General features: G+C 40.0%; 6 protein-coding genes across 8 annotated transcripts in view; 2 read left to right on the top strand and 4 right to left on the bottom strand.

Annotated features, from left to right (window-relative positions):
- LOC119485515 (cytochrome P450 4V2) overlaps nt 1-7605 on the bottom strand; it is an 11600-nt gene extending 3995 nt beyond the window's left edge. Inside the window, exons 1-7 of the mRNA XM_037765159.1 lie at nt 7364-7605; nt 4225-4337; nt 3689-3774; nt 999-1189; nt 801-870; nt 570-696; nt 286-459 (exon numbers count right to left, since the gene is read on the bottom strand). Of these exons, the coding sequence (XP_037621087.1) occupies nt 286-459; nt 570-696; nt 801-870; nt 999-1189; nt 3689-3774; nt 4225-4337; nt 7364-7553 (951 nt within the window). The 5' untranslated portion in view covers nt 7554-7605. The remainder of the gene's footprint in view (nt 1-285; nt 460-569; nt 697-800; nt 871-998; nt 1190-3688; nt 3775-4224; nt 4338-7363) is intronic.
- Nucleotides 7606-9451: 1846 nt separating this feature from the next.
- On the bottom strand, nt 9452-17073 carry tlr3 (toll-like receptor 3). Its single transcript, XM_037765158.1, has 6 exons — nt 16870-17073; nt 15235-15360; nt 13610-14077; nt 11845-12039; nt 9841-11690; nt 9452-9683 (listed from the first exon to the last, which is right to left on the bottom strand). The coding sequence occupies exons 2-6, from the start codon at nt 15265-15267 to the stop codon at nt 9452-9454; spliced, it is 2778 nt and encodes a 925-aa protein (XP_037621086.1). The 5' UTR covers nt 15268-15360; nt 16870-17073.
- Nucleotides 17074-38470: 21397 nt separating this feature from the next.
- On the top strand, nt 38471-100382 carry sorbs2a (sorbin and SH3 domain containing 2a). Of its 2 annotated transcripts, XM_037763974.1 has the most exons (29): nt 38471-38979; nt 47164-47349; nt 62255-62310; nt 64516-64605; nt 66730-66756; nt 66887-67011; nt 68638-69051; nt 71385-71505; nt 73160-73335; nt 75256-75322; nt 76666-76716; nt 76844-77057; nt 77775-77889; nt 81309-81380; nt 83981-84037; nt 84786-84835; nt 85834-86009; nt 86363-88171; nt 89891-89970; nt 90304-90350; nt 90741-90855; nt 90965-91093; nt 91692-91886; nt 92279-93283; nt 94487-95113; nt 95836-95919; nt 96277-96314; nt 97198-97304; nt 98174-100382. In XM_037763974.1, exons 3-29 carry the CDS (start codon nt 62301-62303, stop codon nt 98233-98235), a joined length of 6063 nt encoding a protein of 2020 aa, XP_037619902.1. In that variant the 5' UTR covers nt 38471-38979; nt 47164-47349; nt 62255-62300; the 3' UTR covers nt 98236-100382. The 2 variants fall into 2 exon arrangements, with proteins under 2 accessions (XP_037619902.1, XP_037619903.1); XM_037763975.1 differs by lacking the exons at nt 92279-93283; nt 94487-95113; nt 95836-95919 and having other exon boundaries at nt 38474-38979; nt 90253-90350.
- A 2657-nt stretch (nt 100383-103039) lies between these two features.
- LOC119485632 (PDZ and LIM domain protein 3-like) lies at nt 103040-119387 on the top strand. The gene is made up of 7 exons (XM_037765348.1): nt 103040-103222; nt 108856-109007; nt 111243-111327; nt 111410-111597; nt 115532-115659; nt 117498-117609; nt 118897-119387. The coding sequence occupies exons 1-7, from the start codon at nt 103130-103132 to the stop codon at nt 119084-119086; spliced, it is 948 nt and encodes a 315-aa protein (XP_037621276.1). The 5' UTR covers nt 103040-103129; the 3' UTR covers nt 119087-119387.
- Nucleotides 119388-128629: 9242 nt separating this feature from the next.
- On the bottom strand, nt 128630-136044 carry npy2r (neuropeptide Y receptor Y2). 2 transcript variants are annotated; one of them, XM_037763368.1, is made up of 3 exons: nt 135583-136044; nt 133119-133211; nt 128630-130986 (listed from the first exon to the last, which is right to left on the bottom strand). In XM_037763368.1, the coding sequence occupies exons 2-3, from the start codon at nt 133125-133127 to the stop codon at nt 129850-129852; spliced, it is 1146 nt and encodes a 381-aa protein (XP_037619296.1). In that variant the 5' UTR covers nt 133128-133211; nt 135583-136044; the 3' UTR covers nt 128630-129849. The 2 variants fall into 2 exon arrangements, with proteins under 2 accessions (XP_037619296.1, XP_037619295.1); XM_037763367.1 differs by having other exon boundaries at nt 135728-136044.
- A 2005-nt stretch (nt 136045-138049) lies between these two features.
- Nucleotides 138050-140749, bottom strand: LOC119483627 (interaptin-like). The gene is made up of 2 exons (XM_037761892.1): nt 140512-140749; nt 138050-139872 (listed from the first exon to the last, which is right to left on the bottom strand). The coding sequence occupies exon 2, from the start codon at nt 139803-139805 to the stop codon at nt 138066-138068; it is 1740 nt and encodes a 579-aa protein (XP_037617820.1). The 5' UTR covers nt 139806-139872; nt 140512-140749; the 3' UTR covers nt 138050-138065.
- Between the last annotated feature and the right edge of the window lie 3430 nt (nt 140750-144179).

The raw sequence follows: 144179 nt of genomic DNA, 5'->3' as shown, positions 1-144179 counted from the left end.
TTGCTGCTGAAGCAGTTGTTGATCGCTTGCCCCTACCAGCAGGTTAAGAGGAGTGAGGAGTCAGCAGTCAATGATGGTATAAAACATGTATGTTTTTCAACCACGAGAGATCCTTGAGCATACAGTCATAAATGAGCTCAAAAAAATATTAGTCTGATGGGTCCAGTAGTATAGGAGATTAGCCATGGACAGACAGACAGACACACTCGCATGACTACACACATGATCTCCCCACAGGCTTACACATGGAGATAATAATAGTGAGTTGCATTTCTAATCACCAACCCTAAACATAAAGGTGTCCACTTCTTCCTGAATGTCCTGATGGCTCATTCTGTTGCCCTCCTCATCTGTGGTCTTCAAGAGCATGTCCAGAAAGGCTCGTCTTTTCCTTGCGCCCTGGTCAGAGTCGCTGTCTGATTCAGTATAGGAAATGTTCTCCATTCTTTCGTGTATCACCTAAGACAAAATTAAGTTCAAGGTTAAGACTGGATGTGGATACTGCTCCATTTTAATGTAATAAACACCAAACATCCTCTGATTGTTAAACCTCTGGCTCCATTACTCACTTTGTTTGTAAAGGAGTGCAGGATCTTGAGGGTCCTGTCATGCTCCCGGCCCTCACCAAAGAAGTTGTACACAAAGTCGAGCCAAAACCAAGGTGACCTCTGTCTGCGGCTGACAATATCACTCATTCTGAGGATAACAAGTTGGGAAACATTAAATAATTGACCATATAATTATTCCCTTATTACTTATTACGCATTAGTGTGATGGAAAGGAAAATTAAAATAACTCACTTGTACACGCTCTTAACATACACTGAGTCAGAATTACTCTGGGCGTAAATTTTCTTTCCCATTGCCGTTTCTGAAAACACATTGGACATCTTTCTTATTGTATATGGATGAGTTAGCATTTGTTATGTGCAAACAAGGGTTAAAGGTTCATCCACAAAGACACACACATTCACAATCAGTGCACATATATTGACTCACCACAGATAATGTCCAGGGCACACAGGGTTATGTGACTGAAGCAGTCGAACTGACCCTTCCCCGCCTGCTTCCCCAGCTTCTCCACCAGGATCTCTGCCTGCTCGTTCATCACCTCCAAGAAGTCCGTCAGGATGGAGAAGTGGAAGGTGGGGGTCAACATCTTCCGCCGCTGACGCCACTTAGGGCCAGTACTGACCAAAAGGAGAAGACATCAATGGCAGTTTAACCTCACCACACTAGGACGTTTTTCTAAAGTGTCCACGACCAACATCGCTGTCTTTCAGAGGCTGTAGCAGGCTCAATTTTAAACCTAAGGAATCCATTGGTACCAACTATGTTATGCTAGCTTGTTGTGAAGGAGGCTAAATAACGCTCTAAAGTTAGGCTCAAATTTGGTGAGGGAAAAAATGGCAGGGTCATTTTCAGAGGGGTCCTTTGACCTCTGAACTCAAGATATGTGAATGATAATGGGTTCTATGGGTACCCACGAGTCTCCCCTTTACAGACATGCCCACTTTATGATAATCAAATGCAGTTTTTTGCATGCAGTATAAATGTGTTATTTCCGCCTATGCTAAAATGGTGTGTTTGAATATTTCTGCATACTGGGGTTCTTAAACAGTCTTGGATTACATAAATTAGATATGACTGGAAGGCTGAGACTCTTGTGGATCCAATGAGCCCAATTGTATTCATGTGTGAAGATGTTAGTCCCCATAGTAGCCATTTCATTAGAGTGACACCATTTTTTTAATTTGACGTCACTGTATAAAATGACCTGTGGTGACCTCTAGGATAATCACAGCCACATTAAACTTTACAAACACAAACTAGAGACCTAGAGGCATTCAGAGGATGTATGGCTTTCATAGGTAGATTGACAATAAGAGGGTTTCTGAGCAGTTTCCAGAACAGAAGTGCTCGCCATCCAATCGCAGAAAAATTTATGCCAAATAATAACAATAACAATTTTTTATCAATTCTCGAGTGGTCAAAAATGTTTACATTGTTACATGTTTACCAAATCTGTTTAACAAATGGTATCAACCCAAAAACTGCTTCTGAGACCTAGGTGACCATGGGAATGGCCATCTTATACTTCATCATCTACGTCCTTACTGCAGGAGCCTGTCTGGGTCGTCAGAGCAACTATCTGCACCTGACAGGTGGGAGTGGCAAAGTGCACAAATAGGTCTGCTCTCCCAGCAGACCAAGCTCTTTCTTGCTCAGCAGCTACAACATCTCCTTATGGCCTACACACCTTTGTAGTTTAATTTAGGCTATGTGTTACACACATACTTTCACTCATCCATACATGCATTACACCACTGACGCGTTCCATATCTCCACCACCCCATCTTATTTTCCTATTAAATAAATTGATTTGGCTTTTGAAACATCTCTTTGTGTGTGTGTGGACTCCCTCTTGTTTACAAGCCTGAGCTGAGTTTGTAACAGTATCTTGAAAACATATTGACATCAAATTTGCTGTGGACATTCATGATCACAAGAGAATAAATTATAATGATTTTTGACCTTCTGGCCTTGCCTCTATGGCCGGTATTTCCACTGGAACAGTGTGAGGGAGGTGAAAAAATACACACATTCATAATGAATGAGTTTGACAAAACAGACTAATACAAGAAGTTCATGTTGTTATGTTGTGCTTTTATTTTGGGGAACTCTAGTCTACTTCCGGGGGGCGTGTTTTCATGTAGCACACACCTTAAAGTGTGCCACAGGACTCCAGCTGATGTCAATTACCTTGTTAGACTGAAGCAAGTAGCAAAGTAAGAGGGTAGAGGGATCTTTGATAAATTGTCTTTTGTTTGGTATTTATTTAGTTTATTATGCATTTTATTTAATCTGTATTAGGCAGTAATCATGTGGATTTTGTATATAGAAATATTGATATAGGTAAACTGTAAATATATATTTGTACATTTATTGTTAAGGAACCTGCCAAAATTAAAACTAAATAAATAAACAAATGACTTGGTAAATAAATAAATAAATAAATATGCCATTAAATTAACTAAAATAATAGTAAAAAATAAATGTAGGCATTAATTAATTGATAAAATGTGACATAAATTTATATTTCTGTTTTAATTTGCTTTTTTATTTATTCATCTTTGTATTACTTCCCTTATCTATCTTCTGTTCTATTTAATTCCCCCTTTTATTTATTTATTTATTTATTTTGATCAACTTTTAAATGTATGTATTTATTTTTGCATTTATTTTGTATTTATTTTAAAATGTATTTATTCATATTAAATTGTATGTATTTATTTATGTATTTATTTCTTCATGATTTTCCCTTTGCATTTCCCCAAACTTACTTATTTCTGTTGTACGTAGAATATTTAAAAATCAAGTAACAAATTATCATGCAATTCACTTTTTACACTTACATACCTCTCTAGCACCACCCGCTGGCTGTTAGTATACACACATTTTTCAATGTGAGCACACTACAAACTCAGAACATGCTTGGACTTAGACTACATGTATCTTGGACATACACAGCTTTTTTATTCATCCATTTCATTATCATGTTGCTGTTGCCTGAGTTTGTATGCCTGGACTATGTTTTTCTTTCCCTTCATTAATGCGAGATTCTTGATGTTTTGATCTTTTCGGATCGTCACTGACAGGCTTTTAATATCGAGCAGATGAGTAAATACCTAGTCAGAAGGCCAGTTCCAAGCCAAGGGTAGAGGAACTTGTATGCATAGGCTTTCTCCATGTGGACAGCATTGGTCAGAACCGGCTACGAACGACAATTGATGGCAAAACAAAATAAAAAATGTAAGAAAGAATAAGCAATTAAACAGCAAAGTTGCTATTCAGCAGATAAATAGCTGGAATGATGGGCAGTGTGTAGCAGTAGCAGTGACATGCAGTGTCAGTGTGTAAAGTGCAATGACATCCTAAATAGACCATGTTGTCATAGGGAGTAACTGGGGTCAAGGTCACCCAGAGCTGTTTAGCTGAATTTAGCTTTAGTGCAGCCGCTTGCTGTTTCATTCAATGAGCAAAATGTGAAGTGTTTCAGTATTTAGTTATATCTGTACAAACAATTTGACTGCACCTGCTTTACATTTCACTGAATGGGAAACTTTCTGCGCCTATTCAGTTACTGAGATTACATATTTACAGGATAAGGCATGTGGACTTTTGCCAGTTACACCTGCTGTATGCATACTTAGTGTCACCGTACCTCAACAGTTTCATGACGAAACAGAACCACAAATGGGACTGGTCCAACCCAGAGTTTAAATAGCGGTGCATCACTGAATTCACGGGTAAAATCCTGAATTTGACGAAAGAAATCTGAAACAAACAAAAAGAAAACCTTTACACTGTAAACAATTGCTGTTAATTTACAGCAGAATTTCAATAGTATTAACCTGTTATTGCTAAAAACAGTGCTTTACTGTTAATACAAAAGAAAACCAGTTAAATAACGCTCATAGGCCGTTTTTTAACTGAACTATAATGTATTCTTAAAAAACAGCACTTTACTGCTGATCAACTGTCTAAAGTATCATCAGTAACAGTTTCATGCAGTATTTTTTTAATTCTGGGACCTGATCTGCACATGAGAGGCTGGATCCGTTCTTTTCTTCATCCATCCCCATCTTACTGATTATTTGGTGAGTAGTAATTTTATTTAATTAATAAATCTGCAAAGTTTATCAGTGATGTTTCCAGTTGGTTTGCATTATAGAATATGTGCATGTCATGATAGAGGGATTCAACAGCTAGCTAGAATTTCACAGATGATTGCACATTAATCGGACAACACAAGGAGCTCATTTTAATTTCTATGTATTAAGTTAATGTGCTGACACATGTATTTTGCCAGTGAATTCATGCATAACGACGGTGTATACATTTTACAGTCTATGGAAGTCCCTTCAACATTTAAAGTAACATTAAGACTTCAGTGCACGTTGGTTATTGGGCGGTAATTCAGCAGAGCAGATACAAAATTGAAGGCAAGTTTATTTACTAGCTAACTAGTGTTTTTGAATGATATCTGAAAACCACATGTTCTATAGATCAGATGGTCAGAATATTCATAATTGATCAAAAAACAGTTTCTCAACCAGTAATGCACACCACTCAACATAATTCATTTCAAACATTGACTAAAAATCCATGAAGTTGACTGAGGAAAATTCTTTCTAAGTTTCAGGTGAAACAGCAGGAAGCTATTGGCGCTGGATGGTCAGCCTTGAGGGCCACTTCATATGTGAGGGGATCCAGCCCACCTTCTTGATGGGGCTTGCTGCATTATTTTCTACCTTCTACACCTGCACGCTCAAATTAATCTCAAGGTTAGATACTTTCAGTAAAACCTGTATTTTTATTGTGGCATTAATCTAAGTGATTCACACAACTTGATTTTTACACAGTACCTGAAGAAACACTATCATTTTTCAGGTGCACCGTAGGAATAAACCCTGAGAGAGGCACCAAGGATGGACAGGGCAAAGTCTTCTCAAAGAAAACTGGCAAATTCACGAGCTACAAGACAAGACTACAACCGTACATCCACATGTATCCACTCTGCTGATGGGACTCATGGACTTGAGTGGGACTTCATTTAAAATGGTGAGTTTACATTACATACATGATAAGAGGAAATGAGGGCTACACATGCTGATTTTGTATGTGAGAAGTTACAATGAAAGTTGTGTTGGAACTCATATATCTCTCTCTCACACAGTCAGCGGGCTACCAAGGCTGGATTGAGAGTACTGGTGTCTTTGAGTGGGCCATAAGTCATTCACTAACTCACTCTCCCATTATTGCCCAATACTTGGACTTCCACACTTATCCATGTGCCTTGTTAGAGCCTGAATATTCATACTTGGACATGATGTCACATGTCTGGTGGTGTTGGTGCTCATTAGTATATAGACAAATTATTTTGTATTTAATGTTAATTTTTTTTTTAAATTTGTACCACTGATATGCCTTAAGGCTCAGCAATATATTCAGTATATTCACATGTTACATGATATAAGGCAAAATATTATTTGAGAGTTTTGTTTTAACTCTATAATATAGCTCAACTCTCTGTAACTGTTCCACAAAGTAAGGTTAGTAAGATTGACAGATGTCTTCAGAAATGCTATTTCTTCTGAAATTTGGTTTGTTATCTGTGTCAGGTTTTTGTTGGCGCTGTGTTGAACTTCATATGAAAATAAAAAATAAAGTGCAATAAGATAAGCTGTAGATGTTCTTTTCTCACACATTGTACACGATTGTAAAATCAGTGAATTAGCTCTGTTCTTCACTCACATGTTGTTATGGTTTGCATTCTGTGCTTGTAGCCAGCTAGAGACAGACATTTTGGGCCTTATAGCCATAATTATAGTGAGGTGTCTGCTGTTAGATGCAGCATATTTATATAAATGGTTTGTATTAGGAGAGTATATTGGAAGGTTAGTTGTTGTAGGGGCCTTCCTGATTTAGAGCTAGTCAAGGTAAATATATACCAGATGCTAGGTCAGCAGGGTCTTGGGAGTCCCTCTCCTAAAACCAAATATGTGGGTCAGAGTTGAAGAGACATATGATGGCTTCGTAAAAGAGGTGTTTCTATTAAAACCATATGTGGAAACTAAGTATTTGACCAAAACAAGCTCGGTATTTAAGGAGCTGTCTGTATACGTTTGGGAGAGTTCTCTCATTATTCGGCTGGAGGCTCTCCAAGTAACGTGTTACTTGTTTACGATACTGAACTTATTGTAATAAATTTGTTATACAACTAAGACAGTGTCGGCGGAGTTTCTCTTCAAACATCTTCAACTGCATCAACACAGAAGATACATCAATAGCCTTTTTCTTAACAAGTGCCTTTAATTGTATTTAGTGTGACTATTCCTATGTGTGTAACCTGCTAAGTCTATTCATCTAGGCAAAAAATAATGTTTATTAAAATGTATGTGAAAAATACAACCTAAATAGTGCATTGAAACAAATCAGTAAGATAATGTAAAAGAAAGGGATAAAAACAGCTATATAATATATCCTTAAACAGTAAATGAACTGTAAAATACTGTGAAATTAATAAAAAAAACAGTATATACTGTATTTTTCATTAACAGTACAAAGCTGTAAATTTCAGCTACAGTATAATAATGTTAATTTTATAGTAGAATAATGGCAACCCTGCTTCCAGCTCTTTACTGTTATTTTACTGGGAAATTCTTAACAGTGTACAGTGATTACAGCATTTATACAGCATTAAGTAAGCAATTACGTCATCGTTATGACAGTCAATTAAAAGTATTGTACTATACCAGCCTATGGGGCCTCCTGTATCAGCATGTTGGTTGCTGTCTTACCTCCTGCATCGGCTTTGAACTGCAGTGCATTTCCAATGAAGAGATACGTTCCTTCCGCCTCCGGGATGGGCTTCATGGTAAACCATTTGTGCAGGTAACTGCTGAGCAGCCTGTAGGTGATGTAGGTCAGAGTAGCAATGAAGATGCTGATTCCAAGTAAAGGTATCGAGTAACTACCAAGTACTGCCATCTTTTTTTGCCGTGTGTATGCACAGTGTGTGTGTGTTTAAATGGCAGTACTAGGCGGTCCACCGGTGCCTTTACTATGAACGTGTGACATGTCTTTGCCCCTCCTTTTCTCTGCAGTCCAATCACTGACAGCTCACTGGGTCATTTATTACAGAATGCTTTAAGAGATGCATAACATGGGAGATAAACATGAGTATGAAATGTGATTTAGAATGACGGATTGAGCTTGTAAATGTCGGCACAAATGATGAAATAAAGATGTTAATTATTTACCTTATGATATCTGACTGGCCCTGACCAAGGCCTCTGTCCTATTTGTTCTCCCCTTGTCTGACAAAAAAAATGATCACTGCCAGGTCAGACCTGATTGGTTAATAAATAACAGCCTTATCTTTGTGCCTGTTATCTTTTATGATTATTTCACTGTTGTAAAATGAATGTAAATAATACAAAATATATTACTTACAGTTTACCTTACCTCTACCTCTCTTTGTAGAGACATTTTGGTCTTGATTTGATTGAGATACTTTTTAAACACATGAGAACATTTATTTTACGTTCACGTTAAGTTTTACTACTAAGAATTATTATATTATTATTATAAGACATTTGTATTGTATTTGAAGTTTTGCATAATTTTGTCAATTCAGAATTTTCTCCATACAGGCTTATTGATTCCACTTTAGTTGGGACTTTATACTGTGACTTTATTTTTGAATGTGCATCGTTTTCTTTTGTATGCAGCCTACTTTTGGATGTGCAATTTCTTTTTGAGGACTTAAAGAATGAAGTATGGAAGCTTTACATTTGTATTCTGTTGTTTGATTGGTAGGTCTTAAACTAAAATGTTATACACAGGAATGTAGAAAGTGTAAGATAATGTTAGTAACTAAAGTAGTAATGAGTGTGGGCATGCACACTTCATGCCACCCCTGCATAAGTCAGTGCCCCACTTGGGCCACTCAGACTAAGAGCCTCCAGGGAAACAGAAAGCTCATGCAAATGACTTAACTTTACAAGACAACAAGTTTCTCATTAATATTCAGATGCTCGGAAAAACAAATGTTTAATAAATTCTATATAAGCTTAATAAGAATGAATATCTGACAACTGTTACCAACTTAAATAGTAATAATCTATTTTGTAATGTGCACATGGTCAGTTCAGTAAGGGAAGATTTTAGTATTTGTAGCATATAAAATGGTCTTACTGTAAACACATGATAACACAATATTGAGAGAGACTGCGGAGGGGAGATTAATTCTCTGCTCTTACAGAAAATTAAGCTTTTTTCCCTCAAGGTTGATCAAAGCAATAATATGATTACTACATAAAAATAGACAAATAATTGCCACAAGACTTTTTCAGCGATATTATACATTAAAAAGTTCTGCCATCACATATCAAGACTGCGATATATATAACTTATTTATTTAATTAATTCAGGATTTATTAGACTTTTCGATATAAGGGCCAACCTTTTATTAAGAGATGAAAACAAAAAAAATGCACTTCGAATAGTTTTCTCTTTATTTCTATAGATATTTTATACTGTACATTACAAAATTTAAGAGTAAACTACTAGGTTAGGATTGTCATAATGTAACAGTTCAGCTCGAGTTTGTTTAAAACAACATCAGAGAAAATGATGAATTCTGTACTGGAAGAGGAAAATAACAAATATACAAAAAAGCCATAGTTATTGTGTGAGTAAATGTGTGTGTGTGTGTGTGTGTGTGTGTGTGTGCGTGTGTGCAGGCATGTCACATGATAGTTCCGTATACAGTGCATAAAAACAGTAAGCACAATATTCACACAGTGGGCAAAACAATCCGCAATTGGTTGCAATCAGTAATTATTGAAAATATATTGGTAATTATTATTACATTAGAGATACATTCAATCCTGCAATCGATTCGTCATGCCGAGTGCTATGAGGAGCTTCTGGTGAAAGGCCGGCACCCTCTCGTTATGGACGGGCCAGTCCAGGACGCAGCCTGGTCGCAGCATGCCCCTGCGGAGGTAGAGTGAGCGAGATAACTTGTAGTCGTGAACGTCCTGCAGGAAGACCAGAACCACAGAGTCCCTGCTGGCTTCGATGACCTGGTGAAGTGCTTGATAGGCTTTAAATCTGGATAAAGAAAGAGATAAGGGTAGGAGGGCAGAGAGACAACTGTGAGAAGTCATTTCATCACAAATATAAAGTGTACTACAAATAACCAATTATCATTAACTAATTAACCTTATGTAGAATAATGTTTAAATCAAGCTGTGTATGTTTGATTTACCGTCTACACCAGGGATCTTTGAGAAGAGTTTCAGTGACGACAAACAAGATTTTTCTGGACTTCCTCATGTTTTCCACGATGGATTCAAGCTGGAACATGCCAGGGCCAAAATCTCGATCCTCCAAACAGAACCTGCAGTTGTCATTCTCTAAGGGCACCAACCTTCTCTCCACCCAGCCGGCGTCCTTCTCTGCATGTATGACGTAAGCGTCATACTCAAATTCCCTGCCCTCTTCAGCGCTGGCGTCGCTGAATCCTAACGTGCGCTTGATCAGTATGTTCCAATAAAACTGGATCCTCCAGCCTTGGAACCGCACTAGAAAGGCACTTACCATCAGCATGATGACGGCAGTGCTGCTCAGTATGTAAAGGGCCTGAAACGGGGCCTTATCTTGGCAAGAGAGGGTGTCAAAATCCATGACGGAGCGTTTAAAGTAGGCTAGCGGAGTGTTGCACAAATACTGGTCCCTGAGGTCTGGTACACTGGTCGTATTTGTGTCATTCAACCATGTCACGAACCACAGTATGCTCTCACACGTGCAGTCGAACGGGTTTTTTTCCATGATGAGCAGGCTGAGGTTTCTCATGGGAGTTTTGAACACTTCGGGCCTCACACTTGTGATCATATTCTTCTGTAAATGTAAAACCCGCAGCGAGTTCAGATCATCAAAAATTGAGTCCTTAAGACTATTGAGGAGGTTGTAGGCCAGGCTTAGTTCACGGAGGTCATTCAACCCTCTCAGAGCCTTTGCTGGGATCTCATCCAGCCCGTTGCTATCCAACTGTAAGGTTTTCAAACTCTGTGTGTCTTTGAGGAACAACACCGGCCCGCCTAGGTTGGCACTCTTCCACAGACGGGCCAAGTTATTGTGTTGCAGCTTCAGCACCTTCAGGTTCACAAGCCCCTCCAACATATCCTCTGGGATGTTAGCGAGGTTGTTGTTGCTGATATCCAGGAGGGTGAGGTTGGGCAGGGGTCTGAATGGAGACGGATCCAGTTTCACAGCTTCGCCTCTGAGACTCTTTCCCAAAGTCAGGACCCTTAGATTGGGCACATTGACAAAGGACGCGGAGCTTAGATTGAACTTCTGGTGGTTGTTGGACATGTGAAGCTCTTCCATTTGGTCCAGCCCTTCGAACTCTTTGCCAGTGAGAGTGTGCATGATAAAGTTGAAATCTAGATAAAGAGTGGTGAGGTTTCTCAAAACGGAGAAGCATCGAGGATTGATCTGTGCTATCGCTGCTCCGGTTAGATTTAGCATTCTGAGAGGCGATCCCGCGAGGGAGACTAACGTCTTGTTGGTGATGTTTCTGAGTGAAACGTAACTACTCCAGCTCATGTCCAGTTCTTTAAGGCTTGTCAAGCCTGTAAATGTGTGCTCTTTGATTTCATGAATTGAAGTTCTCTGTAATATCAAACTCTCCAGGGCACTTAGTGGTTGGAAGGAGAAATCATCGATGATCGGGGTGCTTTTTCCTTTTACGAGAGCTTTCGTCATTTGGAGCCTTTTCAAACTTTTGAGCCCCTGAAATGTGTCTTTGGTCAGGTGCTTCATTGTGTTGTCGGTCAAAATTAGAGTTTGAAGTCTGGACAGCCACCGAAATGAGCCTCCTTCAATTTTACCCATGCTATTATGGGACAGATCCAGAAAGGTTAGATTTGTTTTCTGCAGCCCCCTAAAGGTTGTGTTTGTGAGTGTGATCAGCTTCATCTCACGAAGAAACAGGCAATCAATGGCCGTCCCTGACAGCTCTGAGCAGAGTTTAGAAATAGCCAGTGTGCCCATATTGCCTTTATCCATGATTAAAGTGTGCAGGCCTGAGATTGGGTTAAAGCAACCGGGCTCCATCTGCAACAAAATATAACAAAGAGATCTCACAGTGAGACAAAAAAGGGAAACAAAACAGACAAGTGAAAGCAAGGTGCCACAAACACTACTTTCTAACACTTGTTCCGATTTTGACAACACCATTTCATTTCCTATTTCTGGGTAAGTTTCTTACCGTTTTTAGAGACACAGATGACATGTTGAGGACTTGTAGGAAGGACGAATTGTTAAGAAAAGAAAAGTCATCTTTCTTCAGAGTGGTGAAGTCATTGGATGCCAGAATGAGGCTCACGAGGCTGGGCAGCTGGGGCTGAGAGCCGAGCTTGGCTGACTTCAGTTTGTTTGTGGAAACGTCAAGAACTTTAAGGCTCTGTGAATGATGAAAGGAGAATAAAAACAGAATGAAGTGTTATTTAATGCAATGCATGAGAGGCATATCAAACTAGTGTGGGGAAATTGTCTAATTTCTGTCATGATGACTATTATTGCACCCTAGTTCTTAAGGCTTTTAATCAGTTTCTCTCCAGATATACTGATCCATACAACGGCGTATTAAGGTCATTGTACGTTTAAAATTGTAGGGGAGGGGGATAATATTCTGAGAAAACAAATCTGAATATCCTAGATTAAAGTCTTAAATTTACGAGAAAAAAACTTGGATATTCTCTGAGATTAAAGTGGAAAATTTACGAGAAAGAAAATCACAAATTTGCGAGATTATAAAGTCATACATTTATGAGAAAAAAACTCTGGAGTGCAAAACTGTGGTAACGCCTGCCACTGTCTGAATTTCGTTGCTCCTAAAGTAGTGTTATTAAGGTAAGGATGGCTTCTGAGTGAGGTGAAGTTCCTGAAAGATACGTATACAATAGGGCTGTCAAAATGAACGTGATAACACAAATTTGTTTAAATGCCACTAATTTCTTAAACGCATTAACGTAACTTGCGATTTCTGATGTTGTAGTGGGCTCAGTTTTAAAACTAGAGTGAAGATCATCTATCATGTCAAACTGGAAAACCTAAAGAATCCATTGGTACCAACCATACTAGCTGTCACACTAGCTTGCCGCAAAGGAGACTAAATAACGCTCCAAACTTATGCTACATTTTGGCAAGGAAAAACTTTCCTGGCCATTTTCAAAGAGGTCCCTTGACCTCTGACCTCAAGATATGTGAATGTAAATGGGTTCTATGGGTACCCACGAGTCTCCCCTTTACAGACATGCCCACTTTATGATAATCACATGCAGTTTGGGGCAAGTCATAGTCAAGTCAGCACACTGACACACCGACAGCTGTTGTTGCCTGTTGGGCTTGAGTTTGCCATGTAATGATTTGAGCATATTTTTTTATGCTAAATGCAGTACCTGTGAGGGTTTCTGGACAATATCTGTCATTGTTTTGTGTTGTTAATTGATTTCCAGTTATAAAAATACTTACATTTGCATAAAGCAAGCATATTTGTCCACTCCCATGTTGATAAGAGTATTAAATACTTGACAAATCTCCCTTTAAGGTACATTTTGAACAGATAAAAAATGTGATTAATTTGCGATCAATTACGATTAACTATGGACAATCATGTGATTAATCGCGACTAAATATTTTAATAGATTGACAGCCCTAATATACACATTTTCTTTTGTGTGTGTTTTTTCTGTGTTTTTTTATTAACATAAGTACAAATATTGTAGAAGTTACAGGAAAGTATCTTTGACTAAACAAAGGCGTGTCTTTTATTTCAGCACAATTAACACTAAAAACCAACTGTTGAGAAGAATCTCTGAGAATATCCAAGTTTTTTTCAAGTAAATTTAGGACTACAATATCGGAAATTTGAAACCCTTCCCTGGCTTCGTAATTATTATTTTTTTAGCTACAATGGTCCTAATATGCCGTCGTAGATCCAGCTCATCAGTGTAACAGTGTGACATCTGTACCTGCAGTGCAAAGAAGGGCTCTCCTTGTAGCTTTAGCTTATTATTAGCCATAATCAACCGTGTCAGATTGGTGCAATGGCTCAGGTCTTCCTCCTTCAGCACATACACTTGATTGTGTTCCACGTTCAGCGTCCGCAGCAGCGGCAGTGTCGGGCACCACCCCGGGTCCAGCTTGGTGATACTGTTGTGACTGACATCGAGGTGTAGGAGGTCTGGGTATAGGGTTAGTGACACAGGGGGAATCCCCCTCAATCTGTTGTGAGACATATCCAGGCTGGTGATGTTCCTGGGAAGGTTTGGAGGGACCGCGCTGAGGCTGAGGTGGCTGCAGTCAGCTCTGCCGTCTTGCACGCTGCAGGAGGTCTTCTTCTGGGCGGCCACGCAGTTGTGCGGTACCGTCATAAAAAAACATATGATGATCACCGCCGGGAGGAGAAGGGAACGTGGGGAACGCATCGTTTCAAAAACCTTTAAAAAAGAGAGATAGATTAAAATCTGCATAATCCTTAAACACATATTAAAGGAGTGGTGTGTAGGATTTGGCGCCACCTAGCGGTGAGGTTGCAGATCGCAACCAACTGAAACTTTTCCTGTGTGCCAAGCGTGTAGGAGAACTACGGTGGCTGACGCGAAAATGTGAAAATGGTAATATAAATATGTAATACAGTATATAGATTTACTGAATTGTTATTTATTATTAAAATAATAAATCGTACACCAGCAACTCGGTTTAAAATCTTTAAAATTAATAGAAACCTGTTAAAACCTCAACAACCCTTTTTAATGTAAAAATTGGTCAAAACTCCAACATTGTCACTGATACCCGATCCAGTTATTTGAGTCAGTATCCGCCCGATGTCCGATGCGGCATCGGTGCTTCCGTAACACTGATATATTATTATCTTATAAAGTTAATGTGGAAAATATGTTAGCAAACAGTTACCTGTTTACACAGCCCAAAGACACAGAGTAACATTAGGAAATATAAGGATTTGTGCTTCTGACAACTCCTCTTTTTTTTGCTCTGTTTTGGTCTCAACCAACTCCTAAGACAAACATCTGGCTCTGTAGCTGCTAAATGCTCCACTATGTGCATCAGCTAGTTGCTTGCTTTATCTGTCTGCTGTTTGGTGCTGAGCAGTTAGCAAACAGTTGGGTTTATCAGAGCTTTAATGCTAAAAAAAAAAAAAATGCCTGTCGCTACTGAGAGTGAATCAAAACAGGAAAGCTGTGGGCTGCAAAAAAAAAAAAAACAATGAGCTAAAAGTTGCTAAAACGCTTCAGAGAGGTGAGGGGAACCAAGTCAAGTCGGGTGATAAGTCTCAAGCAACATAATTCACATCATTCAATCATCTATTAATATAAAAATATTGATTTGTGCTGCATTAATATAGTACAGATGTGTCATCAATGTCATCAATTCTGTTCTATTTCCAGCCTAATATTCATTTTAAAAAGCTGTCTACAGAAATATCTCTATTTCAAAGGCATATTAGGTTATTACTACTATCACAGCATACTAATATGAGTATTACCAGGATTGTATGCTAAGAATAGCACTGGTGTCACCTTCTTGACACTAAATCTGGCTAATATTTTGGATATAAAAGCTGCAGAGCTCTTACCAGATTTTGCCCTTTGCATATCATCTGTTGCATTAAAGACTAGGAACCAAAGACATCCCCTTCCAGCACCTCCGGAGCGCAGACAGGATCTCTCAGTGGGAGCTTCTGCAGCACCAAAAGTACTCACTGTAGTCAAAGAGCAAGAAAACACGGAAATGAGGAAGTGGTACTCCGGTTTCACTTCTATTGTCTAGATCCATTGGAGAGTTTAACTCTTTCATGCAGGAGGAAACAGAAATAGTGAAGTCTAGGAATGAAATTCATACTCTCACTTCCTACAAACCAGACTGGAACCAGTGAAGTTAATATTATTAAATATGTTCAGTGTGTAACAGGGTGTAAACAGGACATAGGTAGGCTACCTGAAAGGAAACACATGGGCTGTATACAGTAATGTGTGTTAAATAAGGGCAAGTTGTTTCCAATCGCCTATAAAATGCTAAATATCGTTTGATAACTAAATACAGATTACTCTTACAGAGTTAGACATGAATTCATTTCACATGTGTGGTGATTTCGATAGAAAAAAAACTGTTGATGCAAAACTCAACACTGTGTGGAATAAATACCGTAAATGTAAGAGTAGACGTGCAAGACATGTAATGTGGTGCTGCAATTGTGCTGTAAATAGTGTTATTTAAGTTATTTTAGTTTAAAACAACATGAATTTACCTGTCTTAATACTGTGTATGTCTATGCTGTCTTATAGGAGTTTTTAGGCACCTGTATGTAGGCTTATCTTCTGAAAACAGAGCATGACTATGCATATTCTGCACTTAACTTATTTTAGTGTCTGACTCATGGTCATCTGCTGTAATGTCACCCTGTCTAGAAGACAGGTTGGCCCAGTCTTGCTCTGAATACTCCAATCCACTCAATCAAACATTATATTTTATACAACATATTATTCTTGGACAGAATTCAAATAGCATAAATGAGTCTGCCTATAAATTGTACAAAATAGTTGGCTTTGTATCTGCAATTACACATTATTTGTATAACCTTATTCAGGATCGGGCAGCAGGTGTCATTATGGTACCACTTTATTTGTGTAGTCCAAAGTTCAACTAGAACGTGACACTGACACACTTATGATAGGAAGCTGAATATGAGCATTGAACCATCCAAATAAAGTGTGACCAATAAATGCATGTTTATTCTGATCTAAGAACAGCTGCTGCCCTAAACAATATAGCTTAAATAACAAACCCTAGCAAGTGGAAGTGAGAGATTCTCTCACCTGTGGTATGTGGTTCCCTAAAATAGACTCTACAACGGTAAAGATGCAGAAGTTAAAGAATCCCACAGAAGGAGTTTTTAATATCCAGGTTAGCAGAATCAAACAGTAAACTACTGCACTTTAATTTAGAGTTTAATTTAGTAAACCTTGAAAGAATATAAGTCAAAAGCACAAGTGTTATTTTTCCTGTTGTGCATGTTATGTTTACAATTACAGATGGGTTATATTTCAGCATTCCTGAGGCAGAAACACTGCATTTAAAATTCACAACACATTGCAAAATAAAGTTATTAGTAACTTTATCAATTAATAATAACGCAGAAACCCTTATACACCAAGGGTAGGTTTGCTGCGCATGAATACTTTCTATCATAGACACAGTCGCATGCACAAACCTTGCAGCTGCCCGGCACCAGCACAGTCTCAAAGGCACGTTAAAAGTTCCTGAGCAGGAGTGGGTGTTATCCATTCACTCACTCCTCTGGGCCAAAGTCGAGAAAACAGAAATCTTTCTTGTCTTAAGGATGTTTAATTCTTCATAGTTTTATAACCTTACATAACTGTAGATGCTCTCATCCAGAACACAGGAGAAGTGAAACTTAAGGGAGAAAAAAAACAACTGGGTTACCCTGTAATAACCACCAGAGGGCAGTAAAATACTGTTATTGAGCTACTCAACATCCCAGCAATAGTCACTTTGTTTCATATATAAGAGCCTTTGTTACAAAAAGACACAACAGATTAACTCAAATTAATACTGTGCACATACTGTAACCTATGATATGATATGATATGATATGATATGATATGTTGTTGCTCACCTTCAACAAGTTTCCCTGCCCTTGTTTCTCTTTTGTTAGCGTGATTACATAATTTTTTTAGGAATTAAGTTTGGTTATTTGGCATCATATGTAACTTTTTGGGGATTTTTACTTGCCACAGGTTCACCCCAGTCTGAGCCCTAAAGAACACAAGTCAACTGTAAGTGACACAATGCGTATTCAATGTTTTTCAGGTCGATTAAGACAAAAAAAATATGCTTTTATATGATGGCAGCAGATAGTAAAGACGTGACAGGAAACAAGAGGACGAACTCCTTTGTTTTGCATGTCACCCTCTGGTGTAATATATATATATATATATATTACACCATATATATATACTATATATTCCATTTCTACCAGTAGAGCCCCCTACATGCTACACACTGCTCCTTTAAATGAAATGCATTGAAACTAATTCATTGAACAGTATATATCACAACAAATCTAGGCAGCAAGTAAGTGCATTACTGAGACAGTCCAAACACCAATAAATCTAAAGATAACCACATGGCCAAACCCATTTAGAAAGGTCAGCAGTAATGTAAAAACAGAAATGACCTGCTGGTGCTAAATGAGTCATAAATTGGAAAGGTTGATTCACCAACACCACTACTGGAAGGAAAAGCAATTGACGTCTTGTAATTGATGGGTAAGTGATGTGTCATTTCATCTTTTAAAGTCAGTCTTTTCAGTTTCAGTGAATTTCACTTCAAACGGAAATACTTATTTTTTTCATAATTGCTTTAATATCCTGTTGACAGTTCACTCACTGAGCATGTCTTTCAGTGGAATATCCTAAGTGTTATTTAAAATCGTTATACCAACAGCCACTTTGAATCACAGCGTGTTAATTAGCTTGACATCAGCTGTCACGCAACAGAGCACATGTCCCATCATTCCCAAGTCAGCACTGACACGGTTCAAAGCCACACTGTGTCAAAGTGCTGCTGAAATTAAGTATTTATTTCACTGACATCTATGAGGAACTTTAATTAGAAGTCTGTCTATATTTCTAGTGTTTTAATCACTTTGATCCCGTGGACTTTCATGTAGCGCCATCAGCATGTAAGGGCGCAACTTCTGGTTGCAAAAAGAAGTCTGATTGTATAGAAGTCTATGAGAAAATTACCCTACTTCTCACTTGATTTATGACCTCAATAAACATTGTAAACATGAGTTTATGGTCTCAATCGCTAGTTTCAAGTCTTCTTCAATACAGCATGATGCTCATTTAGTAAATTATGGTCCCATGAGAGAGTCAAATAGACCATAAAGCAGGGTATGCTTTAGGGCGTGGCTACCTTGTGATTGACAGGTCGCTACCACGGCGTTGTCCAGTCTGGGAGTTGTCAGTGTTTTTGTCATACAACTTTAACCCTTTCACAGTGTGTTTTCAGTTAATGAAAGTTAACTGAAACGTTTTGGTCACCTAAAAATGTCTTATTCAGTATTCGGTTTTGTACTTAGCTCCACCCTCTCGTGTCACTTCTGTTTGCAAAAAAACAAGATAGTGACGGCCGAAATGCCGTACTTGAGGCTTCAAAACCGTAGTCCACAAACCAATGGGTGACGTCACGATGACCACGTCCACTTCTTATGTACAGTCCATGTGCTGGATACTAAAATATACAATATCTGCGATTGTTTTCTGGATGTACTTTGGTGTCATAGAACTTCCTGCACCAATAATATCTCTTAATATGTTGCTATCTAAACAAAAGTGATTAACAACTTTTGTTAAATGTCTTAACTCCCCTTTTGATGTAGCATGTAAGCTTATTTCCCCGTTTTCACCTGCACAGTCTCTTTGCTAATAGATTATTGATTATGTGGAGATTTATGGAGGGAGGACACTGAGACCTGTGACCTTTCATCACAGCAACAGTCTCTCTTTGGTAACTGATCGATACTGTGGAAGAGGACAATCATGTTGTAGATCTGTGTTGGTGATTCTACAATGTGCAAAGCAGGAACCGTTACCTTGCCCTGAGAAAAGACCTTTGCAATAAACTCTTATCCCTCATCCACCATAGTCACACGGACACACCTTTCTATCCCCTCTCTTTTCCTCTTGATCCTTTCCTCAAATAAATAGAACAGGTCCGTCCTGGGACAGACCTCAGGCCACCTGATTGGTTTAGCCCCGTGTTAAACCGAGGCAGATTACAGGGCTTTGTGCCAATGGCTGGATTGCATGAAGACCTGTAAAAAGTGGAGAGATATAGCACTGTGGTGGTGGTCAACTTAGTAATGTGACAGTTAAAAAAGAGAGATAACATTCAGGAGATTGCTGTAGGAAACTCAGCTATGAATTAAACAGAGAGCAAAAAAGGCCGTGATGAGAACCAGAGCAAATGACGCAGCTTTGTTCTGCTCTAAAACTGGCAATATCATGAAGTGCACTGTCAACAGCTCAGGAGGGGAAGGAGGCAAACACAGGCTTGAAAGCTGACAGGAATTGGATGCACATCAGATTCTATCAGGAGAAACACAACATGGCACTGGAATTAGGGATTAAAGGTGAGGAGTAACTCCTCTGCTGTACTGGGACTGAGTGACGGGCATTGCTGTACATGTTTCACTTAAAGTAGCCCTAGACTGGCTAGTGCGTGTCATGCCCACGTGTGATTGAACGCACTCATGCAAGAGGGATAACTGTGGGGAGGGCAGCGGCTCCATCAATGGGAGTGTGTGTGCCACATTCTTCATCTTACCGGCTCGGGTAAATCTCCTCTCCCTCATTTGCACACTGAATCTCTGGAGTGTTGGAATGCCTCGAAACCAAAGGTGAGTTCTTGGCTCTTCACTGCTATACATGGTGGATGTTATTATGTAATCCTGTATATTAACTCAGACAGTAACGTCCTTATCAACGTGTTCAGATCCTCGCATACTGATATATATACTCTCACTTTGTGTTGCCTGTGAGTTTATCTGTGTGTTTAACAAATAAACCTTATGAAGTAGCTAATGGAGTTAATTGCAGTCTCACAGCAGTGCATTGTGATTGTCTGACGTATAATGGGCATCTGCAGCTCAAGTGAGAGAAACAAAACTAGAGCAAGGAATCCTAAAAAAGCAGGAGAGCTGTGGTGATTGAAGTCTGTTAGATTGACTTTGCACTGATATTTTAAGAAGACGGGGGATAAATGCCCTGTTTCGTCTTCATCTGGTGAAGACGAAACAGGGAGAATAGGGTGAGATGAAGAGATTTTAGATGGGGAGCAGGGAAAGAGCAATGATGTACATACAAGGAGCGGTGCACCTAGTAGCAGCAGCAGTGTTGTCGTATGTTCTATCTGCCCTCTGCAGAAAAAAAAAGACACTGCAGCATATCTCCCCCTCCCCAGTTTGCTGACCAATGATGTTTGGAGGTCAGACACCCAGCTCTGCTACTGGTGTCAGCCACTGACACACAGCTTGTTCAAGAACACGGGCGGTTATTACACCTCAGAGGAAGGGAGGGGCAAATGATTAAAAGGCAATACAGAACAGAACAGGACATGGATGTACTCTTAGATTGTGTCCCACACACGTTACATGGATGACTCCACTATGTGTCACACTGCACATAAAAAGCCAGCTGTGTTTGTCTCAGGGGAATGAGCATTCAGTAACATTTTACTGTGAAAAGATGTAGCATTCATAAGGATTTGTGGAAGCTTTTATTCCCGATTGTGATCAATGAAACCCGTATGACAGATTGACAGAAAAAAAACCTACTGAAATTTACAGAAGTTCTCCACTTCAGTGAAAACATACACCGTCAGCTGCAAATGTTGAGCAATTATCGACACATCACTGTATTTTTTATTTTTTTATTTGAGCATTAGCTGATGGTATGTGCTTCCCATCACTGGCCAGTGCCCACTAAGTGCTGACTCAGGTCTCTTCTCACTATAAGTGGTCCCCAGGGGTGACAGGACATCAATACTGAACTGGAATCAGCAGCGTGGATCTACTACTGTGCTGTTAACTCTCTGCAGTGCAGCTCAGTAAAATGCAAGGAGAGACAATTCAGTGTGTGGGGAGCACCGCGGCTGGAAATATGCCAGACAATGAAAACGTTATTAAGGCTATAACTTTCTGCAGTTGTTCAATTAAACACGGGTGTAGACCAGCCTGAAAATCCCCTTTTGCTTTTCAGCAATAGTCAAAAGAAATGACATGTATTCATTTTTTTCAATTACATGAAACAGAGAGAGGCAAGGGCATGCAGTTATGACCACCTAATCAGCTGTTTCAGCATTACACTTTTTCATTATGGTGTAAACACAACATTAGTATCAGCTGATAAAGTCGATATGGCTAATGTGTTAACAGACAGTTGACTATATACATCTCTGTGCACATCCAGATGATACAGAGTAACATTCATGTGGAGTCATGTTTGTGAGCACTCAGCAAATGTAAGTCCAATATTCCCTCATCTTTTATCTCTGTTTTAGTCTCCACCAACTCCTGAGGGAAATATCTGGCTCTTTGGCTGCTAAATTCTCAAAACATTCTCATCGTCATATACTGATGCTTTGTCGTACCCCCTGGCGTCACTTTTCGGTCGCAGTAAACACGTGCTTAACGTTGTGAATTCAAACAAAAAACACTCACTTAGGTTTAGGCAATAAAACCACTTAATTAGGTTTAGGAAAAAAAAACATCATGGTTTGGCTTATAATTACATTTGTGAAGTGAAAATGAGACTTAACATTGCGAACATGGGACACGAATGAACAGCTGATAGTAAAATGAAAGTGAAACTCAACACACAAACAGGGACACAGACAGCGGTCAACTGGATGAAAGCCTTGTGTTGTTGGACCCATCCACCACCCCTTCCATCACCACACTCAACACTCCAGAGTACTTACTCTAACGCGGATGGGTTTACATTGTAGTTAATAGAAAGCCCGGTGGGTCTGCCGACGCTAAAAGGTGCCGGCGATGCTCCACTATGTTCACCAGCTAGTCGCTAACTTTGTGTATCTGCTGTTTGGTGCTGAACAGGTAGTGTGCTGTGGGTTTATCAGAGCTTTTTCACTGACAACAGCTGATGAGAAAACCAAAACATGTCTGCTAATAGATCCCCTGAAATGCTAAACACTGTACCTTTAAGGAATATGAAGGAACAATGTAAGTCTTTGGGTGTGTGCATGTATGCTGGGGTTACACAAATTTCATGGTAATTAGGTGATAATTAGCAAGTAACCTATTTGAAATATCTTTGGAATTACTACCAAATTACCACAATATGTACCTCAAAATGCATAGAAAATTACTTTGTTTGGGTGTCTTGACTTGGGACTTAACTCTGGACTTTTATTATTATTATTATTTTATATCTATTATAAACATTGTTTCATAATTATATTCCACTATTTCCCAATAAACAGTAATAAATAGCTGGTAATTTATTTCATACATTTCCAAGGAAAAGAATACAAAGTTAATTGATATGCTTTATTTCCATGTCTGCTGGTAAATAGATTATAATTAGCAAATAACTTATTTGAAATTTCTTTAAAAACTCCATGAATCATTAGGATACATTTGTGTAGACAATAAGTCACACAATGGTGAGATTTGTGCCGGATCAGAAGTGTCTTCTATTATTTTTGATTTTCCAACTCCAATGAAGAGCAGCACACAGCCGCTCCTCAAGCCTAAGCGCCCTATTTTAACGATTATATGCTATTTTAGCATATCATTATTAAATCATGTTTATTATAAAGTCATTTTCGATACATTTATAGGGAAATATTGGGGTAATTTGGCAGTAATTCCAAAGAAATCTCATATAGGTTACTTGATAATTATAATTACCGTAAAATGAAGTGTTACCTATGTTGGTTTCAATCTGAATCACGTACAGACTGCAAATTTTCATTATCATGTTCACTAAATTTCAGTTTCTCACAACATCTTCGAAGGGCTTTGTGATGAGAGCTAATTTGTGCCTGCAGTTTACAGATAGTGCCTTGAGATTTGTCTGCCAGTTTTGCAGGAACATCTTGTGTGAAGACTTGACACTGCAAGGTTTTGACCGTGTGTTGAAAGCTGTGAGACAAGTGGCCTATTCAGAGGGAGATTACACCCTCCTAACACCAAACTGAGAACAGGCAGGCAGAGCTTTGTGCCAGCACCTTAAGCTTCAGCTACAACAGTCTGGCAGCACCAACAACCCGGCCTGTCAGTGATAGTTAGCAGATGGGACTTCTTGATTTAAAAAGCCACACCGTTTGAGGAAAGGTTTGAGGAGTAATGGTTCCTTTGAACGTACAAATAGGATACCATAATTAGAAGAACTTCAGCAGACCAGCATCATTTCTCAAAGTCAAGTACAGAACGTTAGCTGTCTTTCATCGTTCAGGAGTATCATTATGTTCCAGAAGGCTCAGACATATTATTTTAATTACAGCAGACTTTTGACCATTTCCTCACATGATTGGTAAGTGCTGATTGAATATCACCATTGTCCAACAGAGCAGCACAGTATCTTCAATCAAACAAACAAATAAGACAAAAAAAGACAAGAAAACCAAAGCAAAAAGAGCAATAACATCTACTATTTTGATTGGATTTTGTGGATTGTATGAATAAATAAATAAATAAATAAATAAATGAAGACTCGTGACATTTTTCTTCTGTTCACTAATAAGTTCATCCCTCTTTGGCTAAACACACAAATATTTCTCTGGGTCACGTGGTCGAAACTGATTTAGCGATTTAGGTCTCTTTTGATGTAAGCGGAGCAGCGCTGTTACCAAAGAAGGAAGAGGGAGATTCATGGCTCACATTCCTCATCCTAAAAAGTTCTCAGCCTGAACAGATGCTGCGTGCAACACATTCAGGACAATTTGCCACTCGTACATTATTCCCATTTCCTGTTTGTGCTAAAGCTGTGATACAAATTACTGGAACTTAGAAGTGAAAGGCCTGCGACAGCTTTGAGATAGAAGCAATTTTCTCTGCTGCACATTCTCTATAGAGGAAGTATACAGTGTTCATTTTTAACTTTTTCTTCCCTCAACCTTTAAATTATTCTGTATCCATGTTTTTTTTTTCTATGAATTCAAATATTTTGTCATTTCTGCAGTTTAGATCCCCTTACCGAAAGATTTATTTGCACCATCATGTGCACAATTGTGTACTATTGTATGTTTGGTCTGGATTAATCTCCTCTTGTTGCCTCCTAATGAATGTCCCGCCTGCTCTCCCCTCTGGCAATGCAGGTCTGATAGGATTAATTGAGCCATTACTTAATTACAAGCCCAAGAAGAAGCTGAAAATCTATGAAGAGGATTTACAGCTTTAACAATAAATCAAGGACAAGAATTCTGAAGCAGATATTTTCTCTTTTTTTTTCATAAATACTTTCCTCCTAACAGGCTCATTAGCAAGTAGATGATGGAAAGAGCTGGTAATGTGGGTGATTCTGCCAACACTGTGAAATCAACCCCAGCTGGTTTCTCATACTGCTGATATGGAACATCACAATAATTACCCAGTATGTGAATATGGGTGTATGTGCAGAGATGTGCAAAAAGACATCATAATTATGTGCAGTTGTTAACTTCTTAAAAATCAGAAGGCCCGTTGTTAAAATTAGACAAAATAAATGTCAAATTATTGGTGTTAGAAACTGTGCTTAATCGTGAATAGAAACCTTGGGCCAAAGATAGTTTTGGCTTTTAACTGTATTCAAGTGTGGAAGTCCTGCTGTCATTTAATAACAAAGCATGTCCAGGGTTTCTCTCAACCTATTTCTCAATGCATGCTGGGATAGGCTACAATAGGAGTGGTAATAGAATATGAAAAGTGTAAGAACTGGACGGATCAATTGAGATGTCACCCATGATGCCCTCTACTGGTTGACTTCAGAACAACTTGAAACTCCATCTGCTTCAAGGATGGAAATGTGTTTCAAAACAAAACAATGGTGAATGGTTATACATCCCAGAATTTGACTTAACAGTACAAATTCAGCTAAAAGAGCAGGCAGGGCTAACACCTGAGCATCTCAAGTGAGATGTCGAGCACAAAGCCTGTCCAAATCTGTGAGGACTCTCTGTTTCTTCTCTCCCACATAAACATGTTGTGTTTTGTGTTTTAGTTGGTTGTGCTGAGTGTGGAAGCCATACCCACAGAGTGAAAGTACATCCTCATGAATTTGGCACTATTTCAGCTTTTATAGAAGGTATCTAGGATTGCAAAATGTAGAATTTATGTATTGTAGATTGTTCTGTTGTAACCTTTTATAGGCTGAATAAGATTCACAGCTCCTGCTTAATGGTGCCTTTCAACATTGTCATTGGCTATGGATCATAAATGCAGGTGAATTTAGTGGGACAGTTGATACCGGACTGCTTAGGGGTCTTTGTAAAACACATTATGTTATGTATTATAAATGTATAAAGTAATACATGAGGCAATATTGGGAGGCAAAGGGCTGTATTTCAGGGGGTTCCGGTGTAGCCAGCGGATATCCAGGCTTAGACTTCCTCTTCCGGGCGCTGCTCATTGTTTACAGTCCGATTTTGAGATGCAAGACGGGAGTTGGAGTTGAGAGACGACGTGTATGACCGAATTGTTTCACAAGTACCCAGTTTACAAGCTCATTTCAACCCAATAAAAAACTAAATTGTTGTCAGACAATAGCCGGTGGGTTTCCGAGATTGCATTTCGGCCATTACGTTCCGCCTCTTTTGCTCTCCGCAGCACGGACTGTTTACCTGTATTCAACCAAAGCCTGCTCAAATGTGATTGGTCAAAACTACTCAGACTACAAACGGAAACCAGCACTTATCCGATGCCCAAATCTTGTCCCTGTTGGCTGTTGCATGCAGATTCTACATATGAATGCAGAATCTGTTAATAGAGATAATACACGAGGCAGATACGATTAAGGACTACCAACACTTGCACCATGTATTACAAACTATTGCAAAACTCCTGTAACAAAAACATCTTTTGAGAAGCTTCAAATTTGCAATTCAGATTTTTTTTTTAGAAAACTGTCAGAGAGCTGGTGATTCAGATTCATGGTCATTTTTTGACTACATAGTTTGTAGTATTGTTGCACTGTAGTTGATTGCTTTGCGTGGTCGATGTGTTGCTCTTAATGTATCCGCCTCCTCTCCTTTTGCCGTCTTGCGATACAAACAGATAAGAAACATTTAGTTTAAATCAAGAGAAACTTTTCTTTGAAAAAAAAGTTAGATAAATGTTGAGTGTAGTTTAAACGACAAACAATTAAATAAATAATTCACAAAGAAACAAAGTAATTCTTATATGAAGACACTGCTATGTGATGGCATCCCAATTATCTGAAAACAGCATCAAGACTCCACATTTACAAAATCAACGAGACCCTCAAACACATCTCTACTAAGCTGACAATGTGTGTGTTTTCTCACAAAACACCTGATAACCTGGAAGGTTCAAAGACTATGTGAATACACAGTGTGAGCCAGCTGGCATATCCACTAGGTGACTGGCATCACATCCTCTTGAAGATGCTCTCGGTGATGTCACTTTTCATTGTTCCCTGTTTTCCTCTGCGCACACTCATTTCACTTCCTCATTATATTCTTTTTCAATTCTCTTCAGCTCTTACTCCTCGTCTTTTATGTTTATATATACAGTAACATATAGTTTGTCTTTTCTACGTTGAGTGAGTTTCCTCGACCCTCCTGCCCTTCTAGTGAGCAGTGAGCATTCTGGCAGACACCGCATCAGCATCCAGCTATGCAACATTTCATCAGCCACAACACTGCTTATCAATCCACTCAACGGTCACACAGGAGAGGCCTGGCTTACCAACATCAGTGAAGGGTACTGAGGTGGATGAAGTGCAGAGTAATATTAGAAACTCGTTCCAGAGAGAGTGTCTATCAGTAATTGTGTTTGGAAGACACACGTGGGAAACATGAAGAGATACGTTGCATAACGAGTGTAAGCCGCTCTGCCTTCGCTCCATGCCCCGATAAGGAAAAGCAGAGAGGTGTTTGAGGTTATGAGCGCCAAGAGTCAGATTAGATCTTTCAATATCAGGGGTGCGGTAATGGATCATACTTTATGTAGTGGTATCAGTATGGAAATTATTAAAATCATTAGACTTGCATATGGAGACTAGAGTACAGCCATGCCTGCTAACGTCAGCATCACATAAGGTAGATGGACGATGCGTCTCCACTTCCTCCCACTGTACAAAAGTGAAGCCAAAATATCCCAGATACGGGAGCCGCCATCTCGAGATTTTGACGTCATTTGGAGCCAGAGTCTGCGCAGTAGTGATCGGGGGGGGGGCTGGAGCCACGGTATTGAGGTCCCGCCCACACACTAGCCCGAGCCAATCACGACCCGAGTACGGCCGCAGCTTGCTGAGTGAGCCACCTAGCTGCTACGTTAGCACCACGGTAGCTGTTTGGCTAGAAAGGCCCAACAACTAACCATAATATCTCAATAACTACATTTATTGAACATACATCAGCGTTATAAGAACTGCCTAAAATGACAGAAACTATCTTTGGGGAAAAATTTAGTTGACATGTACTTTGACTTTTTAGTTTGGCCCATCCGCTAACATGGAGGACGCAGGTTTTATGACTTATACTGCTGCCAGCCACCAGGGGCCGATTCAGATATTTTGGCTTTACTTTTGGTGAACTGTCATGTCGTCCATCTTTATATACAGTCTATGGTCAGCATGCTAACATGCTCACAATGACAATGCTAATTTGCTGATGTTTAACAGGTATGACGTATACCATGCATGGTCACGATCTTAGTTTAGTGCATTGGCATGCTAACATTAGCACTGAACACATAGCAGAGCTAAGGATGACGGGAATGCCATATGTTTTGCAGGTATTTGGTCATAAACTAAAGTATACACATTGAAATTGTTTTCCTCACGGGGCATGAATCTCCACCAAATGTCATGGCGATCCATCAATAATTGTTTAGACATTCCACATAAAACCTCATAGAGGCTCTGGAGGAAATGTCAGGGGATCACCAAAGTCATTAGGCTGCATTCTCTGGAAACCATGAATGTCTGTACCAAATTTAATGACAATCTATCCAACATTTGTTGAGATACAGTATGTCAGTGTGCATCCCTGATATCTTGGGGATGTTTAAAACCATGTGTGGAATGTTGTTAAAGATTAGCCCACATCTGGCAGACGGTAAAATGTTTGGTTACACTTATTTTATCAAGCATACTCCATTTAAAATGGAATTTCAATGTTATGTAAGAGTCTAAACACATTTGCTGTTTGTGTTTTAGAAATTAAGTTTTATCACCTGGCGTAGCTTCACTTCAGGAAATTGCAAGAGGGGGAGATGAGCAGAGAAATAAGCACTCTGGTTGCCTAGAATCATTATCATGTCCTGCTGTTGTAATTACAGTGTTTGACTCATTATACAACTAGTGTACAGCCTCTGAGCTGCCTCTGAGTGTTCGACAGCTGCTGACTCCTCATCTGAAGGGAGAAAAACAGCAAGGCATGCCGTATATATGCAGATATGCAGATGTGCTGAATATGAAATATTGTCACTAATTTGAAAGTACCTTACATTCTCAGCTTGACACCTTGAAAAGGAGAGACTACTCAATATGAAGAAAACCTGCTCAATGCAGTGAAAAGGAGTCGAATAAAAACATTTAACAATATTATTAACATGAAAATACAAGCCTACAAACAGAGGGTAAAGGGTTGACTTGCACTTCAGTGACACTGCTAAACAGAGAGATGATGCAGGATTCTACATCAGCAGCCTTGTTCTCTCACAGATTGGCTTCGGCATTTCACCTGGTCAGCTCTTAGACATCAAAGCGAGTCTGCAAATTAAGTGAAAGTGGCATGATGTCACCGGCCAAACAATGTCCTCACGCACTCACAATATGCCATCCACTCATTCAGCACCACTGTGGTGCCACTTTAACACTGGCCAGACGAGCGAACTTCAGTATCAGCCGTTCCAAATGTGGATCCCTTTGGAAAGCATCAGTGGAAAGATGTGAGCGAGTGCCACTGCTCAGATAAAAGAGTTATTTTTCTCACAAGATCATTGTGCCAGCCTGCTCTCCTTTATTGTGGGCTATTCTAAGAGGGGCCATGACGGCTGTGGTACATGTTAGGGCTCGGATATTAGATCATTGCAGACATGATGTGGATGAGGACAGGAAGCTGCGGCCATAAAAGCATGACATACTGTATTCCTCATGATGTCAAGCCCTCTAAGCTAAGGTTCATGTTGCCATCCTAAAAGGGAAATATTATAAAGGGAAGCATTATTATTTGGATGAAGGTCTGGCACAGATCCAGATCCTTTGTGTGGATTGTAATGTCGTGGTTTCTTGACCGTGGTCAGCTTCAGTAGGCCTATATCTTGTATCCAAGGCCAGCTTTTGGATCGCACTCATGTCAACACTTGACTCCGCTAGATGGATGTTGCACACTGTGGCACCTCTATACCTACAGTATGCTTAAAGTCCATTCTTGGCTCTCAGAGGGGGTTGGTAGAGATTCCTGTGACTATATGTAGTGACACAGTCCAGGAGGCCTATAGCGATGGCAATGTAGGTCTGTCAGTTGGTCGGTTCACCACTTTGGTCTAGAGTTAAATATCTAACTATTGGTTTGCTGTTATTATGTGACATGACATGTCCCCTGACCTTTTTGCTCTAGCGCCACCATGAGGGTAACAATTTTCACAATTTTAGTGAAATGTCTCAGATTGACATATTTGGTACAGACATTGATGTCCCCTTTAAAGGTACAGTGTGTGGTATTTGGCGACATCTTGTGGTGTGATTGCAGATTGCAACCAACTGAGTACTGCTCAACTCACTCCTCCCTTTCCAAGACTGCGGTGACGTGAGCCGCTGAGTGCAAAACCGTGGTAACGCTGTTCGTCTCACTCAGAGGTCATCCATACCATAATAACACTACTTTAGGAGCAACGGAAGTCAGACGGCGGCGGGCGGTACCACGGTTTAGCACTCTGCGGCTCACGTTACCGCAGCGTGTCGGAGAACAATGTTGGCTTTCAGGTAACGTAAAAACTCAAAATGCTCTCTCTAGAGCCAGTGTTTGGTTTGTCCGTTCTGGGCTACTGTAGAAACATGGCGGAGCAACATGGCGGACTCTGTGAAGATGACCTGCTCCCTATGTAGATATCAAGGGCTCATGCTAAGCTAACAAATACACAACAATTCTTAGTTTCAGGTGATTATACACAGATGAAAACAAAGTTATGAATATTATATTTCATTTCTGCAACACACTGTTCCTAATGTTGTTGTTTTTTGTGATACCTTTAAAATGCTGTATCAAAACCTGTAAATTTAACACAATCATCAGGTCAACATTTTGTTTTAGTCAATACTTTGGTTCATGACTAAGATTAATGACATTCTCATCAGCCACAGCTATGGGCCTACTTTGTGTTTAATAATTAGTTAGCATAATAATAACACATGTGGACATTGGGTTTATGTAGCCTATAGGTGTATCGTTCATTTTCCTTTATTGATTTTTTTTCTTTAGTTTTTACCTTTATTTATTTTGTTATAAACAAACAAACAAACAAACAAACAAACATACAGTAGTAAACATTACACCTGCTAATCATCTGCATGTTAGCATTGTCATTGTGAGCATGTTGGCATGCTGACGTTAGCATTTAGCTCAAAGCACTGCTGTGCCTAGCTAAGATAGCCTCATATCACTAGCATGGTTGTACACAATCACCTTAGCCTACGAAATAGACTTGAAGCATTAAAGGGACTATTTGTAACTTTCAGAAATGCTTCTTAACAGCGACACCTGTGGCCGTGAAATCAACGAAAGTCAGCGTCGGGCTCGCGCTTGCTCGCTCTCAATATACCTGAACGAGCATCACTCAAAACAGTGAGGCGACACAAGTCAGCTAAAACCACAATATCACTCTATATTTCAGCTGCTTGGCAGTAATGTTAGCTGACCAGACGAAGGTCTCTCCATGAACATGACTTAGATCTGATCCTAGTGTTGGCTTTTCCTGCCTAAGTGCAGGCTGAGGCAGCGGGGCTCTGCAGCGTGTCTCCCTGCTCTCTCCGCCCGCAGCCGGAGAGAGCAGAGGAGACACCGGCACCCGGTCGGTAACGAGAGGGTAACGTTACTAGCTAAGGAGCTCCGTCACTTCACAAGACACGGGAAACCTCTGTTGGTCTGGAGGAGCTGTAGCATTTTTTTTCTGCACAAACGTCCACTGTGCATTCACTAGATATTCTCAGAGCTAAACTAACTCTTCTGCAGTGAGGAGTGAGCGCGCGTTCACGTCTAGAGGTGGAGCGAGCTGAGAACGCGTGCGCTCTCTGAGCGAAGGCAGGCAGGCAGAGTTGGAGAGGCAGCGGTCACACGCGAACGCGCATATGTGAGCGCGCATGTGTGACGACCCGCTACATTTATGCGCGTACAAAGTTACAAATAGTCCCTTTAACATTATGCTTTGGTTCGCTTAGGTGTATATAAGGCCAGTGAAATGCAAGCTGTTATGCAGCCTTCTATATGTATAGACAGCTGTATTGATTCAAATAGAACAGACTGAAAAACGCGGCTGAAACACCTCCTGTGTAGACATGCCGTTAGTCTTGCTCTGTAATGTGTTGTAACGCCTGAACTCCACCCTTAGTATGTCTACACCTGTAACACCAATGGACCACTGCATACCAGACATAATGTATCGTCATCATCCTCTCTGGCCCCCGTCAGAATGGATTGCTAAGAGTATGTCTCTGGATAACATACCACCTATAAAAAGGCACCTACTTGACAACAGTAGATTCAGTAAGGGCTGTCTATACTGCTCACAAGAGCTGGTGATAAAGACCAAACATTCATGCATGCATTCACACACTCACAGATGTGGTCTGGTTGACACTTCGGAAAGGTCAACAATAGCGGTCTAAATTTGTACACCTTTCATGTTGACAGAAGAAAGGGCTCTTTATGCATGTGTGAACAACAAAATAACACAGCAGCTTTAAACCTGTTGATTAGTTATGTGTTGTCAATGTAACTCAAAGCTGCAGTGGGTAGAATTGGAGCAAATATGATTATAAAAAGTTATTTTTATAATACGGTCCTGATTCTGACAGTAGTGCATGAGAAAAATATGTGCCTCTGTGTCCTCCATTGCTCCTAATGGCATCTGCAAGATTTCACAGACCGGAGGAAAACAACCAATCAGAGCCGAGCTGGAGTCTGCCGTCTCTGAGCAGCTGTCAATCACTCTCCAACTCCAATCAAACGGTCAAACTAGGCAGCGCTGATCAAATATGAATCAAATTGCGTTACTGTAATGCCTAGTTCTCTCCTCAAATGTTTTCAAAAACATCTTGTAGTGTACTGTTTAGCTGTAAAATGAGAAAGTTTGTGACCCAGCAGCCATGTTGAGATCAGTTGAAGAAATACCAAGCACCGCACAGCCAATAGGAACGCTCAATAGGAACGCTCTCTCTGAAATGACCTGTGATTGGCCAAAGTCTCTCATCACGGGCTAGATTTTTTTTTAAAGCCTGAAAACAGAGCCATGAGGAGGTGCAGAAGTCTAGTTATCTCTCAGCACACTTGAATTACAATATGCTGAAAGGTTATTATGGAATTTTTGCTCAATGATGCCAAAACTATTCTGCCTACTGCAGGTTTAAAGTTTTATTATTAAGATGGCATGTTAATTACCTGCAGTAAGAAGTTCCCTCATATTGCAGCATTAAACCATCTCTAACAGCCATAACAGTCTAAAGGTTTTAAAAATTCATGAATTCATGCAATAGGGCTTTTGCTTTCTCCCAAGTCTGCAGATCTGTCTGCATGTGATGTTGCACTGAGACTTGACATTTGTAATTAAAGCAAATATTAGATGGATAGATACATCTTGTTCTGAACCTGTTGTTTATTTGCTTCTCTTCTCTTTAAGTACACAAAAATAGACACATATGACTCATGTTATTTCATTTGAAACAAGCAAAACAATGTGCTAAATGTGTAAAGGCCATGTTTTCTGCCATGGTTACAGGACACCCAGCATTGAGGGCTACCATCCAGTCTGTAAATAATTTAACAGCTCAGTGTGTGTGTGTGAGAGTGGGAGACGGACAGAAGCAGAGAGGGAGAATTCCCCAGTTAAGCCATCAAAAATCAAGACACGGTCCAGTGGCCCTGCTTAATGAAGACAAAGATAAGACCAATACAGTTTTGCTACAGGGCAACACTTAAGGAGTCAAAACCATGATTCAACTTCTGGCACTTTAAGACCTCACAGCAAAAATGTCAGATTTAATTTAAGATGTTGTGTGTTCAAACCAACACCATGTCAGAGCTGATATAAATCCACACCTGTCAGAGTCTAACACGTTCGGATCATTGCAGGATTTCGCTGCCACAAAATGATGTCAGCTCTCTGTCAACAACTGGGAAATCAACACTTACAGTGTTAACACTTAGAACGATGCATCACAGTTGTACAGATTACATTTATCCAAAACACCTCACAGCAATGTAGATGTAGGCTATACATCCTACTATCAAATAACATAATAATTCACATTTTTTGCTGATTTTCTCTGCAAAGAATCTACAAGGGAGTCAAGCAGGTTTCTACAAACAAAACGTCTACAATAGCCTACTGTACCTGATAACAGGTAGTATAAATGTCCTTGTTTAACCTGTGTCCTACAAACACTGCTGATAACCTTTACTCAGTGTTAGCTTGCACTTCTAGTGTATTATGAAGATAATGAAAACTCATGTGTATGCTTAGCAGTGGTGGAAGAAGTATTAAGACTTTTAACTTAAGTAAAGTTAAGTAAAAGCAGCAATACTACAGTGTAAAAAATACTCTGTTACAAGTAAAAGTCCTGCGTTCAAAGTCTTACTTAAGTAAAAGTACAAAAGTAATAGCATCAAAATACAGGCTACTTAAAGTATCAAAAGTACTCATTGCAGAATGGCCCATTTCAGAATAATATATATTATTGAATTATAATTAGTGATGCAAAAAAATATTATTATTATTATCATCATTATGATGATGATGATGATGATGATGATGATGATTATTAATAATAACAATAATAATAATAATAATAATAATACATCAAATGTATTTGTATTTGTATTTTTAAAATCATTATTTATTATGTTTTTTATTTATTTCATTATTATTTTTCACTATGTTTTTTCATTTTAAGGCATTTATCTATTAATTTTATTATTTCATTTAGATTAATATAATATCATTTATCTATTTACCTATTTACTTGTTTTCAATTTCCTGTCATAAACATACTGCTAATACATCATACTGTATTAGTTGATTTATTTTTCTATTTTTATTTTTTTTTGGGGGGGGGGGTTCTATTAACAATCTTGAATCTTCAATATGCAAAGTAACTAGTAACTAAAGCCGTCAAATAAATGTAGTGGAGTAAAAAGTACAATATTTGCTTTCAAAATGGAGCAGAGTAAAAGTTTAAAGTAACATCAAATGTAAACACTCAAGTAAAGTACAAGTAATTGTACTTAAGCACAGTACTTGAGTAGATGTAGTTAGTTACATTCCACCACTGATGCTTAGTTTGGCCCATAATGCAGGTTTACTTGAGGTTCATCTTTTCCAATTCTGTACTAGAATTTGTAACCTTATATCCTCAAAACACAAGTGGCCCAGTAACTCTACGAGGATGTCGAGCTATAACTTGCTTGTCATTTATTAATAGCTCACCATTTGCCTTCAAAACAGTTTGATGACAACATGGTATGCTGCCAGGGAAACTATAGATACACATTTTTTGGCACAGCTCTATAGCTTTATTCCCAGCATGGGTCTGTGTGGATCACTGACTAATCCTGTCTGTATTATTATCATCATGTTCTAGCCATTAACGCACAGCATGGAGCCTCCATTAAACTTGCAGAGAGAAGGTGTAGTGGCACTTTCCTGCTAGTAGCAGTGAGCTGCACACAGCTCTACTGTGTGTGTCCTCTGCGCGAGCACTGATTGAACCATGAAAGCATGGCTTGAGGCATGTTAATTACATGCAGTAAGAAGTTCACTCATATTGCAGCATTAAACCATCTCTAACAGCCATAACAGTCTAAAGGTTTTACAAATTCATGAATTCATGCAATAGGGCTTTTGCTTTCTCCCAAGTGTGCAGATCTGTCTGCATGTGATGTTGCACTGAGACTTGACATTTTGTAATTAATGTAAATATTAGATGGATAGAATAGAATAGAAAGCTTTATTGTCATCGTATTAAATACAACGAGATTCACAGTTGCCACTTCTGGTCAGTCCTTTAAAACAAATACTTGACAAGACTAAACGAGGCAGATAAAACATATAACAGGTAAAACACACACAGTTATAAAGCAAATAAAACAGGTAAAGTAGATGTAATAAATAAATATAAATAGAAGTGTTACACTAGAGGTATAAAATATAAAAATAGATGTAATGTAAACAGAGGTAATTGCACTTGTAAAATAGGTAGGGTAGATGTAATAAATAAAATGTAGACACACTAGTAGGACCAAAGCCCAACTAGACAGCTTTTTGACACACTAGTGGACCTCTGGACCAAACTAGTAACGCTGACAGTCTTACTAGTTAACTAGTAAGCTGCAAAGCTTTGACATGTTAGCTAGTTAAGGACATATTCAACTCACTAGTTAACTAGTGACCTACAATTTCCTGCACTAGTTAACTAATGAGGGCTTAAATGCTCACTAGTTAACTAGTGAAGACCAAAATGTCCACTAGTTAACTAGTTAGAGCCTTTTGACCTTACTAGTTAACTAGTGCGGCTCAAAATGTGTACTAGTTAAAGCCTTTTGACCTTACTAGTTAACTACTTAAAGCTTTTTGATCTTACTAGTTAACTAGTGCGGCTCAAAATGTTCACTAGTTAAAGCCTTTTGACCTTACTAGTTAACTAGTGCAGCTCAAAATGTGTACTAGTTAACTACTTAAAGCTTTTGGATCTTACTAGTTAACTAGTGCGGCTCAAAATGTGTACTAGTTAACTACTTAAAGCTTTTTGATCTTACTAGTTAACTAGTGCGGCTCAAAATGTGTACTAGTTAACTACTTAAAGCTTTTTGATCTTACTAGTTAACTAGTGCAGCTCAAAATGTTCACTAGTTAAAGCCTTTTGACCTTACTAGTTAACTAGTGCAGCTCAAAATGTCCACTAGTTAACTAGTTAAAGCTTTTTGATCTTACTAGTTAACTAGTGCGGCTTAAAATGTTCACTAGTTAACTAGTTAAAGCTTTTTGATCTTACTAGTTAACTAGTGCGGCTCAAAATGTTCACTAGTTAACTACTTAAAGCTTTTTGATCTTACTAGTTAACTAGTGCGGCTCAAAATGTTCACTAGTTAACTACTTAAAGCTTTTTGATCTTACTAGTTAACTAGTGCGGCTTAAAATGTTCACTAGTTAACTACTTAAAGCTTTTTGATCTTACTAGTTAACTAGTGCGGCTCAAAATGTTCACTAGTTAACTACTTAAAGCTTTTTGATCTTACTAGTTAACTAGTGCGGCTCAAAATGTTCACTAGTTAACTACTTAAAGCTTTTTGATCTTACTAGTTAACTAGTGCGGCTCAAAATGTTCACTAGTTAACTAGTTAAAGCTTTTTGATCTTACTAGTTAACTAGTGCGGCTCAAAATGTGTACTAGTTAACTAGTTAAAGCTTTTTGATCTTACTAGTTAACTAGTGCGGCTCAAAATGTTCACTATTTAACTAGTGCAGCTCAAAATGTTCACTAGTTAACTAGTTAAAGCTTTTTGATCTTACTAGTTAACTAGTGCAGCTCAAAATGTTCACTAGTTAACTAGTTAAAGCTTTTTGATCTTACTAGTTAACTAGTGCGGCTCAAAATGTTCACTAGTTAACTAGTTAAAGCTTTTGGATCTTACTAGTTAACTAGTGCGGCTCAAAATGTGTACTAGTTAACTAGTTAAAGCTTTTTGATCTTACTAGTTAACTAGTGCGGCTCAAAATGTGTACTAGTTAACTACTTAAAGCTTTTGGATCTTACTAGTTAACTAGTGCGGCTCAAAATGTGTACTAGTTAACTAGTTAAAGCCTTTTGATCTTACTAGTTAACTAGTGCGGCTCAAAATGTTCACTAGTTAACTACTTAAAGCTTTTTGACCTTACTAGTTAACTAGTGCGGCTCAAAATGTGTACTAGTTAACTAGTTAAAGCCTTTTGATCTTACTAGTTAACTAGTGCGGCTCAAAATGTTCACTAGTTAACTACTTAAAGCTTTTTGATCTTACTAGTTAACTAGTGCGGCTCAAAATGTTCACTAGTTAACTACTTAAAGCTTTTTGATCTTACTAGTTAACTAGTGCGGCTCAAAATGTTCACTAGTTAACTACTTAAAGCTTTTTGACCTTACTAGTTAACTAGTGCGGCTCAAAATGTGTACTAGTTAACTAGTTAAAGCCTTTTGATCTTACTAGTTAACTAGTGCGGCTCAAAATGTTCACTAGTTAACTACTTAAAGCTTTTTGATCTTACTAGTTAACTAGTGCGGCTCAAAATGTTCACTAGTTAACTACTTAAAGCTTTTTGACCTTACTAGTTAACTAGTGCGGCTCAAAATGTGTACTAGTTAACTACTTAAAGCCTTTTGATCTTACTAGTTAACTAGTGCAGCTCAAAATGTTCACTAGTTAACTAGTTAAAGCCTTTTGATCTTACTAGTTAACTAGTGCGGCTCAAAATGTTCACTAGTTAACTACTTAAAGCCTTTTGATCTTACTAGTTTACTAATGTGGGCCAAAAAGAGCCACTAGTTAACTAGTAAGGGCCAAAATGTTACAGGATACAGAATACCCAGCATTGAGGGCTAAACCATCCAGTCTGTAACATTAACACACAGCATGGAGCCTCTCCATTAAACTTGCAGAGAGAGAGAAGGTGTAATAGTGGCACTTTTCCCTGCTATAGTAGCAGTGAGCTGCACACACACACACACACGCACACACACACACACGCAGCTCTACACTCTGTGTGTGTGCCCTCTGCAGGAGCACTGATTGAACCGCGGGCGTTGCCATGGCTACACGGAGACCCAATGAGAAGCTCTCGGTGGTGACTGTTGCTGAATGAAAATAACACAGAGGCCATTTTGCGCACGAACGAAAGCTGTACGGCATCATCCAATAATAACAATAACAATAATAAAAAGCGGAAACGGGGAGGCAGGTTCAGTCCATGTGTGGAGAGAAAGACGCTGTGGTGCTGTAGAGCCCGGTGGAGAGGTGGTGGTGGTGGTGCGGCGCGACTGGCTGGTTGTAGTCTCAAAAGAAGAAGACATGCGGTAACTACTAGTGCCGCGTCGCCTCTTCTCTGAAGGGTTGAAGCTTCACCGCATTGCTATCCGATAGAGTGACCCTCACAGAGAGAGAGGGAGTTGCCTTTATAGTTATAGCTGACCGACAGACACCGGCGACATCCATGCGCGTCGAAAAAAACAGGTGTACGGTTTCATCCCCGCCGCTAGCTGCCTCCGAGCCGTTGTGTTTGTGTTCCTCCGAGGACTTCAGTCAGAAACATGGAAGAAGAAGGTGATTACCTGATATGTTGCGGGATTCCTGTCTTTTTAAGGTTGGTTCACACAGCAGCAGTGTTGTTGTTGTTAAAGGAGGCTGAATGTACTGTTTGAGGAGGCTATTCTGAGTGTTTTTGTTCGTGCATTACAAGCAAAAACAAGCTGTAATCGGGAGACTAAATGATTCAGCTCCTCCGGGATGCGGTGAGGTTGCTGCTCCTGTTTCCACTATAAAGTGCATGCCAGTGGATTGCTGTTTTGCAGTGCATTAAAGGGAGATGCGGTTAGGATTGTTGGGAGGATGTTAAATACTCAAACCCACAAGCCCTTTTTTTAAGCTGTAGAAATGTTGCTTAACATTATCCTAAAGACACGAGAGAACAAACATGCTGCCTGCTTTAAGCATGAATTGGGATATCCATGTTTAACCTACATCCCAAATGCTTATGATAATCTCTATTGTTTGCTTAATTCTACAGTGCTGTGCAGTATTTGACGTATTGGCTGTCAATCGATACAATTAATCACAAATTCATGTTTTTTATCTGTTCAAAATGTACCTTTAAGGGAGATTTTGTCAAGTATTTAATTCTCTTATCAACATGGGAGTGGGCAAATATGTTTGCTTTATGCAAATGTGTGTATATATTTGTTATTGGAAATCAATTAACAACACAAAACAATGACAAATATTGTCCAGAAACCCTCTGCATTTAGCATACTCCCAAATGCTTATGATAATATATATTGTTTTGCTTGCAATTCTACAGTGCTGTACAGCATTTTATGTATAATAACTGGCTGTCAATCGACACAATTAATAACAAATTAATTGCACTTTTTTTATCTGTTCGAAATGTATCTTAAAAGGGAGATTTGTCAAGTATTTAATACTCTTATCAACATGGGAGTGGGAAAATATGTTTGCTTTATGCAAATATGTTTATAGATTTGTTTTTGGAAATCAATTAACAACACAAAACAATGACAAATATTGTCCAGAAATCCTCACAGGTACTGTGTTTAGCATTAAAAAAAAAATATGCTCAAATCATAACATAACTCAAGCCCAACAGGCAACAACAGCTGTAAATGTGTCAGTGTGCTGACTTGACTATGACTTGCCCCAAACTTCATGTGATTATCATAAAGTGGGCATGTCTGTAAAGGGGAGACTCGTGGGTACCCATAGAACCCATTTACATTCACATATCTTGAGGTCAGAGGTCAAGGGACCCCTTTGAAAATGGCCTTGCCAGTTTTTCCTTGCCAAAATTTAGCGTAAGTTTGGAGTGTTATTTAGCCTTCTTTGCAACAAGCAAGTATGACATGGTTGGTACCAAAGGATGAATTCTTTAGGTTTTCTAGTTTCATATGATACCAGTATCTTCACTCTAGCTTTAAAACTGAGCCCGCAACAACCAGAAAATCGCAAGTTGTGTTAATGCGTTAAAGAAATTAGTGGCGTTAAAAAGAATTTGCGTTAACGCGTTATTATCGCATTAACTATGACAGCCCTAGTAATAATGACAAAATAATAATTATATAGTAGGCTAATCTTAGTTCGGTCTGTTATGCAGGCTTAAAGAGGAAGAAAATAGGACTGAGTTTTGTATTGTTGCTTATATGATACCAACACCCACCAAAACATTTGCTTGTTGCGGATTCACTCTTATTGAAAATGCCTGGGTGAAAACCAGTGTGCCTCAGACTCCTGAATGATACTGCAGTAGAGTGCATTTTATGTCATATTGTAAGACAGATGTGTTGCTGTGTTGCCCATGTCATATCCTAGATCTGACAGAAAGCAGTATGGAATAGTCTGTTTCATTGGTGCTGCCTGCTATCTGACATAAAGGGATGACGTAATGAGGGAAAAAAAACAAAAAGGCCAGCAGCGATGGATGGTATCTGTGAGTCTCATTTGAATGCTGGGTGAACAGGGAGATTGGGGAGGTGTCCAGGATGCACAAAGTGTAACACTATCACTCCGGGAACCTCATACCACTCCCAGTGAGGCTTACCTGGCCTGTTGGTGTGTTGGTGTGTGTGTGTGTTAGTGCGTAGGCCTGACTGGGCGGCATCTTTGATGTAGTATTCTGTGTATTTCTATGACTGCATACTTGTGTCTGGGGGAGAGGAAGCGTCACAGTGGGATGCAATATGACGAGCAACAGTTGGCTGCTATCTGTCTCATGAGGGGCTGCTGCGCCAATAAACAGCCTCTCATAGAGGCTTAAATATACACACTTATGATGTGTGACCATAGCGTTTTGACTTGATTGATGGCCAATGAGCCAGAGAGTATGTCTCTGTTAGCGTTAACTCAGTTGCACCTGCCAGTTTAGAGTTACTGAGAGAGATGTGTGTGTGTGTGTGTGTGTGTGTATGCATGTTTGAGGGAGAGAGGGAGAGGAGGATCAAGGCAGTCCATCAGGGAACAGGAGACTGTGATACATTTTCTTCTGAAAGTACGGAATGTAACAGGGGAAGGGTTACTCTCATAGTTCATGTCATTTCTCTCTTAATCTCTCTCTATCTCACACACTCCTTTTAATTTTTCTTTGCCTGTTTATTTCCTTGTTTTGCTGCCCTTTATTTCTGTGTCTTCCTCCTCCATCTTCCCCTCTCTCTGCCCTTCTTCAGACGGCTGATGTCATGGCTCAAGTGGCGTGTGAAGAGCTTTCCTAATTCTTAGTCTCGCTGATAGAAGGGGCCGCTCGCAGGAAATGCTTGTTCCCTGAGCTGTCTCAATGACCAAATCTGTGAGAGCTGTTTAATGATGGGGATTTTTTTGCCTTAACTACTGGGTCAGTTCCTTTTTTTATTTTTATTAAATTATTAATTTGTTGTCGACAGTGGAGATTGATGCGGATGATCAGGGATTATGGGTCAGTTTCAGCCAGGGATGTCACAATGATGTATGAATGTGTCTACTAATTTATCAGGTAATTATTAAGTATTCAGACAGTCCCACTATATAGGTAGCTGGTAACGTCACATTGTGGGGAAGAAAAGCTCAGGCCTATTTTTCATTATTTTATTTTTTTTTAAGTAGGGATAGGATGGTAACATCTATAGTCAGATCTTGCTTTTATCTACTGTTATAATTGCAATAACTAACAATGAACACAAGGGGAAGCACCTCAAGTGCCCCACACTGTGGATTGGACACTACTGTGCATTAATGTTGTTCACTTACATCAGATGTGGAGGAATACATGTTTGGCAGAGACAGAAGAAAGTGTATATTATCATAAGTAAAGTGCACATTATTTTTGGGCGCTTTCATTTAAAAAGTGTTAAAAATATATATATATTTTCAGACAACCGATCTCCTGAGGTGGGTTAGTTTTACTGAAATGTTTGTAAAATATTACCCATGCAGCACTGGAGCATTTAGTGGTTTGATATTTTAAAAGGACGTAATAAGAAAAGTAATAACGTAGGCTATGTTAAGGCTTCAGTGGGTAGAATTGGAGTAAATATAACTAAAAAAAGTTATTTTTATAAAACGGTCACTACATACTGACAGTAGTGTATGAGACAGAATCTGAAAAAAAATCATGTGCCTCTTTGTCCTCCGGTGCTCCTAATGGTATCTGCAAGATTTCACAGATTTGAGGGAAACAACCAATCAGAGCAGAGCTTGAGCCTTGCCGTCTCTGAGCAGCTGTCAATCACTCGCAAACTCCGATCAAACGGTGAAACTAGGCAGCGCTGATCAAATATGAATCAATATTGTGTTACTGTAATGCCTATTTCTAACCTCAAATGTTTTCAGAAACATCTTGTAGTGTACTGTTTAGCTTTAAAATGAGAAAGTTTGTGAGCCATGTTGAGATCTGCTGAGGAAATACCAAGCACCGCCCACCAACTGGAGCACAGCCAATAGGAACGCTCTCTCTGAAATGTGATTGGCCAAAGTCTACCGTCACAGTAGATTTTTTTAAAGCCTGAAAACAGAGTCATGAGGAGATGCGGAGGTGTAGTTTTCGCTCAGAACACTTGAATTACAATATACTGAAAGGTTATTATGAATTTTTTGCCCAATGATGCCAAATCTTTCTGCCTACTGAAGCTTTAATATAAAAAAATTATAGCATACATAAATTAATTTACTGGAAAATCTTTATTTAGACCTGTCCCAGCCAGAATCCTGTAATCTTTAAATGTATCCTAAAACCTATATCCGTCCAGTGAATTTTAATGCAGATCTGCAAGGATTAATCAACTAATCAATTAGTCGATCAACAGAAAAATAATTGTCAATTATTTTGATAATCGTCTAATTATGCAAAAATGGCAGAAAATGCCGTTTTCAGCCTCTCAGAGGCTATGGATATGGATATATCCTACTGTTCTCTATTTTCTATCATATTAAACTGAATATTTGGGGATTTTGGACAAAATAAGACATTTACAGACATCACCTTGGACTTTGAGATACTGGGATGGACATTTTTCACTATTTTCTGACATTTTATAGACCAAATGATTAATAGATTAATATAGAAAATAATTGGCAGATTAACCGATAATGAAAATATTCTTTCATTGAAGCCCTATTTTAATGCATCCATTTCAGTGGTTGTAAAAGTAAACACTAATATATCGCAGCAGTGTAAAAAGGCAGAATTTTAAAAAAGCGCTAAGCAGTTGAGGATTGAGACCTGCTTTGCACTAATTAGCGACTAAACGCAGAGGTATTAGGGAGTCCATCCTGCTAAGCTAGGAGAAAGTGTTGGAAGACTACCTTGGGTACACAGTAGGTCAGAATCCACAAATGCAGTGTGCTGAGCATTAGATGATGTTAGGCAAGTGGTTGTTGCCTGCAGATTATGACTAATGGTGAAACGTGCAGAATGTTAACAACATAGGCTCGTTTTTATCGTTATTGTTCATTATAAACTAATAGTTTAGCAGTCTGGAGTGTTTTTGTTGATACATGAGCATAGAAAAAGAAAAGAAAAAATTATCTTTCTGTGTATATGAGCTTCACATTTTCAGATTTGTGTGCATAGTGCCTTTTTTTTGTTTGTATACAATGCAGAAAAACTGTAATTTTCCACGAATGTCACCACAGACACCCATTTCATAACAATAATAATCATAATAATAAAATCACTGAATTATCAATATTGCAATACTTTCATAGGTGAGCCATGGCTCAATCATCATTGTTACCTCATTTGGCTAGTGACTTAACAGGCATTAATTTAAATGAAAATCTTCAAGATTGCCACTTAAGCTATATGCTTTCTTAAATCATGTAGGACTACAACAATAAAAAAGTATTATTTAAAATATTTAATGTTGTGCTGCAGAGCTGTAAGCGAGACTTTCTGTGGGGATTCTCTTGATTAATGACTGTATGAATTATTTATATTCAATACTATGAAGGGAATAAAATGCTCCTGATTGAGAGGCTTAAATCCTTTTGATATTATTGTTAGCTGGCTTGAAATGTATCATAAATCACTTCCATATTCTTAATTCACATCTTAACATTGTATTTACTGTATCAATACAAAACACAGTGAGTTCCTACTAGCTCATATTCCTCTGTGTCGTGTGCCGTTCCAAAGCAAACGTTGGTACCATCTCAATATATGTGTGGATATATATATTTCCTTTTTTGATCTGCTCCCAGGTTTAAGTGTTTTCCAGTAAGTGACACTCACTAATGTGCACATGGACGGCTCTCCTGCTTTTTATAACCTGCCACTTACTTAACTGGGAACGGCGGGGCCTTGCAGAAGCTGATAATGAATTAGGTGTTGAAACCGTACGGGCGAGACCATGTCGACGCGGCCGCTGTAGTCCGGAGCGGCTCATAGGTCAAAGTGTCAGTGTGTTTGAGTGTGAGTGTGTGTCAGTCCAGTCGCTATAAAAATACTTTGCTCCGGTACTTTAATGAGATCATTCCTAAGCTGCTGCTGTGTCATGTTGGTTTTAATTGTTTTTATAAATCATTCCTTCACATGTATAACTTGATAGGAGATGCTCATCAAAGTCACATTTTAGTTTTACTGCACGAGGGATGTTGACGGAGGTCTCGTCTGTCGCCTTTTGTAAAGTCTCATGCGGGTTAAAGGATAATGTCTGAAGTAAATAGATAATAACTATAATTGCAAATGATTCTGGCCCTGAGTTTACATCATTAGCACCTGTCAGCTGTCAGCTTTTCACCATACCTCTGTGATCCTTGGCTCGTGATCAGAAATTTCTGGGGACCAGCTGCTTTTTGATCATGTCTGTCACACCAATCACTGTCGTGTGGCTGCGGAAACCCCAAGATCTGAAGGAGGAGTGCTACTTATCATTGGAGCCGTCTGTGGCCGTGTAGCTGGGATTTTTACATTACCACTTCATCATTGGCACGACGACAGCAGACACAGATAGTGTTGATCCAGGACATCTCAACTAAGGCCTTTCATATTTGATTTAATGGTTGGCAGCATGTCGACACTTAACTGAGCATGTTCATGAGTTTAGTGTTTTACCTTTAGTTTTATGGTAGATTTATATGCTACTTATAATGGGTCCATTTAAGATTAGGGCTGCAGCTAATGATTATTTTCATTGTACATTAATCTGTTGGTTATTTTCTTAATTAAGATTAATTAAGTTGTTTGGTCTATAAGATGTCAGAAAATGGTGAAAAATGTTCTTCAGTTTTTCCCAAAGCTCAAGCTCAGTCCGTGGGGACATGGCTTGGGAACCGGAGGGTTGCCGGTTCAAGTCCCCGCAGGGACCAAGTGCGGAGTGTGGACAGCTAGCTGGAGAGGTGCCAGTTCACCTCCTGGGCACTACCAAAGTGCCCTTAAGCAAGGCATCCTTAAAATATGACTCCAATCGATTATCGAAATAGTTGGTGATTAATTGAATAGTTGACAACTAATCGATTAATCATTGAAGCTCTACATAAGATGTTGACTCACACAAATGATTGTTTTTAGTTATTGGCATGCCATTTTAACAAAGGCTGTGGACTAAGGGAGGTGACGTCATCTTACTGCTTCATCTAAGTTAAAATTAGGCAGGAAAAACTCAACAGGAGGCAACAGACATTACAACCGTAATAGTCACAGTGGGAATCAAAGTTGTTTGGGCTTTCTGTTGGAGAAAAATAAGTCACCACTCTGCAATCTCATCAGCAGCTACTAATGGAGCCACATTACCATACGTTAATGGATTTCCTTTGTAAAGACTGCTGAACTCTTCCTGAACTCGACACAGTAATTTGTTGGTTGCCGATTTTGGTCCCTGTTTTGTTTATTGTCGAGTTTGGGTGTGAAGGGAAGAGGTGGAAGTGATCCAAATAGCGAGTTGCACAGTAGCTGCCTGGTTGGTTTTAGGTGTCCAAGCTCTAAATGTGAGATGCTAATAGCAGTAGTTACATCATCATTCTGGGAATAGCAGGGAGTCTGGGGTCTAGAGGTGCCTCTGGATGACCTCCCTGCTGCGTATATTCAGCCTGTGTGTGTGTGTGTATGTGTATGTGTATGTGTGTGGTCATTTCCAAATATACATTCCCATATGGATTACACAGCAGTAAAGTTATTAATGACACAGGTGAGTGGACACATAATTAGTCTGTATATATTTACTGCCCAATGCGACACTGACTGCACATCGGTTTATCTGTGATAAAAAGAGAAAGAGTGGGCGTGTCCGCTTCTCCGAGTGCATGCGTGTGCATTTGCACGTCTCCCAGCGAGCCGTCTTCTCAGGCGGTCAAAATGTCAGCAATAGAAAGTGAAAGAAAACCTCATGTGAGAAGAATTTGACACTCCTGTCAGTTTCCGCGTGGAGTAGTCCACTTGACATAGCCCCACACTGACGACATTGGCCGCTGTGTGACATTAAAGCCCTGGAGGAGAGATGGAGGCTCTCTGTCATCCTAAACGTTCATTTAACCATGCATAACTTGTAAGAGGTGTACCTACCCGATGCACCATAGAATTACAATGTGTGTCTGTGTTGGTGTTTTTACAGTATATGAATGTGTATATAGCATGCAAACATGTGTGCGTGTGGTAAAATAGAGATAGTCAACCCTGTCACTTAGCCCCCACCCATCTACACCGGGGGGTAACTTTCCAGTCTCATAGACGTGCATGCCTGAGTCTGAAAATAGCCGTATCTGATCACTGCTTCACCCAAACAGGGAACTCTCTTTCCCCGTCACTCCCACTCTAACTTTCTCCTCGTTCTGTTGTCTCTGTGCTCCCCAGGCATTAAACGGGGTAAGATCTGGGAATAAAGCTTGACCGTCCGGGAGGAGAGACTTATCCTGAGCAGAGGGTAGAAGACGGAAAAAAAAATCCGAATATAAGAAGAGAAAGAGGGAGGAGAAGGGCTCACAGCTCACCTATACCTGACTCTTCTTAGCAAGTCTCCAGACTTTTGGTTTTATGACGGTAAGAGTTAAATTTCCTCTGCTTGATGGACTGTTGCACCTGCACTCTGCTAGGTTGAGAGGTCAGGCTTTTAGGGGTTAAATGTCGCAAAAAGATACTGCAGGGTCACATTTAATTGGTAGATAATGTTCTCCTGTGTATTGTCATGCCAAAACACACATTCCAGTTTTTGAAAGTAGATTGAAAATATAAATTACGGATGGACAAATAACAGGTTGAATTCACCATCCTAACTCATGAAAGACCATTTTAATATTTTAATAAATGTATGTATGATTTACGTACATTTGTGTTTCAGAAATTGTCTTAAATTTCACGTTTCAGTACAAACACAAACAGATCATAGGCAAGGCAAGTTTATTTATATAGCGCATTTCAGCAACAAGGCAATTCAAAGCACTTTACATAAAACATAAAACATTAAAAGTATTGAGAAACACATTATAAAAGATAAAATAATATAAAAATAAAAACAAGATAAAAAATGAGATGAAATAGAGTAAATATAATGCATAGCATAAGATGGAAAATACTGAATAGTAACAATAATAATAATAATAATATTAAAATCAGCCTACTCTGTTCTTTTCTTTTCTACATCAGAGGTGAAGATTTGAATTTTTCAAGATGAAAAAAAAGTATTTAGCCTCGAGTATAGGCTATGATATATAGTGCAGTCTACTCCTTTGTGACGTGTCTACATTTATGAACACATTGCTGCTTTAAAGGGAATGCAAATTAAAAAGATTTGAATAGATTTTACAACCCAAACACCAAAAGGGAGTTGGATTTATCTGTTCTGCCAAAACCCACAATTATAGACCAAGAGTAGAACTTTTGTCTTTTGTGACAGTTGACAGGGGATCGGGTGTCAAATAAAACAGTGGCTGCTACCGCTGTCACCTCAGAAATAGCATCAGCAAATAACAGATTACAGTTTTGTGGATTTAAAATATATACGCCAACCCTAGAAGATTAATTTAGGCTTGAGGGAAAAAATGTGTGTGACTTTACTGAAAACTGAAAAAGGAAAGTTAAAATTTACATACTACAGAAATTCACCTGTTGAACTACTGTATATCTTATATTTTTGTATTTTGATCGAGTAAACATGGGGAAAGTTTTTAATTAAATCTCCAAAAACGTCCTGCCCTCTCTCCCTTTACCTCCCACCTTCCCATAATTTGGCCCAAGAATCTCATTTTCTTCCCTCTGTCCCTTTTACATATTTCCATCTCTTGTTACACCCTTTTTCATGGTCTCTTCTTTCCCACTCAACAAAAGCCATGCTCCAATCCCTCCATTAGGCCGGTCTCAGAGGTGTTGTGGAATGTCACCTTGACCCCTTGGGTACACAGTGAGGGGTGGTTCCCAGCCTCGGTCCCTAGCATGGGTTCGCTTGGTTCCCTTTCTGCCCGACCTGACAGACCGGTGTGAGGCACTTTGTCCGTCACAGGGCACCCCATATTTCCATGGTAAATGTGACATCATTAATACATATATATGATTCATTCCAGTCCCTCTAAAACTTTATTTGTTTTCAGAACTCTAAAATGCTCCTGTAAAATGTTTTGGTTAGACATATAAGCTACGTTATTTGGGAAAGAGATGGCTTGGCGTGATGTGGATCTAGGAAGTGGTGTTGGAGAGAGACCCAAAAAAGTCAGGTGTGAACACAGATGTATTTATTTATACATCAAGAATAAAGTACAGAATGTTTTGAGGTACGTTCGTACTACAAATGAAGGAACTTATTACCAGGGCTGTACAGAAATGCTATTGTTTCACTTGTAGCGGCTTGGAAGCTTTAATTCCCTTGTTACTATCACTCTGTTTGGCCCTCCTCTTCCTCATTCCTTCCCGATACTGGGTATTTGTTTAATGTACAAAAGGACAAAGACATTCAAAAGTTGCCTTTACAGAATAACTGTAACCACAAGGCTCTTGAATTACAATCCCATGTGAATTTGTGATACTCTCAATAAACCGGCATCTATCTTACTCTGTGTGACCTGCAAAACACATTAAAAGCTGCTTTGGTATTTATTCAAATATTTGAGAATATGTTGACTCATACTGTCATTAGTTGCCGTATTTGCACTTTACCATTGACACCAAGAAAGCTCTGTCAAAGGAAGGAGGTTTTTGTAGCTAATCGCAGTGTTGGTTAATGGCCATTATGGACGTAGAAGCGAAACAGAAAACAATTAAGCCCACACATAAACAAACTCAAACTTTAAGTCTTATGCATCGCAACTGAAATGTCAAACCCATCATGACTTGATTTAAACATATAAAGTGTCACCTCTGAGTAGTTCCTGTTGTGTATCCAGTTGTGATGGTGGAGTTTACCATTTCTTTTTAACCACCTGGTGAATTGCTGGAATTAATCTAGGGCTGCACAATTGATTGGAATTTTATCAAAATCGCAATATCGCCTGCTGCAATTTTCAAATCACAGTATTTGTTAAAATCGCAAAAGGCAAAATATGTGTCAATATACCATTTCAAATTAAATATTGAAGTGCTGGAGGGCTGTCCTGGCCTACACATCATATTTTACAGACTTAAGACAACATCTTTGTTTGGTACAGATCCCCGCAAAAAATCAAACCATAATCAATCATCACGTTTTTTTAATGAAATGAGAATAATGATGTAAAAATGATCATTCCTTCTAATATTGTAAATCATGTCGCAATTGCAATATGAGTCGAAAATAATTGCAATTAGATATTTTTTTCCAAATCGTGCAGCCCTAAATTAAACATGTAAACACCCAGAGTACTTAAAGATTCCTCAGATGGATTTTCACGCTGATCCGGACCACCTTAGAGGGTAAAGGGTCCTACTGGCAGTAAATATAGCACCGCTGCTAATCAAGTTCCTCTTATCTTCATGCTCGACACTTAACACTGCTACCTGGGGAATCCAGACTATGTATGGGGGGAATGTAATCTTAGCCACAGCTGATAGCCATTCTGCTTTAGTCTACCCCTTGCGTCAAATAACAGACTACTTTCAAAATGTTTGTTTTTGTCATTAGATTTTGAAAATGTTATAATAAGAACGGCATACAAAATCTTTACTAAACATAAATTGTGATGTAATTCACAGCTAATAGGTATCAAATCTGTCTACAAGATGGCTATATTGTTCTTCAGCCACTCATTGTTTTTCTATTGATATGCAATGATCCACAAGGTTTCTTTGCTGTCACTCTGTACAAATTCCCCCAAGAGTGATTCATAATAAGTAGTGTTTACCTCCCTCAAGATAGGAGTGTATTATGATCCCAGTGTTTGAAGAAGCTAATTTCTGCATTCCCCTGAATGTCTCTTCTTCATTAGGCCTCTTATAACCCATATTAGGCAGGCCTCCTAATTACCAGATAGTGTCACATTCAGTTAAAATCATAGGCCTTATGCATTGGCAGCAGATAGGGTTCAAATTGGAGTGAAAGACAATTATGAAAAACATTATTCTGACTTGTTAAACGGACTGCCGTTCAATTTTTCAATTTTGCTGGGATGGCTTATACTGTGGGGCAGTTAAATCAGCCTTTGTCATGAAAATTGTTTCTCAAAGGTCTGAACATGATTTGGAAAAGTCGTAATTTAAAAGCAGACATGTATTTAGTGTCATCTACAACCTATTTTATGACCTGTCTATGCTATGGTACTCCTCTTACTGTGGATCCTCTACTCACTTGCATTAGGGTCGTAGTTGTGGCATTTACCTACCATGGGTTCCTGCTCTCAAGCGGGGGAAGTGCTCATAAAAATCATCATCCCTGCAACGTTATAAGAAATTACTTCATGTTTTACTATTATAGACCATTTCAACGGAATTGCATTGCTAGGCAACAGCTTGGGTCCATGTTTACTTCACGTCAGCTTATGTCATTCACATATGCTGCGTCCATATTCGCTCTACATACTCAATATGTCGTTCAACATCACTTCACTTTTGTGTGAATAAACAGTATCTTTTCTGACGTACTTAATAATTTACGTCGTCACTTCCTCGGAGCCTCCTTGCCGGTTCGAGACGCGCAACCCTGGTAACCCGTACCAACCTCATGTGACCAAACGATGATTTGATTTGAGAATCAAAGTCTGAACTAATTTAAAAACTATATTACGCCTATAGCAAAGTGGAATCTTATACTTACACTAAAGTCAATAAGCCTTATTGACGTTACAGAGCTGTCCGCCATTGTCTGTTATGAACAGACAGTGTCCAGCATTTGCATACTGTAATGTTTCACCAGAAATAGTATGCAATTCACATACTATTGGTTTCATACTAAGGTTTCAGACATACTAAAAATTTCAGTTTTAGTGTACTAAGTAGCATTTTAGTATGAAATTTAGGATGCAACCATTCACTGCAACACATGTTTAATGTTTACGCTTACAACAGTGAAATGATCTACAGAGCCTGTACTATTTTGTGAGCATAAGAAAGTGTAAAATATAGTGGTTTAGTTTGTCTTCAGCTGAGAGCATTACAGTTTTAACATGAAATTTTGAACAGGAAGTGTTTGAGATTCCGAGGTGACCAGCAGTTGTTCTCCCGTCACTCAACCATTTGAAAAAGCTGAAGCCATAACTGGAAACCCAGCTACAACAAATCAAAATGTCTCGTCAGGAAAAGCTCAATCTTCATCTTCAAAATTGCTTTGGTGTTCAACACCATCTAACCCCGCGTCCCTCCATTTGCATCATTTCATTGTAACTCTGCTTATATTAGCTTGTTGTGATTGTCTCAGTTTGTAGCCTGGGGTTCTACAGTGTTGTAATCACTAGCCTCTATTATTATAGAGCTCTACATGTTGTGTACACATCTTGCAGAGCCGGAGATGAAACCGTGGCAGCTCTAGAGGTGTTGTTTACTGGCGATGCTGTGTCCCCAGACGGCTTTAGCCAGACAGCTTACATAATACTACATGCTAATATTGGCTCAGTGTTCTTCAAACGTATTCATAATCTCTCATCTTCTCTGTGTTTTTTATTTGCCATTTTCTTCTACGCTTGTACATCATATCTTTTTTTTTTTTTTTTATCTCTCTCTTCCTCTGTGGGCAACATCAGCTCAGTATAAAGTGAATGCATTTTTAGTTCTGCATAGAAAATGGTAAGATAACAAACCCACGAATTGTCACATCCAATTCATTCTTCTTCCACCCGTAGCCCCGACTCACAGTGCCGAGGTTTGTGTTGCATAATTGCATTAGTGCTCTCAGGCCAATAGCTGTGCTCGTTAGCGGGGTTGTGATGCAATGTGCAGAACACACGGGCCTCTGTTGTTCGCAGTATGGGGAGTGAGTGGGCACGCAGGGTCAGCGTATTGACCTCTCCTATCCATTCATACAGCCAGAGGGGGGTCTGCTAATGAGTGGCAAGGTTGAACAAACAAGGCTGATAACAGAGACTTTGTGGGACGTGGTTGTTGTTCAACTAGTGGCAGTAATGTGGTGGTGGAGCAGTTACATGGAGCTGATGAAATATTTCTTATAAAATTGCCTGAGTCTAACAACGACTTTGTATTTTGTGTGAAAGAGGTGGTTTAAAGCATTGCATGAATACTCATTGATTTGAAGTGTTAGGTCTGCACTTACTGTAGCTGTTAGAGAAGACGTGTTTCACATTTTTCAGTAATGCATTACCATACCGAGTACCGATCTGATATTAGTGTTTAATTAAAAGGCTGTATACCTCACTGTGTGGAAGTGACTGGCATCATTCTTTTTTTGTGTAAGGCAACATCAGGCCTGACTTAAACATTACTTTCTTAACAAATAAATACATAGATATAAATGTATTGAATTGTTATTTATTATTAAAGTAACAAATTGTACACCAGCAACTTAGTAAAAAATCTTCAAAATGAACAGGAATTACGATTCAAGTGTAAACCTTTTTTAATGCAGTGACAAATTTGTCAAAACTTAAACAGGAATTAAAATTCCAGTATATAATGTATTTAGTATAAACATAGTATTGAATTGAATAGATCGGCCCCATTGTCACAGATAACCATATTTGAGTGATTATCTGCCCGATATCCGATACGGTATCAGTATTGGTGCATCCCTAGCTGGAACAATAACTCAAGCATAAGAAAGCTGACTTTTACTTCAGAACTTTTGAAAACCATGTCCAAAACGATCATCACATTTTTTTTGAATGTTCTTGTTTAATTTACCAGGGTATGAGCAGGATAATCATTCTGATGTGTGCATTAAAGGATTTTAACACTGAAGTACCTTCAGCAAAGATTTTGTCACAGGCCTCCATGTTGTGCTTTAAAGGCCATTACACACCGGCAGTGTTTTTTTTTACGTGTGATTAATACACATGTCGATATGTTTTTTCAAACTGTTGGTTTTATCACGAGTATTTTCACACAGAACGCAAATATTACACGGCGAAAAACGCCACATAATTTTTTCTATTTTCTGATCTTTTGCATCGCAAATAAAGGCATCAACCAATCACGTTGTGTGGAACCGGTTGAGTTGCGGTTATATTTATAAAACAACAACATGGAGGCCGAAACTTTATTTCTCCTTTCAACCTTGATAAAGGCAGCACAGACCAGATCCACTCCTTCCATTCTTACCTTTCTCAATAAAATCCCTAGACATATAATATTCACAGGCTAGTATTTCACATTTTTGTGTTGATTATTCATCATGCTCCTGGTGTGTAAGGCCTTAAGTCCTTAAACACACCTTGGTGTGGATTAGAACTTAATGTCACATTCTCAAATTTTTATTTCAGAATTTTTTATTTTTTACTGACTAATGAGACCATCATGGTGGAAAAAAGTTTTTTTTATTGCTGACTTTTTTTATTGCTGACTTTTCCAGGGTATGGTTTGGTGTACTATATATGACCTTTAGATAGACTTTTTAAACAAAACATAGAAAAAGGACTTAATTCATTCTCTTGTTTGTATGGAAATACAAATTCCACAAATTCAAATGCCTATATGCTTCACAGTCCCTAGCTTGTATGCAGTATCAACATTCTCTCTATCTGAAGCTTTCACAGCCTTGAAAAAAATCAGAACAGCCTCATTATTAATTAATGTATCATCGATATGAATAGGTCCACTGTACCATATAGCTATGCTCCAGTAGGTTGGCTGGCTGTTGAGCCAATATTATTTTTATAACTTGCCCAAAAAGGAGGTTTGGGAATAGACAACAAGTGACCGTTTGTCTTTGCAGCAGCTGACATTACACTCTACTGCTGCTGCAATTTTCTCTGCTGTAGAAGCTTTAAGTAAAGCATTATTTGCATCAAGACTGTCAGTGTTTGATGATCTTGTGATCGGAAGGATGTGATTGTAATTTACTTTAAAGCTGAAGTAGGAAAGTTGGAGCAAATATGATTAAAAAAAGTTATTTTTATAAAATGCAACTAACTATATTCTGACAGTAGTGCATGAGACAGGTAATCTGGAAGAAAATCATGTCCCTCTGTGTCCTCCGGTGCTCCTAATGACATCTGCAAGCTTTCACAGACCGGAGGAAAACGACCAATCAGAGCCAAGCTGGAGCCTGCCGTCTCTGAGCAGCTGTCAATCACTCGCAAACTCCGATCAAACGGTCAAACTAGGCAGCGCTGATCAAATATGCATTCATATTCTGTTACTGTAATGCCTATTTCTCCAATAAAATGTTTTAAGAAGCTTCTTGTCGTGTACTCTTTAGCTGTAGAATGAGAAAGTTTGTGACCCAGCCGCCACGTTGAGATCAGTTGAGGAAATACCAAGCATCGCCCACCAGCAGGAGCAAACTTTCTCATTTTACAGCTAAACAGTACACTACAAGATGTTTCTGAAAACATTTGAGGCGAGAAATAGACATTACAGTAACAGATTATTGATGATGACCTCTGAAATGACCTGTGATTGGCCCACGTCTCCCGTCATGGGCTAGATTTTTTTTAAAGCCTGAAAACAGAGCCATGAGGAGGTGCAGAAGTCTAGTTATCTGTCAGATCATTTGAATTACAATATGCTGAAAGATTATTATGGAATTTTTGCCCAATGATGTAAAAAACATTCTGCCTACCGCTGCTTTAAGTTCACTGTTGAAACAGCTAAACTCAAAGGTTATCCTTCCCCTGTACTATGATATTATAGCACTGAATTATATACTGTTGACATGTTTACTTGTTTGACTTGTTTGGCTGATGTCTAACATGAATACTTGAAGCTGTAAAATACACAATACTTATAGCTGGGCTCTTATTTCGATTCCCAAGCCTTTCTTTTCTTCCCTACCACATCTTTGCACTCCCTACATTTTTACCACAAAAATGCACCACTAAAATAACTTGGCTCCAATTCAGGAATTAAGGAATGAAGCAAATCTAACTTCTGCCTTTTTTGGAGGGGTCACTCTCCCTGTCAGTTGGGTTTCAGGCTAACCATGATTTATGTAGGATCTCCTGGGACATTCTGTTGCCTTGTTTAAAAGGGATTTGTTCTTTCTGATCTCCCCCTACTCAGCGATTAAATATTTCTTATTAATTTACACAGAATATTGCACCAATAGTCCATTCATATTTCTGCCTTAATGTATTTTTTCTTCCAACAGCTGATAATCTTTGGTATATAGAACAGCTGAACACAAAATGTCTATCTGATGACTTTTTGGTTCGGTCTTTAAATAGATTTTCTAAGGAGCTTAATCTGTTGACATCCTGTGAGTATGTCTCAGTCTGAGTGACCACTCCCGGGTCAGGACCCTTGAAGCCATAGTCCGCTTATCTCCAATGATTGTTCATCTGTCCTGCGGTCCTCCCACACATGTGCACACACACACACACACACACACACACACACACACACACACACACACACACTAAAAGGATCTTTAAAAGCTGTGTTAAAATGCAATTCTGAAATCAAATAAATTAAATGGAATACGGTATTTCTATGGACTTCCTTCTATAGCCATATACAGTGAGCACAAGATTGAAAAAAAGTTGTGTAAAATTCTTACATATCGCTTCAGACAGTTTCATTATTCTTTATTTCATGTTTTTGTTGTTATCATTTCTCTCTTGGAAGGATGGTGACACATTATTTTGTCTATGCCAAGGCAAGCTGCCAGTGAGTAATGGGCATCCCGGCCAGCGCTTTGTGAGGGCATTGTTTGTGTTTGGCTTTCCTTCCTTTTTGGTTTTCCATTACATTGTTTTACACCATGTTACTGTTTTTTTTAAGGACATTTCTTTTAGTATAAAAACATAGCCAAATGACCCTTCTTTTGTTATTAAGGGCTTAAAAAGATAATGGTTCATGACATTTTATGATATGCGTCAACCTCCTTCTCTAGTGGCACTGATTAAGGGTGCAATGTGTATACCTGCATGGCCACCTGCTCTGAAGAAATAGGGGACAGCATATGGGATATGACGGTGAGGAAATTTTCCCACCTTTGACACCAAATCCTCCGCCATCGTCTGTCAACTCTCTCGTCCGATGTGTGAAATCTCACTCCTGCTACTCTGAGTTGAGACTCCGTACGGAGCAGACATATTTACTTTCAGTTTGTAGCATCCGTCGTCCGACTGTGTATTGATAACACAGCGCTGATATGCGAAAATTACTTAAATGGGTTTTATTTCTGTAACAAAAGCAAAATCAGAGTTGTGGCGCTGGGTATGTAATGTAATCGGTGTGTGCCGGACCACCGTGTAACACCAACTACCGCAGCATGCCTAGACAACATTTCACCTCTACTACTGGGTCCATACAGTCTAAAGTTACAGTCATTAGTTATAAAAACAAGCCAACTACTAACTAACAGCAGGGCAAGAATATGAAAAATTCAACCAAACTGCTGAAACTATGAGAGCCGGTCAAAATAACACAGCTTTCTTCTTTAATCTTGACGAGTGGCGTTGGCCTATAGTTTAAGTAAGCCATCTTTATGTTTACTGTGGCATTAACCGGGGCTGTATGGTCCGTGTATGCTGATAGTTTGTTTATGGGATTAAATCCAAAGTGTGCAAAAACGAGAAAACGACCCGCATATTAAAACTCTCCCGGTGTGGAAAATTCCCATGTCGTCGAGAGGAGGAATATTGCCATGCCATTATAGAAACACTCTCTGATGATGAGCTCAAATTAATCTAATGTACTTCTAATACGGCGGAGGATGCGCTTCCTACCGAATTACCACAGTGTCTTATGTTTCAAAAGGATTCAAAGCTCAAACCCTGTTAGTCCACTGATACGAACCGAATGGGTCCCAGTAGGTCACTCAACAGACTAATGAGACTTGATGGGCTTGTGGTGTTGGACATCACTGCTTTCTGCGGCTTATAGCTCTGACTTGGGTATTTGCAGCCCCACAGCTATTACACTCAGTAATTATATACACACTAGTCTCCAGAGTGGCCCACCAATGCCTAAATTACAGTCGGTGGATAAACCACGGCAAAGTAAGAAAATAAAGAAACTTAGCATACCGAATGCTTTGTGCAGCAAAACTAGGACAGCAATTGAAAACAACTCTTTGGAAATTAAGGTCTCTTGTTTGTTATCCATTTATTTAGCACATTTAGTTTTCTTTCAGTAAAGATATATTAGAACGCAATGTAGAGAAAAGTTCTGGGAATTTACATTTAAGTTAATTCATTATTAGAAGTGATAGGATAACACGTTTTTTGTCTGTCAACATTTATTACCAACAGCTTCTAAGTATCACATTAAGCATTACATTTTAGAGTAGCGCTCCCTGAATATTAATGGAAACATTTGGTGCGCCTCCAGTACACTGCATACTATGATATATATGCATGCTGAAAAATGCATGAGCTGCTAATGCTAATCTATCACCGGCTTCAGAGAGTGCTGCCCATTTTGTGATTAAAAGCTTAAGAGGGTCTGAACAGACAGCGAGAGTTGTTGGGAGGTGTAGAGCCCGCCGGGTTTTCTTCAAGTGTCCAGCCATAACATTACACCACGGCCACAGCTGCTGTGTCGCCGCTGATCTGTCCCCAAGAAACATGATCCTGTTTATAATCTGACCATCATTTGGACGGCGACTGCCTGCGACGCCAGACCCGTGATTTACCCCAGTGCGTGTGTGTGTGTGTGTGTATGTGTGTTTTTTAGAGATTGATTTACGAGGGCGCGCTGTATGAGAGGGTGAGGGTTAGGTCTTCAGGGGCTGAAAGTATCCCACGGTGCACGGCTTGATGTAGTACCACAAGTAATAATATTTCCTCCTCACCAGCGTTAACTATGTTTGGAAACCCTCACATGGTGGCAACAAAGTAGTTGTAGCTATATGTGGGTAAATTAGGTTATATTATTGATTTCAGGACGATATACAGTACTTACAAGTTACACCTGTTGCGGAAGAGCTCTTGTAAAGATTCTTGAAAGACTGTGGGGGTTGAATTCAGTATTATGTGTCCCAAAGGCACATTTATGTGCATCTAGGAAACACTCTCTGTTACTAACTCAGTAATACATTTGTGTTGGCTCATGTTATTGCTTTAGCAAAGCGGAAATGTACAACATAATCGATGACAAATTAGATTCCAAGTACAATTCACACCACTTTTTTATGAAATAAGCAGTTATAATTACTTATTTATTGACTGCCTATCTAGGCACAGCTTTTATCATCTTCCCCCATTTAAGTTTATCTACGTTGCACATTCAGTAACAATTATTTTTAATTGGACAGAATTAAATGTACATTTGTATTTTATTATGAAATGCTATGTGAAATAAATTAACTCAGGTGGCACAATATATTATATATTATATATATATATTTTCCATGTTGCCAGTGTTGCGTCTTTAACATCAGGTTCTTTACCTCTTAAGGGAACATCACTTCAATTGTCCATGTTAATCTGGTTGTGTTAATGTAAACAACATTTTTGCAAACAATAGCATTCTAAAATTCTGCCCAAGCTTAACTAAAGGTTTCACATAACTAATTAGTGAGGTTAGTGTTAGCTACTATGTGAACCAATGTTCCTAAGGCATTGTCCCTAAAGGTAAAGAAAAGTAATAATAAGGTGACACAACAAACCCTTTGTGTACATCGAGTTCCTATTTTATGTTCTAATGATAGCCTGACTAAATACTGGATTTTTGAGGCCAATACTGATATGTAAAATATGCGGAAATTCAAGCATTCATTTAGAACCCACAAAATCTGTTTCTGTGCAAATATGTTGGATGGAAATCTGTGCTTGGTGTGAAACGACTTGTATCCAGGTGTTTTAATGGGACAGGGATCTCAGAATAACTGCTCTCTTATCTGGATGCCTGTTAGATTTTCAGCGTGGTCAAATCCATGGTATGCCATCCATTAGTGCCACTCATCACCAGAGCCAACTGCTACGGCAGTTTACACATTCATGTCAGAATACAGCTGCATACCTTTTCCAAAATAAGCCCCAGTGAATGACGGCCACAATTATCAGGACTTTACTTGTCAATGTGTTGAAGAAAATGTCTGGTAATGCATTGTCAGGTTGTTCATACTCACACTACTATACTGTTGCATATTAAAAATGCACGAGTTCAAGCACAAACCACAATTTTGGTATATGCTTTCATCAATACACAACCTCCTTCATGTCTAGGGGAGATCCCTACTCACAGATATGCAAACACAATTTGTGATTGTAAAATAGACTTTTTATGTACTATAGTGTCACATCATTTGTACATATTTAGGCAGTCTGTGCATTTTACTCCTCTGTGTTGAACATAGAAACTGAAAGAATATAATTATTCAAGGCAGGTAATTAGGTATTTGCTCTGCTCCATTGGTTACTGAACATATTGTTATACAGTATTAGCAGCTGCTAGATATTACCAGAGGTGGTTTGTGACCATTTCACACACCCAATTCAACACTAACGCTCTCTTGCCAGGATTAAAATAACTTTAAATCACTGATAAGTATTGTTAAAGTCATCCAACCTCAATTAAAGGAATACATCTTGGTCAAATGGCAAATTAAATTGTATGTTCACTGTGTGTTGAACCAGTCATAATGTTTCAGAGTAATTGAAGACTTCTGGATCCATTTACACTAACATTTAAACAACAGCTACTGTACATCACATTCCCAAAACTTCACAACAATATCTTCGTGTGTGTGTAAGGCAAGGCTAGCCTTGTGTATGTCGTAGCTATTTACATACCAGACAATGTATGATCCCTACTGCAGCCACCGTTGTCTGTCACTTGTAGTATCTGTCATACACACTAAGTCCTGTGATGACACACATGTGCATGCATTCACGCAACGATGCAACGGTCTGCATTGCGCCTTTGGCTTTTGATGTGTGCCCTATTCATATCAATCATGCACCCTGCTGCAGTAGTTCCAAGAAAAGGTCTCCATATAGCAAGAGGCAGGCATCACATATGGATGCAGTTAGGTAAACATGGCATTCTGTATCATTTATCATTTAAGTTATTTATGTTTCATCTATGTGCTGTGAAGTGTTTGCTAAGGTCATTAAGACACACAGCTGGAACAATTTATGTTCTCACATTTGGATTCCATGGGTTTAGGCACTGGCTTAAACAGCTTTTAGTACATGACGGGCTGTATGTGTTGATTTGATTTAAACATGTTGTACAGTGTTGCGTAGTAAATCAAGTCAAAGAGGGTTGAAAGTGTATTTGACATCCTTTTCAGTTGCACCAAATCACAGGCCGTTGAAGTACATTCCTGAAAGCACTTATTTTTAAAACAAGACATACATTTTACATGTAAGATGTCCATACAAAAATGTTTGTCTTGTTGTTAAAGCAGTTAATTAGAAATACTCTTGTAATCTTTCTGAGGCATTCCTAATCATCTGGACCAGTATCTGTTGGTTCATATCATAGGCTGTATAAGAAGTGGACGTAGTCACCATGATGTCACCCATTGGTTTGTGGACTGCCATTATGACACAAGAGGGTGGAGCTAAGTACAACTGACTGCTGAATAATATTAACCTTCATGAACTGAAAACACACTGTGAAAGGGTGAAAGTTGTAAGACAAAAACATGGACAACTCCCAGACCGGACAATGCCGCGGTAACGTCTTGTCAGTCACAAGGTAGCCACGCCTTAAAACATATCCTGCTTTATGGTCTATTTGACTCTAAATGGGACCATAATTCACTAAATGAACATCATGCTGTATTGAAGAAGACTTGAAACTAGAGATTGAGACCATAAACTCATGTTTACAATTTTTACTATGGTAATAAATCAAGTGAGAAGTAAGGTCATTTTCTCATAGACTTCTATACAGTCAGACTTCTTTTTGCAACCAGAGGAGTCGCCCTGCAAATGTGGGAGGTGGTTCTGAGGTCACCTTATTTTGTCTGGAAATCCAGAAGTGCAGTTAATGATTTAGTTCACCCCTATGATTGTCACTATTCAAGTCCAGGAAGTCTGCACTTCAGCCTTCAGCCCAGGTTTTCTCAAGATTGGAAAAATGAAATGTGTGAAAGGAGTTAAAATCAAGTTGACATGCAGTCAGTTGCAGTATGTCAGCACACAGCATTCCTACTCCTAAACATCATTAACCTCTGCAGACTTTCCTTGCACAGAGATGTTGGTGATTTGAATCAAAGTGAACCAAATGACTTAGTGGGCAGTAGGAAATTGGCAGATTTCCAAAATAAATGCTTATATTTGAGATTTAATACAAAAGAGTTGACGCAAAAAAAATGAGATTGCTGCCTATAATAATTATTTATTGTAGCAGTCTCAGGAAGATGATTGTGTAAATCAAAATCACTGGAAAAGACAATAGCTTTGCTCTGTTTTAGAGGGGCAATCAGCTGTTCTAGAGGACGTTTGTTTTTCTGAAATACTTTGTTTTTGTTTTGCAGGAAAGTGTGTCCCCCTGCAGTAGACCAGTAAGAAGTGCTCTTCAATATGAATACAGGTATTCAAGAATACAGTACACACGCACACACACATGTTCTGGTTTGGCAAAGCTGTATTATTATGTTTCATTTTTGCAATGTATCTTATATTTCTTGTATTAAAAAATTAACTGAACATTTACATTTGATACATAACAATACAAAAAGTCAATAAGTTTTTACATTTCAGACCACATGGCTATTTTAAAAGCTGTTATGTGTGCTAGTTTTGCTCTACCACAGGCATGAGTCTATAATTCTAACCCTGACCCGGTCTCACCACTTTGGTGATTGTCCATTTTGGGCCTGGTTTATTGTGACTGAAAGCATCAATAAGAATAGTAGGCTAAGGTTTTCACCACAGTGACGTATTCCTCCCTCTATACATTCCCAAAGCTTTGTCCTAAACCTGGCAGTCATCCCGAGCTAAAGTGTGTATTGCAGCCGGAGAATCAATGATGAGTAATCCGTCTTTGAGCCTTCGCCACACACACCACACACCACCGCTCTGTGTGGCTGCCAGTGGGAGCTTGACTTATCTTGGTTGTTTGCCTGTATTTACAATAAAGAAGACCGCACAAAAGTAGCTTTGTCATGTGTTGAAAGACGACCAATAAAACTACCAGAATTAGAGTTTGACGCACGGATTTTAAACCACCTGTGTTGTCCAATAGCTTAAATTGTAAAGAACTGATGTAAACATTTGCTACAGAAGTGCAGCTTTTCACAGACCTCAACATTATCTGTGTAAATGCCAGGTATGCCTATCCCGGTTATGATCACATTCAGGATATGGTGTTTATGTGAGCACAGAGAAATCTGGTTATTCATATTCCCCGTATACATGATAAATACTAGTAACCCGGTTACTGATTACTGCATTCTATTTGCACACAAAAACAAACGGGAGATGAGAGCGACAGGAAATATTAAACTCACACTGTACATTTACTTCCACTTAACAACTTTAAAGCTAATTTCATCTCTGCTCTGATCGTCAACAGCTGTCTGCTCTGAGCTCATCATCCACCATCTCTCTCTCTCTCTCTCTCTCGACCACACACACACACACACACACTACGTACTGAGCTATTCCTGAAAGCAGCTAGCTACGCTATTCTTATAACACTGTCATCCACACCGGTGCCAGCCTGTCACTGTCACTGTCACTACCACTACGTAGGACAGGGGAGCAGTGGATGAAGATACGCAGCCTCTTTCAGTACCGAAAGACTTGGCTGAAGCCGCGCCTGCGCAGATATTCGGCGGCTCTCAATAACCAGGTTAAAGTGATAGTTTGGGTGTTTTGAAGTGGGGAAGTATGAGGTACTTATCCATAGTAGGTGTATTACCTACAGTAGATGACGGTTGGCGTGACCCCAGCTTGGAGAAGCAGACAGGAGCACCGGCATCGGAGCAAAGCAATAGAGTGCTGTGGATGAGGACGGCAGAAAAACACATTTTAGCCACCTAAAAGAAAGGCTCACATAAGTACCTCATACAACCCCTCTTCAAAACACACAAACTATCCCTTTAAGGTGTATACATGTTACAGTATTCCAGTTTCTTTCGGAGTACTCCAGCTCACATATCCGGGTTTTCTCAATCACATAAACGGGATACTCAAACCTGATCATAAACGGGTTATGCATGTCCTTGTAAACGCACTCATTGTGAAGAAATAGGGAAAATATGTGTGGAAACATTTCTGAAGAACACCATGGTGTTGAGTAGTAAAGGTATTTCAATACAGTTTAGTTAATGGTGGTGTTTCCGTTGTGTGTCAGCAGGCCAGTAAACAGAGATTTAATGGGCTTTAGCCATATTGACACTTGATTTCTCCACTATTAACAAATGGGCCCAGTGTTAATTTCATGTATCACATTAGTCTTACTAAAGTCAAGAGACTTTTTCAAGCCTAATTCAGAGGCATCCAGGGTCATTCAATTTAAAAGGATCTAATTCCTTCATACTGTATCAGAAATGGTTTGGCTGGTGTAAACTAATGCAATACAACATCTTTCAAACTTCTAGTTTCATCACATATCCTGAGTTGATGCAGTCAAAATCAGACTCTTTAAATGCATGTGCTTTGCCGCCACTTGTTTGCCTTATGTTTCTACCTGGATGCATTTGTGTCTTTGTGTCTTTGTGTATGTGCATGTGCATGTGTGCTGCTGCTGCTTCGGGCGTCTGTGATCACCTGCCTGGCTGTGATTTCTCAGATAGCGGAGGATGCTCTCGCAAAAGCGCGGCCTTGACACTCATGCTCTCTCCCATGAAGAGGGTCCAGAGCTCTCCAAATCTAGGCTCAGGTACTAACACTCACAAACAAACTATACAAATTAACACGTTTGAATAAGAACAGTTATACGTGGAGCTAAAATACGGGCCACCTCAGGTATTGACTGGACTAAACTCTCAAAGTATGAGGTAAGTCTTTAAAAAGTGGCTTGTTGATTTTCATGTTTGACCTTCATCAACCCGATATGGCTTGAGCATATTTGAAATACTTTCAAATAGGCTGCGGCTGCCTCAGTATGCTTAAGCAATGTTTGGACTGCGGGATGCTATTTCTTTCTAATCAAACCATTGTATAATTCTATTATTTCCTTTTGTTTAGTCTCTCCCATCTTGGGCTTGTTTTTGCTTCCTTACTCAGTCAAAAATTATGCTGTACCTACCTGTTGTTGAATCGTCCTTCCTTTTAACAGCTCTCACGTCATGCTCTCACACTGCTCCACATCATCTCCCCCTCTTTATGGGTACTTTACTGTACTCTTCCTGTTCTCGTTCTTTTCTGTCAGCATTGAGTGGTTGGACATGGCACAGCTCTCTTGACTCTGAGCTCTTGAAGAATATGGAAATGTTCTTGGATGGGCTTGTGTGTTGAGTAAAATGGCACCATTCTGCTTAGTTGTTCCTGATCAGAGGAGTTGCCTATTTCTTTTCACACGTAATTTGAAATTACAGGTCAAGATGAATAACTAAAGAGATTTACATAGCAGGGTGATATATCCTCAGCTTCCAGAGGCTACAGCTGGACGTCCCCAGCTGCCTATTATTCCTTCACTCTGCTGAAAGAGCAGTGCCTGGACCTTGTCAGCATCTAGGTTAACGGCTGCACCCATGTCGGCGTTCTAGCACCGTCAGCTTCCTTTAAACAATAACAGGGCACTGTCTGAAAACTGATGAGCTGTTGTCAGATATAGAAGGTTTAGGAGCATGGTAGGACTGATCAAACCACCACTCAAAGCGTTATTGTGCAGGCGTCAGCTTCTGAGGGACCTTCAGCCTTGGCAGGGGTGTACAGTACACTTACTGTTGCTGTTTTAGCATACTGTTATACTTGGAATCGACACTCCAAAATATGCAATGCTAGAAAATTCAAGAAAAACACCCTCCGGGGTTATTCCAACTATACACTAGTCGAGAGTACAGGTTAAGGAGGCAGCTTTGCTTGCTGTGGAGTAAACCATCCCAGCTTGAGCCATCTCAATTGGTAAAACTAGCTCTTTATATTGCTGTGAGATAGCAATAACCAGATTCCACATAACCACGTGGAATCAATTGACACAGAGACATATTCATTCATAATCAGAAAATGATGATGTGACGAGTGCAAAGTTGGCACGACCCATAGAGCCACAATAGCCACATTTATTGGAAATATGCCAGGTTGAACTAAACTGAGATGAGCCTTTAAGCGTGGCTCCTTGCACAGTGGTGATTATGCCGTGTAGATTTTAATCTTTATGTTCAATAATGGGGCTCACATTAGTGTGCTCTGGAGGATTTCTTCCTTTATTAGTCTTGGGAGTGAAGTGGTCTATCAAGTCTTGATGTGCATGAAAGGCCTCAAGCACTCCCCTCCTCCTCTTTTTACTGTACACAGTCTGTAGTCTATAATAGAGGCAGAATCTGATAGAGCATTTGCACATAAAGAGCAACCTTCTGAAGAAAACCCACTCTCATACAAAGAATCTATTGATATATCTTTAATTGATACTGGTAATCCTGCGTGAGTTTTGACTTTAGAAACCTGTAGCAGCAACATCTTGAACATCAAATCCGAACCAATTGTTAGTTTGCCTGTGAATTTGTGTAGCTTTCACTTTTCCGTCTTTGAAAGATGGCGGGAAAACAGCAGGTGATATTGTGTTTGTATTGTGGGGCGGCTGGAGCTCAGTGGGTAGAGTGGTCGTCCTTTAACCGCAAGGTTGTGCGCTTTTTCCTCTTCAGTTTGTGTCTTTTCAGAGTCTAATCTCTTACACTTCTTACACCATAGAGTTTTCTTTCTCACATTAAACATACTTAAGCATTTTTGACATGACAACTACTTTAGACATAACCCTATGCAGTTCATTTGTTGCAGGGACAAATGTGACCACACATTCACTCATGTCACTTATTGTTGCTGTGTCTTCTCTGTTCCCCAGGGAGTGATTCTCACTCATCAGACTTGGGTAAGTCTCTGTTCCTTGTGGTGAATTGAAGTTGTATAAAATGAAAAAAAAAAGCTAGGAATCACCCCATTAGGAGAGTTAATCAAAACACGGCAGTGTGTGATGTTAATATTATTAACTTCATCTCCAGATTCTTGGCGGTCACGCAGCGCAACAGATGGCTTTAAGAATGGAGACGCCAACAGTTCCTCTCTTGCTGCCAAAGGCTTTCGCAGCGTCAGACCCAACCTGCAGGACAAAAAGTCTCCAACGCAGGTACAACGTCTCACACATCACACTGACAGATGTTTCTTTTAATGCTATTTATATTTAATCAAAAACATTGGTTTGTGTGAAAATTGTATTCTGCTATTCTATTATAATTTACACAGAAACATGCAGTTCTTCTAAGTATGTATGTGGAACAACTTGATGATTTGTATCAAGCTTTGCAATGATGATTTTTCTTTGTTGTTGTTTGAACTTGTGTTGGGTGTTGCTTTCTAATTTGCCAATAAGGATATCAATCACATACCATTGCCACCCCCGAGGAGAGAGAGTTTCCACTTCTCACCCACGGCCACTAATCCGCCAGACTTCAGCTCCCTTGTTGCCCTGGCTAATGATTTTAGCCCTGGAATGCTAACATTCACACAGAATGAGAAAGCAGTTTTGAAAGAGTCCTACACCATGAGTAGCACATCTTCTTACTCTTACTCAGAGACCAATGCAAACTCAGCCCACCAGTCCACTGTCCCGAATGACATCAGCAACTGTAGTGCATCTGCCACCACTAACACACAGGCCCAGGAGCGTAAGGTGTCTTCCCTCAAACTAACCCCCGTCACCATCCCAGACCCCCCGGCTCACTGCAACTCATACCTTGACCCGCAACCTGAGACCCAGACCACAGCTTCCCCTCCTCCTACTCCTCCACAAAGGGGTCCCACCAACCTGTCTCAGCACCCGACCCAGGCAGCCTCGCTCTCGGTCCCCTTGAGCGCAGAGAACCTGAAACATCCAGAGCCTTCAAACAACACAGCGGGGCTCAAGGTCCCAGATCGAGCCCCAAATCAAACCCAAAGTCCAGCTCCATCCCAGGTGGAGATAACGAAGGCTCCTCCTGCAGTTCCACCAAGACCGTCTCCTGCAAAACTGTTGGTACATAACTGACTACATACTGTAAATACAGAACAAAAGAGAGCAATGATTGTGTCCGTTTTAAGGCCACAATAATACAACATCGCTGGGTTTTTGTCCTGGTGACATCAAGAGTGATATAAGGGTAACACACTGGCTGTGTCGCATCATTTGATACACACTAAACGTCCCATACAAACGGAAGAAGTAGGCAAAACACCGTAGCCGGGATGTGCCAAATTCAGCGGCATTAAGTGATAAAATTGCTGTTTTTCTGTTGTCTTGACGCATACGAACATTGGGAAGTCTGACAGTGGTGTTCCTTGAAGCCACTAGTGTTTGGCCTTACATAAAAAAGCACAGGTGTTTTGATGCACGTCATATGCTGCCTGTGTGTGTTGCCCTTTAGTTTGCTTGGTGCTGCCATTCGACCAAACAAACTAATTATGGTTGTGTGAACTCATACTGTATGTGTGATAACCAACTGTTTAATTTATTTGATACCATTGTTACTGTCTGTATACTGTAATTGCTGCCTTCTAGAGTTTCAACTAACAGAGCCTCTTCCATTCACAGCATTAATCGTGTTTCAGAAGATTGATGACACTTCAGTGTGCTTTCACAGCAGCATTTCACCTTCTGTTAGGCTCACGTGTTACTGCAACACATCCTTTTGTGACAACGTGGCTAATGAGTGATATCACTAAGCACTCTCCTCCTTTCCTCCTTTTCCACTCAACTCCCTCTCCCCCCCAACACCAGGGGCCTCCCTCCCCCGACCCCACAGCACGACACTCCCCCTATCGCTGCCACAGCTCTGAATCACTCGACTACCTGCCAGGCCTAATGCCCAAGGCTCTGTCACCCACCCCGTATGTTGCTAGCGGAGCCGGTGCAGTCAGCAGGCCGAGCCTCACCACAGCCAGCAGTGCGAGCATCGGTGGCTGCGTGTCACCCTCGGCCTCCCCCGTGACGGTGTCAGCTCTCAGCCACTACTCGTCGTCCACGGCGGGTCTGCTGGACGAGCTGCAGATCTGTAGCCTGGACTCGCCCAGCGCCTCGCCCACGCCATCGCCCACCCTCAGCCATGCCTCTACCTACACATCCACTGCTGGCCCTGATGATGTGCTAACAACCTTTGTGGCCTCCACTGCTGCAGCAGCCACTGTCACTAACGTAATTATCCCAACAAGTCACTGCTGTAACACACATCATTACCAAAAACAAACGGTTCCCTACCTCCCCTCACTCATTTGGATGGCTGAACCCAACCTTCACAAAATGTGTTTTACTACCGATTTTTACCTTTCACTAACTACACAACCTAATGTTTCCTTATTGTGTTAATGTGTCTGTACTCATTTGAACTCTGTCTTTGTGCTTATATGTTTCTCTGTTATGCCTTTTTTTTCAATCCAATGCAGTTAAACTGTCTCTTAAGGCCAGTTCATATCAAAAATTCATGACGAGACAAAACCATTTTTCAGAGAAGTTGTAGCAGGGTGAAGTTGGAAGCTGTTGGCTGCAGGTTGCTGGCATCTTGAACTTGTCCAGAGAGAAGTGGAGGGTTTTATGATATAGCATGCGTGTGGAGGATTGTAGTTGCGTTTCCTGTCAACTCATTTTATTGCCATGGGAATAGATGTAATGGACCCTGCTGCAGAATGGTACATCTTTGTGACATACATTCCATGTGCAGCTTGTCTTCCCAGTTGTAATGAGACTGAATTGTCATTTCGTTAAGACTACATTATTTAGTCTGACAGTGGCTTCTTGTTAGCCAAGCAATTAGTTTGGTGTCTATCACGGCAATCAAAGTTGCATTGCATTGTCTCTGTTTACTCCAAGTCTTTTGGCTTGCCTCCACTATCAGTGTAATCCAGGGGGAAATATCTTCACTGCATAGTGATGTTCTACCACAGATGCCATTCCCAACCTTTGTTCCACCTACAAGGGTGCTGATTGGCTCGGTTGTTTCTCAAACCAAGAGAATATTCATTCATAAGAGCAACACCAGACTTTTCACAGAACATCTCAACAGAATTTGAGATGTAGTGAGTGATTCAGAAATCCCGAACCGAGTGATAACGGCCAGCTTCAAACCCTTGGTTTCCGTCTGTGTCTACACCTGTGGGCTACTTCCAGGTCTGAAAAGTGAAGCCGATGCGGAAGTGCCTTAAACATGTATTATTTATAATAGCCAGCAGGGGGCGACTCCTCTGGTTGCAAAAAGAAGTCTGATTGTATAGAAGTCTATGAGAAAATGGCCCTACTTCTCACTTGATTTATTACCTCAGTAAACATTGTAAACATGAGTTTATGGTCTCAATCGCTAGTTTCAAGTCTTCATTATAGCATGATGTTCATTAAGTAAATTATGGTCCCATTTAGAGTCAAATAGACCATAAAGCAGGGGATGCTTTAGGGCGTGGCTTCCTTGTGATTGACAGGTCGCTACCACGGCGTTGTTCAGTCTGTGAGTTTTCCTTGTTTTCGTCTGACAACTTTAACCCTTTCACAGTGAGTTTACATTTCATGAAAGTTAATTCTAACATATTTGGTCACCTGAAAATATCTTATTCAGCGTTCAGGTTGTACTTAGCTCCACCTTCTCGTGTCACTTCTTGTTGCAAAATACCAATTTGGCGACGACCAAAATGCCGAACTCGAGGCTTCAAAACGGCAGTCCACAAACCAATGGGTGACATTTCGGTTCTTATATACAGTCAAGCCGTTACTTACGATTGTTTAAAATAGAAGAGTCTGTTGCATCAGACGCTTATTAGACAGAAGAAGACTGAAAAACCTCTTGTGTAGAAATGCCATTAGATAGACTGGCTATAAGTGTTGTTAAAGTGTTTGTGTGTTGCTTAAATATGAGTTGATCATTTTTAAATTGTTGCATTGGCATTTTTTGCTAGACAGTCATTGGTTTTAGAGCAATCATGAATCTTTGATCGAAACACACTGGCCTTAAAATTATAATACTGTTTTTATCCTTTTGTCAGATGAAAATTGTATGTTCATGTGTTGAATGGGAGAGCGTTCTCCAGAAGAGCCTCCCATTGTGTCCGCTGTCTTGTTTGTCACAACTAATGTATAATGAAACGTATGTGAATCTGCTTACCGTCATTGTTTTAATCTCTTCTGTCCGTTTTGAAGTGACGTGATTCAATAAGTACAGCCTTCCCCTCACTAACTGTTCTTACATTGTACAGTCACTTCAGATTCAGCAACTCCTGAATCACATCAGCCCCGATCTGTCTACGTGTACATCCATTTCCATATAAGCTCCTATACCCCTTTAACTGTTAAGTTTTATAGCAATATTATGCCTAAATATGGATTTATAAAACTAATCATTCTCTTGTTTTGTTAATATTTGCACTCATTATCTAATGTTGGAGGGCAGAACAGCAACATTCCCCACTATAAATGGAAATTTGTACATTTTTGTAGATTTGGTAGTGACTGATAATCTCTGTTTCTGGCTTGTGGGTCACTCCTAGGGCCAGGTCCTCTCTCACGCTATGAATGGAAGTGCTCCACAGAGGCCCCTCTCTCCTCCGTCCTATCCTCCTCCCCCCACCTCACTCCACCCTGGACTCCAGAGACAGAGCAGGAGTTCAGGTGAGTCACTGATCTTTTGTCCCTCGTATTTGAGCTGAGGAGACCACATGTTTTAATAGCAGTTCTTTGATAATATCACTGCTTACTATATGACATGCGAAAATCATCAACCTGCACGATTAGGGAGGTTATTATGCTTTGTTGGTGAAGTAAAGTACTTGACAAGTAGTATTTCACTACAGATTTAATTCAGAACCTCCCACTCTTACACAAATGCAGAACATGAACATTAAAAATTGGTATGGCCATTTTCATAGAGGTCTTTTGACCTCTGACCTCAAGATATGTGAATGAAATGGGTTCTATGGGTACCCACGAGTCTCCCCTTTACAGACATGCCCACTTTATGATAATCACATGTAGTTACGGGCAAAAAACATGCAGTTTTTTGCATGCAGTATAAGTGTTATTTTCGCCTATTCTAAAAATGGTGTGTTTGACTATTTCTGCATACTGGGGTCCCTAAACAGTTTTGGAATTACATGAATTGTGTATCACTGTAAAGCTGACACTGTTGTGGATCCAATGAGCCCAACTGTATTCATTTATGATGATGTTAGTCCTCATAGTAGCCATTTCATTGTAGTGAGACCAAAACGTGACGTCACTGTATAAAATGACCTGTGGTGACCTCTAGGATAATCACAGCCTCATGAAACTTTACAACCACAAACCAGAGACCTAGAGCATTCAGAGGATGCATGGCTTTCCTAGGTAGATTGACAATAAGGGGGTTTCTGAGCAATTTACACAACAGAAGTGCTCGCCATCCAATCGCCGAAAAAATGCAATTCTTGCAGAAATCTCCAAATGTCAAAAGTTTTTGATACCAAATTACAGCATGACTTTTTCTATGATGTTCTTCAAGGTCTTGGTGTCTTAATGTGGTATTCTGGAGGGATTATTGATCATTTCTATCTATTCTTGAGTGGTAAAAACTGGTTACATTTAGTACCAAGTCTGTGTAACAAATGGTATCAACCCAAAAATTGCTGCAACAACTTATGAGACATAAGTGAACATGGGACTGCCCATCATGTACTTCTATCATAATGTTCTAAGCCCGTATACACTTTCACAATTCATTTTAAATCATTCATTTATTAATTCATTTTTATGTTTGATTCATGACTAGAACAATTTGACACACATTGCTGAGCTGCATCTCAAATTAATCGTCAGGTTCCCAGCTTTCAGATGATGTACACCACTTCTATGTGGTATATTTTGCTGACCTTTTATCTATCTACCCCATTATTGGTTGTATATCATCTTAATGTAACCTGCTCTGAAATTTGTTGAAGTGCATAGTATTTCAAGAATGTATAAATCTTTTAGGACCCATAAAGGGATCTTTGTGAATTAATCTAATTATTGCCTGTATCAATTAAATAGTTAATGGTAAATGTATTTGTTACAAGCCCAGGATATATGTGTATACCTATTAATAGAAGATGGAACTATTTAGTTGTGGAGCAGTGTGAATTAATTAGGACAAAATGGAGTGAAAGATAATGGTTGTTCTCTTAGAGCAGTTAATCGTAGGATGATTCAGTGTTTGCTTGCTCAGCTTGGGTTGGATTTCTGTTTATTAGTAGGTACAACTGACAGTGTGTCTTTTTCTCTTTTCTCTCCTCTGCCTCCTCATATCCAGAGGGCAGCGAGTCAATTACCAGAGAGTCGGTGGTGTTGGGCCACACCAGCGTCAGCAGCATGGTGCCCATCGCCCGCTTCTCAGAAGAAGAGAAAAGGGTGTCCGTTATTAAAGCCCCTCATTATGAAGGCATCGGCCCCGTGGACGACTCTGGCATCCCTATCGCCATCCGCACGGTGAGGTTCAAACAATCACTGAGCTAAACACATTGGCGTGCAGCAGACTGACTCAGTTAGGTACTGTAGTGTTGCACAGGAGTGTCTTCTGACCTATTTCTGTATTCTTGATATGTGATCAGGCTCACGAGAGGGGATTACTTTCAGCTGTCAGCAGCTTTTGACCTCATATTAAAAGCCCTTTCTCTCCCGCTCTCACCATCTCTCAGTATCTCTTTTACTCTCCCTCTGTGTGCTAGTTATAAAGATGAGCTCAGACAAGGTCTTTGCTTTGGTGCTGCAAGGTCCTCGCTGCTTTTTTTTTGTCAAAGTGTGTGTCTGTGTGTTATCTCTGTTAAGGCTTTTGGTGTACACTTCACTCAGTTATCCATTTCTTGAAGAGCAGCTTGTTCAACTACAGAATGAGTGAGCCAGAGAAAGTTACGGGAAGAAAGAGAGATGGGCATTAAAAGCAAAGAGAAAAGGTGAAAAGAGAAAAAAAAAAGCTGCTGAGAAGAAAAACAGATGCTCCTTGTTGTGAGCGGACAAACATTTTTGTGGGCACTTTATTTGGTAACCATGGAGAGTGAAGTGGTAATTGGCCCGTCTCCTGGCCGTGCCAATGCTACATGCTCAGTCACACACACTCCTTCACTGTGGAGCCAAGCTGCCTCTTCTCTGACCAGAGTCCAGGCACAGTGTTTAGCGCTGCTGAATAAAGGGAGGATTAGGTCTCTCTGCCATTTGATAGCTCTTTTTTGAAGTGGCTGTTGGATCTATACTGTATACACAAAGACACACATACCAGGGCTTCTCATGGATTTTCCAGGCACGACACCAGGAGCTCCCACTTTGGGTTTGTAGCAACATGGCTTCTGTGTCCTCTATGCTGCAAAACCAAACCTGCTGATATTGATTTCTGAAAGTAGGCACAATCTCAAACACGCAAACTCAACCAAAACAAACTGTAATAGTAGTTTATCAAGTTTCTGATAGAACTGTTATGTCTTTTTCTGGCTATGTTGGCTATATGTTTGAATATTGTGGCAATGTATGTATTTTGTTTGTGATCTATCTATTTTAATTTTCTTATACACAACATTGGGTAGTGACATATGATACAATATCAATACATATGCATCCTCACAAAATATAGGAATATCAGCAAATCAAAGTAAGGTCAAGAAGGCCAAAGACAAAAAAGAGACAAAAATAAGAATGAAAGCCAAAAAATATATAATATTAATAATAAATATTGTGGCAATTTATATATAGTTAGTATGTTTAAAAGCTGAAATATCCACTATACACATATCAGATTTTTTTAATGGTGATGAAGCATCCTCACTCTGCTAGCTATTACAACCCATGCACTAATAGTGTGGTTTACTGTATGAATTCATGTATACGTCCCTGAGTTCAAGATGAGTCATCAAAAATATCTCTTTGTTATGTTTTACAGGAAGAGAAAGGAGAGCGATTTTTATACAAAAATACTCCAGAAATCTTTGATACATACACAGGATTGGAACTTGGAAAATGTATTTTTCATTTCACTGTATCTTTAATAAATGTCTGACAGCCATGCAATTCACTGTTCAGACTCTTGTCATCTATACTGGAGCTGATACCTTGAATTAAGTTATATAGGCTGATGCAAATGATTCTCGACATTTATCGTGAATAAGACAAAAGGAGATTTAGTCACCGTGAAGTCATATGGAGACTGTCTCCTACGATGAATCTTTATACATAATTTATTCACGTCTCAGCATGTGTTAAATTCTTGGTGAGTGAAATATGGATCTCTAGGGAGGCTGACTCGGTAAGAACTCAGCCCCATAAAACAGCGGGAACCCTTTCTACTTTCTAACTTCAGCTGTCCCGTTTATGTTGCATTTCGCGGAACATAAATCTTTATGATTGTTTCTCTCTCCGCAGACGGTGGATAGGCCCAAGGATTGGTACAAAACTATGTTCAAACAGATCCACAAGGTTCACAAAGCAGGTAAGTCTCTACTGAAAATCAGAAATGTCCAATTATTTGATGAGATCTGATCATCTGACATTATGAGAGGAATTGGCCAAGCATGCATGCGGTGTACGTGTGTGTATGTGTGTATTTGTGTGTGTCCATGCACGTCAGCTCTTGTTAAACCCAAAGAGCCAGAGAACCTCAGAGCCAGAACTCATTAGATGAGAGCTAGAGAGTCTGGAGAGGAGGAGGAATTGAGAGAAACCTCTAATAGACACAGAGCTGTCCTGGGAAATCTGTTCTAATTTTATGGGCTCAACTGTATCACACAGTCGGTTCAAAGCCTGTTTGTTCTAGACTGCTCAGGCTTCTTCTACTGCACCACACACACAAACACACACACACACACATACTATTTCATGATTATGTATGTGCCTTAAAACATTTACAGGCCTGTGATTATCTTTTTGATGCATCTTGGAGAGTTCCCACGACTCTGAATATTTCACATATTCTCAGTGAGTTTATAAAAAAATATTCCAGTCCCACCAAAATCTATTTTTTGAGTAAGGCCCTGCAGACTTAAAGGAGACATATCGTGCTCATTTTCAGATTCATACTTGTGTTTTGGGTTTCTACTAGAACATGTTTACATGCTTTAATGTTCAGAAGACACAATATTTTTCTCATACTGTCTGTCTGAATATACCTCAATTCACCCTCTGTCTAAAACGCTTAATTTTAGCATCTGTCTCTTTAAGCACCCCTCCCGAAATAGCCAAGTCTGCTCTAATTGGGTTGTGAGAAAAATACGATGCACCTTTGCAAAGGCAGTTCTCAAGCTGTGGGTGGTGTATTCTAATAAGCCTGCATGTAACATAGGAAGGTGAGCCAAATCTGAATCTTGTTGAATCAAATGTGTTGAATCACACTAGGCAGCCCACGAAAAAACTGGTTTGGTTTGTGGGTTGGTAGGTACTCCATACACCCAAATGTATGTGCACAAGCATCTAAAAAGGGAGTTTTTCATAAAAATAAAGAGTCTAAAAAAATTGTAGTTTCATCATTTGCAGAAAACAGCAGCTTTGAATTCAGCCAGAATCAAATACTCATGGTTATGTCAAAATATGGTTCATACATTACTTCTGTGGGGTGCTGTGGCCCCTGTGCTGTGTGTAACTCAGAAAAAGACATATTGGAAAAACAATGCTGAGCTTGTGGATGGACAGAGGGGAAATGGTTTATGCTGCTTGGATGGTTTTAATACTTCTCTCCACTGTGAAAAATGGTCACTATTGGATAATATTTTGTAACTGACTGTATTCAAGCTGACTAAAAGTGCTCATGTATTCAATCTTTGTTCCTTTCTTCTGCAGATGATGACTACTCTGACACATACAATGCAACATATGCTGTCATAAACAATGGTGAGAGATGCTCTATTATAACGAACGCTGTGTCTCATTTATATATAAGTCATTTCTTCTAAACATTTGTCTCTTTCAGTCTGGCTTACTCTGCCTCATTACTTCTCCTCTGTCCTGTCCTTAACAGATGACTACAGCCTGTCGTCCAACGCCACCATGGCCCACCCTGCTCCCCGGACACATACGTACAGGCCGCTCGCCAAAAGCCCTTCGGACAACGGAGGGCATCTGGGCCCTCGGGAGCCTTCGCCGTCCCCTGTACCCCCACCCCCTCCACCCATGCCATCTCTCCTCCAGCTGAGAGCCAGAGACAGTGACCGTGAGAGAGACTCGCCTGACACGTAAGAGGAGCTTTGTCTTTCAAAATGACATCCTTACTGGCACTCACTCATGATTGTATAAGCAATCAAAATGAAACTGAAATCTCTCCTTGTCATGTACGTGCACAAATGAAGGATTATGTATTTATTATAATAGTTTATGTGCATTTTGTGAATTATCTTTTTTGGGCCACCTTAAATGTGCTCTGTACGACATTCAGTGCATTAATATAGCAGCTAACAACTATTTGCTATGTAAATATATAGAGGAGTAATGTCTACCTGTGCAGAGAACGAAGTCACTCTCCCTCTGTGTGTGTTTTAATCCAAGCTAGTCTGTGCTTTGTTTTACGTAGCTGGTCTGGCCACATGTGCATTGTGCTCTCATGGCGGTTACAGCTGATAACGCTGCTCCGACAAACGGCGTTGTCACATAAGCCTAGCGCCCACCCTCTGGTTCCCCGCTAGGTTATCACCGTTAGCTCTGTCAGCACTGTTGCCATTGTTTGCACTGTTCATGCTGTTAGCACTGTTAGCTGGTAGCTAGCGCCTCAGCCGTCGCTATGTTCAGAGCCATGTGGAGGCAATCTCTCAATCATAGATTTGCTCTGAATTCCATATAGAGCTCCTTTTAAATTATATACATTTAGAATGTGCTAAAATATATAGTTGAATGATTAACTAACTCAGTGTCAGGCTGCTTTCTAAGAAACATGTTTTTTGTTTTTCTTGTACCAGGAATGAATGGGGTCCTCCAAACCGGAAAGTGGACACAAGAAAGTACCGCGCAGAGCCTAAGAGTATTTTTGAGTATGAGCCTGGGAAGTCCTCCATTTTGGAGCAGGAAAGACCAGTGAGTATATTTAAAAATGTTCTTTCATTTCCTTATAATAAATTCTGATATTTCCCCTGTTTAAATCCACTGAACAGTTGGTAGCCATCATGACGTTACTGCCTTCCCTCATGTTTGATTAACCTGTGAGGCTCGCTGGCTTCACACCAGTATCTTGGGATAATATTTCTGTTACTATTGTTGCTTGTTATTGTTCAGTAACAGATTCATTCTGTCGCTATTCTGCTTCGCTTTGGAGTTAAAATAAAAGATCCATTTCTGACGAGGTAAATAACAAAACATGAAGTGAACTAACGCTGTAGAGATGGTGCTACAGTACAAAAAAAAAAAAAAAACTGGACAGTCAAATTGAGAATAGAGTCACAAGCACATTTACCTTTCTTACTTAATGTATTTTTATATTATGGGCTTTTGCATTGACATCTCTCTCAGACACGGTGTAGGCGTTAAAAAGCACAGGTTTCTAGTGCTGCTTCCTCTAGTGACGGTACTGGCTGTTCACTCTGTGTGGGGTGAATGACAAAGCAGACAGCAGAGATAATTACCGTGTAGAGGGAGGGCAAAAATAATCGACATAAGGTATCTGAGATGGAGAACAGGATAATGGAGAATAGATGAGCAGTCTGTTATGTGGGAGAAGATTAAAAAGAAAAGGTATTTGTGAAGGTTTTGCAGATGTTAAATGCAATGACTGCAGAGAGCTCTCAAGGCAATAATGCATGAGTCAGTTCCTGATAAGGCAATAAAAGGAGAAAGCTGCAGAGTGGAAGTGAGCCCACGCTGGCTAATCTGCTGTCTGAGACTCCTTATATATGTTGTCTCTACAGAAGCTTTTTTCTCCACTCTCCAAGGTAACAAATGGCTCCCAAAAGCATCCTGTTTCATGGCAAAGTTTCCATTTGGTGTCTGATTATGAGCCATAGCAAACAAAACAGTGTTTCTGCCACTCTGTTTCTCTAGTTTCTTTTTTCCTGTGTGCGTCAACAGTACTTGTGTGTGTGATTGGCAGTGTCTGCTCTAGGCTCTCGCTTTTTCACAGGGTGACTCATCTGTCTCGAAGCTGAATTCTCTTTTTAGCAAGAGAGATGTAACGCCGACACAACACCTACAAAACATCTCCTGACCGTGTTTCATTTGGCGTGAACATTTCCATGTGGGAAAAGGGTTAGAGAGAGCAGACGGAGTAGTAAACCAATGCATCATCTCATCTCAACAGTTAAAATAACAGTGAAATGAATAAGCCTCTTGACTGTAGTGCACGCTGAAGTGTGTAAAATAGAGAAAGCTGTTGGAGTTTAAACAGAAGAGAGTAGATGATTAACGTGCTGCACAGCGGTAACCGTTGTTTTGGCTCACCTGTCTGATTTAGTTGCATGTAAATACTTACATCCCACCTGACACTGTTTATTGGAGGTTGATTTGATATGAAAATGTATCTCTCTGTGATACAAAGGAAGTGTTTTGATGTTATAATCCATCATGTCACGTCAGCAGAGATAAACGTCTGCTTCCTTAAGGCAATCTGTCCATCATCAACATGCCACACAGTTTTCAGCCAATAACATATAGCAAATGATAAAGCAACATTGGATGGCAGCTGTCGATCCTCAATATGAAAGATGCATCTCAGTTCTGAACTTTAGCATCTCCGTTATTAGACATGAAGGGGTCAAGTGTGCTGATGGGGATAATTGACAAGGGGAGAGTGTGGCAGATTTGAGTGATGGCAAGAAGTTCATTTGTATAGCACCTTTCAACAACAAGGCAATTCACAGTGCTTTACATGAGACATAAAATGCATTAAAGGAATACTTCACCCACAAAATGACCATTTGTATATCAATTACTCACCATGTGTTACGTTGAATTCTTGAAAAAACGTTGTTTTTCTCACATGCCTCCAGGGTGAACAAAGAATAAAACATAAAGAAAACTCTAGATGAAATGAAGTAAATTGGGGTCGCATTTAACAACAAAACTACTGTATATCAAATCCGTTTACAAACGCTCACACAACTCGTGCAGTATATCCCAAGTCTCATTTATCCAGTCGTATGGTCACTACTTCCCAAATACATGCACCTTCGCTAAAACCTTACTATTTAAAACACTTTATACTCGCATGGATGAGTAGCATGCCTGCATAATCATGAGACTTGTTTATGCAGAATTTTTTTTAATTAATGCGATTTTAGCAAAAATGCCTGTGTTTGGGAAGTAATGACCATACGACTGGATAAATGAGACTTGGACTATACTTCATGAGTTGTGTGAGAGTTTGTAAATTGGTGTTTCGATATGTTGTTAAACGCAGTGCCCATTTACTTAACTTCATCAAGACTTTTCTCAGTTTTTTGATTTTCCGTTTGTCGTGGAGGCATGCAAGAAGAACAACGTTTTCTTAAAGAATTCAAGGTAACACAGGGGAAGTAATTGATATACAAATCCTTTAAGACAGGATATAAAAGAAACACAAGGTCATATAAAAAAGACGCATAGATAGAATTGTAAAAGATTAAAATAAAAAAAAAAATGAACATTTTCTTATTTAGAAATATGAACCGCTAGGGCAGTTTAATGGTTTATAGCACTGTCCTCCCTTAATGTTTTACCTGTTCTATTAACAAAAGCACACAACAACTCAAAAAACATAGTCAGTATGTTAACTCTAATCACGTATTTCTGATATATTCAAGTGTGTACCACTTGTGATACCATCCACCAATGTAGAAGTGAAACTTGGTGTACACCCATGATAATAACCCCTCGTGTCTTTTCCAAACAGTTCTTCAATATGTGTCCCTTCCTCTTCTTCTTAACTATAATGAGAGCCACTCTGACATCCTGTATTTAGTATTCCATCCACTGAGCCTGCTCAAAGGTGTGGATAATGATGTTGAGTGTTAAATATGTAATGCACAAACTAACATTCTGATTTTCATTATCTGTCACCTGTGCTATGGCTCAGAATAAGGCAGCGGTAATGTGATTATGTCACGGGATTCACAGCCCTGTTAGTTTGTATGCATATGAAATGAATGAATAGCAATCCAAAAGGGCCTAGGCGTTGAAATTGTCTGCCTCTCCGGTCCCTGATGGTGACAAGAGTTGGACTGTGCATATTAGATTATATACACGTTTAATTACTGTCTGACTATTGCACACTACCGAACAAATAGTCTGGATTCCCTCATGTTTTGTGTGACGATTTGTCAGTAGTAAATTGTTTTTTGCATCACTGCTTTCGTCCCCATGAGCCAGGCTAAATCTCCATCCTGTGCCCATCCTTCTGTTCAACCTTTGCCCATAACCTCCTAACCATGAGGTCCATGTCTCTCTTTGTGTGTGACTTCTTTCCACACTCTCTTTCTTCTGTCTTTCTTCTACCTCCTCTCTCTGTCACTGTCATGCTTTCCCAGACCTATGATGACATAGATTTAGAGAACGAGCCTTGGTATAAGTTCTTTTCCGAGCTGGAGTTTGGGCGGCCGGTAAGTCAGGGCCATAGCTACTCCCTCAACCACAACCCCGCTATAGGCATACACCCACTTTCTCCACTCCACCCGTGATTTCTTTTTTTTTAATAGACCGGGTGGGGCTAGTTGTTTGGGCATGTGGTACTTGTTGGGTGCTGTGACTCCCCTTTCCCCCACCCTGTGACAGGCTGTGTTATGTCTCTGCGTTGCTGGGTTTTTTTGGTCTGGTGGCTAGCAGGCACTGAAATGTTCACGTGCAAACCTGGATAATTTCATTTCAGCTGGTTGGTTTGCATCTTGTCCAAAAATAAGCAGGAAAATAGGTTAAAAAGGCTCCAGATGCTTTAGATAACCTGACATTTTGACTGGTAGAACTGCACAGAACAGTCAATCAATCAATCAATCATGACATTGATATACTGTATATGCAATAGATGAGTTTTCTAAGGACGCATATTGTATCTGTGCAGTTTCTTCAACGTCTCTTGCACAAGCTTACATCAATTAATCAGCCTTTTATTTAGTCAGTTTATTCATTTTATCATTCATTTATTTCTGCTAGTAGTTTCGTTTTTCTTCACTTTTGGTGGAGCAATGCTCTGCATATCTATAAGCACAAGGCTGTAGTGCCCTCTGCTGGATGTAGGGGGTAATAACATGCCAGGGCAGGGATTGCCTCATGCCACAGATCTGGGAACAAATTACCCCAACATGACTGAGTCACGCCTCCGTCCATGCCAGAGCATGACTTAAGGTGATGGTGATGGTTTTTGGGCTTATTCGAAATGTTCAGGTGAAAATGTCACATCTGGAGCTGGCATGACTTGACCCAGAGTCATGTTGGGCTGCGTGTTGAGATTTCTACCTGCAATATTTTGAATGTTTCACACCACCGAATAAGCCCGTAGTGAGTAGAAGGTTTCCGTACGTGCACTGACTGGTCCAGCTGGGACAGAATCTCACCGTATGTTCAGTGTTTGAGTGTTTATTGAGGTGACAAGTCACAAGACGTTTGGACCGACTGAGTGAACAATAGTTTATCTGCACTAGTAAACCTGCACTAAATCACAGCATTTGAGAGTGCAATTCACTGCACTCTCAAATAAACACTGCAGCTTGTGCTTCACTCGGCTTTCTGCTTTACAGCTTGCTCTCACACTCTGCATGTGTGTGTGGTACATGAGCACATTTGTGTGTGTGTGTGTGTGTGTGGGTGTGGTATAAAGGTTAATTTAGTTAGCCTAATTTATTTTTGACATACTGTAGCATTAGCATTGGAATAAATCATCAATAGATGACCTTAGAATGTGCATAGGAATGAACCGCAGACTGTATATATAAATGGACGACGAGTTTCCACTTCCTCCCTTACAAATGTGAAGCTAAAAATATCCCAGATACGGGAGCTGCCGTCTCGAGATTGTGATGTCATTTTTTAGCCAGGCTCTGCACGCACCGTAGTGATCGGTGGCTGGAACCGTGGTACAGAGGTCCCGCCCACACACTTGCCCGAGCCAATCACAAGCCAGGCACGGCTGCAGCTCGGCTTGTGATTGATAATTTCTTAATTACTACATTTATGATCAAATTGACACATGTTCTATGACTCATGTCAATTATGGAAAGTTAAAGTTGCATGTCCTCTCTCGTACAATTCCCGAGCCTCCGGCTGCAACTACTTCACTCAGAGCAGCTGTCAATCATGACGTCTCACCCCCCTTTTTTTACAGCATCAAATAACTAGTTAAAACCAAACTTATCAGAAAAATTAACACTTGAACAAACATCAGCGTGATAAGAACTACCTAAAATAATATTTGAAGTATACTTTGACTTTTTAGTTTGGGCTTTGTCCTATCCGCTAACATGTAGGGGTCGGGTTTTATGACCTATACTGACAGAGTCAGCATTGCTCATCCTGGATCTGAGGTACAAAGCTTCCTGTCCAGCACCCAGTCATAAACTTTCCCAGCGAAGCCGAGCTTTGTGATACCCCAGCTGTCAATCATGTCGTCACACTCTCTTTTTATTGCGTCAATTAACTAATTAAAACCAAACGTACCAAAAAACAACACTTGAACATACATCAGTGTGATAAGAACTACCTAAAATGACAGGAACCATCTTTGGGGAAAATTTATTTGACATGTACTTTGACTTTTTAGTTTGGCCGATGTCCCATCCACTAACATGGAGGGGGCGGGATTTATGACCTATACTGCAGCCAGCCAACAGGGAGCAATCCAGATGTTTTGGCTTCACTTTTGGGGAGCTGTCATGTCGTCTATCTTTTATATACAGTCTATGGAATGAACGTGTATTATGTGTAGGTCTGTGTGTGTGTTTGTCAGTAAAAGTATTAGTGTGTATTGAGTGTGTGCACATGTGTGCATTGTACATGTAAAGAGCACATGTGCAATGTTTGTGAAACTAGTCCATCTCTGGTTACTCAGATTCTCTAACGAGTGTCACTCTCTCCACATGTTTCTTGTTTTTTGTTTTCTCCCCATGATGTCACCACCGCTTCTCCTCCTTCACTTCATTTTCACCTTCTTCCTATTCCTCCTCATCCTCCTCCTCCTTCTCCTGCTCACTGCTGCTGCTTGGGGCTCAAGCCTCCTAAAAAACGGCTGGATTATAATCCAGACATCTCCGCTCGCCAGCGCATTGAGGTAATCTCACATTCATGAGTGTTCCAGTGGTGTTGTTAATCTCACAATTTCTAACTAATCGTAGGAATTGAAATCTATATTGTTAAAGAAAATGTTAGATATCATGCTTAAAATGAGTGTAATGTAGTGTCAAGTCAGTGTGATCTCATGTCACCATGTCAGCCATCAACCACAATATGAGTATGATGTTGAACATATGGCTTTGAGATGCTATTAATTTATTTGCTTGGGATTGTATGAAAATCTGCTAACATCTTTCTCCTCGGAAAATTATTATGAAGATCTAGATTTATTTTATTTTTATTTTGAGCTCGAAATATAATCCACTGGTTTCGAAAAATGATTGCGTGATGGCATTTGATGGTTAGCATTTCCTCAGAGACCTTTGCAGTTAAAGTGTATTTACCACTAAGACCCATTCCAGCTAATCCATGCCAGATTTTGCAGTCCATCATTTGCCCCCTGAGCTCAGCTCAAAACATCCTTTTGCTATATCACCTTTGCCATCATCCTCCAAAGCATCCCAGGAGAGAGCAGAAATTTATCCTCACCGCTTACACCGGTAGGCCTCTTCTTGCTCAGGTGTACCATGTGGAACCAGCATTCGTCGCACCTTACACTGGGGGAGAGTTTTGAGTGTGGCACAGCAACAACCGCATGCAGGCTGTGCATTGTGAGCTGCTCTGCCTCCTTGAGTCTTTGTTCTTGCGGACCTCACTTTTCTCTTTTGTCGTCTGCCCTATTTCAGACATCCCTGCACATCCCTCCCGCTGACAAGGCTCCGGAGAGACCTGCGAGGTAACCTATGTTTCTTTTATTTTCCTCCGCATCACCCCCCTCCCACCCTCCCCCATCCTCTCAACAGCGCTGGTCCTTGTTGTGATTCAGCAGGGAATCAAAACTGCTCTTTCTGACTTTGGTGCAAATAGCCTCTGTGTCTGTTATTAAGAATGATTTTGCAAAGGATTAGTGTTAGTCTTTATTTGCTTTTGCCACTGAAGCAGGGCGCTTTGCATCTCCCTTTCACTAACTGAGCCAGAATAAATTAACTCAACAAACCTATTGATTCTGCCCTTCACCTCCTATCCATCCCTCATCCCCCCCCCTCTTCGTCCCCTCTTCCTTCTCCCTTTCACCAATGGCCTGCTTATTCAGTCGCATTTTCCTCGGTGAATAGAAAAGCCAGAAATGGGATGAGATGAATAGGCCATGTAATTCATGTGACATTGAGTGTGTTTGTTCTGAGCAGAAAGCCCTTTGGGTTTTTAGACATTTTGAATAAGAGAAGTTATGGTAACTCTCTTGTCCCATCTTTTCGGACACAAAACCCAACTATGGACACGAGTCGAATCGTAGCATCGTCCCTATCAAATAAAATAAAATCAAGGATAATAGCTTAAGGTTAGATATACTTAAAAATGAGTCCATAAATTACCCTGAAAAAGTTTAACATGAAAATTCCCCAAATTTTGGGGAAAAAAATAATTTTGCCCAACAGTACCAATTTATGTACCAGGTTCATTTGGTTCTTATTGGTTTAGAAGAAAGAAAAAAATCTATTATACTGTTTTCACATTGTTCACAGAGGTGATTTGAGTTGCTCATTATTTATTATATTATTTATTATATTTTGGTGTATACATTGTTTGTATGTATTGATGATACAGGAAATAAAGTAAATAGAATATACTCACAAGATATTTATAGTACTTGAATTGAATTTGCCTTCTGCAAACCGCACACACCATCGACCGTGTATAGTGTTCTGAAAGCAGTTGTCATTGTCTGCGTTGCAGTGCTGCCAGCGACTACAGGAAGAGAAGGAAGTCTGAGCCGTCAAGTTCCCAGGGGAACGCCCAGTCTCAGAGCAGAGCTGCAACTTCCCCTAAACCAGTGGATGCCTACCGACCCAGCAGCACCCTAAAGAAACCTGTGGTTCGTTCCTCACCATCCTCGCCCTCCAGAGCCAAAGGTACACACACATACACACAAACATCTCCTTTTCAATCGATGTATTTTTTTCTTCTCTTTTCCCTTCTCCCCGGATTGTTCTATGTGTGTACTTACTTACCACATCACCAGAAAATCAAAGAACATTTGTTGCGTTTTTTACAACATAATGTGTGTCTGGTGGGGTCATAAATTTCCTTGATTCATATTGGTGGAAATCTGAAGAAAATTATCTTTTTTTCCACCTTTCTTCTTTTCTCTCGTAATTTTCCTCCCTCTCCCCAGCTCTTCCACCCTTTTGCTGGGTACTATTGCTTAACATGCTTTCCTCCTTCTTCTCTTTCACCACGCTGCTCTCTATTGGACATCTGAAAGGTGGGGACGCATGCAACATGTATTCAAACAGTTTGACCTCCCCAGGTCCTAATCTGCCCCCTATCCCCTCTGACCCTGCCCATTGCCATGAGGATGCCAGCCAGGAAGGCAGCTCCTCCTCCAAGCAGTCTATCAGTTGTAAGAACAGTTGGCAGACAAAATGCCAGGATGCAGAGACATGGAGCAGTGCGGAGGAGGTACCGCCCATCCCTGGCAAGCTCAAGTCTCGCAGCTGTGATGACTTACTCAATGATGGGCATTCTGGCTCAGGCGGGCGCAACGCCACCCGCTCAGAAAGTGCTGGGTCACTGGTTTGTGATGGGAATCCCTCAGGTTCGACTGGATCCATCTCCACTCGCTCATTGCCTCGCCTCCACCGGCGACGGGCACACGATTCACCGGGCTTTCTCCAGCTCTATCGTAAGATGCACCAGATCGACCGAGCTCAGCTCATCCCATCTGAAGTTATCCGCTCAGTCCGCGCTCGCATCCTGGATCTAGAGCGCCAACCTCACCTGCATCGGCATCGTCTCTCTCCTTGGACACCCTCTTGGGGCGTGGAGGTGCCACGCGATATGGTGCCAAACCGCATTACTGCATACGAGCGCCTTATTCAGAAGTCCAAATCCATGCCCAACTTGGGTGACACTGAGGTGCCTTCAGGCACTACCACGCCAGGTGGCTCGTCATCTCGAGCCAGCAGTGGTGGCGGTGGCACACCCAGTTTTCCAAAACGCCGTTTTTCCATAGAGTCTTTACTAGAAGAAGACAACAACGGCAACAGTGGAACAGTACCTCACACCATGGCTCACTTGCATCGACCTCGTAGCCCACCTGAGGGCCAGCCTCGTGTTGGGCCGGAGCCCGGCCGTGGGCGGTCCTTTCCTGCTCCTCCTGTTCCCCAGGTCCCACAAGCCAACGCGGACTACTCTGACAGTGAACAAGACGCTATTGCGTCAGACCTCAGTGACTTCATCCAGGTCGAGGGCTCCTCATTTTGCAGTGAGAGTGACTTTGACCATTGCTCACTGACCTCCTCTGAGAGCTTGTACGGCTCTTCCAACCTTCACCACCACCACCACATCCGTCATCACCACCACCATCACCACCACCAACCTGGGCACCAAAGTCTGGGCCAGAGCCAGGGCTACCAACACCGCCACCTCATCAGCTCCTGCAAAGGCCGCTGCCCAGCCTCTTATACCCGTTTCACAACCATGCTTCGCCACGAGAGAGAGCGAGCGCGCCAGGAGCACCAGAGACCTTCACAGCAGAGCCACAGCAGCCATCCCCAAAACCAGAGCTCACAGTCCCAGCAAGCGATGTCCAAGCTGGCCTTCCTGGTCAGCCCAGTGCCTTTCCGCAGGAAAAAGGGCTCACCACCTACCTCTAGAAGAGGCGATGGTGGCAGAGATCGAGGTAGCAGACCCAAGTCCAAACAGGCCATTTATGAAGCACTAGATGCAGCCTTGAGAGACATATATGAGCACATTCAAGCAGAGAGAGGCCACAGAGGAACAAGGGCACCTGACGACAGCATCCTGAGGAGAATACTGGCCGAACTGCTGCCAAATGTGCCTGAACGAAGCTCCTCATTGCGCGGGAGGAGGGGGTGTTGGCACGGGGGTCAGTCCTCTGCATCTTTGTACCCAGATGGGAGCCCCACTGGGTATGCCTCACATGGAGGGGATCCCTCCACACCACGGCTACAGTCACCAATCAGTGCCTGTTACGGACGCCACTCAGACACCTCAAACAATAATGAATATGGAGAGGAGCAGGGCAATGGAAATGGTCTCTGTTATTCAGGTGGAGATAATACGCATGTCACACCTCAAATATGCACATGTACATGTTGTCATGAAGCCAGTCACACCTGCACAAATATACACACATATACTTGCATACGTACTCCTAGGGATGTCACGAGAACCAATACTTTAGTACCAAGTCTATGCCAACATTTTGATGGAACTTGTTTTTGATATAATAGGTATCATCAGGGCTCGAGACTACCGTTGTCCCATCATTCCGGGGATGATAGAAAATGTATTTGGGATGCAGTAAACTCTCTATCGATGCATCCAGGGGTTACATCCTGATGCTACATTGCAGACAACAAATCTGCGTTGAAATCAGCAGGATGAGAGCTAGTTAACGTTAGCTGTTAGCTCCATGCAGGACTGTGCTGCTTACCAGCTGCTAGCAGCTAATGTTAACAACCTCTCGTCCTGCCGATTTCAACACAGGAGGTGCCATTGATTTACATTGTGATGTGTTCAGGTTCTATTCTGTAAAAATTTGTATTTGGGCAAAGGTAAATTCTAATGCTATCATGATGTAATCTTGTAAAATGTAGTTTTTGGCGAGAAACTTGAATAATACAGTTTGAAGGAGATGTTTTCACAGCGATATAAAGTAAACAATAGAGACGGAATTATGACCGTTTTAACAAAAAACAGTATGCAAATGGTAATTAAGGAGTGTTTGATCAAAAACGACTAAAATTCTGGTATCGTGACATCCCCTACGTACTCCACATACATTTACCTCAATGTCTCTTTCAGTGTTGCATGGGGTGGTTGCCCTATTCCCCTCATTGGTCAGTCGATACATTCATTACTGTGCTATTCTATATATATATATATATATGACATTCAGTAAGACCTGTTTACTGTAAATTCTCAAGTATAACATGGTGTTAAAATATGGCCAGTCTTTCGTTCTGTGTCAAGCAGTGAAACTAAGCACTTCCTGCTGATGTTTCACATTAAAGGTCTGCTCCAAAAATGGGAGGTTTATGTCTTTTGAGCTACTGGAAACCTAATTTGAAAATGCTGGTTTTGATTGACAGCAGCTTAATGCTGAACAATTGGAATTGAATAGTGAGGGGGGACAATATTTCTGTTAGAAAGAGAAAACTCAGAGCACCAGAATGGTAAGTAAGAGCAGTTCAGGAAACAGGGAGTCTTATTACAGTACTAACAAGTAATAAGGCCTGGATTTCTCTGTAACTGAGGGATATAATATTTTGAGAATTTACAGTATATTACTCTGGTCGGAGTAAATAAATGTGAATATCCCTCTGTTTGTTTATAATTTGATTATTGTTTTGGTTGTATCATTTGTCTGTTTTGCAGATTTATTTATGGAGTCGTCTTATTATCCCACAGTCATTCTTTCCTTCAAGCCATTTGCTTGTATGTTCATGTTTGTAAATGGTTTTATCATATTAAGTCATTTTTGGCTGTGTACCCCTTGTTTCATTTTGTGTTTTCAGCTATCCTTGACTGCATGTGTCATATTGTGGGAATCACAATTACCTTGTTTTTCCAATGAAATGGAAATAAAACACACTTTTGGACCCCAAGCTTTCATTCCCTCATTTACCTGTTGGAATGCCATCATTACTGTATCATTGTACTTTGCCAAAGCACATTTCTGTATTGTGAGCATTCATCATGTGAGATGATTGTGATTACTATGGTAACTCTCATGACCTTTATGACGTGTCTTTGCTGATCACAGACCAGGATGTCTCCAGGTGTTATTCCACCATGGATGGACGCCACACACCCCAGAGTAGAAGACCTACTCCTGACAGAGAGGTACAACATTGAAACTGATGCAACGTGCACTTCATTAGCAGCACATTTTTTTCTTTAAAATAATTCAGAAATAACACCTATATCTTTATTTAAGTACAAATACAAAATGTGGTTGGCACCATAAGAATATTTCAGATTGAACCTCAACAGGCTTTGTTTTTGGTCTTTAGCATCACAATGACACAGCACAGTTACATTTTCTCACAAATATTAAAGAGCTTTTATTTTATGTTTTGCCTGGTAATGCTTGCCGGCTTTCTTTCTCTCACTCTCATCTCCTAGGTCTCCCATAAACAGATGACACAACTTATTCTGTTCTCTCTCCTCCATCAGAAACAGCCTGCGAGAGCCATTTATGATTTTAAGGCACAAACAGCTAAGTGAGTACAGTAAATGCACTGTGCACGCACAAGGAGGCCGAGCTTTGAAGCATGAATGCCTAACTGCATATCAACACATCTCTACTCATTGCATTCAATGTTATGATTTCAGATTCTTGTGCATTTATTGCATAAAGTTTGTTTTTGCTTTCTAAGATAACTTCATTGTCACATTTTACCACCACACCTGGATGGCTTTAACTGATTTACTTTACCCAGTCCTTAAATATATGCATGAATAAAGCTGATTTTTGCTGTACTTGGACTTATTTCATCCTGTTTCAGTGGCTGACGTTCTGTAGCTGATGCTGTTTGTATGAAATGAGCTGTGCTGGTTGTCAGCTCTTCACATCTGTGTGCCGGCACTTTGATGACATGAATGTGTTGCAGGGAGCTGACGTTTAAAAAGGGTGATGCAGTGAACATCATCCGGCAGATAGACAACAACTGGTATGAAGGGGAGCACCGTGGACGGGTCGGGATATTACCCATATCATATGTAGAAGTAAGTGTGCAGCTGATAAACTGTATGTGAGTACTGTTAATGTGCACCATTTAGTGTCTTATAATCTGTCTCCCTTATTTCTCTCCCTCTTCAACACACACATAAACAGAAGATGCCGTCCTCAGAGAAGCAGCAGCCGATTCGTCCTCCTCCGCCAGCACATGTCAGAGAGATCGGAGAGGGAGTAGCTCGCTACAACTTCAATGCTGATACTAATGTGGAGCTGTCTCTCAGAAAGGTAGCCTATTTATTGTTTGTGTGTGTGAATGAAAAGATGAAACACTGTAAGAGTTTTGTTTTTGTTTTTTTCATTTTTTAATGGTTTATAATTATGGGGTGAAACATTGCATTTCTTGACGAACTATCAAAAGATGCAAAATTTTATCAAATGATAGAGGAACAAGTAATCATCCAGATGTGGTTAAAGCATGAAAATCATCAGTTACATCCATAGACTATATGGTTACATCATTAGTTCTCAAAGTGTGCTGTGCAGAGGCATGACAGGTGGGGAACGCGTGATCTCGGGGGAATTTGTGATGCAGAACTAATGTCTTGACACCGTAATCTTTTTCACAGCGAAGCAGTAAACAAATCGTGCTTTCAAAATAGTAATGGTGTTCATTCAGATAGATAATCTGTGGGTTTACAGAATGGACAGATATTTAACAGTGGGACGAAAAGAAAAACAGGCGAGACAAGTGGATCTAAGAAGTGTGAGAAGTAGTACTCTGGAGTTCTGTTCATTACAACAGTGCTGTATAATATTGCAGTTAAAAACTATTTGTATATTTTTGGTGTCTCCTGTGTGTGTATGTGTGTGTGTGTGTGTGTAGGGTGAGAGAGTAATTGTGATAAGGCAGGTGGACCAGAACTGGTACGAGGGGAAGATCCCAGACACAACCAAACAGGGCATCTTTCCCGTGTCATACATCGACATTGTCAAGCGCTCCCCGTCCAAGAGCTCCGCCCACCACATAGACCCACATGGTTACCCTGGCAACAGGACACCAAGCTCTACACCCATCAAGGTAGGGGAATCACTACAACGTTGCGATAATAGAATACAATAAACCAATAGAATAGAGTTACAAATTTCTAACCAGCAAATCAAAACAAATAAGACTAAAGCACTTTGAGCTGCTTTTTTAAATGAGTGATTGATTGATAAACATATAATGTGGGGGTATTTATTTATGTTCACACAAATGCCAACAAACATTTTACATCCTCAAAAAGTAACATGAACATGAAAAATGTCTCCAGTTCAGTAAAATAGTTAATATATTTGATTGAATAAGTAAATACATCATCTGCGTAAAGGAGTAACTACAGCTTTTAAGCTCTGTTCAGCCCTCAAATGACACACACACCAGTTTTATAAATTACACTCTTCCTTCTTTTTCACTTCACCTTCATGGAGCCTTTCTACCATCTACCTCCATCCTCCACTACTCGTGACCTCCCCTCCCGTCACACCCCGTCAAGAAGGCTTGACCTGCAAGCTATCACAGACGAGTGGCTGTCCCTCACATTGGAGCCATCAGCGTCCACTCCAGCTCACTCCCTCACAACCACCCCTGTACCGCCCACGCCACCCCCTCTCCCCACTGACCTTGCACCTTTCCTAAAGGAGCCTATTTCACCCTCACCTGCTCCGTCACAAAGAGGCTTCGCCCTGCCGCCCCAGAGGTTTCCCATAACTCCTCCAGGGAGATTAGGTCACACCCCTGCTGTCCTGCCTTTCTCCCAACCACCTCCTCCTCCTCCTCCTCCTCCTCCACCACCTCCTCCTCCCCTTCCTCATTCCTCATTCACCCCTCCATTGCCTGACTCTTCACTGCGATACAACATTGGCAAAGGAATAGCTCAACCATTGCATATTTCTAAGCCAGAGATTTTGTCCTGCACAGTGCCAGAGCCAATAAAATCACCCACACAAGTTTCTCTGCGGCACAAGTCAAATGTGGAAGTGAACAAAAGCAGCAAAATCCCCGATGTTGAGCTCCAAGTTAAAGACCCTTATGATGAGCTTTTGTCCATGATTCTGGATGGTTCTACCAGCACATGCGATTCAGACTTTTCAACATTGCCTCCAGTAGATTCAAATGAATCCCGGAGCAGGTTTAAGCTAAAAGCAGAAGAATCCCATCAGCCAGCAGTGAAACCCCCAGCAGTCCCTCCAGCCAGCGACTCGGCAGGCAGCGCTCGGTTAGAGGTGCAGTTTCACAAGCCTGTGACAATGGAGCCACTTTCTGTCAGCTGGGGAGGGCAGTCAAAAACTCTCAATGAACAACCAGTCGAGCCTCAGAGACCACCATCGGTGAAAGGAAGGGGATATACTGAGTTGTTCATTGAGGAAGAGGATGAAGCTATAGAGGACACAGTGGAGGACGTTAAAGGTTTTAATGAGAGACTCAGTCCACAGGTAGAGCATGGTGTGAGCATTGAGTGAAACACTACAGAGCCCTGGAAGGGAGATGGAGGGAAATGTTTTTAATCTAAGAAAAAATAGACCTGCGTCTAACAACCATGGTGGCAGATGTTTCCTATTTATAATGGAGACAGAGGAGTGCGTTGAAGTTTATCTAGTGTTTTATACCGTCATCCACAGCAGTGAATGCTGCTAAAATAATTCTTAATAATAAAAAATTCAGACACTTATGGATCTGTCATTTTAGGTTATCATTCACAGGTGTAGTGACGTATGACTGTAATTTTTGCATCCGTAAAATGTGACGCATTGAATTGTGGGATTGTTAGCAGAAAGTAGCGGACATGCCATGGACATGCTAAGTCAAAATGTCTGCTGTGAAAAAGGCCTGTTGGAATTTTTGAGAGCGCTATATAGTGGGTAAATTTGAATTTGAACACTCAAATGAAATGGTGAACAATAAATAAAGTTCACTACATAGTAAATAGGGAGTGATCTTGAATTCAGCCAGTCTGAGGATAAAGCACGATACATGAGTAGTAGTTTTTTTTACATTATTTGTCCATTAAAGTTACTACGAGGAACTTTTAACTGGTTATGAAACAGTCTATATTTAATACTGATGCCTCTATATGACCTGCATAAGTAAACATGTTCTTAATGCTTGTCATCGGTGCCACCTGGTCGGATTCTGGCAAAATCAGATCATCGCCTCGCTGCTCCGCCGCTTGGAGCCAACACCGACACCACGCTGTTGCTAGTCCCACTGGAGGGAAGGGAGGCACGGGAGAACTAGAACCAGGACTGTGCGGGGCAGACTGTTAGACCCTGCTGCTGCACTAAAATGAGAGGTTTTCCAAAGGCACTCTGGTGCTCAGACACAACCGTCTCGAGATAACTTCTGTTATGATTTGACGCTATATAAAAATAAATTGAATTGAATTGAATTTAATTGAACCGCTTTTGTCCACAGGGACCGCCAAAATCAACACAAAATGAAAGTTTCTCGTAGTAACTTTAACAATCAAAGAGGAATCATGCATGGACACGTCTTAAAATATCACTATTGTGCAGCATACTGTATACTTGTTCAAAAATATTTCCCTCCATGTCCTTTTCGGGGCTCAATAAAAATCCTCAGCCTTTAGTTTCTGTGATTCAGCTTCAGAACTGATGTTTGTGTTATTACCTCCATAGGCTGGTGTCTCTCCTTCCACTCTGACACGGCTTCCTCACTGCAGCCTCCCCTCACCCTCCATCCCACCACCGCTGACCTCCTTACCTCCCCCTTCCCCTTCTTCTTCTTCTTCTTTTACTCCTTCCTCTCCTTCTACTTCTTCTGTTACTCCTTCCTCTCCTTCAACTACTACTTTTACTCCTTCTTCATCTTCTACTTCTTCTGTTACTCCTTCTTCATCTTCTACTTCTTCTGTTACTCCTTCTTCATCTTCTCCTTCTTCTGTTACTCCTTCTTCATCTTCTGTAGCCCGCTCACAACAGCAGGATCGTATCACCCTCCCTCCCTCTCCCCCAGTCTCCCCTCGGCCCCCATCCCTTCCTCACCTCATGACATCGCCCTCTCCGCCCGTCTCACCAACTCCCCTCCACCACTCTCTCACCTCTCCAAACGTTCCCTCACAGCGCTCTGTTTTTCACATCTCAAGCTCTCCCTATGTGTTTCGTCCGGTCACATCCCGCCCTGACTCAGAGTCTCCTATTCCTCTTCCCGCCCTGACTTCCCCTAAACCCGCCTCTCCTCCCCTCACCACTCCACGCTCTCCCCCTACTGTACCCCCTCCAGGACATAGGTCTCCCAAGGTGAAGGTAAAGCTGGAATGTGGAGATGATGCCGTTGATTTCGTTTGAGTTTGTTGTGCCAAGGAGTATGAGAAGAGCTCATCTGATGATATTGTTCTCTAACGCTTGTGTCGTTGACATAACTGAAGCTGAGACTATGGTTGAAGTGAATAGTCAACTAATCAATTGACAGAAAATGAACGGACAACATGTTTTAAGTCTGATTAATCGTTTATGTTATTAATGTGGGAAAATGCTGTGACAATTTCTATGCTTTTTTTCTGTTTTATATCATTGTAAATTGACTATCTTTAAGTTTTGGACTGTTAGTTGGACAAAAATACAATCTGGTAAATTGTGATGGGCATTTTTTCCACTATTTTTGGACTTTTTATAAACTAAACGATTAATCAAAATGCGTCAACAGATTAACAGATATGGAAAATAATCATTTGTTGCAGCCGTAGCTGAGACTACTTCGTCATGTACACTAACATACGTTGTACGCTATCGTGAAAGTCATATGGTGATGATTTATGGACAGCAGAGAACATTCTTGGTCTTGTTCGTGTACGTTTTTCTGTGGTGTGTTTAGGAGGATTTTCATTGACGTCGGCATGACGATGAATGATGTTTTACAGCATGTCATTAGCCTTTATGCTTGTGTGTTCAGCTCATAGTGAAGGCTGCTGACTCGTTCACTGTTGAAGATTATCGGTTTGTTGCCTCTGGTCTTTCTGCCTGTTAAGCAGGATGCAGTTGTTGGTGGTAAACCTCCTCGTAGCCCCATCTTGACCCGGAGGTCCTATCTGTCCCACATTAGAGGTCGAAGGGTAGGGGGGCATGTCTTCATTCAACCATGCTCTTACTGTGCTCTCGTCTGTGCAGGAAGGAAATCTTTAAAAATGACCACATCATTCATGACTGATCACTACATATTCTATAACAAACATACTAAAGTATTCAGTTTTTCAAACGCAGTGTAATTTTCCTTTTTAGCAAATGAGACCTTGTAGTATTTCTGCTGATTGTTTGGTTGGTTTGTCTCTACATACTTGTTTTCAAAGGATTTGGTCACACCTCTGGATATGAAATCATACCTCATTCATCATAAGGGACAACATCAGACGAGTCTTTCCGTTAAACCTCCTCAAACCCTTAACAACGTTCTGTCTGTCTGTTTCTCACAGCGATTAGTACAGGATGCACTCCATGGTGGAGGAGAACCGTAAGTGATCTTTCTTATTATACCACTGATTTGCTGTTATCTGAGAAAAGGAGATATCTCTTTGTGTTAAACTGAAGGCTTACCGAGGTCTACAATATGTGTACAGTAGTTGTAATCAATAATACTTGTTAAACCATATCACCATGTCAAGTTTAACTTCAATTTTGTCTCTTTATTGGTATAACATTTAAACGGACAGTGTGTAGGATTTGGCGGCATCTAGTGGTGGTTGCAGATTGCAACCAACTGAGTACCGCTCCGCTCACTCCTCACTTTCCATAATGCAATAACATAAGCCACCAAGTGCAAAACCGTGGTAACGCCGTTCGCCTCGCTCAAAAGGCCATCCTTACCATAATAACACTACTTCAGGAGTCAGATTACGGAAGTCAGATAGCGGCTGGCAGTACCATGGTTTTGCACTCTGCAGCTCACGTTACCGCAGTTTCACAAGCGTGTCAGAGAACTACGGAGAACGTAAACGTAAAAACGTGTAAGGCTCTCTCTAGAGTCAGTGTTTGGTTTGTCCATTCTGGGCTACTGTAGAAACATGGTGGAGCAACATGGCGGACTTTGTTAAGAGGCCCCGCTCCCTATGTAGATATGAAGGGCTCATTCTAAGCTAACGAAAACACAACGATTCTTAGTTTCAGGTGATTATACACTAATAAAAACATAGTTATGAATGTTATAGGCAATTCCATTTCTCCCCGAAATGTTACACACTGTTCCTTTAAACCCAAACAGATAACAGGGAAAATACTATATAAAGGAAGAAAAAAAGTGATCACATTATACATAACAGAAAAAGTAACATTACTGTTCAGTATCACTACTGCAGCATATTATGAGTGTCAGTTCACCATCAGTGTTTCTAACACAGGTACCAGGCCGTGTACAACTACATGCCTCGCAACGAGGACGAGCTGGAGCTGAAGGAGAGCGACATCGTAGACGTGATGGAGAAGTGTGACGATGGCTGGTTTGTTGGTAAGAGGAGGGGATACAGTGTCATTTTTGTCTATTAGATATGTATATCTTACAGAACAGCTGGGCAACAAATATATACTGTGAACAAATACAGTAGGTATCAAATAGATCTGATAGAACTGTCTATGCAGGATTTGCAATGTGGTGCTAATGGAACAATGGCCAAGCGTCAGGGAGAAGAAAACAATTCATTTGTCAAAAAAAAACAAAAAAACTATTGAGTAGGTATGATTGTTAAAAATAAAAAAAAAAAACAATACAGACAAAGAACTGTATCAAGAGTTCTAGAAATAACAGAAAAACCCATCGCTGATGCCGTATTCACAGGAAATAATCTGCTCTAAATTCATCCCAATTGCTCATTTTACACAAACGGCCTGCAGTTATTATGCTCACTATTTGGGGTCAATTGTACAGTTTATCAGATGTTCTGTACTATTATTGTTATGCATTGAATATGGAAATATCCATAAAATATGTCACTTAGTCAGGGGTCATCAGTTTAATAATAGGAAAGGGGTCCCTCGAGGAGAAAGGCTGGGAACCACTGATGTAGAGGTACTTAAATACAGTATAAAATATCAACAAACAGAGACCACTAGATGGCGCTGTGATCCCATCGCATATTTATAACATGACTGCTGAGGAAGTCAAGATTATCCTGCACAGCTGAGCAAGAATCTGCTCGACGTGTTAATCTTGACATTCTTCTCGGAAAAACTTTGCCCTCTGAAGATTTTATCCATGTGACTCAGTTTGATCTCCAGGTCTGGCTGGTTTCCAGACGCCACTGAGCTGAAATAATATTAGTGACAGCTGCTGCTACTGCCAAGTTTCAAGCACTGACGACCTCATTTTTGTTTTTGAAGGGACCTCTCGAAGGAGCAAGTTGTTTGGAACCTTCCCAGGAAACTACGTGAAGCAGCTATAATGATGATTCCAGACCCCCCCCCCCTGGCTCCGCCCCTTTCTGTGACACGTTCATCGCCCTCAGCACAGCACCCGCAGGACACCACCCCCCAACCCAAACACCGGTCCCCCCCCCCGAGACCTGTCGCACATTTCATGTGTTTGCGTGTACGTGTGGCTCGTCAGCTTCACACAGACAGAACCTTTAGCTCTAACTAGCCATCTTTAATGGAAGACTTCTATGAAATAACGTTGTTTTTTTTAATATTATCTTTTTATCCTTATTTTTCTATCATGGAGAACCCAAACTTTGTGCTCCAGTCAGTGACCTTTAACCTTTGACTGTGATGGAAGGATATCAAAGGAACTTTACGAACAGTCAATGATAGAAAACAGGCACGACAGCGATGCTTTTCTTTCTGTTAAAGGGCAGTGAGATCACCACAAACACCTTTTTTATTTTTTTTCAAACTTAAACACTTGTTACATTTCATTTCAGTGTTCAATTACAGATATCCCCAAAGACATTGAGTGCAGAGAGTGTTGTAAAAACAGCGTTCTGTCAGCAGGTCTGTTGTATAAGATCTTTGTTGAAGGGATTGCAGCCGATATTTCAGGTAAAAGGATGTTACTTCCCACGCTTAAACGTGGAAAAGACTGTGCATGTATCAATGTTATGCGTCGCCCATGGTATCGATTGGTTGATAAGAATTTGGGGATATGACAGACTATCATTATTAAGCAAATATTGCAAATGAGGAAGTTTGAAAAATGATGTTGATTTAAAACATAAGATAAAAAATCTTCATCTTCACACTAGGATTGATGCACTTTAACGAAACTTTAACACATTTTTGTGTTTGTTTTATCTCAAATTTCACTTCAGATTTTACACAGTAGTCGTTAATATGTCCGTGGGGCTTCGGGGTACGTTGGTCATGTTTGAAAAGCAAAAAAGGTTACCAACCTTTTAGGTATTATATTTATTAGCTGGTCGAACTGTGTTATAAGACGATTATTAGAAAGGATGGAACAACACGACAGCAGCACATGTTAAGGCTTGTTATTTGATGAAGTATCATTGTCCAGATAGGTGCTGAGTGACAAATAACACAATAGTTGATGGGCTATAATTATGCCAGGTGTCATGTTTTATGTTGAATTATTTAAGCATTTTATCAAAAGCTTCAGTTATGTAACTGCAGTTTTTTTCCACTAGACGTCGGTGGCATCTTTTAACCCTGTTGTCAGATTGAGTGCGTCACTGTTTCATGTAGTTATATTGGAATTATCTGCAGTTTCCATCTTAGCTTTGTCATGCTCAGTGAATATGATTTTTTTTTTTCTCATTTTACATGTTTCACATAGGATGAACACTGACAACAAAACATTTGTTAAAGCACCTTAAGATATATTTGTTTTATCATTCATTGTCCTTCACGTCACCCCCCCGTCATCCACTATTTCAGCTGGTGTGAGAACACGTTGTGTGTGTGTGTGTGTGTGTGTGTGTGTCTGTGGTGTTTTTGTAAGCCTTTTTGTATGAGAGCTGTAAAATGGCCAACATCCACTTGCTTTATAAAGTCAGCTTTTTTCTCACCCACCATCACATTTGGTTTCCTCTCCTTTCTTTCTTCACGTTCTTCATCGGTGGTGCTACTTTTCCACTTTTTCACAGTTATTATTGTAGCCAGGCATGTAGGCCTTCTTCTTCTTCTCTCCAGTTATTTGTTGTTTTAAGAGCCAGTGACGTATTTAAACTGAAGTTACTGTAGTTAGAGTGAGTAGAGTTGGTGATTGCTGCCTTACATCCAACTCACTAATTTAATAGCCATGTATATGTAAACCTCTTCTGTGATGCAAAAAATTAATTTATGCATATATAGCGTAGAAAACATCAGGAACGTGTGCACCGAGTGATCACAAAAACAAACAGTAAACCTCTAGTCTGCCTTTGATACAACATTAGGAAACAGATTTGGATTGAAGACATGAATTTGACTCCTGATATGTTTATACATGTAATGAAAGTGTTAACCTTATATGTTATTCATGTTAATATCAAATTCAATGCACACTCTTGGACCTAAGTATTTCTACAATATCTTAGCATTTGTTGGATGATTTTATGGGGCTGTATTGCTAATAAAATCCAGCTGATAGATGAAATATTTCCAATTACTTTTTGCTTTCAGCTTTACAGAAAAGATGATTGATTTGTTGATGACTGAAAAAGAAATCTCATTTATGATGTTAAAAGGTACGTTACAGAGTTTTTGAACTCGTTCCTACCATTTTATTTTAAGCACTGAGGTGATGTTATACACGTTCAGGTCTTTTCTATTTCACACAATTCCACATGTGGACTGTTGGTGGCGGTAATGTGCAGTAAATGAAAAACTGTATGACGACAATGACAACTCCACAGGGTTGCAGGTTATCTTTAAAACGTATTGTTATTGCTGACCTGTGGTCTAAAGGATGAGGCTGGATTTTTTGTTAATGTCCACAAATTCCATAAAAAGACCAAAAACAACAGTTCTACTGAAACAGGTCACAGTTATAAAGTTTATTTTAAAAAAAAAGGAAATAATTTTCTAAACGACTTGGCACTGTAGTTTTTAGCAATGTTACTCAAATAAGAGTAAATTGTGTATTTGTTGGGGACTAATTTCAGCTGTGGATTAATACACTAGGTGCTCTATTGAGTATTTAAGGCAGCAGGAAGGTAAACAGTATATGTGTGAGTAAACTACATTTTCCTAGTAAGGAACATGTCACTTAGAGAAACAGTGTGCTCATTAATGTGTTTTTAATAGTTTTTGAGAAGAGAAATAAACTCACATACAGAAAATACTTAATAACATTTACTTATAATATTTTTATGTAGACGAAATAAAAAAAAATAAAAAATTATAATACATCGACAGAGCTTTTAGAAAGGTACTGAATAAAAAGTATGGCTTTTCCTGAGAAAAAAAATATTATGAAAGTGAATTAATCATTTAAAAAATGTTGGCGAGTCCAAAATGAATGTTTTGTTTATCTCTGTGGAAGATATCTGACATTTAGTTCCCACTTCTAACACGGCTTCCAACAAGGTGGGACATCTAGTGGCTGAATGTTATCAATGTTATCAATAGCACCTTTAATAGGATCAATTAATTGTTAGTTTGGGATTTTTTCATTGGGATTGTTGACTATAACAAAAAAATTAAATATCACCAGACTTGTCCTTTAACTTCTCAGCTCGCTGCAGTGATGTACTGTATAAGTGTATTCCCAGGTGAGTCCATACACTGTGACATCATTGTTAGGCGTGGTTACAGGTGCAACACACTTTCAACCATTTCAACCTCTCCAAGGTTTTAGCAATACTCGTTTTACGCAATTTAAACGTTCTCTATACGATATCCAGAGTATTGATATAGCAGCAAACAACTATTTCCTAGTTACTAGAGTAATGTCTACCTGAGCAGAGAATGAAGTCACTCTCTCTCTTTCTGTGTGTTTTAATCCAAGCTTCTCTGTGCTTTGTTGACATAGCTGGGCCGGCTACAAGTGCCTTTTTAGTGCACGTTTATGCATGTGAGCGTGTCCCACTAGCCCATGGCCGCTCGTCTAACCACTATTTCAGTTGATATGCGTTACATAAAAGTTACATTCAGTTCTAATGTTCATGTCTTTTGCAGGTTTAGCAAGTAAAGCATAAACAAAGGGATAGTACAGCATAGGCATTATGTGTATGCTATAGAGAATGAGTGCATGAATATAGGAAAACTTAATGCAGGCATGTCTGCAAAGAGAGAGAACGTTTGTAGTTTGAATGCGTCATCATTAACTTCCATTATTAGTCAGGGAGTTACATCGTTATGGTAAATGCAGAAACAAATGAATATTGTCCACTTTAAAATATTTGCATAGAACAAGATTTTCTACGCAGTTGATGGATTTTGTGGTTGTGATTCATAATTTGCGCAACTGTTTTAACTGGCACTTTGATTCATTTACATGATGGAAAAACTCAGAGCGAAAGCCTATCGGTGCTGACGGAGATTAACGAGCCTCACTCACAGTTTGTTGACATGTGCTCTCGTACAGTTAAGCCTTTGGTGTTTTTATAATTTTGGATATAAGGCAGATATGAAGGGAATGCAGCAACTAGAGAAGCTGGCTGGAATTAAACACTGTGATAATGAACAAAGAGCACAGTAAATAAGGTTTTTGTAGGCTATAGAGGAAATCTTTTGAGATATAAAAGCAGACAAGACAGTGATGTGTTGAAATTGGATTGTTGACAAGCTGCAGGGGTGAGAGTCCTGGGTCCCATCCAGATCAATAGTGGCTGGAATGTGCCTGTGGGACTTCCAGAGACCCACAGCAGAGCTGCGCCTCCAGACCAAATAAGGACAGGAGCAGCAAGACCCATCAACCAGAGTGAGACGAGGCCAGCCAGACTGTGAGCTGCCCAGGGATGAGAAGCGATGAGTGGGGGCTGGTTTACATCCTCACTCTCTCTTCAAGTGGCCATGTAGGTACTCGCAGACTGTGAGCCAAAACTTTAGGACGACTAAAGCTTTGGGCAGCACCTGATTTAAGAGGCAAAACATTGCTTTCTATTTGGAAACAGAAGTTGTAAGAGAGAAAATAATAAGAAAAAGTGCTCAACATAAATAGGGAAAACTGGCAAGCAAGTGCTGGTAGAACAGTCTGGGAGCCAGTTCCCAAAATCAGACCAATTACTTCACTGCTGGGGTGGGGTCTGTCCATTCTCCTCCCACTGCACCCACCCACATGGGTCAAAATCTCCATCACTTTGATATTCCTTTGCTCTTTAACTTTGTTCCCCGCAGTGTGCAGTGTACTGTCTACTGTGCTGTTGTTATCTAATAGCGGGGGGGAGACATTAAAGGGTCATGGCACTCAATGTTGTGTTGGACGGTCCGGCCCCCTGGGGGTTTCGCCTGACGGGAGGAAAGGACTTCAACCAGCCCCTGTCCATCTCCAGGGTGAGTGAGTCACAGGACGTCTCTATTATAAGACTTTCCTTTTAATAACTTGATCTGAAACAAAATCTTTCGACAGCTTTTTTCTGTCTTTCCTGTTGGTTGATCATTTGATTATTAAGGATTTGACAATGTTTCTACTGTCATCAGCCAAAATGTCTTAAATGTGAATGTTAATCCTCTGGTGGTCTGGTCCAGAGGAGCCAGTGTTAACATCAACATTGTGTTTTTCCAGGAGGGTTTGTTCTAGAAAGAGTCTGTCTGGACTGGTATGGGGCTTGCACCTGTGCCACACTGAATGCAAGAGGCTTAGATACAAATAGCAGCTTACATTGTACTCTGACATGTGCACCCACACACACACACACACACACACACACACACACACACACACACATACATACACGTCTCATTGAGTGGATTTCAGACTGGAGAATTCAGGAGCACGGGGAGGTCACGATATTATTTCTAAACTGTCCCATAGAAATAGAAAGGTAGAATCGACTTTATATATTTAAATCCTCCACACAGCCTTGCTGACAGCCGAGTTAACACATTAGAAGAATCAATTTGTCGGTTATTGGAGAAGATGAGCACATGTGTCACTGTGTATGCATCATTATAACGGTGCAGCTGTTCACAAGCTTTTAAACGTCAGTTTGAGGTCAACTCGCAGCATTACACTGGGAGGTGACAGATTACATGTGTAAAACTGAACGTAAATGTAATTCAATAAAGAAAACACAGTAACCAAATTACAGATACAAAAGGATTTATTATAGACAGATACTTACTAAAATAGAGAAACCGTTTAGAAGGTCGTGGCTGCTGATTCAGATTGGTGAATATCTTCATCTGTTGATGAAAATGATAATTTCCTGAAACTAATATGGTATTTCCTGTTTATACAAAGTAAACCAAACCAAGCAACTGAATCAGATGGACAAAAACAAGACGGTTACTGATGAGAACTTATTCCATTTAAAGGAGTTGTTCAACACATTTATTCACCTTTTCTTGGCAAGAGTTAGATGAACAGATCAAGAGCACTCTGATGTCCATACGGTTGGGGCAAGTAGACAGTTAGCTTAGCTTAGCACAAAGACTGGAAGCAAGGGGAAACAGCTAGCCTGGTTCTGTCCCCCAACCGGCACCTCTAAAGCTCACTGATTAACACTAATTCATTGAAGGAAAGACAGAAGAAGAGAATAAATAAATAATTAGGAAAAAACAAAAAAGTCAGTATACAAAGTAAACATGCTGAATATGAACCGTAGTGTCTTAATCAGCTGTCAGACTTTGTGTGCTGCATCCCTGATTGTCACACAGAATCAGATGTGAGGAGACCCAGTCATCCGGCTTTGTTGGGGTTATGTGCGTCTATATTTAGGAAAGACATCAGGAAGTACTGACTAAAAGCATAGTGAGGTCTCCAAACCACTGGCTCTGTCCAATAACCCCACAGCTGTTGTGTTAGTAGACGCTGTCATGAAAGGGATGGACGAGGAAGGAGAGAGGGAGAGGAATCTGGGAGGGTAAACGATATGTGAGCAGTAATACAAGAAGTGATGTGTTAAAATGCACTTGTAAGAGAGAGGTTCATTAAAGAAAAGAAAGTGAAAGATACCTGATAAAACATCTCAGTAATACATTCACTGTCCGTGAGACGAATTGAAGGAATTGTTGCTGCCATGAACTCTTGGCTTCATTTAAACACAAGTGTCTCCCTTCACTGCCATTTTTGGTCAGGAACATCCTCCTCTTTGTGACCCGCCGCTGTTCCCGGCTGGTTCGAGGAAAGTAAACACGAGTGATAATCATCTTTTTCTTCAGCAGAGAGCAGCCTTAAAGGGGCACGCCGCCGGATTTACATATCGAGATCAGTTTACTTGATCTTTATGTCATGGGGAGTACTAAAGAGCCTGTGGAAACACTTGTACAGTAGACTGTCATCTGGGACTCTTGAGGGGCTTCTGTCAAGTCTGAGAAAATAACCCTGGTGATGTCATCGGGGTTATTTTAGCTTGAGCGTTGAGACTATGAATTTATGACAGTAAGCCTGCGTTAAAAACTTGAGCACTGATAGACGGGCACAGACTGGTGCAAGGGTGACGTATTTTTGTAGGCCGACCCGGAAGGTAGAATCGCTCGTTCCCTTTTTAAAAAGCCAATGAGATTTTTCTATTATCTTCTGTTTTGGATTATTGCAGAAAATAAACTCGGTGGCAAACAAACATTTATGATACTTATAAGTTTTGTTCAGTAAGATAATCTCCATAAATGACCACTTCAATGATTTTTGAAGTAAAAATGCAATCGTCAGAGGTAAAAAGGTAACGTTAGGCTATAGACCAACTACACCACAGTCGTATGAGCGCGAGTATACACAACGAGGCTGTAAAGTCAGCTTGATGACGTTTAGTAGTTTCATTTAGTGGTGGGATATTTACTGACGTCTTTTATACCATAGAATAAAACTATAGGATGGAGGCGATTTTGAAATATATCTGATTACGATTGTTTTGACTGATATTGCAATTGCAATATGATTTGCGATATTAGAGGGAATTAATTTCTTTACATCACCATTCTCATTTTTTTTTAAAACATATTTAAGAAATGATTATGGTGTGATTTTTGTGGGGATCTGTACCAAACAAAGATGTTTTCATCAAGTCTGTAGAATATTATGTATAGGCCAGGACATCTCTGCAGCACCACAATATTTAATTTAAAATGGTATTTTGACGCACATTACACCTTTAACAAATACCGCGATTTCCTCCTCATCCTGCGATTTGAAAATTGCAGTATAGGCCATATTGCAATTTTGATAAAATTTTGATAATTGCTCAGCCCTCTTAAGCTTGTGTTAACCACAGACCTTATTTCAGGCATCTAACTAAAAACCCTAAAGAGTTGTGTTTCTGGGAACAGTCTCCTTTTAGCTTTGTTTTAGTCTCCACCAACTCCTGAGGGTAATATCTGTGTCTTTAGCTGCTAAATGCTCCACTGTGTTCACCAACTAGTAGCTAAAATTGTCCGGCTGCAGAGTCAGGTGACAACTCTGTCGGTTTGTCACTAAGAGCGATCCCTTTTTACTTTACATAGTCATTTGATCCATTGTTGAAACATTGATGAGCGCAGCTTTAAGTACAATAATACTCCTTTAAGTGTCATGGATTTCAAGTCACATCAGCAAACAGATTGGTTTCCCCAGTGCTGCATGTACTTACTGGACAGTTTATTACAGTAACTGGATTCCCTCTTTCCTTTTTTAATTCCTCACATTGCAGTACTTTTTTTATTTACAATACTACATAATTTCTATCTTAAAGTATCTTAAGTTACAGTACTCACAGGGAAGGAAGAATTTAGTTATCTTTTTCCTTTGTTCCGTTTTGGGGATTTTCATGCTAGCAGATCTTTTGAAGAAGGAAAGATGGAAGAACAAAGGGATGTCAGGAAAAAAAGGAAATAAATAAGGGGAAAAAACAAAGGGTAGAGGAAGCAGCAAAGACAAAGGGAAGAGAAAACGAAAGTTGGAAAGAAGCAAGACACAAAACAGACAGAAAGGCAAAAGGAAAAGATGTCTGTACTTTAAACAAAGACAAATGTTTGACATGATAACTGAGCCGCGTGGAAACGAAAGAATCCAATAAAAAGCATAGCTGCGCTCAGATTCAGGTAACAGACATCAGAGCAGTAAAACATGCGGACCGACAGCAGCACAGTAAATCACTGCTCCCTCTTTGGCAACATGAGACATCCCCTCAGCACTTTCATCCACAGTTATTTATAGGCAGATGACCTAATTCAACTTTCAATGCAACATCCCAGTGTAGCTATGTCCCGTAATGCAATACGGCTGAGCATAGGTCACGGCCTGTGTAGCATAGGTGGGAATGTTTGGATCGGTATGAAGCTGCCTCCTGAGCTATTTTCTGTGACCCCGAAGGCTCTCTGGGAGTTCTTATTCATCTTGATCACTTCCTGGCCAGCAGAATACATATTCCATCTGGATGCTGTCACTTAGTGCGAAGCGGCGTATATTTACTTTATCTCCATGACAAGAGTCGGGTAGTTTACACACATGCATACCAACCAGGGCGATCTGCATCTCAGAGAGCAGCTAGTTGTTTGACACAGTGCATGTGGTGAGAAATAAATTGTAGATTTAGGTCATGAATGGCCTGAATCTTTTCTGAATAGTTGGGCTTCTTAGTGGAGTCTGTGTTTTGTATTTCGCACGAGTATTTAGGCCAGGTGAGACTCAGAGAAAGGGAGAGGAAAATCATATAAAGCTGTGATCCCAGCAGGGGAACATGAACAAGGGGGCCTCGCAGTTGAGTTGTGTATTAAGAGATGAAGGAGATGAAGTGCCAGTGATGGAGAACAGACCGAAACCTTTCACAATGTTGCCCCACCTGTAGGCTTCACACTGAACTGGCTGGAATGGGATTCATGGAAAGACAGAAAGCAAAAAGAGTTTTTGTTTTCTGCCTGACCAAATTAGACGCCACTGCTCTGGGATTCATTCTAATGTCAATAAGAACAGTATAATCTCTTATTCATTCGCATACCTGAGTATTGAACCCTTAAAGCAGCAGTGGGTAGAAATGGAGCAAATATGATTAAAAAAAAGTTATTTATATGAAACGGTCACTATATCCTGACAGTAGTGCATGAGACAGGTAATCTGAGCAGCTGTCAATCACTCGCAAACTCCGATCAAACAGTCAAACTAGGCAGCACTGATTACATATTAATCAATATTCTGTTACTGTAATGTCTATTTCTCGCCTCAAATGTTTTCAGAATCATCTTGTAGTGTACTGTTTAGCTGTAAAATCAGAAAGTTTGTGACCCGGCAGTCACGTTGAGATCTGTTGAGAAAATGCCAAGCACCGCCCACCAGCCAGAGCACAGCCAATAGGAACGCTCTCTCTCTGAAATGACCTGTGATTGGCCAAAGTCACCCGTCATGGGGCTAGATTTTTTAAAGCCATAAAACAGAGCCATGAGGAGGTGCAGAGGTCTAGTTTTCTCTCGAAACACTTGAATTACAATATGCTGAAAGGTTATTATGGAATTTTTGCCCAATGATGCCAAAAACGTTCTGCCTGAAGCTTTAAATCAAAATACCAGGAACCCTTATTGCTAGATGACCTGTACTACTTAAATGGGAAACTATAAATCTTTAGATAAGATGGACGGATCTCCCTTTGCTTCCACTGATGTGCTAAATCAGGGTTTCCAACCTGCCCCATGACCCTGTTTTTAGGTCCCAGACTTCTCACGATCCCCATCAATTAGAGATGTTGAATCTGAGCAAGGCATATTTTTGTTTGTGGTTGGGAAAAAATTAATTATACACAGTAGAAAATATTTCTTTATGGATTTATTTTTCAAGAGTTTGACTCGAAATCAGTTATGTACAGTAAAAAAGGGTAGAGGGGGCGGAGGTATAAGCAAATCAAGAGGTGGCTTCTATGCTCTCTTTTTGTTTTTTCTCTTTTGTTGAAATCATCAGTTCCTCTTCTTACTCAATGTACAAATGGCTGATAAGTTAGCAAAGGAATCAAAACAAAGTGTCTTTATTTCTGTTATTTACACCGTCTTCTACTCCCTTCCAGATCACTCCCGGCAGTAAGGCCGCCGTAGCCAACTTGTGTGCCGGTGACGTCGTCCTGGCCATCGAGGGAGTCTCGGCCACCGACATGCTGCACTGTGAAGCCCAGAACAAGATAAAAGAGTCCACCCATCGGCTCAGCCTCACTGTTGAAAGGTTATATGCAGAAACAAAAAGCATGTGACACAAACAGGTGGTGGACACAGTAGAGGCAACACCTGCACAGTATGATGAAATGTAATACATCAGCCTTGCAGTAATTACTGTGTTTTTGAAGCTTATATTGTTATATTAGTATCAGTCAGCTGTTGATTCAGTTCTAAATTAAGTTTGATGGCCACTGTTGAAGTGCTGCATTGGATTACATGTTGTAGGCTACTGTTGTTGCTTTTACTGTGTCCAGTAGGTCCTAATCCAGTGCAGGCTGTTCTCATACACTGTTCGTAGCTAAACTAATGCATTGTAATTTGTTTCTATCCCACAAATCAATTTATATGTAATCCACGTCACGGCATAAAAAATCCTGGACTTTCACCCAGGAGACCGGTGTTTGTATCCCGTGTGAAACCAGAAGTCAACGTTGATTATTTGTCACGTAACTTCCATACTTAAGTTAAATCACTTCCGCAGTTATTTTAACCCACAACCACGGTCTTTTCCTAAACCTAACTAAGTAGTTTTGTTGCCTTGACCTAATCAAGTTGTTTCCTGTGCAGATGGAAGTTTATTTTGAAAAGACTGTATGTATGTAACGAGCATAAATTGACACGTGTTGCTGGACATTCGTAGGAAAACACACAAAATTAATATGTCCCAATTCCATAACACATACTGATACTGTGCAGCAGTGGTTCCTGACCTTTTTTTGGCCTGTAACCCCTTAAAACAAAGTACATTTGCAATCCCATGTGACCTGTTGAATGCCAGTTGTCACCAAAGAGTGTTTTCTTTATGAGGGTGTTTTATGTTTAGACTTTTTGGAGGCCTGAAGAGGCAAAAAAAAAAATGTCCAGTAATTCACCAGAAATAAGAGTAAAGGAAAGTCAGAGAAAAATAAACATAATTCTGTGCGCCTGTTAATCATCTCAACGACCTCTCAGATTTATCTTTTGCTCCATTTGTGTGGGCGCCGACTTCCAGGTTGTGAACCACTGCTACAGCATGAACAGCATGCTGATCTTCATACAGTATGTGTTCTACAGCTGGTATGCAAGAAATTAGTATACTTCACTGTTTTGTATTAACAGGAATCGACACAAGATGTTTGCTGACATCGGTCCAATTGCTGTTATATAAAACTTGTGGTTGTGTTTCTGGAGCTTTACCTCCACCATCTGAACGTTTTCCAGCTGTGAGCATCTTACCTTTCTTTCATTGGGTGCATTATGGGACAGTAGTGTCCAGCAGCATTGTTTAGCTTATGATTCTGGCTTAATTTAGTCACTTTTCCGGTTTGGATACACTCAAAACCCACTACAAAAAGTTTTTTTTAAAATTCCAATGGTATGACAGGAAAAGGCCAACATGTGAGCAGGAGTTTAAACCTCAGTTTTGATGTTTTATATGTTGGGATCATAGACCGTATACAAAGATGGACGACATAACAGCTCCCCATAATAGAAGCCCAAACATCTCGATCGCCCCCTGGTGGCTGGCTGCAGTAAAGGCCATAAATCCCGCCCCCTCCATGTTAGTGGATGGGACATGGGCCAAAGTAAAAAAAGTCAAAGTAAAAAATGGTTTCTGTAATTTTAGGTAGTTCTCATCACAGTGATGTATGTTCAAGTGTTCATTTTTCTTATAAGTTTGGTTTTAATAAGTTATTTGATGCTATAAAAAGGGGGTGAGACGATATGATTGACAGCTGTGATTGACAGCTGCTCTGAGTGAAGTAGTCGTGCACCCGGAGGTTCGGGAATTGTAGGAAAGAGGAGTAACTTTAACTTTAACTTTCCATAACCGACACGAGTCTGTGTAATAGATGAATTTGTCAATTTGATCATAGATAGTTATAGAGATATTGTAGTTTTTTTGTAGCCAAACAGCTACCATGGTGGTAACGTAGCAGCTAGGTGGCTCACGCTAGCAAGCTGCAGCTGTGCTCGAATCGTGATTGGCTCAGGCGGGTGTGTGGGCGGGACCTCGATACGGCTCCGACCCCCCAATCACTACTGCGCAGTCTCTGGCTTCAAATATCATATCAGGGATATTTTGGCTTTACTTTTGTACAGTGGTAGGAAATGGAGATGCGTCATCCACCATGGCATCAGTCCATGGTTGGGATTAAAGACAACTCGCACACACTCAGACTCAAAAAAATAGTCTTTTAACAATCAGTTCATCAGTTATGTTGTGGTGACCTTCTGACCAGGATCTGTTATTTATTTCCAGGAATGAAGCAAGAATGTGGTCACCACGTGTTGTGGAGGACGGTAAAGCTCACCCATATAAAATGAACCTGGAAGCAGAACAGCAGGTTTGTAAAATGAGATTATTAAAGATTATGGTAGCTGTTTTGTTTAAGAATAATGCCATTGTTTCCCTCTGCTCCCTATAAGGAATTTAAACCTATTGGCGCAGCTCACAACCGGAAAGCTCAGCCGTTTGTTGCGGCGGCGAACATCGATGACACGCATCAGGTGGTCAGCTCAGCCTACAACACCCCTATAGGCCTCTACTCCTCAGGCAACATCCAGGACGCCATGGAGGGCCAGATCCGAGGCCTGGTTCTACCCAAGCCTTCGAGGTGATGGTTCTCACTCTATCTACTGCTTAAACACGGCAGTCAGGTTGTTTCAAAGCGCTGCACCATACAACTAAAAGCACGTGAGTCGTAAGTACACTGATTGTGCTAATAGTCAGGCTAGCAATATGGCTCAACAGATGGTTATGTAAGTTTGTCATTCAGCCTGTTCAGTAGTTGCTGTGCGTTCCAGTGCCCATACTACCTTACTATTTAGTATGCCAGAAAGAAGATTTTGTATGTCCCAATACCTAGTACCTCAAAAAAAAATACCAGGATGTCCTACTACATCTGGTCGTATTTTGCAGTATGCAAGCCAGCATGCTTTTCCGGCTATTCTGACCCATCATTCTCTGTGCAGTGGATATAGGAGCAAGAGGGTCAAAGTTCAAGGCACAATGTTATGATGAAGTAGTCCCAATTGTATGCATACTGCATGCAACAGTACGTTCTTTGTAAGGGCAGCTGCAGTATGTACTTCAAGTAAAAAGAAAAAGTATGTGATTTGGAACGTAGCTTCTGTTTCTGGTAAAGGAAATTTGATATCTATGGTCCAGGAACAGCGCTATAGGCTTCGCATTCATTTTGCGAATGAATGCATTTGCATTCATTTTGCTGTAGTGGCCACAATTGGAATTGCAAATCATGTGACGCAACCAAAATGATATTTTGCCGTACACAATCATTACAAAAGGCTGATGAATAAAAAAAATTCTGAGCGTGACAAAACACTGCCAAACTACTCTTTGTATTATCAGACCTTGAGCCAGTAGGTCCCATAAAATATCTTCAGGAGCCATATCAGTATATTATTTGACATATATGTGAGGGAGTCAACCAGTTCTGATGTCTGGACCCAAATATGTAGAAGCTTGAATCACATTTTTATCAGATTCGCCCAGTGAGGAACTTTCATTGGAATGGCTGTTTCCCCTCAGCTTTGTTATAAGCTTAAAGGGATAGTTCGGGTGTTTTTGAAGTGGGGTTGTATGAGGTATATAGTCAGTGTATTACCTACAGTAGATGACGGTCGGTGCGCCCCCAGTTTGGAGGAACAGACAGGAGTACCAACACCTGAGCAAAGCAATACAGTGCTACGGACGGGGCCAGCAGAAAAACATATTTCAGCCACCTAAAAGAAAGGCTCACCTAAAAAATGTATACCCGTTTAAGTGTACGCTATATTTAGAATATTTTCACCGCTTTGCCGTGCCGTCAGACCTTCCTTCTCTTTTCTGACGGGGAACTGAACTGAAAGTGAAACTTATCTATGCTCTCTCCAAAACCAGCAGGCTCAGATGACACGAACAGTATAGATATGTTTCACTTTCAGTTCAGTTCGCCATCGAAAAATATTCTAAATATATTGTACACTTAAACTGATATTATTTTCTTTAGGTGAGCCTTTCTTTTAGGTGGATAAAATACGTTTTTCTGCGGTCCCCATCCACAACAGTTTATTGCTTTGCTCCTCTGTTGGTGCTCCTGTCTGTTTCTCGATGGTGAGGCACGCCGAACCGTTCTTTTTATTACTTACAGTAGATGTATGTAAGTAATACTCTGACTATTGATAAGTACCTCATACAACCCCACTTCAAATCACCCAAAATTTCCCTTTAAATATTTAATTGTCTGTTTGCAAAATATTGTAATTGTTACTTTTCTGCCAAACTACTAATTAAATGAGGTTAATGTTTGACCTTGTAATGGAATAATATAAAGTCAAGGTTAGCTTTTCATAGACAATAGCTCTGACAAAAAGTTGAGCCAAGTTTAGAATATTTTGTCACAGAACTTACTGATTAACTGATTAATTAATTGTTTCAACATAAATAGTGTTGCCTCTGGCGCTACCCTTAGGCCAACGTTTATCCCCACTAATAAGGATCTAAGAATAGCAAAGTGTCCATTTTCATCCTTCCATGTTATGTTTTCTGGTGTGTAATGATCATTACAGCCTCACAGGGCTACCAACGTAGCAATACATGTTGTTTCCTCTGTGATTTCTTTCTGCTTCTGCTCTCCGACTGCTTTTTTTCTGCTTTGCTGTTGTTACATTCACTGTAGTCCACCTGGTCTTTACATGACTCTCCTCCTCAGTTTGTTTGAAGGTATCAGCTGAGTAGTTTGATACAGCCACATACAGTATGTTAGCCTTCAGCCTTCCCCTAATGTGGATTTCATTAGGCTACCTGATAGATGGTGTGTCACATTGAGAATATATTACCACAGCCCACAGGAATGAATTTGTCCACGGTTTAACCACAAATTCTGAATAAGACATATAGGCCTGTCACATAAAACCAAAACCATGTCAGCAGATACAACATAGACTCACTTTACGTAGAAAAGTAGGGATGTAGATTCCATTGTAATGTATTCATAATCACTAAAACCAGCCGGCTAGGGAAAGAAAACATTACAATATGTATGAAAAAGAGCATGTTGTAGAATCAGCATGCTGTAAAACTCAGCTAAAATCTTTTATTTATCAGCATCCTCTTTCCTCTCTCATTTTCCTCTCTGTGGTCTCATCCCACATTTAGCATCTAACCCCTTTTTTCTCCTTTTAAGGTTGACTCCCTGTGTTGTAGCTCTGTAATTTCCAGCTGGTTGTTCTCACCTGATCTGCTTCACTACAAGTTAAAAAAAAAAAAAAAAAACTCAGGGAAATGCAGTTAAGACTGCAATGCATCATTTCTGCCACATGAATCCCTCTAATGAAATTGAGTTAGGATGGTCTGGTTGAAAGAAGTTTAATATGTCACAATGGCAACCTATAGACCAAAGAACTGCTGTATCATAGCAGCAGTGGGAAGTAACTAAGTGCTTTTACTCAACTTGTATTTCCATTTTATGCAACTTTATACTTCTACTTTCAGAGACAAATATTGTACCTTTTACTCCTCTATGTTTATCTGACAGATTTAGTCGCTAGTTATTTTTCAGTTTACAATTTTCTATTCCCTTCCTGTCCAGTGAAAACCCTGTATCTCCAAATTTGGTGATCTTGACTTTGAATGTCTCTGATAAACGATGACCTTTATGGGTTGAGAAAATTCTCCATGCTAAATAAACTATAAATAAAAAGCCTTGGATCAGCTGGAAAATGCATCGTCACAAAGCTTAAAACGTCTGTTTTTCTCATGACTTTTTAGAGATACAGTATGTGGTTCTCACAGGACAGCAACACTACACACATATGATGATCTAATTGAATATGATGCATTGCAGATGTAGATTAAACTACCCAATAGTATATAAAGGAGTATAAAAAAATCTACAGAAGTAAAATGCAACATAATACAGCAGTAATATTCATCCAGAAACATCATATAGGCAGTACTTTTACTTTTGATACTTAATGTAAATTTGGCTGATAATACTTGCATATTTTAATTAAAGGAACAATGTTTAGGATCTGGCGATATCTAGCAGGGAGGTTGCAGATTACCAATTCTCCTGTGTGCCAAGCGTGTAGGATTGCTACATTGGCTGATGCAAAAACACAAACGGCCCTTTCTATAGCCAGTTGTTGTAAGAGTAGCATGCCTAGATTGTGTGTTTGTATGTGGGAAGTGAGTGGTGAAGCAAGAGAGAGAGCGGCGGCGACAGGAACTAGTAACGTTATCAACTCCGACCCAGTCAGGAAAACTTAACAGTGTTTGGTTTGTTCATCCTATGTAGATATAAACGGTTCATTCTAAGGTAACAAAAACACAACAATTCTTATTTTCAGGTGATTATACACTAAAGAAAACACACTTATTAATATTATATTCCATTTCTGCCGATAGATCCCCCTAAATGCTACACATTGTTCCTTTAAGTAAAGTATCTAAATACTTCTTCCATTACTGGACAGTATAGTGTGCATTGTGTTTCCTGACCAGGTATTGTACTTGTATGTATGTGTTTGTCTGAACGTGCTGCTCAGCCCTAGGACTTTGACCAGCATCGAGGATTCTGACGTATACCAGATGTTACAGAAAGACCAGGAGGAGCCCCAGGAGCCTCGGCAGTCTGGCTCCTTCAGAGCCCTGCAGGACTTTATTGACAGCGATGGTGAGCTCTTCATCTTTCCCAGTCGACATCCTCTGCAACAGAAAAACATCTTACAGGTTGAAATGATTACCGGTACAGAGAAATATTTGTACTTTTACTTACAGCCAAGAAGACGCAATGCTTCACTGTAGAAACACACACAGATGTTTTAAAGGCCCTGAAAACTTGTTTTCTAAATGGGCTTTTTACTATGAGTTATGGGGTTCTGCATGAATGCACTAATTTCTGCCAGAGTTCACATTAGAGACTTTTGTATTTCTTATTTTCCCTGATCTCTTCTGGTCATGTCTAGATGGTAACCCTCGATGTGCGAAACTCTTGTGAGACGGTTGAGGTTAGGCATTGACCTTGAATAGTTAAGGTTAGGATAGGTCGTCGGGCAGGGAGTCTTGCAAGAGTTTTTGCAAATCTAGAGTAACCATCTAGACATGACCATCTCTTCTGAGAAGCAGACGGGGCTCAGTTGGAAAAAAGGGCAACATACTTTTGATAAACCAAACCTGTCTCCTACAAAAAGATTTTCCCTTACAACTTAACTGCATTCTCAATTACGTTTCAAAGGAAACATATTTTCTCCCAGATTAAGGTCACAGTTTTAAACACGTGGTTAACCTTGTGAATTGAAAAAAACGCAACAAAATGACTTGGTTATGTTTAGTAAGAACATCATGGTTTGGCTTAACATAAGTGGGCCAATGTTTATTATGTTATTTAACTTACAGTACAGACGTAAATTAAAATGGAACAGCGGTCTCCTGGGTGGAAGTTCTGTGTTTTTTGACCCATCGACCACGCTGACCTCCTCCATGCACGGATTTCCACAGTCTTTGATTCAAAATTTGTGATACATCAAAAACAAACGTAATCCAGCAGAAAATATGTTTCCCACCAAACGTAATTGACAATGCAGTTCTGTTGTATAGGAACGTAATTTTTAGGAGAGCAGGCTTAATAAACAATACCTAAAGATGTTTTTTTTACTTGGTTGCTTTTTTTCTTATGAGCACTTGATATTATAGCAAAATACTTAAAATTTGAAGTTTAGTTTTCTGGGTCTTTAAACTTTTTTTGCATTACTTCTGCAATTTTCTCTTCATGAGATGCAGTTTTTTTGTTTTAGGATTATCATTGTTGCCGTATTGAAAATTAATTTACATTACATTACATTCTGGGGTGATTAGCGCTGGAGCACATAATCATAGCTATTTAATAAGGCTCAGCAGCAAATGTTTTGGATTTCTTCATCACTTTTCTGCAAAGCGACTTATATTTTTACCTCCCATACACACATCAGGAAACAATGTTGTGGGTTTAGTGTCAGCGACCCTTCCACATGTGGACAGGAGGAGCCGGGGATTGAACCAATAACTCCTACGCTGAATTTACTGAACCACGTTGCTCATTTCGATGACCCATTAACTGTAGCATAAACAATGAGTCCAGTAAATTAGGCTGCAGGGAACAAAGATAAAGATAACATTGTTTATCATTTATGCAATATGTTGGCCTTGTCTGACGAACCGGTCTCATAACATACACAATATGCAACACAATATATAATTAGGTCACACCCTCATGTATTCCCCTTATTCAGGTGTTAAAGCTATACAATACGTTATTACAAAAGCACTCCTCCATGTGTTTCCTGAGTTGTAAAAGGCACCCAATAGAGTTGAGGTTATGAAATATGCTTGTACTCGATAAGGAAGCATTCATTTAGGATTCAAGAGGCTATAAGTGTCCCTGCCTCATTTCTCTTGAATGTTTTGTTTGTATGTATGTGCTCCTGTATAAGTACAGGGTTGTTTTGTTGAGTGGTCTCTCTCCCATGTGGGCAGGTACTCGTCCCATTGTGACCAGGACAGTTAAAGCCCCCTCAACCAAACCGACTACGCCCACAGGAAACCTGCAGAAACTGCCCGTCTGCGACAAGTGTGGGAATGGGATTGTGTGAGTAAAAATAGAAAAATGTGTGATTCACACTCAGACACTCTGGTGGAGACAACTATAGGAACAAAACAGTCCACTGCAGCAAAAACACACTTACATTGATAAGCTGAACATTACATTGTAATAAAGTACTAACACCATAACACAAATCGGAGCATTATAGGCCTTTATGCAAATGCATTGTTCAACAAAAATAGGAATCCTTTTGTTCTTTGACCACATAAACATAAACCAAAATTTAAAAAAAATATTAATAAACCACTTTTCCGTTTGCGTGAAATATGCCTATTTGTGGCCAAGCAATGTATAAATTAACGTAACATAAAATATAAGTATTGTAACATCATTTTAATCAGATATCAACCATTTATGATCAGTGTATGAATTATTTGTACATGTATATTAATAGTTAATAAATGCTTTGTAACACACTGTAATAATATATCATAAGTCATAATATATGATATATTTATGTTTTACTGGGTTATCACGTTTTCATCGTCTCCGCCAGCCGTAAGCCTGTGGGGAGATCATGCGTTCGTCGTGCATGTGTCTGTCTGTCCACGGCTAATCTTGTATACTACTGGACCCATCAGCCAAATATTTTTTGTGCTAATTTATGACCATATGCTCAAGGACCTCTCGTGGTTGCTGTGATTCACATTTGTAAAAAAAATATTTTATTGACTATTTTATACCATCATTGACTGCTGACTCCTCACTCCTCTTAACCGGCCGGTAGGGGCCGCAAGGGCTCAACAACTGCAACCTGACAACCATCGAAAAGTTTGGTCTCTCTCACCAGAGCATATGCAGACTAATTCCATACCCGATATGTTATAGGAGCAGTAATTACACTAAAACATTAATAAACACTGTAAAAGTGTCCTTATGGTGTGTTATAAACCATTTATTGGGTTATTATAAATGCTAGATAGCGGTGTTAAAGTAAAGAGTTACAGTAATAGTTTTGAATATAAATAGACAATTCAGTCTCTCTATCAATCATATTTTTCTTTACCTTTGTTAACGCCACTATATGTTGAATTTGTATTATTATTTATTATGACATTGTTCAAATTATTGTGATAGTGTGGACTTTCCCATTGAAAATGTACGCAGTTTGTGTTGCTTTCAGGTTATTCTTGTCAGTGACCCCCAGTTTGGAACCATTAGGGAGGGTGTATTTTATAGTATACTATATGTATACTACACTAACTTTACTATTACTAACACATACACTATTCTTTGCTTTTGACATCTCTCTCTTTGTCTTCTATGCTACAGCGGGACGGTGGTGAAAGCACGAGACAAATATCGTCACCCTGGTTGCTTTGTGTGCTCCGACTGTGACGTCAACCTCAAACAGAAGGGCTATTTCTTTGTGGAGGGAGAGCTGTACTGTGAGACTCACGCTCGCTCTAGAATGAGACCACCGGAGGGACACGACCTCATCACAACTTTCCCTTCTGCATAGATTCACAATAAACACTCAGATACACATACAAACAGACACTCATGTGTCCTACATTTGTCTCATGTGTTTATCTGTACTTGTTTAGCCTATCTGATGTTGTCTGTGTGCAATAATATTTCGATAAGAATACACTTTACTCTTTGAATGTGACAGTATGATGTTTTCTCTGTGTAGGAATATTTCACAGTTGAACAGCCTGGTTGTTTAAAGAGCCCAGCAGCAGTTACAGAGACTTTCATCTTGCCAGTTTCTCACAATTTAAAGGCTTTCCAATAAAGACCTCTGCTCATACTGACTCATAGATGGCATCTGTATGTGAAGTCTTGCGATGACTGCCACTGTAGAGAAAAACTGCCTTAATAACAACCCAGCCTTAGTATAGTATTAGCATGCAAATAACCACAAAGGAAAAGGGATACGGATCAAATGTTTACAAGTGCATGTGCTACTGTCTTCATCCAGTTTACATGTGTCCTCCGAAAGACATCAAAGAGACATTAAACTAAGATTACCACCTTGCGGTTGTATGCCTCCCGCAACCAGTCAAGTTGCAGTTTATATCCATGTCTGTCCAAAATGTCCAAATTCTAATCAGTTCATCCTTGAGTCCAAGTGGACGTTTGAAAATTTGAAGAAATTCCCTGCAGGGGTTTCTGAGATATGGACCGGACGGATGGACGGACAACCCAAAAACGTAATGCCTCCGGCATAAAAATTAATGAACCTTTTAAATTCTGATATTTAAATTTGTAGGTTGGTTGTTCCACCACTTTGGACTAAAATCTGTGAATTGTTTGGAGAGTTATTCATATCACCTGTTGCCCCGGGTGTGGTGACTGGCTCCTAATTAAGAATTGAGAGCAGCTTATGATAATAACAGACCGTCGGAAGACTGGCATGGCACTGCTCATAAATGTCATGGTAATCCATCCAATAGATGTTGAGGTATTTACCTAAAAAAACAAAAATCCCCCTCATGGTCATGGGTACCTGGTTATGTTTTAAAATGGGGGAGAAAAATTTGAAATATGTAATTGGCGGGGGGTCTTTACGGTCCTCCCCCAGAATTTTTTTTTATTTAAAACAAATTTCCTGCATTTCTTCATCACCTAACCTCTTGGATTAGGTCAAGAAAAGCCATCTGCACTAGTCTAGATTAGTCAGATTGAGGGTGCTATGAAAACCAAGAGTGCTGCTGTTGTGTGGGGCGAGGAGGCAGCAAATGTTCCTGAGATATTAACAATAATTGGACAAAATCACTGAGGGGATGGAGTGGTAGAATAAAGGTGGGTAAACTATACATGTCTGTTGGCCAAACTGTCCCTCATTCTTTGGTACTTCCCTTTTCCCAATTTGCTTATCTGAATGTCAGTTGATTGGAGGGTTATTCAGATCACCTGTTGGCCCAGGTGTGGTGACTGGCTCCTAATGAAGAATTGAGAGCAGCTTGGTGCTTTTACCCTCTTGGCCAATCAGGGTGGGACGACGCCCTTTCTTTAGGGCTGAAGAGAGGAGGGGAAATGAACACTGGTTCTTCTTTGACATAATGCAGACCTCATTTTAGCACATTCAGCCAGAAATGCTGGTCTTTAGGCACTTTTGAGACTTCTTTACTCTCTTAACTCTTCTGATTGAGGGTGATTTTTAGCATCCTGAAACCTAGTTTGAGAAAATATTAAAGAACACCTTTCATTGAAACCCCTTTATATATTTCCTTATTATCAAAGAGGCTTTTTTCATCATTAGAAGGCATTTTTCTGTTGTGAATGCACTTGTGAGATTTGTTTCTCCAAGTTAATATGTGGGAACTGGTTCTCAGGCTTCTTCCTGACCAGCTGGACTCTGTACTGCCACAGCACAACAAAATCAGACCCACAATACAATTTACCCTGACACACTGGGATCTGTCCACCAGGACATAAACAACACATTTCACTTCTGCCTTTAACACAATCCAGCCCCACATATACTTTCAACTTCATCTGAAATTCAACATGCTTGCAGTAAAAGGGAGCACATCTGGTTACATCTGGTGTTTGTGGTTCCTCTGTGTAACCTGGTCTTCATCATCTGTTCTTTTTGAGACAAAATACATCATCGCTGGCCAGCAGCCACCCTGCGAGAGCGCCTACAGTGATGGATTAGACCGCTGCTACTGAGCAGACTGGTAGACCGGGACCCAAGTGTCTGAATATAGGAACCCTGATGAAGTGAAGTAATGTCAAGGAACTTGCTAGTAACAAGGAAAAGCCAAAAAGGGAATACAAAGTGATGTAATACAGCTCCTTGTAACACCAGTATTGATCCTGTGCGTCAGCATCCATTACATAACCCAAACAAGAATGTATATCACAATGATCTAACAGACTGTACTGATCCTTTTTTAATTAGTTCAATTAACAAGTATAGAAGGAAAGGCCAGCTGGGATAAAAAAATGTCATTGGTGAGATTAAAAGATTTCCTCTCCTGCGTCTGCTACAGACAGTTACGCAACTGAGTCTGTCGAGAATAAAGCACACCGAGCCAATGGGTCCATCACTACTCACTCACGTTGTGTTTTTCAAAACTACAGAATTTTATTTCAAATTCCAGTTTCCAGTATGTCAGGCTGAAACTGAGGTAAATGATGGCATGATCCAGTCATTAAAAAAACACAAACAGTAAGCATGCAAGCATCTGCAATAAAGTGTTAAAACAGTCAGAAACAAAATGAAGTGATTATACTGTTAAAAACATCAGCCTTGTACTGATTAATAAACCCCTAAAACTCTCCAATGACACTACTGCACTGTAAGATGCAGACGAATACAGGTACTTTGCTTAATAATATTAAAGCTCAACTGTTGCATCAATTAGCTTACATCTACTGTAAATACAGCACTGTATATTGAGAGGAGTGACTCCTGCTGCTGTGGTAGGACCCTGTTGAGACAGCGGGGGGAGCTCAAGTATCATTATTTTAGCTCTTTGAGCCTCACACATGACAACAGAAAACACTGTAGTCAAACTTAGGTACCAGGTATACTGTATATATACTGTAACATATTTAACTGTATGTGGAGTTCACTCTAGAGCTGCACATAATGATGAGGATTTTGATTATTGATTGAGTACATCATTTTTAGTGAGTTACTGTTGAATTTAAAATATCAAAAAACAAGCCGAAATACCCATGACAAGCAGGCGGCAACCTCCGGTTCTGAAAAGTGAAGCCAACGCAGATGTACCTTAAACTTGCATTCTCTCTAATAGCCAGCAGGCGGCGACTCCTCCTCATAGAAGTCTATGAGAAAATGAGCCTACTTCTCACTTGATTTATTACCTCAGTAAACATTGTAAACATGAGTTTATGGTCTCAATCACTAGTTTCAAGTCTTCTTCAATACAGCATGATGTTCATTTAGTAAATTATGGTCCCATGAAAGAGTCAAATAGACCATAAAGCAGGGGATGCTTTAGGGCGTGGCTACCTTGTGATTGACAGGTCACTAACAAGGCGTTGTCCAATCTGGGAGTTGTCTGTGTTTTCATCTTACATCTTTAACCCTTTCACAGTGTGTTTTCAGTTCATGAAAGTTAATATTAACATTTTGGTTGCCTAAAAATGTCTTATTCAGCATACGGTTGTACTTAGCTCCACCCTCTCAATGACCAAATTGTCGAATTTGAAGCTACCAAACCGTAGTCCACAAACCAATGGGTGACATTACGGTGACTACGTCCACTTTTTATGAACGAGTCCAAAGTGATGTCTTAAAGGGACAGTGCACACCATAATCAAAAATACATATATTTTTTTTCTTACCTGTAGTGCTATTTATTGATCTAAATTGTTTTGATGTGAGTTGGCGGGTGTTGGAGATATCGGCCGTATAGAGAATATAATGGAACTAGAAGGCACTTGGCTTATGGTGCTCAAAGCGCCAAAAAATACATTTGAAAAATGTCTCTTTCCAGAAATCATGACCTGGTTACTCCAGATAATACACAGACCTGATTGAACTATTTTCTTGCTACCGATCTACACCAGCAAACCGCATCACTATGCAGAAGGAAGCGTGCATCCACTCATGGATGCTCATGTTTATAGTTTATAGTTAAGAGATACTGCTAGCTCACTGAGTTAGCTATGCATTTTTTATTTTGGGGTGTAAAGCTGTATTAATCATTTTTTATATTAACATCAAATCAAGTGGTTCATACATTTTATGGTTGACTCTCAGCAGCCCAAATGATCTACCACAGATAGCTGTTTCCATTAACACAGTCATTATAAACCGGCTGCATGCTACCTGCTGGACCAAACCACAGCTACAACACCAATGAATATTTACCTTAACAGTATTCAGGTTCCAAAGAAATTACTCACAATGAATGCTAACGTTGCTCTATGTTTGCTGGATATGTAAGTAGGTGAGTTAGTGTTGCTAACATATTGGCTTTTATTATTATTTCCCAAAAAATAATACAGCTTTATAGTGACCTATTTTATCTGTCCATCAGTCCAAAAACATCCAAATTACAATAATATGACGAGCACACAAATTGAAAAAGTTGAAATGTTGGGCAGTTTTATTTGATGTGATGACATGGTGAATTTTCTGCCTACCCGAATACTTGATTGATACAAATAATCTTTCAGAATGAATGTACCCTCATAAATATTATGTATAGTAACAATATCCCCCAAGAACACTATGAGCCATTAACCAAAACCATGTTCTTTAAGTGAACCATCCCTGAATATGCTGTCACACTGTGTTTCACTACCAGCTCCACTTAATTATTTCACAATAAAAAGACAATTAATTGACAATATCGATACTCTGACCACAGACAGAATGCCATTAATCAAATCTTAATATATATGGATGGAAAGCCAAGAGACAGACATGGGGAGCGACTTAAGTGCTTTCTCTTATGAAAGCCAAAAGACGAGACCATCAGCAAACAAGGATTAATTTAATTAGTTTTAAAGCTATTGTTTGTTTTACTTAATTAGCTAGTATCCTCCTCCTGAGGGTACACTTTGTGACAGCAGCAGCAGCTCAATAACATCAGACGGTTAAAGAAACAATTATTGATTTAGTGCTGTATTCATCATGGATAGCTTACTAAAAATGGACATGTACAGCTAATACATCAATCCCTCGGCTCCTCACGTACGCAACAAAGTAAATCAGTGAGGACCTGGTCAACAGGAAGGGCTCTTCAAAGGCTGAGCACCGGTGTAATCTCTGGAGAAGCAACTAGTGGTAATTAGGATGCTCGCTGCAAACAAAGACAAGCTGGGGAGGGGGAGGAACTCCTCTAATCTATATAATAAGAAAACCTATTGCTGTATCCTGCTGAACCCATAATACAAACATCTGAATCCCTCTGCGACTGTAGCTCAGACCCCTTTACAAAGACCCCAATAAACGTCAAGGCTGAAACAAAGTTAAATGTATAATTCACGAGTCACTTTCTCCATTTCACATGTCAACCCTGTCTCCTACAAAATTGCGTTCCCATACGACTGATGTGCCTTCGGGGGGAATCATTTTCTCCCAGGTTATGGTTGCACTTTTAAACATTATGGAGAATGCAATTTTTAGGAGACATTTGATATTTATATTTCCATGTATTTGTATATTTTAGCATGCAGTATAATTTACCACCAAGCACTTGTGAACTTCGCTTCACTGCTGACAGTTAAGATATCATTATGATGTCTAACCAGGCTGATAAAATGGGACGTCCATTAAATGTCCATTCAGCAACATTGTTATAGTATAATAATAATAACACTGATTCAAATGACTACATCCCACTGGAAATCAACAAATAACTCCTTTTGTTTCTGTTCTTTTATACAGTATGCGGACCCTTGCCTTGATAAATTAAGGTCCTTGGTTATCTTTGATTTATCCTTTGATAAATGCAGTAAATTCCTGATTGTTGCAGCTGCAAATTTTACTTATATAACATTACATTAGGCATTACATGCTAATATTTCCAGATATCTACAAAAGCTTCAGTTATTAATGCATTATGTAGTAATCCACTGCCTTCTTATTGTTAAGTCTACATTCCAAAAATACATTTACCACAGATATATCTCATCTAATGAAACATATAGGCCCTACTACCTGTTGTTATGACTTTAAATGACACCACTGGTAGTAACAATATCGCATTTGATATACTCAAATATGTCAGGTTATGAATAGCATAGAACGACCTTATGTAGAGATGTACAAACATGTACAACATCCAAGGTAAAAATACTGAGGTTTTGATGTATTTAGTTGTGAAACCTGGTTGCAGGTGATGGGTTCCCTGTTCAATCTGCAAAAGGGCACCAATTTAAATGGGCTCGCCTCTTCATTTAAAGGTGCAGTGTGTAGGATTTGGCGGCCTGAGTTTGCAGATTGCAACCAACTGAAACTTCTCCCATGTGCCAAGCGTGTAGGAGAATTACGGTGGTTGACGCAAAAACATGAAAACGTGAATATCCGTCTCTAGAGCCAATGTTTGGTTTGTCCATTCTGGGCTACTGTAGAAACATGGCAGCCGGCTCCGTGAAGGGGACCCGGTCCTGTAGATCTAAACAAAAACACAACTAGGCTACTCTTATTTGATTATACACTAAAGAAAACATTAACCCAATATTATATCCCATTTTTGCCAATGGACCATATTCACACAGCGGCCAGTGCCAACATAGCTAATGTTAAATAGCAACTCGCTGGACGTTGTGCATGTAATCTTCAATCCAGTTGCTGTATCCCTTTGTTTAGATTTTTCTGGGGATCTTTACAGACTTCTCTGTCCATATTTGATTGTTTCAACACTTAGCTGGGGTACACAAGTCAAATGTTTGGACTATTTCACCATAACTATATCAGTGTGACTAGTGGTGCCTTCAAATGGGGTCGTGTTTATCGTGTTCACGGGAAGAGTCCGTATGAACGCCCCCCTCATGTCGTATTCACAACCTCGTATATAGAAAGTTTCTGAAAGCTCCGAGTTCACGAGTTATGACGTGTTTGTTGATGTTGTTAGAAATGGCGAAGGCCATGGAAGTTTATTTTGCGGCGTATATTAATAAGTTTATATATTGTAATTTTAGTTGTAAGAGCAAAATGGCCTCTGTGTGAATACGGCACATAAATCCCCCAAATGCTTCACACTGGCTCTTTGACAAAACGAAAGTACTATGGAGGCTGTTTAACTTGCCAGAAAGTTGCGAAGTAATTATTGTGACGAATTTTGGAAAGAGGTTTATTAGATATGATCATCAGTCATCACCAATAATAGCCTCAGTTTCACCAAAGTGATTTTAGATGCTTCAAAGGCGTTTTAATCAAACCAATCTGGAAAAGCTTTTAGTAAAATGAGGGTTAGCGGAGAATCTCAATACCTATAATTAGTACTGTGTTTAGACCACACAGGTTAGTTGGGATAGATGGTGGTGTTTTCTTTTTTTGTGTTTTTATGCAAGATATTTTTTTTGTATTTTTTATGTTAACAGTTGATTTTGTAATAGTTTCGCCCCACAATGATGTTTTTCAGCAGTTAGGTGTATTATCTAAATAGGCTACAGTGTTGACTTTCCAATAATTACATGTAAAAGGGTTAAAAAAAAAGAAAGAAATTCAATTCAAGTGGAGTCAAATATCTTATTCACCATTTTACAGAAGATTTAATGGTTTATAGAGATGCAGGTGGATTAATTATACGCAGGCTAACAAATTGTTCTTATTGTCTCGTGTTCTCTACTGATGTAAAGGTCTTGCTGTTCTGACTGTATGCCTCTGAATCACCTGAGCTTTGTTTGGAAACATGTATGCAGAGACGTACAATGATGCTACATTGACGTAAAATTCTATGGGGATATATTAATTAATTAATTCGAATGAATGGTTCACATGTCAGGCAGTGAAGAGAAATCTTAATGTATAGACAGAATGGAGAAGGTAGAGTAACATGTTGACCTGAGAACAGAGAACATATGACGCAAATGTTTTATTGTGTCTGTTTTATTTAATGTGATACATGTGTTACAATTTTTGTGGTTTGTACTGTATGTGATATATACTTTATTTTCTGGTTCTTTATAATGTTTTTGGTGTTTGAATTATCCTTTACTGCTATGGTTTGGAATGAAACTGAAATTAATTATACTTGATAGCTTCACACGTGTCACAAGAGGAGAAGCAAAAATAATGTAAACACCTCACAGAAGAAGGTCTTTAAAGCGACAAAGTCACTGATACAAACACTGCAACAAAAGTGGGTCATGTTATGTTGACTGTTAGTTCGTTAGTTACTTATCAAAAATAAAGACAATCAATTTGGTTTTATAACATGGCACAGATGAGAGCAATTTTATTTTTCTAAGGGACTGTCTGGAAATTATAGGGGTTGCTCAAGGGCGTGGTTTTCAGAAGTGTGGGAGATTCAATGAAGTGAAAAAATTATATATATTAGGGCTGTCAAAGTTAATGCGATAACACGTTAACACAAATTTGATTAAACGCCACTAATTTCTTTAATTTTAAAATTATATACTCAATAATGTCTAGGTTGTAGCAGGCTCGGTTGTAAAGCTAGAAGAAGATAATGGCAACATTTGAAACTAGAAAATCTAAGGAATCCATTGGTACCGACCATGTCATACTAACTTGTCGCAAATGAGGTTAAATAATGCTCCAAAGTTACACTAAAGTTTGGTGAGGAAAAACTGGCATGGCCATTTTCAAAGGGGTTCCTTGACCTCTGACTTCAAGATATGTGAATGAAAATGGGTTCTATGGGTACCCACGAGTCTCCTCTTTACAGACATGCCCACTTTATGATAATCACATGCAGTTTGGGGCAAGTCATAGTCAAGTCAGCACACTGACACACTGACAGCTGTTGTTGCCTGTTGGGCTGCAGTTTGCCATGTTATGATTTGAGCATATTATTTTATGCTAAATGTAGTACCTGTGAGGGTTTCTGGACAATATTTGTAATTGTTTTGTGTTGTTAATTGATTTCCAACAATATATATATATAAAGACATACATTTGCATAAAGCAAGCATATTTGCCCACTCCCATCTTGATAAGAGTATTAAATACTTGACAAATCTCCCTTTAAGGTCCATTTGAACAGATAAAAAATGTGATTAATCATGATCAACCATGGACAATCATGTGATTAATTCTAATTACTTACTTTAATCAATTGACAGCCCTAATATATAGATATAGATATATTCTATGTAAACATCTGTATTGTAATGTTACTTAAAATCGTGTTTAGTTTCCTTCATAGATTCCTGACACTTTCTGATAGATAACGATGTATTTGCATCTTTACTACAAGGAACTTTGTAGTACTTATGTACTGTATATTGTGTAGTATCTTATTTTTGACCAATATTAGCTTTGGAAGTACTTTTTTAATGTCTTCGTACTGTCTGCAGGTATTACTTTCAGGCTGCATAAACATTCTTCACCAAAAAGGTAGACAGGCTGTAAGCAGCCTGAGAGGCAAAGCCAAAGGCAAAAAAAGGTTTGTAAAGCACTTAGTGATTACTCATTGCTCTGAGCGCTGAAGGTAATAAGTGAAGGCGACTCACAAGATGAGTGTATCAGCATTTGCATCAACCTGAAATAATAAAAGTGAGGGGGACATGTACTTAACCGAGCTCCAGGATTCATATTATTTAATACATCAGAAGGAACAGTCTGAAAAATCATAAAGAAACAAGACAGACAAACTGCATCAACAAAGAGGAATATCCATCATAGTTTTATTCATAAATACTTGTGAGTTGGCAAGTATTGATTGGAATGAGGGCTAGAGTGACCCCCTTTGTCGCAGTGTTAGTCATTTTTAATTTAGTCACTTTAAATTTGAGGCCATTTTTATCTTTTCATCAGTCACACACAAAAAAAACTGCAGCGCTTAGTCAATAAATCATCCAAGATTATTGGCTCCCCCCTCCCACTAATTGAATCACTATATCTAACATGCACAACCAGAAGAGGAACAAAAATCTCTGTCCCCTCTCACCCTGGTGGTAATATGTGAATAATGTCTGTTGTGATATCATACCTACTTCTCTCTTGATTTATTACCTCAGTAAACATTGTAAACATGAGTTTATGGTCTCAATCGCTAGTTTCAAGTCTTCTTCAATACAGCATGATGTTCATTTAGTAAATTATGCTCCCATTTAGAGTCAAATAGGCCATAAAGCAGGGTATGCTTTAGGGCGTGGCTACCTTGTGATTGACAGGTTGCTATCAAGGCGTTGTCCAGTTTTGGTGATTTCCGTGTTTTCGTCTAAGAACTTTAACCCTTTCATAGCGTGTTTTCAGTACACGAAAATTAATTATAACCTTTTTGGTCACCTGAAAATGTCTTATACAGCATTCAGTTGTACTTAGCTCCATCCTCTTGTCTCTTCTGGTTGCAAAAAAACAAGATGGTGATGGCCAAAATGCCGAACTTGAGGCTTCAAAACGTCAGTCCACAAACCAATGGGTGGCGTCATGGTTACTACATCCACTTCTTATATACAGTCGGCGGTTTAATGTTATGTTGATGTTACTGACACTATAGTTTGAGCTTACTCACTCTGCTCTACTGAAAGCAAATTCCACGACCTTGTGTGGTCATTATTAAATGATTGGTTGATTGATTGATTGATCTTTCAAAATGCCCACACAAAACTTCACATTTCCATAAATGATTATCAATGAACTTTCTCTGAACTTTCAACTTAGACATTTGTTGATTTGCAATCTGCACAAACCCCGCCTTCATTTTTTGGTGTTTCTCTGCCACTGGAGCATCTTGGCCTCAAACTGAAATTGACGGGCTGGTAACACTTAAACACAGACAAAAAGGCCGTCCTGTAGTTGTTGTTCATCCACCCGTACAGGATGGGATTGACAAACGTCGAGCACATCGCCACAATATGGAACACAGTGAAAAGCAGCTTAAAGTCCTTCATATACAACACGGTGCTGTCGATGTCTACAGCCAACTGGAACGCGTGGAAAGGCAACCAGCTGACAGCGAAGACCACCACCATGGTCAGCAGCATCTTCGTGGTCTTCTGCCTGCGCTGATGGCGGTCATTTCGACCTCCGTAAATCATGTGAGTCTTCATCTTATTCCAGATGCGGATGTAGGCGACGCAGTTGATGACCAGTGGTAGACCGTATTGAATCAGAAGTGCTGATATACTGTAGATGCTTCCGTTCATTCTGCTTTCCGGCCACTTCTCTGTGCACACCTGGATAGACTCGTCCGGCGAAATGTCGAACGTGCCGTACTCCCTGAAGATGGCGAGCGGGCTGGCCAACAGGGCACTGACGGCCCAAGTGATGAGGATTACCACAGCGCACATGTCTTTGGACATCTTGGTCTCCATGAGGTAGACGATGCTCCTGTGGCGGTCCAGGGCGATGACGTTCATTGTGATGGTGGACACGTGCACCGCCATGCCCTGAGAGCAGGGCAGCATGAAGCACAACACCTGACCGAACTTCCACTCGCCGTACAGAGTGTAGACGAGGGTGAACGGCAAACACAGCGTGTTCACCAGCAGGTCCGCCACAGCTAGGTTCACGATAAAGAAATTGGTGACAGTCCGAAGATTTTTAAACTTGAAGACGACATATATCACTAAGGAGTTTCCAATGACTCCAAACAATATGATTGTGCTGTAAGCAAGGATGAGAACAACTTGAACTGCAACCAGCTTCGTGCTGTCGTCCAGCTTCAAATAGTTCTCATCGTTTATTGTGCCGGCAGTTGAGCAGCAGTTGGAAGATTGAAGTTCAAGTTCTTCCACTTGAGTTGTGTTGAGTTCATCTGCTGTATCCATGGCGAACAGTCCCCATAAGTCACTCTGTGAAAAGATGAGAGATCATTTTCAGCAATGGACATACATGTTGCGACCAAGACAAAGTCAATTAGTTTCTATTTTTTTTCTTAATTTACATTAGCAGTATTATTTTGAAGGTGCAGTATTGAGTTGAAGATGCTAAGATTTTCATTGGGAGGATGGACAGGATTAGGAATGAGCATATTAGAGGGACAGCTCCAGTTAGACGGTTCGGAGACAAAGTGAGAGAGGCGAGATTGAGATGGTTTGGACCAACACCTTCTCATCCCAACTCGTCACATACCACCGCTTTGTCACGCCCCTTGGCATAGCAATACTACTATAGTTAGATTTTGGAAAGAAATACATGGTCGGTCTTTAAACTACTACGACTATTATGACTGAACGTTGTGAACATGAGACACAAACGAACAGCTGATTGTAACGCGACTAGTGAAACTTAACGCACGGGACACGAACAGCGGATGAAAGCCTTGTGTTTGTTGCCTGGTGTGTCTCTTTGCTCTTTCAACTTTCTCAGAGCGTTTACTATTGCCACGGATGGGTTAACATCATAGTTAATCGAACGCCCGGTGCATTTCATAGCTTTGCTAAAGGGTGCCGTGTGCGCCAGTGTCGAACGTCGTCGCCCGTGACAAAGCCACAGTATTTGACGCCCTGGAAATGAGAACGGGCTGATTGAAAAGATGCTGGGTATATCAGGAGAAGGATGCTGAAGGTAGAGCAGCCGGGCCAGAGGAAAAGAGGAGGTTTATAGATGTGGTGGGGGAGGACATGCAGGCAGAGGACAGGAATAGATGGAAACAGATGATCTGCTGTGGTGACCCCTGACGGGAGCAGCCGAAAGAGGAAGTGTAGATTTCAACAGATTCTAAGTATTTCAATTAAGAATGCACAGATGCCTAATGGATATATAACTTGCATTACAGTGGAAGATCAACTGATTTATGATATGAGCCTTGTAAGACGAGATGAGTGTGTTGAAAACAATGTGTTTAACACTGAAATGTCCACCATAAACTACAGATTTAACACATTCAACATCTCTAATAATGTATAGAACATTTTTGATTTGTAAATATAACAAGTCTTATAAAAAAAAATAGCTAAACACACTGACGCCTTCAGGAGACTGATCCTGGAGCTGTTTCACATGGAGCAAGATACAACAAAAGCTCTTAAAGCAGCAGCTGGGTGATAGGCACACTTTCTGATCCAGCCATCTACAAATAAAACTCTCTGTCTTAATACTGTCGGTCACTCCAAACTCCACAGTGTCATCAATTTAAGTCTTGATGCTCTGTTTTCCAGTTTATGACTGCTCCGTGTATCAGCAGGTATTGACTTCTACTTTCAAAAAGAACAACATGTTCCCTTGAAAAGATCTTAGACTATATGTATGACAGTCACATACAGTATTCTCCTTGAATGATATATGCTGCAGTCATATTTGTTAATATTTAAAAAAAAAAAAAAAAAAAAGAAAGAATATAGAATAGAAAGCTTTATTGTCATAGTATTAAATACAACGAGATTCACAGTTGCCACTTCTGGTCAGTGCTTTAAAACAAATACTTGACAAGACGAGGCAGATAAAACATATAACAGGTAAAACACACATAGTTATAAAGTAAATAAAACAGGTAAAGTAGATGTAATAAATAAATATAAACAGAAGTGTTACACTAGAAGTATAAAATGTAAAAATAGATGTAATGTAAACAGAGGTAATTGCACTTGAGGAGTATATTGCATCAAGGATATATTGCATAGATAAATGTATTCACATTCAGTGTATAAATATTGCACAGATTTATTTATATATTATCAACTCACTTATTTTCTCACGAGATAAAACCTAAATCTGTGACTAAGAGTGAAGATGAGTGACAACCTGCATACCTGAAATATTGTGGAATTAAGCTGTAGCCTTGTTATTTTTCTTGTTATATTTCTGGTATGCCATATATCCATAAAGTGTTAAATGCAGTTGTCACTGAATCTCATGGCAGTTTGTGATAATCATTTAGAAAAAAAGAAACGTGACACTACAGTGAAACAGCAGTTTTTCCACACTAAAAAAAATGCGTCCGGTTTAAAAGATGAAGATGCCAGATCAACAAGCTTTAACTCACCTCCTCCATCTGCAGGTTTTCAGATTCCTCTCATTGTTTCTGCCAGCAGTGAAGTTCAGTGACAGCTTTTGTCATGTTTCTTCTTCTAGTCCCCTGCAGTATCCAAAAAAAACAAAATCATATAAACCACTCTGACCCCGACGGATTAATCTTCTTCGAGGAGGAACAAACAAGAACATGCGCTCAACAGCAGAGCGCGCAACATGTGCCAGTGCGCACTGCAGCCCGTCTGGCGTTGAGCGCGCATCACTATACCTGACCTGGTAGGCTGTGAGAGAGACCCACAGATGAGGAGGGTTGAGAGGAAACGAGTCCTCCCTCGACCCACATCCTCAACCCGAGAGATGATGTGTGTGTTTAGCCTCACAATCGCTCTTTATTTGATGCACTTCATTCTGAATGCTCATGATGGAAAGGCAAAAATGGCCTGTTTTCCGTCCGTCAGTGCCAAATGCAAAATAATATAATAAGAACTGGGGGCATTCGTGTTTAACTCTCACTTAAAGGGACTGTTTGTAACTTTCAGAAATGCTTGTTAACGGCGACACCTGTGGCCGTTAAGTCGACGAAAGTCTGCGTCGGGCTCGAGCTTGCTTGCTCTACAAGACATGAACGAGCATCGCTCAAAACAGTGAGGCGACACACGTCAGCTAAAACCACAATATCACTCTATATTTCACCTGCTTGGCAGTAATGTTAGCTGACCAGACGGAGGTCTCTCCATGAATCACTGCTGATCCTAGTGTTGGCTTTTCCTGCTTCAGACTCCTGACCAGGAACAGGGGAAACACCGGCACCCGGTCGGAGACGATAACGTTTCTCGTTGCGGAGCCCCGTCACTTCACAAGACATGGAAAACCTCTGTGGTCTGGAGGAACTGCAGCATTTATTTCTCCACAAACGTCCACTGTACATTCACTAGATATTCTCAGAGCTACGAAGTCTTCTGCAGTGTGTAGTGTGCGCGCATGAACGTGAGGTGGAGCGAGAACGCGCGCGTTGTGTGAGTGAAGGCAAGCAGGCAGAGGAGCGGTCTGAACAGCGTAGCCACATGCAAGCGCGCATGGGACACCGACCCGGTAGATTTATACGTGTAAAAAGTTACAAACAGTCCCTTTAATATTATCTGTTTTACATGAATGTCAGCTGGGTGTGTCTCTGCAGAGCAATCCTTCAGTGAGGATGCCCTGCTGATTAAATCTGGGGTTGGTGGTGTTCTTCAAAAACATCTTTTTTGTTATATTTCTTTAAATCCTCATTACATCCTGACAGCAATCTATAAATCAAATGCTCTGACGAAAAAAAAATCTGTGGCTGTCCCAGGACTGTGGCTACCTGTCTACCTACCTGCCTGCCTGCGTGCACTCTGCCTGTGCACTCACAGTAGTCTTCCACAAGCTGCTAGCTTGACAGCTGTGAGTACTAACAATAGACATGTTCATTGTTTATGTGAATAAGGATAATAGCGGGGGAGTGGCTTTGGAGGGAGGCCTGAAAGGACAAGCAGTCAGCATACTTGCCAACCTTGAAATCTCAAAAAGAGGGAGGATTTCAAAACCAAAGCGGGTAGACTTTGATTCCTGCACTCTGGTGACTTTTAAAGATGATAATAACAAAATAATAATTACACTGTAACAGCATTTTTTGTTAAATGGGCCTACTTTTGATTTTACTTTTAATTCTCGAAAACTGAAAAATTAGCCCCTCTGGCATGTATCCCTGGCACAAACTAATACTCATCATGTTTTTTATTAATTTATTCAGTATTTCTTTCTGTAGTGCTCTCAATCTCTCTCTCATTCTCTCACACACTGAAGGCCTTTTCAGACAAAACGTGACAACAGCACCACTGCGCTCTGAAGCGCTCTTATATTTCCAACGGCTTGCGCCACGCCACAATGGCTTTTCGCTGCATCGAGCAAAGCCCAACTTTGAGCGCTGCACGCCATATCACGAGCATCTTTTCCACCGGGAAGAGATGCTCTTGTCATCCAGGTGGAAACAGTAGGGCTTATACATGCTGTACAGTGCCAGAAACAGGTTGAGATAACGAAAAATAAAAAAATAAATTAACAACACAACCAACATAAATTGCGAGAAATGCAGGAGAATTGTGATCTCGGGAGGAAACCGGGAGAGGGCAATGAGAGACGGGAGTCTCCTGGAGGGTTGGCAAGTCAGGCTATTAGTGTTGCCGACTTGGTGACATTCTCGCTAGATTTAGGGACTTTTGGAGCTAGTGCTGCTAGTTACTTTCATTGGAAAAGAGTTGGCAACACTGGGCTCGGTTTTTCCGGTTGTTAGTTTCTCAACATTACCGAACCTAGCTTTAAAAGATAAACTCAGAAAACTCAACTGCTGCACATGTCAGGCTCAAGTTGGATTTAAACACATGATTACATTTTCTTAAATGTCTTTGTAGAAACTGCTCAATTGCCAGCAGATAATACAAACATAATGTCACCTAAAGGCCTGACCGCAGAAAGGGGTTGAATACATCCTGAAGTTTCATTGACTTTACTCCACAGCCCACAAAATGCATCATCATTAGACACCTCACTTGAAGTAACCCTAACAGTTTATATTATAGTCAACGACAGCGTTTTTACCATTTAGAGTGCAGTACAATGTAGCTGACCGCTTTCAAACTGTTAAGCCTGTGGCTGGTAATCGGGCTCATAATTTGATTATCACTGTTACAAACCAAGACACCATGTGGCCATTGGAAATTGAGTTAGTGTCAAGCAGCCTCCTTGGCAAAAGACCACTTAGCCCATAGTGCAACTACACAGATGGTGAAGTAATGAGAAAAAACAGGAAACCCTGAATAGAAGGGCATGTTACGAGTTTCCCCCATGAATTTAGGAGGTGGAGCAGACTGTAAATGATGACTTTGTTTTAATGTGAATGTCGGAACAAGAAAAGATTCTTCTGTTGTCATTAAAGAACCATGAGAATGTGTTTTAATATTTCAGCTCTTTAACTACAATCTATGTATACTTCACATTTTTACTGACTATTTGCTTCACAATTTTACATTTTTTATGTGTTTTTCCTTCAATTCCAGGCAGCTATTGTTTACTATCAGTCATGCTCTCATTGCAGCAAAGTAGATGATCACACTGTGATGGATTACACAACCCAAGAAAGTATTGAGAGTCTGCTAATATATTTTCATAACACAAATAAATGAATGGAAACCAATGGATGCCTGGAAGGGTAAAAAAAAAGTACATTTAAAGTTTTAATCCGAAACAAAGCAGCATGGCTTGTAATTGGGAGACAAAATATTTGTGATTTGTAGTAAAGCTAATTATAAAGCAAGGAATCTATATGTGTGTGTGTGTGTGTGTTTCCTTCGCATATCTTGAGAACAGTTTGTCTGATGTACTTCACTCTTGGTGGATGTATTTCTGGGAAACCAAGGGAGTGCCGTGTCGATGTTGGTGCCATTTGGACACGTGACACGTTCAATATTAAAGGAACAATATGTAGCACTGACAGCTAGCGTTTAAAATGGGTAACAGCAGTTCAAATTCAAAACATCTGGAGCTGTGGCCCTTCCGCTCCTCCGGTGTGACTAATAGCAGTTAGCACACGTTTTTCGCAATTTGAGGGTTACCTTCTGGACATGACCGCATTAGCTTCTAGACAGCAGTAGTCGGAATCACTTCACCGGCTGTGTGTCTCAAATATTCGCTGCCTTGATAACCGAGCTGCGCACGGACCAAAGAGAGATGTGCCAAGGCTTTTCAGGTCGGGTAGAATCTAACGTTAACGTTATCTCTGTTGATCCAGTTTGTTTGCTTGCTTCCATGGCTGCAGAAGGCTGTGTTTACGTGCCAAAGTGTTTTAATATGTAGCAATGGGGTGTCGAAATGGGCGGTGGACGGGATCAGGAAAACATACTGGCTGTAGCATTGTTGTCTATTAAGCCAGTATGTCAATTTAGCATGTTTCCTTAATCTCTGATTACATGTAATGATCATTTTTGTGATTTATTACAGTAAATATATTACATATTGGTCCTTTAATAAACTTTGAATAAACAAGCAATAGTGATCTGGGAAGCAGCGGGGGCGGGGCTTCAGTGCTCTGCAGACTGAGTTGAGCATGTTGTCCGCAGCAGGCCTTTACTAGCCTGGCTATAAAGCTGCTAAATGTTCTACTGTGTTCAGCAGCTATCTTTGGCTGTCTGATATTTGCTGCTGCACAGGTTGCGTGCAGTGAGTCTACGGAGATTTTTGGCTGAAAACATCTTCCTACTGCGACTGGAACAGCCCGTTCTCATGCAGGGCATAAAATACTGAAAGTTTCACTTTCATATTACAATCAGCTGTTTGTTCGTGTCCCATTTTCACAACGTTCATCCTATTTAGAGTAGCAATCATTGTCTTAACTCATATCCTATAAATTAGAACTTTTACTTTATAGTGACCAAAATATCATACAATAATGTATACGTACTGTATATGTTTATTCAGAGAGGCAAACACATTGAACTTTTATTTGATTGTTTATTTAATTATTAATGATTTCCTATTTATATATTTGGATTGATTGATTTTCTTTCATCATATATGGTTTTCTCCTGATGTTTAGGTTTCTCACACACACATACAATGTCTGCTTGGATTAAGGGAGAAACCTGATCACCAGGAGACACCCTATCCAAATTTTCAAACAAGTGTATACTGTATGTATATATATTTGGGAGAAACCTGATCACCAGGAGACACCCTATATGATCGAACTTTTGACTGTATTTCACATAAGCCTCAAGTTCGAATATTTGAGATTGTGGGGACCTTAGCACAAGGAGAAAACCCACAAAGGGATGCGACTAATGGGATGAGAGGGTGGAGTGGGTAGGGAGGGAGGGTGGATAGAAGGAGGGGTGATGGAGATGGAGAAGGGTGAAGAAGTGAAGGGTGGAGGAAGAGGGAGCTACTGTTGTCCAGCCTGAGCTGAACAACAAGCAGCCTCCTCAATCACTCTTGTGTCGCCGGCACACGTCACCTTCTTGTGAAACCGGCTAAAGAAACCCTTCTTCTTTTTCTTTTCCTTCTTCTCCGTCTGCTCTTCCTGTTTTGTCGACGCCGTCAGTGTTAATTGGTCGGCCAGCGCGTTGTATTTTTTCTGGAGTTTGTCGCCTCTGCTGCTCAACTCGAAAGAAGTCTCTCTGAGTTTCTGAGAGATTGTGTCCTTGTCTTTGCAGAGCTGCAGGAGCTCCTCAACCATTGACATTGTCTTCTTGTTTTTAAGCGTCAGCGACTCCAAGCTCTGGTCTCTCTCGGCCAGGGCTCTTGTCATCCTGTCCTCAAGAGCGTTGTACTTGTCCTGCCAGGCTCGGTCCGACTGTGAGAGTTCGACTTCTTTGCTCCGTAGCTGACTTGTTGTCTCCGTCAGCATAAGAGAAAGGCTGTCATTCTTCTTGCTGAGATCCTGGATCTCAGAGACTCTGAGATCCTGGATCTCCTGCTTCAGCCTATTGACCTGCTTGTCCGATTCCATCTGATGTTGTTTTTCATTGTCCTTCAGCTCGTTGAATCTTTTCTGCCAAGTTGCCTCGGTCAGTAGGAGTTCATCTCCCTTGCTGGTCAGCTGGCCCGTTGTCTCTTTGAGTTCCTGCCAGAGACCCTCCTTTTCTTTGCTGAGATTCAGGACCTCGGTTTTCTTCTGGTCGACCTGTTCCTCAGACTGAAATAAATCCTGCTGGTATTTTTTCAGCAGCTTCTCCCAGATTTGGTCATTTGCTGCCAGTTCTTTAGCAAACTTGTCCTCGAGCTCCTTCCTCTCAGCCTCCATTTGGGTTAGTTTTGTCTCCATCAGTTGAATTTGAGAATCGTACTTTTCATGGCAAAGAGTGTCACTCTGTGGCAGTTCAGCTTTGTTCAGCTGGTTGTTGGCCTCAGAGAGCTTGTGGGATTCCATCTGCTGTTGTTCTTTGTTGTCCTTCCACTCGTTGAATCTTTTCTGCCAAGTTGCCTCAGTCAGTAGGAGTTCACCTCCCTTGCTGGTCAGATTCAGGACCTCAGTTTTCTTCTGGTCGACCTGTTCCTCAGCCTGAAACAAATCCTGCTGGTATTTTATCAGCAGCTTCTCCCAGGTTTGGTCATTTGCTGCCAGTTCTTTAGCAAACTTGTCCTCAAGTTCTATCTTTTCACCCTGAGCTTGTTTGAGCTGTTTGTTGGTCTCAGAGAGCATCTGACAGAGTCTCTCTATGTCCCTGCGCATGTGTTCGTATGTCTGCACTGCACTATATTCTCGCTTGGCCACATACTTGCTGTAGTAGTTAACAACTTCCCGTTTCTCATCCTCGAAATGCCTTGCGGTAGTGTGTCCCGGTGTGACTTTCGTCTTCGATCTCTGTTCGTTCACGGCCTGGATGTACTTGTTCTTCAGAGACGTGTGTCTTTCCGGCCAAGAACTGTCGCACTGCAGGAGTCCAGCCTCTTTGTTTTTCAGCTCGATGGCGGTCTCACTGAGGTTCTGATAGAGGTTCTGATAGAGGTTCTCGTTCTCGTTGTTGGCGTATTCACAAAGCCTCTGCTTCTGCTGCTCTTGCTCTCCAAGCTTTTGAGCGTAATGCTCCTTATTTTTGGTGATCTCCCTTATTTGAGCGTCCTGCAGCAGCATCTGCTGCTTCATCAGGACGTAGTTCCTCAGTGACTTGACGGGTGGCATCTTCTCGACACTGTCTGTAGCAGACTTGAGATGTGTGTAGAAGACTGTAGAGAGTCTCTGTATCAGACTGAAAAAAAACAAATAATGAATGAATAATAATGAATGAATAACACTAATATGATAGAATTAAATAGATAATGTAATAGGTAAATAAAATAAAATCATTTTATTTCATTTACCTATTTTATTATTTATTTTATTTTACAGGTCCGCAAATTTCATGGTAATTAGGTGATAATAAGCAAGTAACCTATTTGAAATTTCTTTGGAATTACTGCCAAATTACTCCAATATTTATCTCAAAATGTATCGGAAATTACTTCATTCTAAACATTATTTAATAATACTTATCACCTAATTACCATGAAATTTGCGGACCTGTAAAATGAAGTGTTACCCTCAATTGTTTACTAACTGACCACAACCTGTAACTCATGTACCAGAGAGGCATAACAAAGAAAAGAAAGTGTGTGTAAACAATTGAAAAAAACTGTAATATGGCTCCAGAGTTTGATAGATCTTTTTTTGAATACTTAAAATTAAGGGATATTGGCATAATTCAGCCAATAATTCAGTCATTTCTTAGTACCCATGCAGAACTCTACATGCAACTGGATTTTTATCCCATTTTACCTGCTCATTTTGTATCATATTACATTTGTTTGCAATTGCTTACATACTAAAAGTGAATACATAAAATACTTACACAGATGGCTCTGTAGTAGTACCTGTGGTAGATACTGTGGTATCTGTGGTAGATACTGTGGTATCTGTAGTGGATACTGTGGTATCTGTGGTGGATAATGTGGTATCTGTGGTATTACTGACTGTAATACTTACGACTGAAAGTTGCGCTGATAAGAGTTCAACTGTGTCTCACTCTCTCGATGTCCGGTACTGATTGAATATATCCAGTAGAGTACTTGGTATAAAACCTGAAATTCTGTGAGTGTCAGAGCATATCAAAGCTGATGTCAGTGATGTCATCACTGGATGAAATTTAGTGATGTCATCATATTCTAATGACAACACAATGAGAATGTGATGACATCACTCAAAGGGAAGGAACAAGACCGAGGTGTACAGAGCGGAACAGGGTTTTAGTTATGTTACCATGGCAACAGCAAGCTAGAATTTTGATTGAAATACCTGTTTTGGTTTTGTTTACCTTCTGACCTCTTCTGAGAAGACTTAATACACTGAATTTAAGTTGGAAAACACCGCTTTACTGTAGGTATATACAACTAGCTTTGCAACTTGGAGGCAAAGGGCCAGTTAAACAAACATTGATGATATTTATCGATAAAATGAATAAATATTAAAAGGCTCCTTTGCTCACTATCAATGGTGCCGGCTTTTTAAATTAGGAGCTATAGAGGTGACCTCTGACCCTGTGATCCATCTTGAAGTATTTCTCTGAATGGTTCTTAATAGTATTGACATTCAGGTTATTTATGCAGGATATGTGCTGCATGACTTTACATGATTCACTTACTTACAGATAATTATTGTCCATTATGTGTAAAAACATATAAGAAATGGTCTTAAGAATGGTCCTAAACTTGACCTACGGGTCAGAAATTGTGTAATAAAATGTATGACTTGTGAGGCGTGTGCATAAAGAGGAAGTCTGGACATTTGCATTAAGCGTTGAGCTCATTGACCAGATACCAGTACTTTTACTTTATAGTGACCAAAATATCATACAATAATGTATACATACTCTATATGTTTATTCAGAGAGGCAAAAACGTTGAACTTTATTTGATTTTTAATGATTTTCTATTTATATATTTGGATTGTGTGAGAAACCTTAACATCAGGAGAAAAGCATATGATCAAAAAAAAATATTTTTTATTTTATAAATATATATATATATATATATACACATATACACACAATGTATATACTGTATGTGTGTGTATACTTGGATTAAGGGAGAAACCTGATCACACCCTATCCAAATTTTCAATCAATTATTTTCAGTGTATATATATTTGGGAGAAACCTGATCACCAGGAGACACCCTATACGATCAAACTTTTTTGACTGTTTTTCACATAAGCCTCAAGTTCAAATATTTGAGATTGTGGGAAACTTAGTGCCAGGAGAAAACCCACAAAGGGATGCGACTAATGGGATAGGAGGGTGGAGTGGGTATGGAGGGTGGGTGGATAGAAGGAGGGGTGAAGGAGATGGATGAGGGGTGAAAAGATGGTGGAGGGGTGGAAACAGGGAGGGCATGGAGGGAGGGTGAAAAAGTGAAGGGTGGAGGAAGAGGGAGCTACTTGTTGTCCAGCTTGAGCTGGACAACAAGCAGCCTCCTCAATCACTCTTGTGTCGCCAGCACACGTCTTCTTCTTGTGAAACCATCTAAAGAAACCCTTCTTCTTCTTCTTTTCCTTCTTCTCCGTCTGCTCTTCCTGTTTTGTCGACGCCGTCAGTGTTAATTGGTCAGCCAGCGCGTTGTATCTTCGCAGGAGTTCGTCCCCTCCGCTGCTCATCTGGACAGTAGTCTCTCTGAGTTTCTGAGAGATTGTGTCCTTGTCTTTGCAGAGCTGCAGGAGCTCCTCTACTATTGACATTGTCTTCTGGTTTTTAAGCGTCAGTGACTCCAAGCTCTGGTCTCTCTCGGCCAGGGCTCTTGTCACCCTGTCCTCAAGAGCGTTGTACTTGTCCTGCCAGGCCCGGTCCGACTGTGACAGTTCGACTTCTTTGCTCCGTAGCTGACTTGTTGTCTCCGTCAGCATAAGAGAAAGGCTGTCATTCTTCTTGCTTAGATCCTGGATCTCAGAGACTCTGAGATCCTGGATCTCCTGCTCCAGCCGATTGACCTGCTTGTGGGATTCCATCTGATGTTGTTCTTTGTTGTCCTTCAGCTCGTTGAATCTTTTCTGCCAAGCTGACTCAGTCAGTATCTCATCCACTGCAGTAAACAACAACAGTCAGCGAGCCGGTAATTGAACACGACAGCACAGAGAAGTGACTGATTATTGACTTCCGTAGATCTCTGAAGTGATACCTAAATACCTGCAGGAATTTGCACGGCTTACACACCATGTCAGTAGTGGACAACAGCACATTTGTCATCCTGAACAGCACAGACGTTAATATGCTAAGCTACTACATAGGTCATTATGTCAGGAGACAGCCGATTAAATAAAATGACTGACCAAATGTCACCTGTTCTATACAAAACTGCACACCCCTGCATAACGACACGACCCAAAGACCAAATATCAGTCTGAAGGTGACAAGGAAACTTCCCACACTATATTTGCTTTCATTTTAGCCATGCCATATATTATTATAAATGGAGTTACATTTTCAATGAAAAATAAGCATCCACATCATTTATTCAGACAATGTCAATGTTGTATAATCTAGAACATGAGGATGCAGGTGTCCAAATTCAAATTTAATACATAAACTTGTTTAAGTATAGAGAATAAACTAGCCTTTAATTTGATAGAGACAAAGGTGATGACATGCAAAACACAAATTAAATGGTCACCGCTTCTAAGGACAAATGCAGATATGATATGAAGGACATTGTGCGGTCACAGTTTGTAATAATTTTAATCAATTTTATTTTTTCTTTCAGATGCAATGAAAAACCAAAGGTATTTTCTATTCATATGGCCTTGCTGGTTTCACTTAAAGGATGTCTCTGTAGAGTCTTTTATGCATCTAAATGAGATGATTATGATTCGACCTCAGGCTCACGGTTGCTGGGAGTTTATATTCAGCATAATGATAAAGCTCTGGCCTTTCTGTTCACACATGCAGGCTTCCAGTGTTTGTACACATGGTCAATTTATTACCACACTGTTTTCTCATTTCCAAGGTTAATGGTATTTCTGTCTCCTGGCAGACTACTTCTCTGCTTCAGTATTTATCATGCCATATTTACCCTATTAAAGCTGTGGAAAACAACAACTGTACTATCTCTGTTCTAACTGTAACAATATGCACTGTTTCAGATATTTGTTTTGCATTTTTTATCAATTTAATCTAATGAGAAGTACAAACAAAAAATAAATAAGAGAATGGTTTTGTCTCTGCTGCAAAGAGATCCTGTAAGCAATAATGACAAACTAGTGAACTCAATGTTTAAGATATAAGTTAAGTTCCAAAGATCCCACAATGACTGTCAATAGCCTCTTGTGTGATCATCATAACATTAACTATAATGTCATGAAGATCCCCAAATTTGAGTCGCACTACATAGCACGAGCTGGGAAATATTGTAATGGAATGGGCATAAAGCACATTTTATGTGATTCAGAACTTCAGAACCAGAATCATCGTCGAGTGATAATATGGTTGTAAAGACTAAAACAAGCTTAGTTGTAGTCAGTGTCTCATGCACT

This window comes from Sebastes umbrosus, chromosome 3, assembly GCF_015220745.1.
Source record: "Sebastes umbrosus isolate fSebUmb1 chromosome 3, fSebUmb1.pri, whole genome shotgun sequence".
Taxonomy (NCBI): Eukaryota; Metazoa; Chordata; class Actinopteri; order Perciformes; family Sebastidae; genus Sebastes; species Sebastes umbrosus.
The sequence above is the reverse complement of the archived record's forward strand: the minus strand, read 5'-3'. Positions and strand labels throughout refer to the sequence as shown.

Coding starts and splice junctions, on each gene's coding strand:
- LOC119483627 (XM_037761892.1), bottom strand. CDS start 139,805: ATGCCACCCGTCAAGTCACTGAGGAACTACGTCCTGATGAAGCAGCAG.
- sorbs2a (XM_037763974.1), top strand. Junction 84,038..84,785: donor CCGCTCGCCAGCGCATTGAG/GTAATCTCACAT, acceptor GCCCTATTTCAG/ACATCCCTGCACATCCCTCC. Junction 86,010..86,362: donor CTCGCCCTCCAGAGCCAAAG/GTACACACACAT, acceptor GACATCTGAAAG/GTGGGGACGCATGCAACATG.
- LOC119485632 (XM_037765348.1), top strand. CDS start 103,130: ATGGCACTCAATGTTGTGTTGGACGGTCCGGCCCCCTGGGGGTTTCGC. Junction 103,223..108,855: donor AGCCCCTGTCCATCTCCAGG/GTGAGTGAGTCA, acceptor ACTCCCTTCCAG/ATCACTCCCGGCAGTAAGGC. Junction 117,610..118,896: donor AAGTGTGGGAATGGGATTGT/GTGAGTAAAAAT, acceptor TCTATGCTACAG/CGGGACGGTGGTGAAAGCAC.
- tlr3 (XM_037765158.1), bottom strand. CDS start 15,267: ATGCAACAGATGATATGCAAAGGGCAAAATCTG. Junction 14,078..15,234: donor TATGCAAAGGGCAAAATCTG/GTAAGAGCTCTG, acceptor TCTTTTTTAAAG/GTTTTTGAAACGATGCGTTC. Junction 12,040..13,609: donor AGCCCTTCTTTGCACTGCAG/GTACAGATGTCA, acceptor CATCATTCACAG/AGCCTTAAAGTTCTTGACGT.